Source organism: Lathamus discolor, chromosome 3 (assembly GCF_037157495.1).
Source record: "Lathamus discolor isolate bLatDis1 chromosome 3, bLatDis1.hap1, whole genome shotgun sequence".
In the NCBI taxonomy this organism is placed as follows: domain Eukaryota; kingdom Metazoa; phylum Chordata; class Aves; order Psittaciformes; family Psittacidae; genus Lathamus; species Lathamus discolor.
This window is the reverse complement of record NC_088886.1, coordinates 18,182,505-18,326,683: the sequence shown is the minus strand read 5'-3', so window position 1 is coordinate 18,326,683 and position 144,179 is coordinate 18,182,505.

The window sequence follows — 144,179 nt, the reverse complement described above, 5'->3', positions numbered from 1 at the left end:
AATCACAGTTAAAATAAAAATACTAATTTCTAGAACTAGAACCACCTACAGTATATATTATATTAATATAAATTCCTCAGTATGATGGAAAGAGTTACCAGGGGAGAAATCCAAAATGAATAAAAGCTTGATGTGCAAACATGGAAGAAATACAGTTTGTATTAACACTTGTTGCTGTAAAGACTCCTGGATTTCTCACAACTCTCAAATTTCTCAAAGAAATCACAATGTCATTCCACTTACTATGATCCCAGGAGGCATGGCAAGCAAGTAATTATTTTTGATAACATTTTCTTTCCCACCCTAGAGCACATTGTGTATACACTGAATATATTTAACACATTCAACAGCCATTTCTCCTACCTATAATTAGTAGTTAAATAAGTGAAAAATACTGAACAGCTTTTTAATAGGAACTTTTAAAAATACACACAAGCTGCTGTATGATTTTCAATCGTTATTGGAAAAAACAAGTAAGTACAACTAAAAAATATTCTGCACAAGTGTCTTGGTCTAAGTTCAGCCAGCAACTAAGTATTGCACAGCTTACTCTCCCTTGCCGGTGGGACAGGGAGAATCAGAAAAGAAAAGATAAAACCCTGTGGGTTGAGGTAAGAACAGTTTAGCAATTAAAATCAAACACAAAATAACAATAACAGTAACAATAGGAAATAAAGAGAGGTATAAAACCTAAGTAAAATGGGTGATGCACGACAGAATTATTCACCACCTCATGACCAAGGGCCAGCCTGTCTCCAAGCAGTGATCAGCCCCTTTCGGGTAACTCCCCCAGTTTATATATCAGGCATGACATTCTGTTGTATTTAATACCCCTTTAGGGTATTCTTTAGTATTGGCTAGTTCAGGTCAGCTGTCCTTGACTGTGCTCCCTCTCAACTTCTTGTGCCTTTCCTTAATGGCAGGAGAGACTGAAAAGTCCTTGATCAGGGTAAGTGCTACTGAGCAACAACTGAAACATTGGTGTGTTATCAGCATTGTTCTCAGACAAGCCAAAACACAGCCCTGCACCAGCTACTAGGAAGAAAACTAACTCTGTCTGAGCCTAGAGCAGGACAGCAATTAATATCAAATCCTGCTTGGCAACTTTTGTGTCTGTTCAGATACAGTTTTTATATTGCTGACATATTAAGCTTTCCTCTACCTTGGGAAAATATGTGTACTGAAAATGCTGACAAAGCCCTTTCAACGGTGTTGCCATCCGATGCTGATATAATTAAGTCCCAGAATAACATACAGAATGTTAGTGACACAACCTGTCAGTAATTTTGCAGTGATTTATGGTCTGCAACTAGCATGAGAGCACCAACAGGACAAGCAATATTGTACACATTGTTAAGAGGAAATGGTTTTCACTGAACTTTTAAAGGGAAATGTTATCGTTAGGTTTTCTAGGTGAGATCTTTTTGAAGATATTTAGGTAACTACAGGTACAAATAGGTGTCTGCTATTATACCGAAAGACTGTGGGCAACTTGGTACTGTTCTTTTTATTAAACATCAAGTATCTATGAATATTGGTGAAGTAGTCACAACATAGAATTAAAAAGCTTTTATTTTCAGGTGAAATGAGTGTTGGTAACATCATTTCCACAAAACCAGTAAACAGTTAAATACATTTGTAAAATGTCAGCTTAGCTAAAACTACCTCTCAGACAATTCTATATAAGTATGGTCTACTCATAGGCAGAAAATATGGATTTATGATGTGTCAGTAAAATGTATTTGCAATAATGAATAACTAAAATCAAGGAGGGTCTTAAGATAGAGAATAGTATTATTTAAATACCATATTTTATTACATTTTCTGCAAGAGAACATACTCAAAAATGCTGTAAAAATAATTTCAGGCAATCTTTAATATGCTCCTTGTTCCTCCTCCATTCTTACTATAACTTCTCTTCCCACACTAAATTCTGAAACATTCTCATCTGCCAATTTAGGTCCCATTACACATTTCTAAGCGGTGTCTGGTTATGTGCTATGTTTCTATGAATACATATGTAGCCATTCCCAGTTTTCAGAAAACCTGTTGTGACATGATGCACTGTTTATATGAATGAAAAAATATTTAAAACAATAAAGTTTCATTTTATTGAAAAATATATGTTTCACTGTGATAACAGCTGGCTCATAGCTGATACAGAAAAGAACATAAGAAAGTCAACTAGCCAGTGAAAGACTAGTCAGCTGAGCAGGTATGACACATTTTGAGGAAGACTTCTTAATAACATTCCTAATAAATGTTGTATCACTTAGCATGGTACAAAAAGCAAACAGTGATGTAGATTCCATTGGTCATTTCCGCTTTATCTGATGGTATTTGTACACTGAATACAGGCACTTTACAACAAATAAAAAAAAAAAAGAAAAAAGCACCTTAATAGAAAAGTAAATTTGTATCTTTTCTATAGTCATTGCAAAGTGCAGCATACCCAATTATGATGCCTTTTGGGTAAGCCACAGAATACAATATGATTTAGAAGGGAATACTGCAGCTTCAGGGACATCTTGGTACAGATCCAATCAGAACAGATTAAACTTTGCTCTAGGTTTCCACTGTAGCTGCTTTTGTTTGGTCCAAAACTGTTTGGTCTAGGTATAAGCAGTCACCTGAGCTCAGTTTGTTTCTTTATCAAAATAGACCAGCTGTAAAATTTTTGGTAACATAATTCTCTCATGTGCCACTTCTGATAAAAATATATGCCCAGTGGACAATCTGGGTCAGATGACCTTTCTAACATCAAACGAAGCCACACAAAGTGGATAGTTTCTTCAGTGTTTCTTTACCATAGATCTGTTTGTTATGTTAAGAAACAGATTCTATGGATGCAAAACAATTTAATTATTCCAGTAAATATTTTTTCCATTCAGTTCCAAGATAGGCACTGCTGTTTTCTGCACTGTTTTTCTTCTCTTTTACCTTTGCCTATTCACACTTCTGACTAAATTACATTCATTCTTGCTCTTCCCATTAGTTGAGAATAAATAAAGCTCAGGGGCAGGTGGAGATTATGTCTTATATTCAGTAATTTTAAGATTAGCTTTTATTCTTTCACCTCTTATTGTTGACATATAAAATTCTGTAAGCAGCGAAATCAGTCCCTTCAGCTCTGTAATGTGCAAGCAGAAATTTCAGAGTAGTTACACTGCAATTACATTTTTTTCACCAGAAAGCAATTGTATTACTGGGAATAAAGTGTAATTATAATCTTGGTAATATAACCTGGATTCTAACATTTATTTTAAAAATTATAAACTGAACCAGAAAAAAAAAAAAAGACATCTACCACATACATATAGAATCATAGAATAGTTAGGGTTGGAAAGGACCTTAAGATCATCTAGTTCCAAACCCCCTGCCATAGGCAAGGGCACCTCACACTAAACCATCTCATCCAAGGCTTCATCCAACCTGGCCTTGAACACCGCCAGGGATGGAGCATTCACAACTTTCCTGGGCAACCCATTCCAGTGCCTCACTACCCTTACAGTAAAGAACTTCCTCCTTATAGTCAATCTAAACTTCCCCTGTTTAAGTTTTAACCCGTTACCCCTTGTCCTATCACTACAGTGATAGGCCCCCTTCAGATACTAGAAGGCTGCTATGAGGTCCTCACGCAGCCTTCTCTTCTCCAGGCTGAACAGCCCCAACTTTCTCAGCCTATTTTCATGCAGGAGGTGCTTTGGGCCCCTGATCATCCTCTGGACTTGTTCCAACAGCTCCATGTCCTTTTTATGTTGATGACACCACAACTGTTCACAGTACTCCAAGTGAGGTCTCACGAGAGCAGAGCAGAGGGGCAGGATCACCTCCTTTGACCTGCTGGTCACACTTCTATTAATGCAGCCCTGGACACATTTGGCTTTTTGGGCTGCGAGCGCACGTAGCTGGTTCATGTTCATTTTTTCAACAACCAGCACCCCAAGTCCTTCTATGCAGGGCTGCTCTGTATCTCTTCCCCATCCAACCTGTAGCTGTGCCTGGGATTGCTTTGACTCAGGTGTAAGACCTTGCACTTTCCTTTGTTGAATTTCATGAGGTTGGTGTTGGCTCACCTCTCAAGTGTGTCAAAGTCCCTTTGGATGGCATGTCTTCCCTCCAGCATATTGATTGAACCACACAGCTTAGCACTGTCAGCAAACTTGCTGAGGGTGCACTCAATCCCACTGTTCATGTTGCTGGCAAAGATGACACCATCTTTATTTTAATAAAGATGAGGTGTATTCTCTTTTAACGTTTAAAAAACTTGACAGTTTTGTACTACATTAAAAAGGACCAACATTCGTGGATTATTTTGTCATATTTGCAATTTTGGTTCATTTCTAAATATTTAGATAAGTCTGTTGATGTCAATCGATAATTTAGATTCCATAGAGAAAAGTGTCTGGAATAAAAGTGAAATTGTGATTCGTCATTATGCCATGCAAGATCAGGGAGAGATTTATTTCTGTTACCTGTTCTTCATTTACTTAGTTGACATTGCTTGCCACAAACAATGTTAACATAAGCCCTGTAGGCAAGAAATCTCACTAATGACAGTCGGTATCAGTTGCTATATAATGCAGATGAATAATGTAGTATACATACAGCCAATGGCTAGGATTTGTCACCAAGGCTTTGCAAACATGACCGTATTTCACTTCATAAAAATTTCTTAGGGAGAAGTAAAATTTTCTAGACTTTGATTTCATTTGTGAAATTTCCTAGGACAGAATATATGTTTGTCAAAGTAGCAAAGTGTTATTCTAATACAAAACTGCACTTTCTCCAGGTCGTTACAACTACAGCCTAACATTTTTGGTGCTACAATAAACAAATGCATCTTAAATTTAAAGACAGCAATCACAATAAATTTTTTCCTGAACATTAGAAAATGTTATTGGGCTAATTTCTACTGATCTTGTTTTTTTTTTTTTTATTCATGTCATTCAGGCCTTGCTTAATTTGCATGTCATCTCATAATTATCTCAAATGTACTGCCATTTTAGTTTTTATCTTAGTCCAGTGCCTTATTCCTCTCACAGCACCCTATCTTACTGATTTTATCATGTCCTTGCAAGCCTTACGTTAGTTTTTGGAAATACTGTTAAAAAAAGAAAATTTACTGCTCAAGGTAAAAATTGTATATGCAACTGTATTTTTCAGATTCTATTCATTGTCCATCTACCTTTTATTCTTTGATACTCCTTTTTCTGCCAGTGCAAAATACATTTACACAGGATATGTAGGAGATATAAACTGAGATCCCCATCACAGAATCACAGAATCCCAAGGGTTGGAAGGGACCTAAAAAGATCATCTAGTCCAACCCCCCTGCAAGAGCAGGGTAACCTACAGTACATCACACAGGAACTTGTCCAGGCGGGCCTTGAATATCTCCAGTGTAGGAGACTCCACAACCCCCCTGGGCAACCTGTTCCAGTGCTCTGTCACTCTTACAGTAAAGAAGTTCTTCCTGATGTTAACGTGGAACTTCCTATGTTCCAGTTTACACCCATTGCCCCTTGTCCTATCACTGGATATCACTGAAAAAAGCCTAGCTCCATCATCCTGACACCTACCCTTTACATATTTGTAAACATTGATGAGGTCACCCCTCAGTCTCCTCTTCTCCAAGCTAAAGAGACCCAGCTCCCTCAGCCTCTCTTCATAAGGGAGATGTTCCACTCCCTTAATCATCTTTGTGGCTCTGCGCTGGACTCCTTCAAGCAATTCCCTATCCTTCTTGAACAGAGGGGCCCAGAACTGGACGCAATATTCCAGATGCGGCCTCACCAAGGCTGAGTAGAGGGGGAGGAGAACCTCTCTTGACCTACTAACCACTCCCTTTCTAATGCACCCTAAGATGCCATTTGCCTTCTTGGCCACAAGAGCACATTGCTGGCTCATGGTCATCCTCCTATCCACCAGGACCCCCAGGTCCCTTTCCCCTTCACTACTTTCCAGCAGGTCAACCCCCAACCTGTACTGGTACATGGGGTTGTTCTTCCCCAGATGCAAGACTCTACACTTGCCCTTGTTAAATTTCATCAAGTTTCTCCCCGCCCAACTCTCCAGCCTGTCCAGGTCTCGCTGAATGGCAGCACAGTCCTCTGGTGTGTCAGCCACTCCTCCCAGTTTTGTGTCATCAGCAAACTTGCTGAGGGTGCACTCAGTTCCCTCATCCAGGTCATTGATGAAAATATTAAACAGCACCGGTCCCAGCACCGTCCCCTGGGGAACTCCACTAGTCACAGACCTCCAGCTAGATTCTGCGCCATTGACCACAACTCTCTGCCTTCTTCCTTTCAACCAGTTCTCGATCCACCTCACTACTTGATCATCAAGCCCACACTTCCTTAGCTTATCTATGAGGATGCTGTGGGAGACAGTATCAAATGCCTTACTGAAATCAAGAAAAACTACATCTACCGCTCTACCATCATCCCTCCACCTAGTCACTTCCTCATAGAAGGCTATAAGGTTGGTCATACATGACTTCCCCCTCATAAAACCATGTTGGCTGTTCTTAATGACCCCCTCATCCTTGATATGCCTAGTGATGGAGTCAAGAATAAGTTGTTCCATCATCTTTCCAGGGATGGAGGTAAGGCTGACCGGTCTATAATTACCCGGGTCCTCCTTCTTGCCCTTCTTATAGACTGGTGTGACATTTGCCATCCGCCAATCCTCAGGCACCTCGCCCGTTTCCCACGACTTACCAAAGATGATGGAAAGTGGCCTAGCAATGACCTCCGCCAGCTCCCTCAGCACCCGCGGGTGCATTCCATCCGGACCCATCGATTTACAGATGTCCAGTTTGCATAGCTGATCCCTAACCCAATCCTCATCTACCAAAGCAAACTCCTCCTTTGTCCTGAATCCTTCTGGGGCTATAGAAATCCGGGGCCCTCGGGGAGAGTCTGCAGGAGTAAAGACAGAGGCAAAGAAGGCATTCAGCACCTCTGCCTTCTTTATATCCTCTGTCTCCAGGGTACCCACTTCGTTCAGCAGTGGGCCTATATTGCCTCTTGTTTTAGTTTTATTTGCTATGTATTTGAAGAAGCCCTTTCTATTGTCTTTAACCCGACTAGCAAGATTGAGTTCCAAGGAGGCCTTAGCTGTCCTAATTGCCTCCCTACATCCTCTAACAACTGTCCTATATTCCTCCCAAGCAGCCAGCCCCTCCTTCCATAATCCATAGATTCTCCTTTTCCACTTGAGTTTGCCCAGCAGCTCCTTGTTTAACCACGCCGGTCTCCTAGATCCCTTACTTGACTTCCTACTCATTGGGACGCTCCGATCCTGAGCTTGGAAGAAGCGGTCCTTGAATGCTAACCAACTATCTTGAGCCCCTTTACCGCCTAGTACACTTTCCCATGAGACTTCCCTTAGCAGCTGACTGAAGAGGCCAAAGTTGGCCCTTCGGAAATCCAGAACTGTGGCTTTGCTAGGTATTCTATTCCTCCCACACAGGATCCTAAACTCCACCATCTCATGGTCACTGCAGCCAAGGCTGCCATTGACCGTCACCACTTCGACCAAACCCTCCTTGTTGGCGAGTACTAAATCTAGCAGCGCTGCTCCCCTAGTTGGTACGTCCACCATTTGCATTAAGAAATTATCATCAATGCACTCGAGGAACCTCCTAGACTGTGAATGACTGGCTGTGTGAGTCTTCCAGCAAATATCGGGGTAATTAAAGTCCCCCACGACGACTAAGGCATGTAGTCGCGAGGCTACTTCCAGTTGCCTGTAGAAAGCCTCATCAACTCCTTCGTCCTGATCAGGAGGTCTGTCACAGTTGTTCCGTAGACATCAGTCTTTCGTTAATTTCATCGCTCCATTCAAAAGTGTACTTACTCTGAAGAATACAGCTGCATACCTGGTAGATTAAAGTTTATCTGCCAAAAAATACAGTAGTGTGAAGTAATAACAATATAAGAATATTGGCCTAATAATCTGCTGTCAACAGATAGTTGTGAATCTCCTTAGCAACAAGAACTAAAATTACTTGGTTATTCTTGATTCAATCGAAAATCAGTGACAATCCATTTTGTTAAATAATTTGCTTCTGGTTTTTATATTTGGTGAAAGAAAATGTTCAGCCCATGGAAAAAATATAAATAGATTTAAGGGAAAGGTCTAAAAGCCATCAGATAAGAAAATATGTTTAGATCAGGAAAAACATTAAATGCTTACCTTAATGTCTAATTATGGATTTGGGGTAGCAATGGTTTATCTGAACAATTTCTAATTTGATTTTTATGAAACCTCTTGTCAAATGTGTCTCAAAGACTCCATTTATTCTTATACTGGTGGCTACCATTGAGCCGTTCATAGAGAAATATATGAAACATATAATAGAAACATCCAACTACCTGTTTAGAAGACTATGAAGAAATTTTGCTTTGTATTCTTATCCCTTATTTAAGAAAGTATCTCTCATTCTCTAATAAGACATTCACTAACAACTAAAAGGTACAGGTTATTGCTATTTAATTCTGAAATAATTTTACAGCAAATTATTATCTGTGTTAAATTTAATATTAACATATTTCTTGTTTTCTATTAATAAATGTAGAGATCTATAGCAACTTATGTTGTTTTCACTACTTATTTTTCAGGTTAGTGTTTAAAATTTTAAACACATGATTTACTTTCATTTAGAGGGAAAGGACATAGAGGAAAATTACACAAGTGTCTTAGGAGTGTACATGGCAGTATTAACTTATCTAAGACCTAAATTTTCCTTTTGTAAATTTCACTTAGGTTTCCATCTACCCAAACAACTGATAAATTTTCTGTGATTCCTGTAATAGAATCTACCAGTGACTCAAAAATTTGAAGGTATTTACTTCACAGCCACCAGGCTGTGAAGGTGGAGAAAATACCATCTCTCTGTGTAAGTACATTTATAATTAGGGAGACTTTCAGGACAATGATGTGCTTGGTACATAAGAATGGTTCACTGTAAAACTCTTTGGTGATCCCTTTTGCTACAACTTTCTTCATTCAGATAAACTTCCTCACTAGTAGATGTAATAAGCAGAACAGAAAATTTGAGAGAGCTATGAAGTCAGTGAATAAAGATATTTCAGTTCCTTGATTACCATCATGCTACCTCATGAATACATGCCATCATACAGATTATGAACTCGATGTAGGAGTATTTGAGCCATGTCAATCATTTTTGGTCAAGCTCTGGCTTACTACTAAGGCGTGCTCTTTTTACACCTGCAACACCTACATAGATGTTACATGTAACAAGCATTTGAGATGGTTACGTAAGAGACAAGAAACTGGATCTAAGAATGCTCCATTTACAAAACATGTCCTTTGGCTCATGGCCACTGAAATGAGCAGTTATTTTTTGTTGAATTCCACATTATGGCTGCAAATATTGGCAACAGCAAGCCCATGAAGACACCGTACCTATGAATATATATGGGATGATGAAAACAACACACTAGAAATACATAAGACAGAATTTCATAATATGTTCCATTTTGCCTTTTAAAGTATCAGTCTTAAGCAGTTTAATTCATCTCAATGACAAAGTTGCCCAGCTTTGTTCTTGCTTTATTATACAATAATCATAAAATTTAGGAGTGAGTCCTCTTGAGTGACCAAAGGTACAGGTATTTCACTTGCTATCTTCAATGGCATATGATATTATGCCAGTCTCAGCTTATTGAATTCCTAACTGGGTTGTGAAACAAAGGAAAAGAAACAAGCTCTTCCTAAATGTAGAGTATGGAACTCCGTCTGGGGACTGGTGAGCAGTAAACAGAGAGTTTGTGGGTCAGGGTTAAAGGGAAAACAGACGTGGGAGACACTACTGTGAGGATCTGTTACAGACCGCTTGATCAAGAACCTGCAGATGAAGCACTCTATAGACAGATAGGAAAAGCCTCATGCTCACAGGTCCTTGATCTCATGGGTGACTTCAACCACCCTGACATCTGTTGAAATGACGGTGTGGCCCGGCACAAGCTATCCAGGAGCTTCCTTGGATCTGTGGAAGACAACTTCCTTCTGCAAGTAATAGGGGAGCTGACAAGGAGAGGTGCCATGCTTGACCTCATGCTCACCAACAGGGAAGGGCTTGTTGAGAATGTGGTGCTCCAGGGCAGCCTTGCATGCAGCGATCGTGAGATGGTAAATTTGGGACCCTCAGGACAGTGAGAAGAGCGTGCAGCAAGCTCACTGCTCTGGACTTCAAAAGAGCAGAATTTGGCCTCTTCTGGAACATGCTTAATAAGGCTCCATGGGATATAGCCTTGCAGGGCAGGGGGGCCCAAGACTCTTTGTTGATATTCAAGGATCACCTGCTACAAGCTCAGGAGTGTTGCATCGTAACTAGAAGGAAGTGCAGCAGGAAGGCCAGGAGACCTCCTTGGATGGATAAGGAGCTGCTAAGGAAAATACAAATGAAAAAAGGGGCTTCTAAAAAGTGGAAGCAAGGACAGGTGGACTGGGTAGAGTAGAGGGATGTTGTCCAGGAAGCTAGGGACCAGGTTAGGAAAGATAAGGCCCAGTAAGAATTAAACTTGGCTAGGGATGTTAAGGATAACAAGAACGGATTCTACAGGTACATAGCAAATAAAAAACAGACTAGGGACAACATAGGCCCCCTGAGGGGAGAACTGGTTACACAGGATTTGGAGAAGGCTGAGGTTCTGAATGACATCTTTGCCTCAGTCTTCACTGGCAAAGGCTCTGACAGCACCACCCAAGTCTTGGAAGGTAGACGCAGGGACTGTGAGAATGAAGACCTTGGGCCCACTGTAGGAGAGGATCTGGTTCGAGACCGTCTTAAAAATCTGAATGCGCACAAGTCCATGAGACCCAATGACATCCATCTGCGGATCCTGAAGGAGCTGGCGAATGAAGTTGCTAAGCCACTGGCCATCATATTTGAAAAATCGTGGCAGTCAAGTGAAGTTCCCGACAACTGAAAAAAGGGAAATATAACCCCCATTTTCAAGAAGGGGGAAATGGATGACCCGGGCAATTACAGACCAGTCAGTCTCACCTCTGTGCCTAGTAAAATCTTGGAGCACATTCTCCTGGAAAGCATGCTAAGGCACATGAAAAACAACAAGGTGCTTGGTGACAGCCAGGATGGCTTCACTAAGGGGAAATCCTGCCTGACCAATTTGGTGGCCTTCTATGATGGGTCTACAGAACTGATGGATAAAGGTAAAGCAGTTGATGTCATCTACCTGGACTTGTGCAAAGCGTTCGACACTGTCCCACACTACATCCTTCTCTCTAAATTGTAGAGATATCAATTTGACAGATGGACCACTCGGTGGATAAAGAATTGGCTGGATGGCCGCACACAAAGAGTTGTGGTGAATGGCTCAATGTCCGGCTGGAGACCAGTAACGAGTGGTGTCCCTCAGGGATCGGTGTTGGGACCGGTCTTGTTCAACATCTTTGTCGCTGACATGGACAGTGGGATTGAGTGCACCCTCAGCAAGTTTGCCAATGATGCCAAGCTGTGTGGTTCAGTTGATACACTGGAGGGAAAGAATGCCATCCAGAGGGACCTCGACATGCTTTTGAGGTGGGCTGATGCCAACTTTATGAAGTTCAGCCATGCCAAGTACAAGGTCCTACGCCTGGGTGGGAGCAATCCCAGGCACAGCTACAGGTTGGGCAGAGAAGAGATTCAGAGCACTCCTGCAGAGAATGACTTGGGGGTGCTGGTTGATGAGAAGATGAACATGAGCCAGCAGTGTGAACTCGCAGCCCCACAATCCAACCGTATCCTGGGCAGCATTAAAAGGAGTGTGAGCAGCAGGTCAAAGGAGGTGATCCTGCCTCTCTATTCTGCTCTCATGAGACCTTACTTAGAGTATTGTGTGTAGTTTTGGTGTCCTCAACATAAAAAAAGACATGGACCTGTAGGAACAAGTTCAGAAGAGGTCCATGAGGACAATCAGGGGACTGGAGCACCTCCCGTATGAAGATAGGCTGAGAAAGTTAGGGCTGTTCAGCCTTGAGAAGAGAAGGCTGCGTGGAGACCTCATAGCAGCCTTCCAGTATCTGAAGGGAGCCTATATGGATGCTGGGGAGGGACTCTTCATTAGGGACTGTAGTGACAGGACAAGGGGTAACGGGTTAAAACTTAAACAGGGGAAGTTTAGATTGGATGTAAGGTGGAAGTTCTTTCCTGTTATGGTGGTGAGGCCCTGGAATGGGCTGCCCAGGAGATTGTGAGTGCTCCATCCCTGGCAGTGTTCAAGGCCCGGTTGGATGAAGCCTTGGGTGGGATGGTTTAGTGTGAGGTGTCTTTGCCCATGGCAGGGGGGTTGGAACTAGATGATCTTAAGGTCCTTTCCAACCCTAACTATTCTATGATTTTAATCGTCTTCTGTTTTTGTTTTGGGGTTTGTTTTTTTTTTTCTCCATAGAGTTTCCTTTTCTGCAGTAAGACTCAACTATTACTTTTGTATTGTAGTTCAGAGAGTTTTTGACATCTTTGGGAATTAGGTAAGAAGTGTGATGACTCACTCTATCCAGAAAACACTGTGATTACAAAAGTAGCTATTCAAGTAACCTTTTTTCAAACAAAGTCTAGATTTCAAGGACATGTCTCAGCTTAAGATCAATTGATAAAAAGAGCTTTGATCAGGTTTGTGTTTTAGTAGAAAATTACTAAGCTTGACATAAATCTAGTTGGATTTCTTGTTACTGCCTCTTGTTGTTTAGTCATTTTTATGTTTTAGTCTGTCGCTTGGTTACTATTGCTAGCTTGTTTTCTTCCTTTTTTTTTTTCTTTAGATTTTTCCTTTCTTATTCTACATTTTGAAATATGTAGATCATTGGTAGCTTTTTTCAAGATAAAATTAACTTTTGCTTAAAGCTTGCTATATGAAGATGTGATGTTTAAATCTTCTGATGGTTAACTTATCTGAAAATGTTTAAAGTGTTTTGTGCCACTATTCTGGTGCTAAGACTGAAATTTAAGAAAGTATGAATTTTAAGTGTGTAACAGCTCATTTTAGTCTTTGGATACTTCAAATTTTAAACAGGTTGATAAGAATCATCTAAGTTAAAGAATGTACAGTTGCTGAACAGCAAATATATATGAACTGTCCTCAGAATTTTTCATTATGTTTCACGATATAAAGTTTATCTACAAGGCTTTGTAAATAATATGACATCATGACTTCTGTCCCATTTCTTTTTGTCTCACCCCCAAAAAGATAAAAAGCAAACTATATATAGCCATTTCCAAGTTATTACTGTGTTAAGAATGTTGTGCTTTAATGTACATGGAAGGTTAAATATTGAATAAAAATTTAAAGGAAAGAAAATGAAAACTAAATGAAAGGAAACTGTAATGGAAGAAATGCTGAGCCCCAGGTTATTGAACAACCTACAGTTCTTTCCAGAAGCTGTAGAAGATTGTCTTCAAGCATGGGCATTAATACTTCAGGGTTTTGGATTTACACCACTTTGGATAGTAGTAACTCAAAATAATTCAGTCAGCCTGCTTCAAAAATGTTATGTTATGGCTGGACTGGCTTTTAGTGAAACTGAAAAATTGACGTTAACATGGGATAGGAAAAAGCTAAATGAACTACCTTATCTACAGATGCAGTGAAGCATTGAAACATAACCTGTACATTTCATTTTGAGTAGACAGGCTTATCTCAGCTTTAACATGGAAATTCAACTGGTGTCTGGCAGATTTTCTGTTCTCCTTTGTTCTACCTCACTGTATCAAACCCAGACCAAAAAAAAAATATTTTAGTGCTGGCTAGTGTTAACAGAAAAAGAAAAGAGAAAAATTTAGACCTTTAGAATAAAAAATTCACAGCAAAAAATCTCTTTAAGTGTTTGAAATAAGCTATTTTTACAAGACTAGTATTAGCCTTCATTTTTCTTCACTCACTTAAATATGAACAGGATTCACTTTAGAGACTATGAAAAGAGAGTATGAAATCCAAAATTTCAAAGCTCAAATGATCAGCTGTTGAAGCATGTCTTTGCTTTAAATATGTTCCATTATGTATGAATTAAAGATATTCTATGCCTAGTTTGTTTTACATTGATTTATTTTAGAAAATATGTCTTCCAAGCTTTCATTGCTCATATAACTTTCAATACATCTGGGCTATTTTAGGTTTGAAAATGTTTCCATTAAAATGCTAGTGATGAATGGCAAGATATACAAGTATTTCTTTGAAAGTCTGACAACGACTGAGAATGACGAGCTTTCTCTTCTTCAGGTTAAGCAAACACAGATCCCTGAAGCTGTTTGAATTGTTTATTACTGATTGGCATCCTGTACAATTGTGACAAAATGAGTCAGCTTACATAGTTGTAATACAGAAGTACAAAATTGTTCTAGAGCATTTTCTTCTCTAATGCGTATATTTAAATATATACTTCTATATATCCCAAGTTCCTGAGCCAAGAGGGCAAGTTTAGAGCAAGGAAGACTTACACGTGGTAGGGGTGAACCAGGATAAGGAACACTTAAACACCTGTGAGTTCTGAGGGAGCTGGCTGTAATTGCAAGATGGATCTCTAGTACCTTTGAAAAGTCTCAGTGACAGGGAACAGGTTCCTCAAGACTGGCAGAAAGCAGATATCACTCCTATCTTCAAGAATGTCAAGAAGGAAGGAAGATCTGGGAACCTACAATCCATCCAGACTCACCTCACACACTAGGAGAGGGATGAAGAAAATCCTACTGGAAATTATTTCCAAATACATGAAAGACAAAAAGGTGATGGGGAGTAGTCAGCATGGATTTGCAAAGGGGAAATCATGCTTGACCAGTCAAACTGCTTTCTACAATGACGTCGCTAAGTTGATGGATGATGTGAAAGCAGTGGATGTTGTTTACCTCTTTAGTGAACCCTTTGATGCTCTCTCTTATAACATCATCATAGATAAGTTGATAAAGTCCTTTTGGAGATAAGAGGACAGTGAGGTGGATTTAAAACTGCCTACACAACCAGGTCCTGAAGGTCGTGATATAGCACAAAGTCAAGTTGGAGGCTAGACATTAGTGGTGTACCCCTGGGGTCAATACTGGAGCTAGTACTGTTCGACATATTCATTAATGATCTAGTCACTGGGTTAGAGTACACTTACAGCAAGTTCACAGAGGATACAAGACTGGGAGGAGGGTCTGATATACCATATGAGTGTGCTGTGTTCACATGGACAGGCTTTGACAGGCTAAAGAACTGCACAGAGAGAAACTTCATGAAGTTTAAGAAAGGACCCAGCTACAATAACTCCAGGCACCCGTACAACATGATAGCTGACCAGCTAGAAAGCAACTTTGCTAAAATGAACCTCAGGGTCTTGATGAGCAACAAGATGACTCTCACAGCAAAAAAGACCAACAGTATCCTGAAAAGCATGATGTAGGATGCTGCGAATAGGTTGAGGGAAGTGATCCTTCCCCTCTGCTCAGCACTGATGAGGCTGCATCTGGAATTCTGTGTTCAGTTCTCAGCTCCCTAGTATAAGAAAGGTATGTACTTATGGAATAAGTCCAGCAAAAGATCACAAAGATGATTAAGGGGCTGAAGCATCTTCCATATGTGGAGGTGCTGAGAGAGCAGGCACTGTTCAGTCTGGAGAAGAGAAGGCTCAAGAGGCTGTTACCCAAGTTCACAAAAAGGTAATGGGGAGGGAATGAAGAAAATTGTGATCTTTTGAAGGTCCCTCAGGAGACTTCCTCTGATTTCTGATAAACTCATTGACACTCACAGAGAGAAAACAAGAAGCGGAAGATGTTTGTAACCATTTCCTGGAACAATTAAAATAAATTTACTAGTATTTACAGACCTCTGTTTAGTTCTCACCAAGTTTTCCAGGTATTGATATCTCTAAAGATAACATGTCCACAATCTTCCACCTAGTAGTATAAGGCAGAAAACTTCTTAATATTTACAGAAATAGATTATTTTTATCCGTCAAATAACAAATATACTTTAAGTTGGTTTTTTTTTCATTTTTCATCTCTCTGTGCCTTTCCTGAGCATTTTAGCTTTCTTTGTCACTGTTAAGTGCTTTTTATGATTGAACGCCTTCTTCCTGTAGCACTTTGTTCTGCTGCTTCTTCAGTTTGTATGATTTTCTTTTCGTAATTGTTATTTTGCCTTCATTTAATTTCACAGTTCCTAACAAGACAGAAAGAAGAGGCTTGTATTTTTCTTCATATGCATTTCGTTAATTTATAATTGCAAATACAATTTTCCAGCCTCCCACAAGATGAGGCTGCTATAGTCATTTTTTCAATGACTCCATAGTCATAGTGACTTTCATGATAACATGAATCATTTTGAAAATGTTGTGGATATTTTTATACCCACCATGTCTTGTCTTCCCTCTTTTATATTCAATTGTTTCTATTTTTACACTATATTTTTTTATTAGTTTATTTAAATTATTTGGTTGTTAGCCAATGAACTTTAGCCCATGAAATTAGCATAGAAACTATGAAGCCTGAAAACTTGCGTCAGTTTATGTTTGCTCTGTCACTGCACTTCATACAGAGTAGATCAAAGTCTTAAATTTATGTTCTTGCTAGCAAAATTTTAAGTTCTCTGTCCTCAATATTAGCAGTCCTATTTTCTTCCTCAATAGCTATTCTCAGTTATTCTTTTCTTCTGATAACCTACCATATCCCTTTTTCTCCACAGAAGTGGTGAAATGCCTGCATCCTTAATGATATATAGTTTACAGGTCAAAAAGGTAAGCTGGTGAAAACAAGATTAAAAAAAATAATTGCTTCCTTTGTAGCATTTGATTATTAGATCTATTATATGTTTCTGCTCCTTCTGTTGCTTCGCTTTATCATTATCTGAGCTAGACATTTTTTTTACAGATTTTTAGTCTGTTGTGTTTACAAACAGCCCGTACAATTATGCAGATTATGTTCTTTGTCGCCTTTCAAAAGAGATATAAGGTTGAGGCACCCAGTTTCTGTAATGATAAGGTCAATAGAAGCAGCTAGGTAGAAAATAAAATTCAAGTGATTGATTTAGTTGGTGAGAAAAGCTTGGAATATAATGCCTTTCTATTAATAAAACCAGATAATTGTTAGCAAATATGTTAGCAGAGTCGCTATTAGCTTACAATCTTTTCCAGTCTATAAAAAGAAATAAATCAGAGATATTGCTAAGAATAATAAGCATACTTTGTTAATGAAATTTATCAGTAATGCCTAAGATTCACAGAGCAGAGCTCAGTGTTCCTATGATTGGTAGTTGTGAGGCTGCGCCCTGTGCTGTATGACTTCTTGCACATGAGAGATAATGATAAAACTGGAAAGAGTACAGTGGAGGATCAACAAAACGCTTGATGGTTGGAACATGTGAAGTATAAGGAGAATCTAAGAGGCCTGGGTTTGTGGAGCCTGAAGGGGAGAAATCTGTGAGGCAGGAGATGGGGCAAAATGTGCTGTCTTTAACCCTCTGATGGATATTACAGAGGAGATGGAGCCAGACTCCACTGAGAGTTGCCCATCAAAAGGGAGTGAGGCAACAAGTTGTAGCAAGGAGGAAGAGAATTTTCTCCATAAGAATGTTTCAACACTGGCACAGGCTACCTCAGGAGGCTGTAGGATCTCTCAGTCCTTGGAGGCCTTCACAACTCTAGGAAATAAGGCCTTGAGCTACTTGTGCTAGTTTTTGAGCTGGGCCTGCTCGAAACATTAGGTTGGACTACAGAGATTCTTCTGAGGTCCTAGTCATCATTTATTTTAGAATGCTAGATAAAGCCTGCTAGGCATTTCAGAGCAGAAATAATCACCTGCAATAGTTTTTGTGAAACTAGAAAATTTTAGTAAAGGACGCACTACTGTGGAGTCCAAGCTACTTCATTCCAGGTCCTGGTGTCTCACTGTAATGTTTAGGAGTCATGCTATATTTTAATTCAGGCCTTTACTCTCAAAGTCGCAAGCCTTGTTTTTATTTATTTTCTTTTCTGTCTAACTCATTCCCCACATAGTTTCTTAACACTTGTAGGAAATTTATGTCTATTAATTTTCCAGTATAGCATGGGAATCTTCAGTTTTATATACCTGTGAAAAGATTGTTTATAGAGACGTTACAGTACTACAAGTAGTTAAAATAACTTTGGCCTTTCATATAAAATTAAAAAAAAAAAATTTTCAGAGCTTTGCAGAAGGTTCACAGTATTTTCAGTTCACAAATAAGATGAAACTTGATCTGCTCATGCTTCAACAATAGGAAATAATTAGATATCAGCAGAAAAGCAGTGAACTATAGCTATATTTTTCATCTAGAGTGTTATTCGTTCTCTTTCCTTCTTGTTCTTAATACTATATTCAAGTACCTGTTCTTAGATATGGTTCCTTCTATAAAAATGAACTTGATTATAGGAAACTTAGACTTTTAGCTGCTTTAGAGCAATAAAGATTACAAATCATCACCCTATATAGCTCATTTTCTTTAGAAGAGGTTACTCACCTACATTAGTTGTGCTCTATAATATTTGTGTTTCTAATCTATGAGAAAAGTTTTAACCCCCTGACATTATAGGCTTTCGAGAAACTTTAATTGTTGCTTTCTGTTTGCGTAGCTGTTGCTGCATTTTAAAATGCATTGCCCTCTACAGTGTGAAATTTGTGTTATTTTCCCTTTTTTTTTTGTAGTAAAGAGGTAAAAAAACCACACCCATATTATTCGACTTCTTACGACTGATTTATTTCTGTATCTTCTTATTTCACTTATAAAATCTGAAAAATATCCATCTGTGGTCCACAAAATACTAACATATACACTTGCATACAACATTTCATATATTTGATTTGCTCTTCTTATAGTTTTTAGGATATTTTTTTTCCTCAGTAATGGACTACTGCAGCATTTTTTCTTAAAACGTAACATAACTGTGAAAGAAGATTCCCAGAATATTAACGCTCAAAGGCAGCTGATACTGATATGACCTGTTCTTCCTCAGAAGCCAAAATTGGAACAGCAAGTGGTATTTTACCATGCACTACTTCAACTATCTTAGCAAGATGTCATTCAAAGAAAAATAAAATTAAAACCACATACAAATCAATCCCTTCTCCTCAAGGTATTGTATCATAGTGTCCTTTACTGTCATTATCAACAATGAAGTATTAATATCTAGCCTTGACTGTTTATTACCTCATTGGCTGTAGCTACTGTAATCTGGCCCTGCAAGATTTCCTTAGCTTATATCTAAACTGGGAACTAATGAACACTTGCCGATCTTCAGGATTTAGGCAGGAGTCTTACATATGCTACTCCTTATTGTGTTACTCCTCTACAGGACAAGGTACAATTATTTACTAAACCTATTCCTCCATTTCTTAGGGTTTTTTGTGCTTGAGTTAATTTTTCTATGTTTGCTTGGTTTCCTTCCACAGGAAGGAAAGCCAGATACTGTGGTAGAATTTCAGTTCTTCTGTACTCCACACTTTGATCAGGAGACCAGGATTGAAGGATGGGCTTTGAATTTACCCCTACTTGATTAAACGGTAATTCACATTGACCAGATTTCCTTCTTCCAGTTCTGGTGAAAATCATACAATAAATCAGTAGCTAGCAATAAATTAAATTCATCAAGTAATTGGGCAGCTTCTCTTATATTCTGCCTGCCAATCCATCTCCTGTAGAGCTACTTATGCCATTTCAGACTTTCCAACAGCTTCAAACACACACAACATTTTAAAAATATGTCAAATAAATAATTCATTGTTTCCCTTCTGAACCAGCTCATCTGCCATAGTGGTCTGAGGTACAGGAGAGAGAATATTCAGATTTGTTATGATAAAAAGTATAAGTTATGATGGTTTTATCTCATCTGTAAGAGTCTTAGACCCCCCAAATTGTAAATGGTTAACTTATCAGTGAGGTATAAAATTTCCACTTTGTCCCAGAAAAGTAACCTAAAAGAGCTCTTCATCTCCCTTCATCTTGATTTTCAGACCTTCTCATTACTAAACCATTGCTTAATAGTCAGGATACAGTATATGTAGCACATGTAGATAGCATAATGTCTAGTTATGGTTTATGAGTTTGCTTGGCAAAGCTAAAGATGATCTGAAAACTTGATAATGCATCTCTCAAAAAAAGATCTGATCAAACCTTCATGTGTGTGCTACTATGACAAAAAACCCTCACACTCAGAAGCTCATTGTGTTTTATTAGATTGCCTTTGAATGTTACCATGGTTTTAGTAATAATATTCATGTCTCTGGAGTAAGAGAAGCAGTTTCTTACAATACTGCATCAAATGGACAACCAGATTCCAGTATCATTACACATCCAAGATGTAGAAGACTGATTGAACCTCTGTTCACTGCCATGTCATCATAGATAAAGTCGGTGGGCAGTAGCAAGGCCACTGCCACAGAATATATGAATTTACCTGGAGACCTTTTCTTTCAGAAAATGTATTTCTTCAATAAAGGGAATACAGAGAAATTAAGAAGTAAGCTGGGGTGAAATTGCTTCTTGTTCTTGCTTTTACAGCAGGAGTACTGTGCCCCATTTAAAGACCTGGAGACAGTGGAAGCTGGAAGAGGAAAAGTACACTTACGGTTCATAGCTGAACATGATATAATACAGCTTCTTTGGTGAAAATCTAAATGACAAGTTAATAGTGAGGACCTCATAACTCTACCTTTAACATCAAATTCATAAGAACTCTGTAAAAAAATGAGGCATTCTGTACACTTTGGAAAGTAATTATAAGAAACAGATTTATATACATTTATTCTGCAGTTATTCTATATAGGGTGGTTAATATGTTACATGCAATCCCTCTGACTGACAGTGACTGTACTGTCACTTTCAGTGTAGAAATAAAACAGCCTGCTCTTTAACTCCAGGATCATGTCCCAAATGCAAAGGAGACCTTTGTATCAAAAAAAATAAAAAAAAAAAAATCATCATCGAATGTAAATCAGCTTATGCTTTCTATCACCAGCATCAGTAAAGTTGGCTGACATACCAAATGGATATTCAGACCATTAATGCCAGCAGACCTTCAAAAATAGGCCTCACAAGTATTGGGCGGGAATACTTTTCTAATTTCTAAAACTACTAAAAAATAATTACAGAATTCTAAAATAAATGGGATTGGCAGGGGCCACAGAAGATTGTCTCTAGTCCAGACTCCAGTTCCACACAGTGACAGCTCCAGAGCCAGCACAGGTTCCTCAAGGCCTTGTCCTCTAGAGCTGTAAAAACCTCCAAGGACTGAGATCCCACATGTCATCTTGTATTAAGGAGCATCTTCTATCCACAAAATATTTTTTCTTCCCAATGGGTCATATAAGCTTCCTTAAACATGAAAAACATCACCTAGCTTAGGTAGGCTGCTCAGTTGAGTTTCAGTTGTTGCTGGAAAAATGTTGATTTGGTACCTAATAATAAAAAAAGGACCAGAAATACAGCATTTGTCCTAGAAAATGTGCATATATGAGTCTTATGAGCATGTTCGACATTCAGCAAGTAAATTCGTTCCTTTGACAGATCAGTATTTGAATTCTGGTAGAATGATGAAGGGTGTGGTTTGGGATGGGATTATGTGCTTTTTTTTCTTCTACAGGTCAAACTCGAATGTATAGATAATTCATAAAGTCTTTTCATGGAAAGACTGAGTACAACAGACTTTAACAGAGAACAGATACCAGCTTGGTGTTTAGCAAACATGGACTGTGGTCCTTATTTTTGAAACCCAGTTTTATCTTAAACACCACATCTTAAGGACTGTTAATTTTTAATGCACTATCAGTCAAAGGAATATTTCCTCATTGAGAACAGCAAATATCCACTAGCAACTTCAGAATGCAATTTAGAAAGCTGTACAAAATCTGTCTTTTCCTTCTTCCTATACAGAAAGGATAAATATTACATTATGGTGTTACATGAATTTATTAGACATTCTGTATTAGCCATATGAGAGTATTGTTCTAATGGATAATACCTGAGGTAGATTGCATACCTCAGCTTGCAATCTAGATACCTGAGTTTTAGAAGTTTGAAAGTTTTGGTTGTTACAAATTTAAGATTGTTAAATAAAACTGCTTCAGGAGACAAAAATGTATTGAACTCCTTCCTTATAGCTGGACCTCCCCTTTGAACTTCATGAGGAGTGACCTTCATGCTCTTTAACAGACCAACCACTTCTACCTGCAGCTGGTGATAGAAAAGTTTAGTCTCTGATGAGCCAAGCCTTAACACAGGTGAGAGTTCACTGAGACTAGTGAACTCTGAGAATTTAATATGTTTCTTTAAGAGACTTTTATAGGCCTTAGTAGAACAGCTCCCAGAAAAATAAACCAGCTTTTTATCTTGAGGCTGTCTTTCATTAAAAAAGTTAAAAAATCACAGCAGCGAACATATACATTTTATAAATTATAAGGTTAAGTTTCCCACAGAACAATCAAAGTGATTGGTCCTAATTTTATGTGTATCCATATTTAGGAGCTCCATATAATGTATCTTCTGAAACACAGCCCCTTAACAAAATGAATACATAAGGCAGCTATTGGCTCCAGTGAAGTAAGATCATAAAATGGCCTATAATGCTTACTTCAGTAAGAATGTCAGAAACTCAGGTTATTTTTTAATTTTGAAGTTTTCTGTTGCTTTAGCAGTTTTAAACAATCAATCCCTGGTACTTTTGGCCAGAACCAAATTACTTCAACATCAACTGCAGGGTTGCTCTTTTTTTTCTCTTTCCTGTTAATTTTCTGAACAATCGTCAGGAAACTTTTTTTGTCTGTTTTACTATAACACAGAAGCTGCCATTTAAAATAAAACTCTCATTCTATTTTTATTTTGATAGCTCTGTGCTTTTTATGTCAAAATCATATTTGCCCAAAATAAACATGAATAACTGTGGTTTTCCATTTTAAATGGAAATAATAAATATTTAGAAAGTGGTTCTGTGTAGCTGGATCAGTCTTACATAGCAAGAAGGTATGTTGTAAAAAATTACTTGCATAACAAGATGATGAAGAATGGCTTTATAATCATATGTGATTATTAGTTAATCTGGGTCCAAAATTACATCTATGGTAAACCCCAGTGGTCTAAATTAATTCTCCTGCTGGCTATCATGTCCAAAACAGAGGTATCTTTACAGGAAAGCTTGGGAAAAGAGTAGAAGAAAGGTAAGCAAGACAAGTAGGAAAGAAAAAAGACCCCAGTTTTATTCCATTATAGCCCCAGTGTCCGTTCCTTTAGTGTTCCTTACCATCCATCTCAGCCTCATTTGTCACATTGCCTTCCAAATCCATACCAACTAGAAGCTAAATATCTTGTCATCATGCTTCCAGCCCACTTGGTTGCCACTGTAACATTTAATTTTGTCTGCACTGCTAAGAAGCCGTAAGCTATCACTAGCACTGTTATAGATAGGTTTAATCCCCATTGAGACCGATAGCTTTAAGCACTATCCTTCATTGTAGAAATCTGAGATATAATATATTTCTGTCAAAAAGAAAAGCAGCAGAGTAATTTGTATGCACTGAACTCGTGGGGTTTATGGATTTTTATTTTATTTTTTTTTTATGTTTTCATGTTTGTTTTCTTTTCCCAGCTAATTAGATAAAAGAACAATACCTGAGGGGAAAAAAAAACCTCAACATATTTTTCAAAAGGCATTTTATCAGAGAATAACATAGCTTAGCTGCTGTTAAAACTACATGTTGTTAAGCTCTCTTGAAGTAGACCATAGCCTGAGAAGAAAAATACAAACACCAGCAGATTTTTTCCAGCTTACAAGTGAATGCTTTATACAAAAATATATCTGAAGATTCTGAAAGATCAGAAAAACTGCATCAAAGCGGTGTTTTCACTCAAGTCATAAAAAGATACATTCTCAGTAGGAATAGATCAAATTACTGAATTTAAATAAACTAAATCAATCATTTGTATCAGCTGAAGACAAGGTCAATTTTGTTATGTTGATGAGGGTTAAGAAAACATATCTTTTTCAATAATACTTTCTGGTAAGTTTTTCTAGTAATACCACTGCCAGTGCATATATATTTTCTATATTATGCCATCTTCTATACTGGTCTCAGTCTTTGCTATATAAAAAGAAACACTGAAATGACAAAATCTTACCAGTCTTTTGAACTATTGACATGCCTTACTATAGTACGTTTAATCTTTTAAATCACCTGTTAAATTAGGTGGCAAGGTACTCCAATTCCCTATGTATGTTCAGTCTTAATAATATACCAGTTCTGATAGAGAAGTGAGCTGGTATAAGGACGAACTTCCAAAACAAAATTTATTATCCCACTTCATTATATGTACCTATCGATTATAATGCTTTGGTGATACTTTTACACACAGTAGATAAGAAATGTTTTATTTTCCTTATTTTGAAGAAAAAACGCTTATATTACTTTGCATTAGTTACATTTATATATGAGCAACTTAGAACAATCAAAGTCGTCCATATGGGTGACCAGATCCTGCCATCAGCTACAACATAGAAGCTTTTCTAAAGCATATGAAATTAGCCGAGATTTACACAAGTATAACAGAATCAATTAACTTAAACCGCAGTTTTCAGATAGCTAATTGGAGAAATATATGCAGCAATAAAAATGTTAATTATTGTGGAATAATATAGTGCAGATAAATGGTTTCTTCTTTCATTCATTATTTTTATTTCTTTAGAGACCATTCCCTGGACTTTCTTTACCTTAATTACACATATTCAAGGCTGGTGCAGTTAGCTGTAGAATTTATGTTTATCTATCTATTCTTATATAGCATACTGTTACTCTTATTAAATTGAAACTTAGAAAAACTCTGTTTTCACTGATGTTATTTTACTTGCTGTCAGAGAATGTCCCTACAGTTGTTTTGTTTTTAAAGTTACGTGGTTTCTATAGAGAACCAAGGGGGGGGGGGGGGGGGAAGGAAAAAGTCTGTTAGAAATTCCATATAAATGGGACTATTTTTCTGTCTGCTTTGAATCATATATTTTAATCAAACCACATAACATCATTTTCCAAGACTATGAGGAATCGAATATGTGTGGTAAATACATAATGTCAAGATATAGGTTTTGTTTATTTTTTTTTAAAGGATCTGTATTAGAACTACTAAAAGTAGACACTGAAATCCATTTTCCTGTAATTTACACACCAACAATCAGGGTTTGACAAGATGGCAGAGCTGTGTGTGAAAAGTAGTTATGATTTATTATTTGTGTACTTATCGACAGCTAGTAAAGTTCAATGAAGTTAGAGCCCTTAGAGAAAAATAATTCCAGTGCCAATAAATTACTGATCTAGATCTAGAATATCAGCTGGAATTAATGACGTTGGGGGGCAATATTGACCTTCAGGGTCTCCAAGGATATGCTCAGTAAGTGATGTAACTGTGTCCAAGTGGAAAATAAAGGGCTGAGCTGACTTCCTGCAGTCTAGCTCAGACAGGACAGGAAATAGGTGTGCTAGGAACAGACTGATCAGAGGTATAAATGTGACTCTCATGCCCTTCAAACTTTTAAAACAGGATTGACCTGCATGCTGATGAGAAATTAGTCTTAAGGAGACTGTTGAGAAGACAGCAAACAAGAAAGACAAAGTTAAGGCACATTAAAGAAACAAGTTAAAGGAAGATATTAAGAGGCAAAAATCTCACCTAGGCTCCTTCATGCCTGGCTTTCTGCAATCTTCCTAAGGCTGAAAACCTTAAGATCCCAGTTCTTTAAAGAGGAATCCTTACCAAAGACTAAAGATGGATCACCATCCCAAGTATCTGACCAGAAGCGAAGAATAAAGCTATGCCTGTATTGCATGTCTTGAAGGTTATTCCCCTTTCCCAGGTCTGACGGTGCACCCTGGTTGCATCCCTGTTCCAGATCTCTCAGTTGTCACCAGGAACCTTTCTGGTCTGTGCATTCAGATTGCTGTGTTTTTCTTCAGAAAGATCCCAAGCTGAGTGGCAAGTGAGAAAGGTTGGAATACACCCCAGCTCTCCTCAATTAGTGTTGGCATATGCAGATGTGAGTAGCTGCCAGGAGCAAAACAGAGAGGACAATGGAAGGACAAAGGCAGAATACAGAAATGGCATAAAATTCCTACTTCTAACTTGGAAATAAGCTGGGCCTGCTTCATTGGCTTATTGAGAAATGTGGTGGCGTTTTCACAAATCTTATCAAGTGCTGTGGTCCTTCTGGCCCATAAAACTTGCATTGTTTTGAAAAGCTGACTGTTTCACAGATCCTTTGAGAGGACAGGCAGGCAATAAAACCAATGGGGAGTGTCTAGTTAGACAAAAACCAAAAAACAAAAAAAACCCACAAAAAAACCCAAAGAAAAACAAAACAAGATAATGCACCCCGCGAATGTGTTCCAAGAAGCAAAGGAAAGCTGTGTAGGTTGTGAGATACTGAGTGACCCCTAAATAGCATTACTTGAGATTACCTGTGTTGCCCTCTGGAGCAACTATTGTCAGATTTGCCAGAGGATGGGGAGAAAGTTGTTGCAAAGAATTACGGAGAAGAATTACACAGCCCAAATAACTTTCATTTTTAGTCATGTCACTTGTAACATATTGCTAAATTTGGTGCTAGTTTTGTCAGGGATAGGGTTAACTTTAGTTATAGCAGCCAGTATGGGATGATGTTTCGAATTTGTGCTGAAAACAGTAACACAGGGATGTCTTAGTTACTGCTGATCAGTGTTTATAAAGAGCCAAGGCCTTTTCTGCTCCTCACACCACCCCACCAGCAAGTAGGATGGGGGTGCACAACAAACAGGGAGGGGACACAATGGAAGGTTACAGGCTCTTTAGAAAAGACAGGCCTGGCAGGCGGGGAGGGGGAGTTGCCCTTTATGTTAGGGATAGGCTGGAGAGTTCCACGTTAACATCAGGAAGAACTTCTTTACTGTAAGAGTGACAGAGCACTGGAACAGGTTGCCCAGGGGGGTTGTGGAGTCTCCTACACTGGAGATATTCAAGGCCCGCCTGGACAAGTTCCTGTGTGATGTACTGTAGGTTACCCTGCTCTTGCAGGGGGGTTGGACTAGATGATCTTTTTAGGTCCCTTCCAACCCTTGGGATTCTGTGATTCTGTGATTCTGTGAACTCTGTCTGGGGACAGGTGAGCAGTTAACAGAGAGTCTGTGGATCAGGGCTAAAGGGAAAACAGCCGTGGGAGACATTACTGTGTGGATCTGTTACAGACTGCCTGATCAAGGAGAACCTGTGGATGAAGCACCCTACAGACAGATAGGAAAAGCCTCACGCTCACAGGCCCTTGTTCTCATGGGGGATTTCAACCACCCTGACATCTGTTGGAACGATGGCACTGCCCGGCACAAGCAATCCAGGAGGTTCCTCGATTGTGTGGAAGACAACTTCCTTCTGCAAGTAATAGAGGAGCCAACAAGGAGAGGTGCCATGCTTGACCTTGTGCTCACCAACAGGGAAGGGCTCGTTGAGAATGTGGTACTCCAGGGCAGCTTTGGATGCAGCGATCACGAGATGGTCGAATTTGAGATCCCCAGGAGAGTGAGAAGATCGTGCAGCAAGCTCACTGCCCTGGACTTCAAAAGAGCAGACTTTGGCCTCTTCAGGAGCCTGCTTAGTAAGGTTCCATGGGATATAGCCCTGGAGGGCAGGGGGGCCCAAGACTCTTGGTTGATATTCAAGGTTCACCTGCTACAAGCTCGGGAGTGCTGCATCCCAACTAGGAGGTGCGGCAGAAGAGCCAGAAGAACTCCTTGGGTGGATAAGGAGCTGCTAAGGAAAATTCAAAGGAAAAAAGAGGCTTATAAAAAATGGAAGCAAGGACAGGCAGCCTGGGTAGAGTAGAGGGATGTTGTCCGGGAAGCTAGGGACCAGAACAGGAAGGCTAAGGCCCAGTTAGAATTAAACCTTGCCAGTGATGTTAAGGATAACAGGAAGGGATTCTAAAGGTACGTAGCAAACAAAAAACAGACTAGGGACAACATAGGCCCCCTGAGGAAGCTTTCAGGAGAACTGGCTACACAGGATTTGGAGAAGGCTGAGGTTCTGAATGACTTCTTTGCCTCAGTCTTCACTGGCAAAGGCTCTGACTGCACCACCCAGTTCTTAGAAGGTAAACGCAGGGACTGTGAGAATGAAGACCTTGGGCCCACTGTAGGAGAGGATCTGGTTAGAGACCGTCTTAAAAATCTGAACATGCACAAGTCCATGGGACCCAATGACATCCATCTGCGGATCCTGAAGGAGCTGGCGAATGAAGTTACTAAGCCATTGGCTACCATATTTGAAAAATCATGGCAGTCAGGTGAAGCTCCTGACGACTGGAAAAAGGGAAATATAACCCCCACCTTCAAGAAGGGGGAAACGGAAGACCCGAGGTATTACAGAGCAGTCAGTCTCACCTCTGTGCCTGGCAAAATCTTGGAGCACATTCTCCTGGACAGCATGCTAAGGCACATGAAAAACAACAAGGTGTTTGTTGACAGCCGGCATGGCTTCACTAAGGGGAAATCCTGCCTGACCAATTTGGTAGCGTTCTATGATGGGGCTACAGAACTGATGGACAAGGCTAAAGCAGTTGATGTCATCTACCTGGACTTGTGCAAAGCGTTTGACACTGTCCCACACCACATCCTTCTCTCTAAATTGGAGAGACATCAATTTGACGGATGGACCACTTAGTGGATAAAGAACTGGCTGGATGGCTGCACACAAAGTTTTAGGTGCATGCCCCCTTCTAGCTGGGGGCTAGAGTCTTATAAGCATTTTCTCCACATAACCAATACCATCCTTTCCCTTTAGGGGAACTACGATACCATCTATATTAATAGTGTGATTGCAATTTGAATGGTGATCTACATCTGTGGCATTTAAACAAGCATAATCTCCTACCCTGGTTCCCAGTGTAATACATCTTTGTGCACAGGTGTAATATTTATTACCTGCATTAGGATTAACTATTCCAAATTTTAACCTTTCCTTCAAATACAGATTGCTAGTGTTCACCCACAAATTTGTCCATGAGACAGTGTTAGGAATTGGAACTCCAATTAATGGGAGATCCAGGCTTTCTCCTGATTTAGGCAACTGTGCACACACCCAACAGTCACTACGATTGAAAACCTTAGTGACATTCTGCACTAATTTCAGGTATAAGTTCTGGTCCCAAGCTTGTGCTCCAGTTATTATATGAGTCCAAATTATGAGATTTCATACTCAAGGGTCCTGAAGGTTTGACCTGACATGTCTTCTCTGGCTCTGGTGCTTTCTTTAATCCTGAGTAATGTATTCAAGCAGGTTGTTCCTTTATCTTCACTGCTGTAAAGGTGGTCAGTAATCTCTGGTACGGTCCACTCCACTTCTCCTGTAGAGGATCTCCTGAAAAATTCTTAACATAAACCCAGTCTCCAGATCGGAAAGGGTGCATCGGATAATCCTGACCTCTTGCTCTTGTCCCTTCTGTTCTCTTATTTTTCTCCTCTGTTTTCCCAGATGGATCAGAAACTGTCGGAGATAGCCTTCCCCCACTTCCTGAAGACTTTCTCCTTTAAACTGGGACTGATATGGTCTTCCATACAAAATCTCAAATGGGCTGACCTCTTCTTTTGACCAAGGTTTAGTTTGAATTCTTAATAGAGACAGTGGTAAAGCTTGGTACCAATATATATTGGTATGCGTATTTAGAATCAGTCCAAATATTTATCCTTTTATCTTCAGCCAATTCCAGGGACCTCGTTAATGTTATTATTTCTGCCTTCTGGGCAGAGGTGTTTGCTGGTAAAGGTTTAGCTTCTATTACCTGTGAAGTGGTGGTAACGGCATATCCTGCCTTTCGTTCACCTGCTTTTGTTCATGAAGCTACTACCTCAGTAAACCAAGAATCAGCACCTTCCAGAGGTTTTTCTTTCAAGTCTGGTCAGCTCAAATATACAGTTTCTATGGTGGCCAAGCAGTTGTGTGTTAGTAGTTCTGTCAGTTGTTACTGCAAAAAGGATGCTGGATTCATAACATTAGTGACCACAATTTCTATATCATCCTGTTCCACAAGGGTGGCCTGGTATTTTAAAAACCGTGAGGGAGATAACCAGTGGGCTCCTTTCTTTTCCAGGACTGCTGATACCACATGGGACAGTAGCACAGTAATCTTCTGTCCCAAGGTGAATTTGCGAGCATCTTCAATATTCATGACAACCGCCTCCACAGCCCTTAGGCATCCGGACCATCCTTTGCTCGCTTCAGCCAGCTTTTTGAAAAATATGCCACTGCCCTTCTGTATGGTCCTAGTTTCTGAGCAAGGACCCCCAAAGCTATTCTCTGTTCTTCATAGGAATATAGCCTAAAGGATTTAGTCACATCTAGAACCCACAGAGTTGCAGCTCTCATTAGCTCTGTTTTTAAATTTTTAAAAGCCCCTCTGCTGTATCAGTCCGTTTTAAAGAGGGAGGGTTTCCTTTTAACAGTTCATATAGTGGTCTTACCAGAACACCATAATTATGGATCCAAAGTCTGCACCCATCCGGTCATTCCCAGGAATTCCTGGAGCTCCTTGCTGGTCGACGGTCATGGAGTCTGACAAATGGCTTCTTTTCTAGCAGCTCCAAGTTGTCTGTCCTCCTGCTATTTCATATCCTAGGTAGGAAACTCAGGTTTGGATTAGTTGGGTCTTTCATTTGGATACCAGATAACCATTCAGTCCCAGAAAATTTAATAATTCCACTGTCCACTGGATACATTCTTCCTTTGTTTCTGTAGCAATTAAGAGGCCATCCACATATTGTAAGAGTCCCGCCTGAGTAGGTGGCTTCCGTGATTCTAGTTCTCATGCTAGCTGATTTCCAAAAATTGCTGGACTGTTTTAAACTCTTTAGGTAATACTGTCCAAGTTAATTGAGTTTCCCTTCCTGTGTCAGTATTTTCCCATTCAAAACAAATAACTTTGGCTTTCTTTGGCCAATGGTAAGCAAAAGAAAGTGTCCTTTAAATCCAGGACGGCAAACCATTTTTGATTATTCTTCAATTTAGTCAATAAGTCATACAAATTAGCTACTACTGGACTAGTATCCTCTGCTGTTTTGTTGATTGCCCTGAGATCTTGAACTAATCTGCAACTTTTCCCATCATATTCCTTTACTGTCCAGATAGGAGTGTTACATTCCAATTCATATTCAATTAATAATCTATATTTTAAAACTTATCAATGATTTTTGATTCCCTTTGATCTTCTAATTTTAAGGGATATTGTTTTATTCTAATTGAGCAAGCCCCCCCCTCCTTTTTATTTACACTTTAAGTGGCAAAGCATTTTTCGCCTTACCTGGGACTTCAGATGCCCATACTCCCAGATATCCCTGATTAAGGTTTTCTTCTATTTCAGGGAGGTCCTTCTGTTTGCTTTTCTGCTGAATTAAAGATAAACTCAAAACTGCAATTAATTTATTATTTTTAACTCTAAATTCCATTTTGCCTTCTTTAAATGTTGTTTCTCACCCTAATAAAGATTTTAGAGAATTTGGCATGCATAAAAATTTACGCATTCCTATTTGTTTTCCCAATTTGTACTTTAAAGGTTTCAGAAAGAATGCCTCTCTTTTTTTTTTTTTTTCCTGGTGGCCAGTAGCTCCCACATCTGTAACAAATTCTTTTCTCTCTGATTTAATACCAAATAACTGGCTCCTGTAATCACTAAAATTCCACTTTATTTCCTCTAGTCCCTAGTTTTAATTCAACCAGTGGATCTGGTAGGGTAGATTCCCCAGGTCCCGGTCAGTCTAGTTGCAATTCAGTCACCAGAGCCACCCCATGGCACTGCCCCCCCACCACCCAGGGCAGTCTCACTTCCAATGTCCAAATTCCCCATAGCACGCATACCAATCCGCTTCCACAGAAGAAGAGCCCACTCCCCCACCTCTGCCCGACATCCCTCCTCCCAGGCTCAAATACAGGAGCTGCTTGAGCTCCCCTCCTTTCCCCCTTGGTTTTCCCTTTTTTTTTTTTTTATCTCACAGTTGCTCACCCTGTTCTGCAGGGGCTGCAGATGCCTGGCTCTGCAACAGCACTTCTGCTTTAACCCTTTCTTAACTCTATGAATCTGCCGCTTTTTGCCAGTGACAGCAATCTCTTCCTCCTTATCAATATCAGATAGGACAGGTGCAGAGGGTGCTCCTCTCAGAGGCACCTGTGACACATAATTTTCCAACCTATCTTCCTGATTACTGTTTTTTAACTTTAAACATATTTCCCCAATATCACAGGCTGAACAGCACCTCTCCATCTTAACTTTCAGGCTTTCCCTGTCCTTTTCCAAAGCGAAAATTAAGGGATCTGGCGGAGCTATATTAATTCTGCATTCAGTCTCTCACTCTATGTGGTTTCTTAAAGTGAAAAACATATCTGCATACATTACTTCATCCCATTTTCCTTGCCACCTCAAAACAACATTAATTGTAACAACGTATTATAGTTCAGAGTTCCATTTTCAGGCCATTTTCCCTGATTTTCCAAAATATACAAAGGCCACCGTTGGGTACAATATTTTACCAATGTTTTATTATTTACCGAGCCCCCAGGAAACCCTCCAAGTTACTTCCAGTGTGCCAAAATGCACCCTAAAAGACTCTTTTTCAAGATCTCTTCACTCTGCTGGCTTTCCATTATCAGTCTCACATTCACACACACACACGGGATCCCACAGACACACTCCACACAGTTACAACACTGGAGACAGAGACTAAAATTCTATCAAACAAACAACAGTTAATAACACAGTTATAGCATCCTCTCACCAATACCAAATCACGCGACCAAAATCCTTAATGTAACAAGCCACAAAATAAATCAAATACCATAAAGATCCAAAACCATTTCCACAAGACACCCCCTGCGTCTTGTAGGACCCAAATCACAAGATGCCCCCTGCTTCTTGTGGGTGCATACCAAACGGACGCTAGCAGCCGGGTATACGCCTTTACCTACGAGATTTCCTATCTCGATTTACGGAAGGCTTCCAAACCTTGTGTACGCTTACCAAACCAACCCAATTACCAATTTAGTCTTTATGCAAGATGCCCCCTGCACCTTACAGACCATACAAAAGAAAAGAATACCTTTTATGAGATGGTCCTTGTCTGCTCCTGCAGTGATCTGAATGAGTTGAGGGGTCCCTCCGGGAAAAATTCCCGAGGGCCCTAGGGAGCCCTGTCCTCAGCGGGTCCTGCAGACGAGCAGAGCGGGTCCCATCTGGGTCGCCAGATTGATTCGGAGAAAACTCCAGGAACAAACTTGCCAACAAAGTTTTCAAGCTGACAAGCAGGTATTCTTTATTGTGGCGCCAGGAGACATGGGGGATAGCTCCTCCTAAAGTGTGTCTCTCTGTTGCTACACAAGCTGTCCTTACATAGTCCCTGGGCATACATACATTACGTCATTTTCCAGAAAGTTCCCCGCATACGTACAGAATTGTGGTGGTGGTCTCTGAGAGTCGTTTACTTCTTCCAACAATCTTCATCACATCTGGCAGCCTTTGGGGCACGCACATTAGATGCTCATACCAGTTTAATTGGTTCTTTAGCACTGGAGACATAATAACCCTCCGATCCTCCTACTTATCAGTTAGTTTAACTGTAGCCCATCCTGGACACCTGCCATTACCAGATACTCCTTATCCCTGTGTCCTGTTCCTCTAGACTGTTATTCTTTAAACTCGGTCAACTATAACGATTTATCTTGCAGAAGAATGCTCAGTGTGTTCTCTACCTGCACATTATTTTTTTTCTATGTATCATGCACTTTAGTAATTTTCCATTGCTACTGTTACAAAGCGATTACTTAACATTACTTAAAACTGATTCTAAAGGTTTATATATTCCATTTTGTGATTTTCTGTCCCCTTGTCTCAGGTCAATGTCTCGATGTCCAGCTGGAGACCACTGATGAGTGGTGTCCCTCAGGGATTGGTGTTGGGACCGGTTTTGTTTAACATCTTCGTCGCTGACATGGACGGTGTGATTAAGTGCGCCCTCAGCAAGTTTGCCGATGACACCAAGCTGTGTGGTCCAGTTGATATGCTGGAGGGAAGGGATGCTATCCAGAGGGACCTTGACAAGCTTGTGAGGTGGGCTGATGCCAGCCTTATGAAGTTCAACCAGGACAAGTGCAAGGTCCTACACCTGGGTGGGAGCAATCCCAGGCACAGCTACAGATTGGGCAGAGAAGAGATTCAGAGCGGCCCTGCGGAAAAGGACTTGGGGGTGCTGATCAATGAGGAAATGAACATGAGCCGGCAGTGTGCGCTCGCAGCCCAGAAAGCCAACCGTATCCTGGGCTGCATTAAAAGAAGTGTGAGCAGCAGGTCAAAGGAGGTGATCCTGCCCCTCTATTATGCTCTCGTGAGACCTCACCTGGAGTATTGTGTGCAGTTCTGGCGTCCTCAACATAAAAAGGACATGGAACTGCTGGAACAAGTCCAGAGGAGGGCCACAAGGATGATCAGGGAACTGGAGCACCTCCCGTATGAAGACAGGCTGAGGAAGTTGGGGCTGTTCAGCCTGGAGAAGAGAAGGCTGCGTGGAGACCTGATAGCGGCCTTCCAGTATCTGAAGGGGGCCTATAGGGATGCTGGGGAGGGACTCTTCATCAGGGACTGTAGTGACAGGACAAGGGGTAATGGGTTAAAACTTAAACAGGGGAAGTTTAGATTGGATATAAGGAGGAAATTCTTTCCTGTTAGGGTGGTGAGACACTGGAATCGGTTGCCCAGGGAGGTTGTGAGTGCTCCATCCCTGGGCGGTGTTCAAGGCCAGGTTAGATGAAGCCTTGTGTTGGATGGTTTAGTGTGAGGTGTCCCTGCCCATGGCAGGGGGGTTGGAACTAGATGATCTTGAGGTCCTTTCCAACCCTAACTATTCTATGATTCTACGATTCTATGACATCCTACCATGGAAAAAGTGAGTAAGTGGCTGTGTGGTGCTTAGTTGCTGGCTGGAGATTGCAAATTTTCTTCACTCCCAGAAATTATTTCACCAATAATTAAAGTGATTAGGTGTGTAAAGTCTGTGTTATCTTTGTAGCTGGAGATATCAGTCTCTTCACGAATACTGTAATTCAGTATTTTGTTTATTTGCTCAAGATTGTCTCTATTTCTTTTCACATTAAAATAATTTGACATAATTTAAGATATTTCCAATTGCCAAGAAGGAAGAAAAGCATTAAAAAATTGTTGACTGTTATTGTCTGAGCAGCACAATTTCACAGATCAACACTTTGCTTAGAATCTCAGACTGGAAAAAAGATGTTTTTAAAATATGTCAATATTTTGATTTTGGAACTTAGAAGTTATATGTTACATGGTGGGATACTAAGCACAAATAGATGTATACCTTTTCAAATTGATGGCTTTTTATTTCAGCTGCATGAAGATTATTGGTTTGGGTTTTTTTTTAAGTGATAGAAACTCACCTGTTAATATAACCTGAGGTGAGTTAATCTCAGCTGTCTACCAGGTGCCCACCACGCCCCTCTCTTACTCCCACTCTGCAGCAAGATGGGAGAGAGAATATATGATGCAAAAGCTTGTGGGTCTAGGTAAGAATGGGGAGATCACTCACCAATTATCATCATGAACAAAATAGTTTTAAATTGGGGAAGATTAATTTAAAGTATTGCTGAATAATTTAATTTATTTCCAACTATTAACAGAAGTGGATAGCAAGGAAAAAATGCAAAACAACCCAAACCAGCTTTTCCCTTGTTGCCTCTTTCTTCCCAGGCTCAGCTTTAATCCTGAGTTTTCCACTTCCATTTGTTTCTTTCCCTCAGTCCACTGTCAGTCCTGCTTTTTTTGCCCTTGATTAAATGCCTCTTCCTAGAGGCACCACCAGCAATGTTGATGGATTCACCTGTGGCAGCACCTTTGCAGGACCCAGCTGGACACTGGCTCAGGGCGGGCCCTGGCCCCTTCTCACAGAAGCACCCTGCTGCAGCCCCCTCCCCACCAAAGAACAGTTAATAGCCAAATACACCCAGTATGTGGAGCCAATGGGGGAAAAGTACTTAAGTGCAGGCTGTTTATTTGGGAACAGTGGGAATAAATGTTCAGCCTTGATTTTGGCATGACCCAGAAATGGGAACAGCAGCAAACAGGAGGAATTCCCTGGGTACTAAATTTCAACACATTTGATTTCCACTACCATGCATAATCTCTCTCAGGTTTTAAAATGAGATTAGTTTATATTATGTGGAAATTCTTCTGGTTTGTATTTAAATGTAAACCAAAACAAAAGAATTACATAATAATTTTAGTACATTAGTGTATAAGAAATTTGTATGAAACATTAATGATGACAAATTCTATCCAAGAGAACTCTAATTTAATGGAAGTTAGGTTTGAAATAAGTTGTAGATGCGAAAGAGCTCTCAGGGAAGAGAGTAACTAACCAGGATTTTAATTTCTGAAGCAAGTATTTGGCATAGCTTAGTACTTAATTATTGTATCTAACCCCAGATAGTTCCTTAACATTTATAATAAATATGTTCCATACTTCTTACAACTTTCTCACCTCCATTTCTCTGTCAGTAATTCCAGAATATAACACCCTCTATTATTTCTCTGCAACCACTTCTTTCTATGTATATTAGTGTTACTGGTTAGCGTAATATCAAAGTCTGTCAGCACTCTAAGAATATTAGGATTTTTCATTCCTGTTTTCATTCATTCAGAAGCATGGGAGCAGTGGGCTTTAACAACTTGCTTCCCAGTTGTGTTAGATCAAATGGATAGTTGAGGATTTTTTTTCTCAAGATAGATAGCAAGGTATGACTTGAATAATAAGATTTATCCTACATCATCTTTATACAACTATCTGTCTGATGCACCCTGATGCCAAAAAGTGATTATTGGTAATTCCAGTTCTCGTGTGTCCTAGACAGGTGCTTGCTTCTCAGAAGATGCTTTCTTTCTCTGCCTTCTGAAATTAGTTTCCCCAGTAACTTTGAGTAGAGATACAAATAAACCATTTTTGGGACATGGAATGACAGAAACTTTTAAGATCAAGCAAAAAGCTGCTTGTTTATCTATAACTATTAAAAATACTCAATAATATCAATAAGAGATTGTCAAGATGGAATTAGTTGAATGGAAATTAATTGCATAACTAACATTTCTCAGAAAAAAATATAGTTTTTTAAAGTTGTAGTGTATTATTTTGTCCTCTCAAATCACAGAACTTTTTTTGGACTCCTTCCTGTGTAAGGTTATTATTGCAAAAGCCAAGAAAGTTCCAAAATCTACAATATACCTTAGAGCACCAACTCCCCATGGACTTGTCTTTGCCAAACTTCTGAACCCACTCTCCCCACACAGTCTGCTTTGCAAGCTGTAACTAGGATAAAGCATTGCAGGGCCTAAGAAAGAGATGATTCCAAGTCTTTACAGTTCCTGTGAGTACATAGTTAAAACCAAAGAGCAGCAGAAATCTGCAGAGGAATTGCTGGAGCCCATCAAATCAAATATCACCTCTTGTTGTTATAGCTGCCCTCAGGCATGGGCAGTCCTCCTTTTCAGGTCAGGAAATTTGTTTACCCCTAACTATACTACGCAGCATGTAAATTTTAAGGAAGAGTTGTATAACATTAGACTGAATTTCTATGGCTGTAGTATCAGGTTGTTCTGTGCACTTCTATCCAAAACACAAAGGAATAACTTTTTTTTTTTTTTAAAGGAAGAAAAATAAATCCCTTTCAGCCAAAAGTCATAAGGCAATTAAGTTTCTGTGAAAGGCCTATCTCATATAAAAATAATTTCTCCAATTTGCTGATTTTGAATGATGTACAAGCATCCAAGCAGAATATCAAACATTTTAAATTGTATTTCCTGCTTTAAAAATGCTAAAATGAATAGGATGGAGGTCATTAAATAGTGATGCTTTTTAGCAAACAAAAATAATTTTACCACCCCACCACCCTCCCCAAACATAATAAAACATGAGCTGAGTGAGATGCATAGTAAAATGGACTATTCATCTTCAGTGGTTCTAACATCTATATGACCTGTTAGCTGGCTTTATCACCATAAGAAATGTATTTCTCCTATTAGGCAAAAATGGATTGTAGTTCTTCATGCTACCTTGACCGTTTGGCAATTTGGGGCTGTGGTATAAGTTAAGTTTCAGCCCTCTGGAGTGGAAGTAACTTCTCAGTATTTACCACTCTGCCAGTTGGAAGAGTGGGTTAGTTTGAGGATAATCAGTCAGCTCTAGTTAAACCCTCTGTGAGCAGCAGCACTGCAATATTGTGTATGGCTTTTTCAGTTAAGCACATTGCAGCACTGATGGAATATAATGTGATTACCTTGGTTACATATTTCTTGGCAGTAGTGAAGCCAGAAAACAGTGGCAGGAGAAAACTGGATAATAAATGTAAATAATGGAAGAGTCTTAAGTATGAGGCATTCTTTAGATCAAATATTAATAGTCACAAGTCTCCAACAATGAATAAATGTACTTGTTATTAAGTCCATTTTCTAAATGAAGCTGCTTATCTTTGAGGATGTAGTTCACATTCTTCAACTTTGATCAGACTTATCTCTTAGAAATTAAATTAACAGTGATTCCAAGTACACTGAAACTTTTCATATTATAAAGAAGCTTGTTGACATCATAGCTCATGGGATTGTTTGTCTTACTCAATTAGGGTAAAATAGGGTAGTTCTGTCAGTACAGCAGAGGATTATTCTTTCTCCACAAAAATGTACTGAGTGTACATTCATCATACCAGTACCACTAGATTTAGAGTATACTTTTCAAAAATATGGGCTTTAGTATCACATTACTGTTAAAATAAGCAACTATGGATCATTTTAAAGTATACAGACCAAGCTATCTTGAGCTAGTGTATCATGCTGCACCTTCCCCAACCCAATGTTTTAGATTCCCATCTTCTAGAAGCCATTTATTTCTGTATATAAGCTAGAAGACGAAAATGCTGAAGGCTGAAAATTTGCAGTTCCAGAGAAGTCTCAAGCAAATATAAGCAGCTATTTATACGGTTTAGTTCTGTATGGATTGTGGATGTAGAGGTAAGAAGATTATATCAGCCCACACTTTACTGCTCTTAAAATGTTATGAATGGTTCCAATCCACTGTCCTAGAATAAACCTCAGAAATGTTTGAGCAGGACTAGGTTAGAAATACAATCTTCTTGTGGCCAATTCAAAGATGTTTCCCTAATCTAAACATAAAGGTTTTGATGAACAAGGCTGTAAATAAGTTAATCTCCTTTCAAATCACATTACCAATACTAGAAAAACCTCTCAGCTTCTCAGGAGATATAGGTCAGCTAGAAGATGGTAATTTGATATACTGCTGTGTCAGTAGCTTAAGAGATATGGTTACTTTTTCCTTTTTTTTATAGCTCTTTCAGGTTCAATGTCAGTAAGGACTGAATTACCTCACATTTACTGTAAGCCACCAAGAGGGAAAAAAAAGAAAAAGCTTGTATTCTGTACCCTGCTTGCTATACTAAAGCTGTTTCCAGAGAAGCAATTTGCTAACTTCTGTTCTCAGCTCAAGGTTTCTCACTGAATCCTGAAGGAAAACAAGGTCTCTCACATATCTGTGAAGTACTGGTCATGGTATAATACTAGACACATCCCTAGATTTTATGTCAGAACATAATTCAACAGAGGAATTGTTGGAGTTGTCTATGGCCTGAGGAAATGCTTCTGGGTCCAAAAAGGAACAATGAATCACTGTGACTTTTAAGTCGCATCATCAGAAATCCAACATTTACAGTAATGCCTCTGCAGTCATGCCAGACCTTTGAAGATTTTACTTTACCATGCCTTTTTTTACCTGGAACAAAGAGAAGTCCTAGCAGGACAAAAAGCAAGCAACCAACCCATTAGCACTGGACTGAAGGAAAACACAGTCATACCAGCTAGTGACTACATACTCTGGGAAAATGCATAGGTTTTAAAATAAGCTGAGTCTATTTATTTTCTTATAGCTGTGTTATTAATCCATTATGTTTCTTATTCCCTTATGATGTCATACAAGGTTAGACTTGTGAAGCTCAGGTCATTGTCGTAAACAACCAGCATGTTTCTTTTGGAACCATACTAGGCTGGTTAGATTTGTTCATATCCTAAGGGTTGCTTTCAATTTTAAACCTCACCCACCTGATCTTCTAGTATCCAGGGCTGAGAAGGGAGAGAAATGAAATAGCAATGTCTTTAAGAGATGGCAATTACAAGTATTAAAGTCAACTTACCTTGCCTTGACAAAACATAAAATTGCTATTCATTAGGATTAAAAATCACTAGAAACTTAATGAAGAATGAATTTTCTTATAATTGAAAGCATCTTAGTTTTTGTTACACTTTTTTTTTCCTCCATTTTTTAACCATTCATGATTCTGTTATTTGCTTAATAAAAATGGTCATTTTGAACAATGTTTAGTAATGCTCATCTTGATTAACAATACTTACAGCAGAGTGAAAATGAAGTGTTTCAATGCAGAGGCAATATTATTTTCCAAAAACATTAAAAAAAAAACAAGAAAAGAAGAAAAAAGAGACATTTAGAATAACAGCCATCTCTAATTTGTGCCTTTGAAAATCTCTCACAAATCCCTGAAGTGTCATTTTAACAAACTATTAGATGAATTTTGTACAAAAACCCAATGTGTGGAGCATTGCAGAAATATTTCTGTTATGAAAATAATAGCATGGAAATACTTCTAATAATAGAGTGATGTAAATTGCTTCCTAGTGGTGTCAACTGTAGTCATATAGTAGGAGGTCACATAAGAGGAAAAGGACACTTCTCAAAGCAATTGATTCCCAAGTCATAGAATCATAGAATCATAGGGCTTCACTAGGGGGAAATCCTGCCTGACCAATTTGGTGGCCTTCTATGATGGGGCTAAAGAATTGATGGATAAGGGTAAAGCAGTTGACGTCATCTACCTGGACTTGTGCAAAGCGTTTGACACTGTCCCACACGACATCCTTCTCTCTAAATTGGAGAGATATCAATTTGATGGATGGACCACTCGGTGGATAAAGAACTGGCTGGATGGCCGCACAGAAAGAGTTGTGGTCAATGGCTCGATGTCTGGCTGGAGACTGCTAACAAGTGGTGTCCCTCAGGGATCGGTGTTGGGACCGGTCTTGTTTAACATCTTCATCGCTGACATGGACAGTGGGATTGAGTGTGCCCTCAGCAAGTTTGCCGATGACACCAAGCTGTGTGGTCCGGTTGATATGCTGGAGGGAAGGGATGCCATCCAGAGGGACCTTGACATGCTTGTGAGGTGGGCTGATGCCAACCTTATGAAGTTCAACCACGACAAGTGCAGGGTCCTACACCTGGGTGGGAGCAATCCCAGGCACGGCTACAGACTGGGCAAAGAAGAGATTCAGAGCAGCCCTGCAGAGAAGGACTTGGGGGTGCTGGTCGATGAGAAAATGAACACGAGCCGGCAGTGTGCGCTCGCAGCCCAGAAAGCCAACCGTATCCTGGGCTGCATCAAAAGGAGCGTGACCAGCAGGTCGAAGGAGGTGATCCTGCCCCTCTACTCTGCTCTTGTGAGACCTCACCTGGAGTTACAATACAGGGAGGCACAAACACTCACATTTGCTGTGGATTAAGATGAATTCTGAAGGTTTTTTGTTAAACAATCTTCAACTTCACTATTTCAGAGATGAGCCTAATACAAGAAGCTCTTTCACTTGTCACAGTCAAGTCTCTTTGAAAGTTTCATCACCTGGAAAGCAACCATTTCACAAAATAGTAAAATGTAGGAACCACATAAGTGTTCCCATATAGCAAAATCCTATGAGTTTCTTATGATAAAAGACTACTACTGATTTCAGAAATCTCAGCTAAATTAAAGATGTATGAGAACACCGCAAATGTGAGGCCACAATATACATATGCTTATGTTCCAGAATTTTGGAATAAATGCATGGATTTACCATTTATATTGAAAAATAGGATTTATTTTTAAACTACCTAATCTAGTAGACCAATTTCTAGCTTTAAAAATATTAGGTATTGATACAACACTACCAGTGATACAAGATTATTATGCACTTTTGGCCTAAGTTACTCTCTTATTTTTAAGCAATTCTGTGCTATTTGCAGATCAGTCTGTGCTTTAATATGAGATTATAACATCCTCATCACTCTGAATCATATCTTCATATTGACTTTGTGGATCTTCTTTAATTTGATATACTATTCATTATCAAAAATCTAGTGTTTGCATAAACCCTGGGGTATCACTTTGTAATCTTTAAAAAAACAAAAGTCTTTAAAAAAAAAATTAAAAATAGTTTTGTTGTTTTGGGGCTACTTTAATATATTATTTGGACAGTAAGTCTTGTAAAAGGCATTATTTGTTAAAATCAAGGAAAATAAGAATTGGTACTAAATTGTCATCTCATTTTACTTCTTCAGCCATATCAATAGTAAGATGAGTTTCAGGTGACTGTCTCCACATGATTAGAGCTGTGGTTCTGTGATCTGGTTACACCTGGCAAGTGTCCTGATTTCTGTAATGCTGTAATCTTTTACTGCTCTGTTCATACAGCTGGTTCCAAAATTAGTACTGTACATCTTCAGATTCATTAATGTATGAGAAAATGATATCTTAAGTATAAAGTAAAAATGAGTATAAAAGTAGTCATTGAGTGATATAGAGTTACCTGAGTTTCAAAAGTATTTTGGCAATCTTTTTTCCTTTCCTATGTCACATCTGCCCATTTAAGCTTTTCTGATGTTCAAAAATGCTTGAACAACTTCGAAAAGCTTTTATTTTCTGTAAAAAAATCTTTTAACTTCTTCTTCTTTTTCTTCAATAGGTTTATCTGCATTAATTCACTCCTTTAAGACCTTGCTACAAAGAGACAGACACAATATTAAAAAAAAGAGAGAAGCAATGAGTAAATTGAGTTGTAAATCAGCAGGAGAAATTAAATTTCACCCTGTAATTCAGTCACAAATGCAATACTCAGTTTTGCATATGCTAAAATCCTTATTAGCATGTAGGAAAAAAAGGCAGTGATGTTTTGAATTTTGAGCAACATAAACTTTTAAAATTTATTTTAAAAATCTTGAGCAATGCTGGAGGAGGATTTGCATTGAGGAACTGAAAGCAGTTAAAGAGAAACAAAGAGCAGATGAGTTATTCAGTGTGACAGATTATTTGTAAAATGAAGAAAGACATTTTATCCAACCTATAGTAGATAGGTCTTATTATCAGACATGTTTTGACAAATGAGCATTTTTATTTTAAATTAAAATCAAAGATTTTTTCATTTCTTCATAAATTAGATAAGGGACCTCAGACAGTATCTAGTCCAAACTCCTGCTCAAAGTGGGGGAAGCTCTGAGGTCAGACATGCTGATGACAGCTTCACCTAGACAGATCTCAAAAACACCCAAGTGTGACAAGGATGCAACAGAATCACAGAATCTCAGGAGGCGGAGGCTGGAGATTACACTACCTCTCTGGGGAAGCTGTGCCAGTGCTCAGTCACCCACACACTAAAATAGTCTTTCCTGGTGGTCAGAGAGAATGTCCTGTGTTTCAGTTTGTACCCACTGCCTCTAGTCCTGTCACTAGACGCTTCTTTGCACCCTCTCTTCAGGAATTTCTGTGCATTGATAGGATCCCTCTGAGACTTCTCCTGGCTGAACAATCCCATCTCTCTCAGCCTTTCCTTATACATGTTCCAAGCACTTCATCATCTTTATGGCCCTTTGTTGGACTCTCTCCAGTATGTTCATGTCTTTCTTGTACTGGGAAGCCCAGAACTGGACACAGCCCTTCAGCCTGATAGCAACACACTCCTCCTAACGCAGCCCAGGATACCATTAGCCTTCTTTCCTGCAGAGGCACATTGTTGACTCACAGTCAACCTTTTCTGCCAGAGTCCTTTTCTGCCAAGCTGATTTCCAGGTGGGTGACCCTCTGCATATATTAGTGCTTGGGGTTGTTCTTCCCATGTGCAAGGATTTGGGCTTCCCCCTGCTGAACTTCATGAGGTTCTTGTCTGCCCATCTCCAGCCTGTTGAGAACCCTCTGAAACCTGGCATATCAGCTAATCCTCCAGATTTGTGTCATCTGCAAACTGGCTGAGGGTATACTACCCCATCATCCAGATCATTAATGAAACAGGACTGGACCCAGTATTGTCCCCTGGGGATAGGCCTCCCACTAGATTCCATGCCACTGATCACATGTTTAGCTGTTTAGCCACTTTCAGTCCATCTCAGTGTCTGCTTATCTCACCCATATTTCATCTGCTTCTCTGTAACAATCTTAATGGGAGAGATCATAAAAAGACTTACTAAAGTCTAGGTAAACAATATCCACTGCTCTTCCCTCATCTCTCATCTACCAGTCATTTTTTCATTAACCTGAGCAGCGTGTGCTACTGTATTTGAAAGGTTTTGTGTTTGTTTGGTTTTTTTTTTTGAGAAGTGGTGACTGAATGCCCATACTGTCAATACAGGCTTCAGTTGTGGTTTCAGGATTAAAAAATGTTTGGGCATAATTTCTGGGGTCAGTGACTATTATGAAGACTAAGCTACCTATAGACATGATCTTTCTCCTTCTGTATGCACCCCTCATTAATATAAGTGACATCTAAAGCTGTGAGCTATATATCATTACTTTAGAATTTCTATTCAGTTACACTGCCTTTTACAGCATATGATAATATAGCAGAATGAGTAATAAATAGGGTTAATTTTAACATATATCTTTCTCCAAGAAACACAGAATCATCCAATTTAATTAACAGATAATATTTGGGTTTAGTGTTCTGAAGTTCCTTGCAGCAACTTTAAGGAATGAGCCCCTCTTTTCCTTCTGTTTGTATGAATTGCTGTCATTCATAGACTATACTGAACAAATATGAGAGTTCTTACTTATTTTCTTTAATTTTACCACCCAAGGACACATATTCATAGCAATTTAATGATTCCATCTTTAAAATTACAGATTCATGTATATAAAATAATGCTTCTAAAAGCCAGTATGATTTTTCTTATGTCTCTAGACTCATTTATTCCAAAATGAACATTTTTGATCACAGCCTCAAGATTTCCCTGAAGACTTCATATGACACCATTTTATAGGAAATTAAAAAAAGAGGTAATTTCAGGTTTGTGCTGCAGATACCACTTTTTCCCATTATAAACACATTCCACTCAAGAGCTGTGCTTGCAGAATTCAGGCAATATTTCCATTACAACATTAATGACAAAGACTTATCTAATATACTAAACATATTGTTCAGCTGGATGACATTTGAATTGACTAAGTAGAATGAAACAGAGTAATGATAAGGAAGCTTGGTGGCCAAAATGATATTACTGATTGTATTTCCAGATTTTTAGAAGGTCTTAGCCAGAAATCAAGAACCAGCCTTTTTAACCCAAAATAACCTCAATAGCCTGGTAGGCAGTGATAAGATGCAAATGACAGAAGAAGTGCCAGAAAGATATGGAGGCTGTAAGAATTGAGTAGGAAAAAGTACTTACCGAACATGATCTCATGCAGCCGTTTGAATCAGGGCATCTTTCTCTCACTCTCACCTAAGGACTTCACTGTAGTGTTCGATGTCAGCTCTGACATGGTGCAGCTGTGTAGCTGTTGCAACTGAATACACACACAGAGATTACTGTCATGGAAGCATTTAGGATAGTGATACATATTAAGCCAGTTTTAAACCCTAGAATTAAACTTTACTGAACTAATTTATTGTCCACACACTTTACGTTAGTTTGTTCTTACACCTTTTCACTACATATAAGAAACTGTTATAGTGAATATACAGTATTATTTTGTAGAGCTGTAAATATATATAAATATATACATTTTGTATATATATTGTGTATATATAAATATATTTTGTATATATACAATATATTTTGTAGAGCTGTTGTCATCTAATTCGCACTGATGACAGTGGTCTTTGCTTTTCTTAGTCATTAAGGACAAAATCATCAATTTTGAGAGCTTCTGATGAGGCAGTTGGAGATCACACAGGCTGCTCTTTCTCATACATCTTTCTTCAGTCATCCTTAGTGTTTTATACTTCACATTTCTACCATGACCCACCTCCCCAGAAAGGAATCCCATCCGCTTATATGAGTTATTTTGGTTTTGGTTTCCTCATTCAGTCTTGCGTATTTGACAGAATGTCCTGTCCATTTATGGTATTATGCTTATGTTAATATTCTTGCCACTAGGATGCCTTGGATGTTCAATCACAGGCATCTCTGCCTCTTTGGTCACCACATTGGTCACATATTTAAATGAATATGTTAGACATTGCAGATAGCTATGCCATCACAGTGTTATGAAGTGGTAAAACAAATACAGTTGCACTGTGGCTAGGTACATTATTTTAGTACATATATTAGGGTTACAGTTTAAGAAAAATTAATATAAATTGGTTTAACACAAATTAATATGAATTGTGTCCTAACTAATTTCTAACTTACAAATCTGTAGGTGTCTCAGGTGTCTGTTTTTGCTAAATAACCTTGTACCAGGCTTCAGTGAGACTAGCCTGAGAATTTGCAGGGAGAATCTTCATCTCAGGCTTCTGTCCTTGACTCAGGAGCCATGTTCAAACTCAGGTTATTGAGCATGGTCCTTGCCATACGGCCTTCATATGAGAACCAGTGTTGGCTCTGCTTCCCCTGCAGAAAATCTGCTCCAGCTGCTTACTGACTGATTCAAACGTTAGTTTAATCTAGAGTTTGATTCACTCACACACCTAAGCATAATCATCCTTGCTGTGTAACAAATATAGACTTGTTTAGTCTATATTTGATTCCTCATCGCAAAATACTACAGTATACAGGCTGTGGGCTAGAACTTTAGCTGTTGCCTATCAGGGATTTTGTTTGAGCTATGCCAACACGCTGCAGCTGAATATCTGACTGTAAGAAAGGCCTATGTAGAGTTACCGAGACATTCAGTTTTCACAGAAACCAAACAGTACGCATCTGCTGAATGTCTCAGATGTTTACCTTTAGACAAAATTCCAAATGTGAATAGTGGTAAGGGAAAGTTACCAGCCCCTTTTGGGTCTGTGTGCATTGAACTCTGTGGACAAACTTTAAAAAAATTTGAATCATTGAAAAGTCATTTTTTGCCCACTGAAAAGTGATTTTGGAATCAGTTGAAGCTGTCATCTCTTTTTTTGCGAGTAGAAATAACAGTGAAAATAGAATTAAATGCTCAGGGTTTTTCCCTTTTATATTGTCCAAAACTTACTGTCCATGTCTTAAACATACACTGCCTTAGAGATGCTAGAGAGCTTGGGCTTTGTTGGTTCAGTTATGGTTTTTATGGCTGGGGGGTTTTGTGTTTTTGTTGTTGTTTGTTTTGTTTTAGGGTTTTTTTTTTCCATTTTAGTGTACCAATAGCATATGACAATGTCCTCCATATCACAGGAGTAAGACGAAAATTCAGGTTGAAACAAACCTTAGGAGGTCATCTAGTCCAGCCTCCTGGGTAATTATATTTCTTGAGGTAGATATTTTCATAAAACATAAACCATAGCACATAGAATAGTTTGGGTTGGATGGGACCTTCAAGATGTCTAGTCCATCTGCCCTGCAATGGGCCATGACATCTTTTGCTCATTGCTCAAAACAATGCATCTAGCCTGAACATTTCCAGTGATGGTTCATACACAACTTTCCTTGCAACCTGTTCCTGTGTCTCACCTGATCCAGTGTCTCACACAGTCACCAGTTTCTTCCTTCTGTCCAATTTAAATCTGCCCTCTTTCACCAATGGAAGGCAAAAGTCTCAAAGACTGAGATTTAGTCTCTCTTTGTCCCTTATCCTGTCTTATCCTGCCTGCATGGATGAATGAATCTTTCTTACCTCTGTAGAGACTTTCTGAAATACAAAATTCAAGCTCAGTACCTGAAACAGAATGTGTGTATCAATTGTTTCATCATCTGATAGCAGAAATATATCCTTGTGAAATGTGGAATTTTGGAAATTGGACAGATTGTCACTATAATTTTTCAGCCACAACAGAACTGGTTTAAAAATTTTGCTGCTGCCTCATTTACAGTAATGCTGATTTTTTTTTTTTTTCTTGCAGAAAGACTTATCAATCATCATTTGCATCTTTTGTAAACAAAGAGTAAACTGTAACCTAGGAGAATATGCAGTTCTCAGCTGCCTAGTTTTTTTGAAAGAAGTCTTAGAGATGAAAGCACCCATATTCCCGTGAGAATCACCGTATTCTAAAAACCTCATGTCTCTCTTTAATCCCAACATTTCTGTTTACTAAATGTAGCGATTTAGGTGACCAATGACACTTCAGTCTGTGAATGCTCAAATTAGTAAGAAAAAATGACAAACTGGCACTGGAGGACACTTTAGCACCATGTAATGAAAGATGGCAAATCAAACAAACCACTAATACATCATTCTGAAGGTCACCACTGTATCTGCCAATTTTTTGCAAACACAGTATATATGTGAGCAGGAAATTCAAATTATATCATCAGGAAAGCTTGTGTTTAATTTATTCATTAATTCTTCCACAAATGGTTCTTAGTAAGAAACGGGCAATTGTATATATCATCTTGTATATATCAGTTGTATACAGCCATTACCTATAAATTAGCTATGTATCTGACTTGAATATTTAAAAACTAAACAGAAAATGGGACATATTCTCTCACAACTTTCTCTTGCACTTTCTCTGCTGTCAACCTGTACCTACTGTTTCTTATTCTTTGGTTAACAGATATACTTCTTGCATCATTGTCCAATCAAGGGATGTCTAAAAGAGCCATATTTGCCCATGTGACAAAAGTACAGTCTAGGCAGACGAGGGTGGGGGATGAGGGAGGTGGAGGAGGGGAACATGAGAAACAGCTTTGCAAGCACCAAGGTGAGAAAGAAGGAAGGGTGGAGGTGCTGCAGGTGTGTTAGAGAAAGGATTCCCCTGCAGCCTGTGATAGGGAGCAGCTAAGTAATAGCCAAGACTAAACCACCATACCAGGAAACATCTTCTTTTAGAGTTTTGAAACACAGGTGTTATCAAGGAATTATGAGTGTATTGGATGCAAGGAACCACAATAGTTAGTGACATACAAACATTTGTCCATTTGTCTGCTAAGCAGGTTGGGTAGCTATTGATCTCTGTTCTATGGCATAATCTCTGTGATTAATACCATGCCCATGTGATTATTTGAGACAAACACCGTAGATCCAGGGGAAAAAAAGATACCTGCTCCCACTGGCAAGATGACTGGCTTCTCAAGCTGCGTATGACTTATACTGTTTCATCAGGTGACAGTCACATCAAAAGTAATACACTGAATGTCTTGTATTTCTTTCTTCTGTGTCCACTATTTTTGTTCCCATTGGAAACCACTGAGCTGCTAAAAATATCATAGTCCTGAGAAATGCTGAGCCTATTCTGGATTTTAACAGTTCTTTAAATTTATTGGAACTTCATCTGTTAAATATTAAACATGCTTTAAAACTCACAACTGTGTTTTAACTGAGAAAATTTAAACCATGCAAGTTTTTCTATCCTGCAATATAAATCTCTAAAAGACCCTGAGATTTCATCTGATTCACCACAAGACTACACGGTGCACAAGGTAACCTTAGCCTTCCTAATGTTGAGGCCCTGCTATTTACTATTCTGTAGACTGCCTTTGGCTTGCAGCTCTGGTAACCTTTGTCTGGTTTTTTGGCAGTGTTATTTCAAAGTCTCTGTGGAAATATTTTTCCCTTTTTGTTCTCATGCTGCTGGTTTTGTGCTGTTTTCTCATGACCTAGCATCTGCAAATCCTGATACTGTTGTTACAGTTTGTTTCCATGAAAAGAATTAATTGCTAGAGAGCCACCCCTTTTATTCTCGTCCTTTCCTTATTCATTAGCTTGCAACAAAGTCCTTTTTTTATCCCCTCCCAAAGAAGAAAATTGCACTACTGGAGTTGGGGTATGCCATCATTTTTGGACACTGCTAATAAAGCTTTGTGCATGTAAGGCAGTCTCAGCATCCTTTAGTAAATAGGAGGTCTTCATTCCTGGCCATGCTCACATCACTGCAGAGCCCTGTAGTTTTCCCAGACAGCCTATTGCAATGCCTCACTAAACCAGCAGTTTGAGCCTTTTCCCACTTGTCTTCTAACTCATTATGTCTTGTCCTGTATGTTTTGTTCTGGTTCATGACAGAAATAGAAAACAAAATTTTCATTTCCATTTACAACAGTAAGGGCTAGAAACTTACTTTGTGTTTGAAGTAGAAGATCACATTTGAGACGCAAATCAATCAACAAATATTGTCAAAACTTACAATAAAATATGAGCACTGGCAAACTGATAACCCACTCTATATCTCTGGTGTTAAAAAAAAAAAACAACAAACGATTTTTGAGTTTTATATCAGCATAAATAAGATTAGAACCTGGCCAAGCTTAAGATAGTAAAAGAACTATCAGAAAGATATTAATTATAATGAGAAATATTTTTATAAGACACAATTTATCATGCTCTTTATACCTTAGATATATGAAATTTTACAAATAATATACTGTCATATGTAGTTGCCTGGTATATATTGATATTTTTATAATGTCATTCTTCTCATAATACTGCCAGCATATTCTGATAACAAATTTACCTTATGAATTTAATTGATAAAACTAGAACCAGAGTTTCCATTTTAAAAAAGCATTTAAACACATATAAAGTTCCTTTCTTAATACAAAAATGTACTTAAGTATGACTTAAATCTTGCTGTAGATAGTTGAATGAAACTCAAGTTAAAGATCCGTTAAACAGTGCATTGAGTTAAGCCTGCGTCTTTGGTACTTCATTGAATTAAAACAAAAATAAATCTTAACAAGTCAGAAGCTCTGAGAGACTCTAAACAATGTCACTTCTGCCATGCAGACTCTCAGGAAAGAGGAAGTCCCATCATTTGACATGTTTACAAATAGAGCATGATGCAGAAATTAATAAATGAGCTATAGAAAATAAGTCTACAGGGACTTGAGTTATACAAACTTACCTCTATGGCTGTAGTTTTATCTTCTGACATTGATATTTCAGAGTAGAATTTTAAATGGCTGGTTAATATACTCCAGTATCTGGGATAACTATTCAAATCTAAAGATTTGATAACATTAAATCTTGATCCTTCTTTGTAGCTTCAATAACAAGTGATGAGGAACACAGGATCAAATTAAATTTGACTCTTTAGGTCAAAATTAATAAAACTGAAATTAATATCTTCCCTGAGGTCACCATCTTATTTATCTCTCTGCTGATTTAGATACCTAAGTCTTTCTCTAATTGAAGCAAAACTTTTATCTGGAGTTTTTATGGTAAACCCAGGACAGGCAGGAAAAAGAGAATGAGAATTTCATATTTAGAAATTATATTACACAGAGGGTAAAGTGACTTTACATTCTTGCATTTTCTGATTTATAAAGCATATCATTCTCTGGATTACTGAAATTCACAGGAAAAGCCAAACATTCTGAGTTAGCATAGTCATTCTCTCTCTGGTAATAACATGGCTCTGTTCGATATGCAGGTCTTTCTTAAATTTTGCAGTCATAAACCAAAGATTTTCCTAATTTTGCTAGTTCTTTGTGATATTATAGAATCATAAAATAGTTAGGGTTGGAAAGGACCTTAAGATCCTCTAGTTCCAACCCCCCTGCCATGGGCAGGGACACCTCCCATTATCTTTTTGTTTGATTATTTTTAACAAATTTTTAGAAACTTACTGAGTGCACATGGTGTGATATTAAGCAGGAACATAAACTGATACGTATCAAATCACGGCAAATCTTGTTCAGAATTTGCTAATGTATTTTACTGACTCACAGATGATAGACTTATACTAGCAAATAAGAAATTGCCCTCTTAGATCAAAAGATAAATTATCCTGACAGATGAAATGCCACAGCCTTTATACAGAGGTGGGTAATAAAGTACATACAACAAACTGGGATAGGCAGTAGGGTGCCACCAAAGTAGTTTTTAAAGTGAAGGTCTGCAGGTTGGTTCATTTTTAATTTTAATGGACTGTGGGTGGCAAGGAGAATGGGAGACAGCAGGCCTTTTCTAGTTTTGGCCATTCAGAATTTTTCAGTTCCTTTTACACATAAGAAAGAACATTAGGCTTGGCTCTGATATATACAATGAAAAATATTTTGAGTCCTTGTTTGGATGAGAGAGACAACATAAATTTGTTGACTTGCTAGCAGACTCTCTAATCTCTTTTCATATTGCTACAAAGTAGTTGCTGAGTTGTACTATTTCTGCTTCCTGAGTGGTAATGCCATTTTCTTGGACCATTTCTTGTAACCTGAAGTTCTAATTGCAAAAGACTGTCTGGACTTCTATGTGGAGGCTCTTGGGACTGCTGTCCCAACAGGGAAGACCTGTTTAATATGAAACATGGTGACAATACAAGGTAAGAGCTATGTGACGAATCACAGTTGTGAAATCAGTATATGTTATTTACCTCTTCACAACTAAGCAATTCCTGAGAAATATTTTAAATTGCAAAACCTTCCACCAGTTTTTGTCAATGATTGTATACAAATAAGCTCAGGTGTTCTAAAGGTTTAGCATAAATATCTTTGATGTCACTTAGGAAAACTCTGTTCTAGTGTACTGAATACTGATCAAGCTGCTAATACATCCATATATAGTAGATATAATTTGCACTCTGTAATGCAGAAGTGCATAACAAAGCAGTTATTCATTAATCATCAGCAAGTCATTAATTCAAGAGCCTTTACCACGGAGAGTTATGTACTTTTACGTTTTTTTTGTTGTTTGGGTTTTTTTTTTAGCCTTGTAAAGACTGGTGTAAGCTTTATCTGTCAATTTAATTAGGATAAAGTCTAAGTTATTCACAGATTGATATTTCTTGGTGACCTATATTAAACTTATTGCCCATCTTCATCCATTTCACTGAAAATGCAGCTTATTTCCAGATGTGCTGACATTACCAGTAGAGAGAAAACTAGGATTAAAAGGACATGGAAGTCTACTTCTCTACTTCTGTTTGCTTAATAAGGTAAAAATACAGTGAATGGCAGGATGATATGTGAACAATTCTTAGCTATTTATTCTGTAATAAATAAAACAATAAACATAAAACATAAACATAAAACTGTTTAGTTTTCAGTCCATTTTTTTTTTTCTGTTAGAACTGGATGAATATTTAGGCAAAACATAAAAGAATAAACAGAAACTGAATTTATTAGCAAGGTTCATGTATGATTTTTTTGTCAAGGACACTGGTTTGACCGAAATGTAAATATACATAGTCTACTAGACTTGCCATTCACAGTTATTCATTGGTCTTCCTCCCTGGCTAATGAGCATTTGCATTTCTCTTTTCTGAAAGTATAGATAGAATAAATTAAAAAATTTGCTTGGGTCTTTTGCATACGAAGTTTTATTTATGGGACATTGTAATTCATATTTGTTTAAGGTAATGTCAGACAACAGAATGAATTGCTGTTTGCCATAAATTTTTTTTTTCCTAGGGAATTTCAGTCAGTCAAAACAACAAAAAAAAATTGCATATAGGATAAGTTTATTGGGTTCCTTTGATATACAATTTGAACATAGTAAACCGTGTTTCTTTATAGACACTTTGTGAGAAGTTTCTGGAACACGGAGTGGGTATATGAAGGAAGTAAAGTTTTAATTATTTTGAGGGTATGTAATTTGAAGAAGGTAGTATTGAGCATATTGAAGATTTAATTGCATATGCTCTCTACTAGCCATCTGAACACAGATCTTTTCCATCTCAGGATGGAAATGGATACATATACCTATACCATATATCCTAACTTTTGAGCAGGCTTATAACAAACCATTTTGCAGTTTCCAAACTAAACTTTCCATATATAGTTTCCATTAAAGGACTTCTAATTAAGAGCTTTTCAAATAGGCAATGTCTAATTTAGCTTTTACTCTCCCAGGTAATTGTCTTCTGGATAAATAATATGCCATGTTGAAATATGATTTCTTTTTAAATTGAAAGAGTAGGAGTGAGTGAGAATCATAATAATAATGAACATTACTTATCCCGCAACCTAAATGATACACTCATTTCTGTGGCTTCACAACTAAGCAGCTGGCTGAAGCTGTCAAAGACTTTATATCTTTTTTGAAAGATTTTGCACTTGACAGCATATTCTGTAAAATGTCGGCACTGTACAGAATTTGTACTCTGCATTTTATATCTAAATGTCTCTGCTAAAAGTTGTGATCACACAATTATATCCTCTGCCTTTCTAGGCACACCTGCTTTGTCAATCCTGTGAAATGTACTCTGAAACCACCAGTGCAGAACATTTAAGATTATTCTGCTGTTATGACAAAGAGTGTATTTATTACTGGAAATAGTAGATTTTTTCCCTAGTTTTATAATCTTGAAATAATTTGTATCTCTATGAATCTCTGTATCCACCAGTAATATGAATATCTCCTCTTAGACAGGGAGCCAATTGTGACTAATACAACTAAGGGCACTGTGATCAGTTTTTAGTGTGACATAAAATTGTTAAAAAACAGTTGTTCTCATTCATGATTATTATGATCTTTTCTCCAGCTTCATAAAGTTTTGGCCTATTGAAAGGTACTGTGTGAGATCTCTTGAATACATAGCATTTAAGGGGCAATGAAGACTGGGGTAGCTTTATACCTTCAAGATTTCTGAGATATAGTAAATAGACCATATCTAATATTCATGATTGTACCTCAAAATTAGAAAAGACATCCAAAATTGTTTTCAGTTTCTTTCTTGGTTCCTATAACTTGAGCGCATGGGGTCTGCCTCTTTAAAGTGATCAATTTTGTTATTTTTACATTTTATCTCTTAGTTCTGTCCCTTTATTCAGCCAAAACTCTCCAGCAAAGAGGTTTTAGGAGGGGAAACTTGCAAAGGTGTATTTTAAAATATATTATTTTCTGTTGGCATTTCTCAGCCACTTCCAGAACTTCGGATGGTTTTCTTATGGCAAAGTTTTCCTATTCCTTTTAAAGTGCTCATTAAATGGAAAGCACAAGTATAGCTGATTATTTACAGCTATTTGCACTGGTTCATCTCAGCTTTCTCACCATCTTATTAGGCCACCTCAGTTCCTTGTAACTCAAAATAATAATATAAAAAATATATTTGTTTGTTAAAAAGGCCTGCTATATACTTTAGTCCTTATTCAAAGATTGTAATATATTTGAAGGGAACTGTCAGCTGTGCCTAGCATACAGATTTCGTTATTTTCTTTTCTGATATCTCTAACAAAGATTTAAAAACACACTGAAAACTAGAACAAGTTGAAACATTGAAGTAAGTTTATTATATTTTGTGCATTTTATCTGTAGGTTTCAGCAAGTTTTATACAGACAATAAAATTCAGTACAATCAGGATCACATCAGGTACTTTCAAAGGAACAAAACCTACCTCAGTAAATGGAATTTCTGTAGTTCACCTGCATTCCAATATTACCTTGCTGAAAAAGGATGGATTATTTGGTAGCAGGAAAAGTAACCCTATGCCAAACTACAGTCTAATGTCAATAAAAAGAGACTTTGAGATCTGGATCAAAATTTATCATATTGGGGTAAGCTCTACCATAACAACGCCTGTTAATTTGCTTTGGCATAATACTAATACATAATAACAACAAGAACAAGCACAGCAAGCACAACAAGAGCAATAATAATAATCATAATAATAATAATAATAGTAGTAGTAATAGCATGTCTTACTTTTGACTGGGATAGAGTTATCCATCTTCCTAGTAGCTGACACAGTGCTGTGTTTTGTTTTTGTGCTGATAACACACTGATATTTCAGCTGTTGCTCAGTAGTGCTTACCCTGATGAAGGACTTTTCAGTCTCTCATGCTCAGAGGGGCTCCAGTCAGGAGGGGCACGAGGAGCCGAAACGAAGCACAGCCAGGACACCTGACCCAAAGTAGCCAAAGGGGTATTCCATACCACAGTATGTCAAGCTTGGCATAGAAACTGGAGGGAGTTACTCGAAGGGGAGTGATCGCTGCTTGGGACAGGCTGGGTATCAGTCAGCAGGTGGTGAGCAATTGATTGTGTATCACTGTTTGTTGTTTTTTGGTTTTGCTTTTTTCTCTCTCTCTTTTTGTTATGCCCCTTTTCATTATTATTACTAGTATAAAATAATACCTTATTTAAATTATTAAAACCCACAGGCCTTACTTTTTTTTTTCCCCCCTGATATTTCTCCCCATCCCACTGGGGGACCAGGGCTGGGGGGTACTAAGGCAACAGCTGCGTGGTTCTTAGTTGACAGCTGGGACTAAATTATGACATTGAGGTATGGGGCAAAAAAAAAAATATCCATTTAGGGAATTGGATGTCTGTGGAAATTGCTTTCTTTAGATATAACACAGGAAAACATTTTTAAATGGTGTGAAAGGAAAATGTTTTCCTATTGACCAAATGGCTTCAAACTGTATTGTCAGCAAGTGCTTTTAATGAGCTCAGGAGGATAACAGGATATCAAACACAGGCAAATACATTTTTGCTCTCCTAAGGATATTTATAACTGGAGAAATAGTTCTTCATGGTGCAATTGTTGTAAATGGGAAATCCTTATACAGATTTTAATGCAGTGCAGGTACAGTGAGGGTGGAGTGTCAAATGCTGCTGCTTGCAATTACCTCCTCTATAAAAGCATTGGCTCATACAAGTTTGAAGTAGCTGAATCAGAACTAAGGAAAAAACAGAACTTGAGGAATATTTTCTTATACATTCCATGGACTTGTATAGTATTTGTGTGTGTATAATTATGTACATATGTACAAAGACAGCTCCACATAGACACACAGACACACAGACTCACATACTTTCTACTTAAAGAAAACTTATTTAAAAAATGTGTTCTACCTGAGTACTGACCTGTGATTATTTTCTGACAACACATTACTAAATTCTGGAATCTGACACATGGTGTAGCTGGAAAGAAATGTTATTTTGTCCATAGGCCATTTGGTCTTAGATGAATTTATCATAATACTCCTATCCATTCCTTGCACAAGTTTATTCCAACCTTGCTTTCCTTGCAGCTAGTACTAGAGCATCTGCTCTTTTTCCTACCTTGTGTTATTTTGCTTGCTCCTCTAAAATGTTGCTTCTTGACACTTCAAAATAAATGTTTTTTCTAAAGACGTAAGATGAAATGTCTTACTGGCAGTGAGTTCCGTTCCTTAACCTTTCCATTACTTACTATCTTTTTTCACTTTGTTTTGCATCAGTCATTCCTTCTCAATATCTCTACTAAATATCAGTTCATAGAAGACAAAATTTATGTACTTAGTCTTACTGCCTTGTGCCTATTTACTCTTTTCTATTCTATTAATCTCATTGCAACATGTAGGCTTTCATTAGAAGTTCTGAATGGAAGGATTTTCTGTTTCTTATTTTTTAATGACACTGTACTCAGTGGTAACTTTCTGTGGAAACTCAACGATTTTCCTTTATTGGGAGCTACACTCATTTTGCTACTTTCAGATGAACTTCCATACATGACAGAATGAAAGTCAGGCAAAGAAAATTGCAGTTCAGTTTCTGAAGGATAAATTTCCATTTTCTAGCACTGTAGTCATAACAGGTGAATACTTGGCCGATGCATAATAGATCTAACAGATGTAGGAAATGAATAGTTCTTTCTTTTGTTTTCCAAATAAGAGAAATTTGAAATACATTGTAGGAGCAGTATGGAAAGGTTGCTTGTGCTGCAGTTGCTATTAGGAGAAGTGTTGTCATAACTGAGATGTATCTCTGAGCACTAACATTCCCCTGAAGATTGATTGCAAACATCAGCTCCAACCTGGCTGTGTAACTTGAAGGCACTATGTAGTTGACCTTTACTCAATCTCCTCATGAGAACTACATATCTGATTATGTCCTGTGGAGTAAGGGCAAGAAGCAGTTATTTGGGCTGCTCTGTTTTCTTTTAATCAAAGTTCACTGAGAACTTCTTTTGCTTATTTCAATACGCCTCTGACCCAGTTTTCCGTTTTGCTGGACCTCCTTCACTCTAAATTGTGCTTACTGTTGCTGGGCAACCCTGTACCGTTGCAGTGCCTGAACATTAAGCAATACAATTGGTAACAATTTTCCACTTACATTTTGTTTTTCGCAAAAGAAATAGACACAACATAAAATGCAGTATGCCTTGTAGTGAACAGGTTAACATGGTGGAAACTGAAAAGTTGCTTTGTATTTAATTCTTTAATTCTTTCTTCTGTCTGATTCTGCATTAGTGTTCTATTGCCTAGCACTAACGTCTGCATGCAGGTTTACAAAGAGTTACTGCTGGGAATGATTTTGTTGTAGGAAATTTGAGTTACAGCCGGCAGCCAGTCCTGAGACAAGTGCGTTTAGAGGCTGTGTGATAAGCCATCACCAAAACAGACTGAACTGGACTGAAAAGAAAGCTTTAGACACTGTTTTCAGTTTTCAGCTCTATGACATATTGTTGAGTAATACTAAAGGAAAATTTGTATCAGTGTCTGAATATTTGTGTTAGTGTTAGAAATAATTGTAATTGCTGATATCCTGTTGAAATCTCAGGCAGGTTTCCATGACTTAGAGTGTTCATTAACCTGTAAAGAAAACAGAGCCTCCAGATCTCAAGAGATTGACCTAAGAGATATAAGGGGAATAGGTTATACCCATCTTGGGATATCTCCTTTTGCAAAAATGACTTCTGATTGACAGTTTTGGCTAGATCATGGCTCCTGTGGCACTACTATGGTGGTGGTGCTGAGCATCTGTACTATTTTTCAAGTAGTGGAACAAACACTGATTTTTGCTGACATCTAAACTCATCTTCCTAGAGTCATAAATCTTGGATCAATTTTAATGGTTCCAGTAAATTGGTTAATCATTTTTTGAAAGGAAAATTGACTACTCCCTCCTTTCATCATTCCAGAATGTTTTACTCCAGCCGTTGCCACATCTCACGTAAAGGTTTCTACAATATTTTCTAAAACCTCTTAGATAAGAAATATTTCAAACTTTTTAAGTATATCCAAAATATAATCCATTAGTAGTATTTTAAAATATATACTGTTTTAATATAATGCAGTTTGCAAGTATTCTATGGACATTCTAATGACATTACACTGTATATACTGCACCAAAATTGCAAACGAACACAATCCAAGCAAATTTTTTATACAGTTCCAAGTGAAGAAATGAGATCATAATTTTGTGAATCAATTCAATAATTGATTTGTACTGTAGTTTATTGCATGACTGATTGACCTTTTCCTTCTTGAACTCCAATTTAAAATTTAACATAGATCATCAGATTACTGGTTTCTTAAAATCTCCATAAATGGTACGTCGTTAATATAATTTTAAAGTCCACAAACTCTAGTGGGATACAAATTTAGAAATTCTGAACAGACCTAATACTTGGAGAGAAAAAAAAAAAAAAAAGAAGTGGTGTATTTGACATACAGATGAAGAATGAGGAATCATTTCCTGTTAAGACTGCTCTAACATACAGAGCAACTATGATATTCCTCCTGTCAAGCATATCTGTGCTTTGCAAAATCTACTAGAATTGTATGAGTAATGATTGATTTGATTTTATTTGAAAGTACAAATATTGCAGTTGTGATAATTTCTAACTTCCTGATCAACTGATTCAAATGAAATGTGTTATATAATTCTGTGAGATTTATTACTAGTTAAATTTCATTAATTGAATATGTTTGATGTGAGCCAAGCCTTGATTGAATCATTCTGTAAGAACAGAACAGGACTAGGATGGATTTTTGTTTTTCATACTGTAGCTGTTATTTTGCCTATTTATTCTTTCAGGGTCTCCAGCTGTCAATATTTTTTGACCAAGCAGGCCAGTGATATTTTCATTCTTGTTATGATTTAATTAACCTCACAGTAGAAATTCAGTAGCTGTTATGAATGTTTTGTTAGGACTGATTTTCTGCCAGTGCTTTTTGTTTGTTTTTGTTTGTTTGTTGTGTGTGAGTTTGGTTTTCTGGTTTTTGTTGGGGTTTTCTTTTTGGTGGTGGGGGAGGAGGGTGTTGTGGGGTTTTTTTAAGTGGAAGAGTATAAGGAGGGCCCTTCAATAGCAGATGTCCTGGTTTCAGCTGGGATAGATTTAACCATCTTCCTAGTAGCTGGTGCAAGGCTGTGTTTTGGTTTTAGTCTGAGAATAATTCTGATAACACACTGATATTTCAGCTGTTGCTCAGTAGTGCTTACCCTGATGAAGGACTTTTCATTCTCATGCTCTGCCAGTGAGGAGGGGCACAAGAAGCCGTGAGGGAGCAGAGACAGGACACCTGACCCAGACTAGCCAAAGGGATATTCCATGCCACAGTATGTCATACTAGGTATAGAAACTGGAGGGAGTTACCTGGAAGGGAGTGATCACTGCTTGGGTCAGATTTGGGTGTCAGTGAGCAGGTGGTGAGCAGTTGAGCAGTTGCATTGTGTATCACTGTTGTTTATTGTTTAAGAAGAGAGGGGTGAGTGAGCGGCTGTGTGGTACTGAGTTAGCAGCTGTGGTTAAATCACAACACACAAACAGGCCAAGATGGGTGAGATATCTAACAACTGCCAAGAGTTAGAGCAAAGAATAAAACAACACATGAAAAGGACCAAGAAAATGGAAGAAAGACAATTGAAATAGAAGAGTAAAAGCTGAAGTTAGGAAAAAGGAAACTTTATAGAGGGAAACTTCTCAAATAATTAAAAAAAAATTAAATAAACACTTTAGTTAAAACCACATACACAAAATAAACTTGCTTAACTGTTCCAAGTACTAAATGCTAAATGAAGGAATATCAAGGGGTTAAGGTGCTTGTCCCAGAACAGGGAAGTCCTAGGTTCAGTCTCTGACATTATCATTGATTTGCTGTGGTTCGATCTTTCTGGTTCATTCTTCAAAGGGAAGATAGCAATACATATTTTGCATAAAAACAAATACAAAATAAAATAAATATATTTACAATTGTGAGGCTTTTAGGTACTGAACTTACAGGATTATCGCTTATAATGAAATGATAATATTTGCACTGAGAGAAATTAGAATACCAGTGACTTTAATATGATTTAGGAATAAGAATATGTTTTCCACTAATAAATCAACAGTAATATTTTTATTTTTCTTTCAGTTTTGTTTTGATATTCAAATTGTTGTGAAATATTTAATGAAATTATATTTGAATATACATTTTTACCAGGCATAATTTTTTATATATCTTTGATATTCGATTTAGAAATAAACTATCATATGTAGCTAGGATTATTGCAATATTCTGTTTGAAAAATGCAAATATAATAAGAATATCAATAATTAGCTAAGAAAACCACAAAAAGCAACCAATGAGGGAGGACTGTTAGAACAGTTGGCTAAGTAAGAATCAATGATTATGACCTGATTACATTCATAATCAACACAGAAAAAGCAGTCTGTGCTTGTAATAGCTATATTAGTCTTTCAGATAGGTTAGAATCTCACTTTCATAGCAAATTGGAAATTAAAATTACAAAAAAAAGAAAAAGAATCTGAATAAAACTGAGCTTTATTGAAACTGTTAGAAACAACTTATGAGAGCTGGCTGTGTTTTTCAAGAAACTAGTATGTTCTAGGTTTTTGTAAGACTACATGTAACTTTATTTTCTTCATATACTATACATCAAAATGTTATTTATTGTGAGTAAGCATTCCAAAAATTGACTCTAAAAAAGTTAAGAAACAATAACACATCAGTGCAATGCCTGTATCACAGAACAGAACAATTGGAAAGGACTTACAATGATCATCTAGCCCAGCTGCAGCTGTAGTAATCTGTAATTTCTGTATTTTATGTATTTCAGAAGATACAAGATAACTGTATACAGTTAGAAAGAAACTGCAGCTTGTGAAGAGGCCACTCTGGAGCCGGTTTATCCAGTAGGACTGTAGCCCTTGGAAAGGACCAACACTTGAGCAAGAAAAAATCTTGAGAAGTTAGGAGTGGCAGAGAGATAGTGTTAGTGAGGGTAGGAGGTAGAAGAGCTGACAATGAAGGTGTAAAGTTGAGCCTGGAAAACGGAATGTGGGAGGAAAGTGATTTAGTTTTTGTTCGTTTCTTAACATCCAGCTCTATATTTAATTGGTAATAAAGTAGATTAGTTTTCCCCAGGTCACATTGGTTTTGCCCATAGTGGCAATTGGTAAGTGATCTCCATGTCTTAATCTTGACTCGAGTTTTTTGAGATTATTTTCTTCCCCTGTCCTGTTGGAAGGATGGTGGAGAATTAAAAGAACAGCTGGGTGGGTGTCTAGCAGCTAGCCAAGATGAACTCACCACAACTGCACAAGAATTCTCACAAACATGCGTTAATGCCTTAAAGTAATACAATGTATATCCTTTACTAATTATTCATGAACCAATAAGGCTGAGTGACGTAAGAATAAACATGACCTGGCAAACCATTTGTAACACAGACAAAGCAAAATGGTGCTCAAGAACTGAAACATGAGACTGTAATAAAAAAGGGAAAAAAAAATGAGATTTTTAAAAGAAGCTGCATATTTTATTTCTCATTTGAATAAAGATATTAATGTTGAAAGATCATAAATTCATAAAATAGCTTTAGGTTGGTATTGTATTAAAGAAATTAACTCTCTGCTTCTGAATTTTCTGTTTTGCACAATAACCTATAGTGAAATTACTTTATATATGAAAAGCTTATTCACTTCAGTAAATGTCATGCTCTGAATACAGTCAATTTCCAAATACTGTTATATCATAAAATGTTACAGAAAATAATAAGTAAGTTTTATAATTAGAACTCACAATCTGAGATTACTTTTTCTTGAACATTCCTGTATGACATTTGAATGTCACAAAGCTTCATTTGTTAATATTTGCACAGTGGCATGGAATACTTAGATAATAGTTTGTAGATTTGTGATGAGTTCTTATTAGACCCCATGTAAGCCATAGATATACACAGTTTCCTGCAGTTTCATAGGCAATGTCTATAGGACTGCATTGCCAGCTAAAGTTCACCAATGAAGAGCTTAAAATCTTTAACAGAAAGTAAGAAAACAAAGGGTAAATAAGCATAAACATTAGTCCAAACACTAAAAAGTGCTCAAAATATAGTGGTAAAGGTAGTACCCATCCATCAATTAGCTGCAGGCCAACAAAGCAGAGAGAGCAGGTTTAAAATAGGGAAGAATGCTAACTTACTAGTCATTGTTCTTTGACATTATAGTTTTATGTACTGAGGCTTCAGACAGCTGTATTTTAAGGTGACTGTGAAAGTCAAACTGAATGGATGGATACGTGACTGAAGAGGTGCTTCATTAGTTTCATGTCTTGTGCATAAGGATCATTCCTTAAAGTACTAAAAGTGGGTTCTTATTGCATATTTACTTTAAAAAAAAATAGTTGTTTTTATCATGAGTTCACAGAATTTGTTCATGGAGTGAATCACAGGCTCTGCAGTAACATCCTTATTCAAGAGAAAAAAGAGAGGCAGTAGCTTGGTTTATGCAACAAAGCTGAGTAAGTTATCTTAGACTGAAATCACTGAATGTGATAAAATTTCAGTTCAAGTTTTGTTTTGTTTGGTTTTGACATAGACATGCACCTCTGCTTATGTATATTGCAGGATGGACAATTTTTTTTTCTTTTTTCTTTTTTTTTTTTTTTTTTATTTGTGAGCAGGTTTTTTTCAGCTTAAGAAGTCCCGGGGTTTAGGCTTATTTTTGGATTTTGGTTTGATTTTTTTCTTTTTTTTTTTTTTTTTTTTTTACATGCCTACACTTCAAGTATTTCCAGTGATGTTATTTCATGTGATGTGTCACATGAAGGTGTTTCACATGAATATTTAAAAGCAGATTAAACCTTGCAATATCCACTCACCAATATTAGCATATGCCTTTTCCACGCAGTGTAAAAGAACACCTGTCAAGCCAATGCTCTTATTCATCAACAGTTTACAAATGACAAACAACATCTTCTGCTTTTTTTTACCTTTTGGTTTTTTTCCTCATTTTCTTACTTACTGAATAAATTCATAGCCTTCTTATTAATTTTCACAGAAAATGTGTCTCACATTGCTTTTTTTTTCCTGATGCTTCCTATAACTAACTCTTCTGTACTAAAATATAATATGTTACTGGAAATATGTTAATTCAGAAAATTTTAAGACTTCGTCTGCCGTGCTTTTAGCATGAATTCTTATCACATTGAAAAATACCATAAATCTAAAAAAGTGAGTTTGAGCTCATGCTTCTTCTTCAACAAGAAAGTCCTATGATTTGTTTACTAGGTACAAGATCTAGATGTATAACTTGTGCAGTTTGCCATAGCAAGTACATAGGTGCTTGAAAATTTATTTTTACAAATATGATAATACTTGCTAGCACTACTGAAAAGAAGTGAACAAAAGAAATGTTTTATGTAAATCATGTGTTTAAAAATAAAAGTACCATTTCTTCTGTTAAAAAGAGCATCATTCATTAAACATTGTAAACCAAATAAATTATTCCCTTGTGTACATCCAGTGTAGCTCTTCGTAATATCTCATTACAATTATGTATTAAAACAATATTAAAACTCACACGGGATTTTGTTTCCAGGATATAGATTAAAATAATTACTGTTGGAAATATTTTTTACATTAAGAGGCATTCTCTTAATCTTCAAATAAAGAGGGTATGTCATGCTTGCTGTCTCCTTTCCATCATTTCACATAATGGAAAAACATTTCCTTTAGAAGAACCATTAGGAAATTTTTCATGAAAAATCCCACCTTCTAATGAGTAAAAAATCCTCCACTTTTTTTTGACATGGAAGAATATCTGATAGCTTTTTTTATTCAGAGAAGTAATCTGAAAAAGTTTTATTTTACTCAAAACAAAACAGACATTTTCTGAGGACTGAAATATATTAAATGATCATATTAGCCAAAACAAAATACAAATTCCTAAATACTAATTCCAGGCATCATTTAATCTTTAATTTAACTTTTAAAAATAATTGAAATTGCTTTTCAATGAAGATTAAAAATAGCTAATCTATAAAAAGAAAATTATATCAAGTTTTGAAGGTCAAGCCATTACTGGAATTTACCAAAATTCATCAATAGTTCTTTTTTTTTAACATTCATTACTATGTATTTATACGTATTATAAATAACTCGCTTTTGATTCAGCATATTTTCTGCCTGCTTTGTCTCAAGCAATAAAGAAAAAAATCACAAATAGACATCAGAAATCTTGCACTGCTGCTACTCTTTGTAACACAGTGTCACTGAAAACTTGTGGGAAACTAGGTGGATTTTGAGTCTAATGGAACTATATGAAGGTAGGGTTGCCAGCTTTCTCTTTGTAACCGATGCAGAAGATGCAAATTTTTCCTTTTTTGACAATATTTCATGGAAACATTGATTTCTGATTTCAGTTTTCCTTTTTTATTTCACCTGTTTTTTTTCCTCTCATGTGTATGATATATTTTCTTTGCTTTTTGTAGTGTCCTTTCATTTCCAGATCTCCACTTCACCTTGGTTTTGTCATTCATGAAGCATTTTGTTTTCCTGTCAGAGTGTGGAGTGGGAACAGTGCGTACTGGGAAGGCGGTTTGCTGTATCAGTATTTTCCACATGGGTATTTCTGTTTGAGACCCAAGAGTCTCCTCTTCTTTCAAATGTCATAATCTTTTTGAAAAAGAATATTAAAATCACACCTCAAAGTAATCACAAAAGATCTTCATCTTTTGAAGGTGTTTGTATTTCTATGCCTTACGGTGTGAAACAGCTATATTTTTCCTTTTCTTCTAAGCACCTTGAATACCAATTAGTTACAGTTAAAATCCATGTTTTGCTACATTGTTTCTAAAGGCTTGACAGCAATTATTTAATACTTATTAATATTTAATTATTTAATTTCATGGCTGCAACGACCTAGTTAGAAAATTTTACACAGTGTCATTAAGTCTTTATTACTGATTCTTTATCTGATATTGTAGCAGTAATGTATTTAATTACTGTCCTCAAAATAAATCAAACTTGAGAAAAATTTTCCATGGAATTCTACAAATATACACAAGTAAGTAGTTAATTTAATCTTAATTAAATAGTTACTAGTTAATAGTAATAGTTAATTTCTAAACCTTTTGTTGACCACACAATGAAATTAGACTAAAAATAAAATAGCATTAAAATAATTCTAAAAGAAAGCAGAAAAAGGCTGGGTTTTTTTCTTGATCTGTTTTGGGGGGAATATAAAACTTTCTAGAGATACTTCTCTAGGGATCCAATTATTACCAACAGAGGCCAGAAAAAGATGCTTGATTTTGAAGTGCATTCACTGAGAACCCAGGTTAGCATCAGAAATGAAAAAAAACAAAACCCTCAAACCGTAAATATCTCTGAAAATTAAAATATTCATGTGATGATATTGTTCATAAAGTTGTATTTTATCAAGAAATTATTCTGCAGTGTACCAATAATTACACAACAGTGCAAATTTTGACATTCTTGGTTCACTGTTAACATTCTTGGAGCTTAAAACCAGTTTTTAACCAGGAAAATGTAGTCCTTTGTATGGGAATGTATACAACATAGTTAAATATTTCCTTTTAAAGTTCTTTTGGTTGTGTTACCTATTATTGCTGATTTTCTTACATATTCATCATCACAAAAAATTTGTTTTGATAACTAAAATTTAATTATTTAGAGTCATTAAGTGTTTCAGCCATTCATACCAAAGATATCTAGCCTTGTTCAAATCTGTACTAGCGATTTGCAAGAAAAAAACACTCGTATGTAAATTAGTAAAGACTACAACCATGCCAGCCAGGAAACGGCGGATCTTAAGTGTATAAAGAGTAAATGTTTGATAAAAAACTCTTCTTCTTTAATGCATGTTGCCATCAAAAAGGAAGAAATCTGGAGAGTTGGCGATATTAAATGCTGTTTTTGTCCTGTGAAATATACTGAAAGATCTAACCCCATGTTTAATTGTTCATACTTTCCTTACAGGCTTTATTATGAACATTTATTTTCAGCAGCTGAATTTTAGTGTTTGTAATCCTATCTGTTACTCACTTTCATTGCTGGCAGGATTATTTCCCAGGAATACAGGGTCTTAGGTTAAATATCTATCTTCACAGTTTCAATATCTACTGGCTTTAGATGATATTTTTTACCTCTGTCACTTTTATTTTACAGATACTGTAAAGGAATTGGCATTTGAGGAGGTTAAAAGAGAATCGGCAACAGATAAGGTTCAGTGATCATGCAGAAGGCAGACAGAGTTCAGGCTGTCCTACCAGTAAAGCAGTCCACTACCAAAGCCTTCAGCAGAACACCTCTTGGTAGGGTAAAAATTAATGTGACTTTTTGTGTTTTTTTTAAGACTTAGGTTTTTGGGGTTTTTTTCTACTGAGAAGTCATCCAAATGAAATTTTCTCCAGCTACATTTAGTTTCCACTTGATGTTGACAAGATAGGAAATCAAATGTTAATGTACAGGTAATGACTGAGAAATTATATGTTTACACTAATGGATTGCTGTTCATTAGCACACTCTAAGCACACATCCTCATCTATCACTGCATATTCATCTCTTCTGCAAGTGCTCTGCTGATTCTCAAATGTATTGCTTTAACAGAGAAAAACCTCATATTTATGCTATGGTCATGTTCCTGTGTTTCAAGGCTTATCAAGTGTTTTTCTGCCAGACTGGGGTTTTAGAGGAGGAAGGGATTAGTTTTAAGTGTGTTTCTAACAAATTGCTTGCAGGTTTGAAAGTAATACCAAATTGTGACATCATCATGATATCTTCTGAGATGAGTTCTAATACAAATTGATATTTGCTTCCAACAGTTTCAAAACCTAAGAATTCTAATCAAGGTTTCTAAAACAGAAGTAAAAAAATAGTATCTATCTATTATAAATAATTAATTTAAAAGATTTATCTGCATTTTTGTCTTCATTTATTTCTGCTATAGTGGCATTTGCTTGTACCATGGATCAGGTAGCTGCATACTGATGTAACTGTTCTTAAAATACCAAGTTCATTGCTGACTCATTGCAGACAGATGAAATAACTGGAGTTGGGTAATTGGTAGCCAGTGGGAAAGCTATGCTATGATACAGGAAGATGAGTCAGGAATGCTAGACTGCATTTTGGACTGGTTCTATTGACTACAATTTTAGTAAGATACTAAGCAGGCAATTAAAGACCTTTCTGAATATTCCGGTTAAGGACTGGAAAATTCTACTTATACATCTTAGAAGTAATCCATGTTATGCTGTAAAAAATGACCCTATTTCCTGAAAATTTGCAACCTATATATATGTGTGTGTGTACTCATGCATATATTTCTATTTTTACGTATTTTAGCACCCATAATGGTTATTTTGCATTGCCATGTAAGAACTCAGCATGAGTAATTTCAGGTCTTAAGCTACCAATATATTTTTTGCTGTGTATACCTGAGCTTACAAACCCCAGTGAAGCCAAAGGAAAGACTCACTCTTACAAGTTTGTATCATCTTCCCTTGAAAAGAATGTACTGATAAACCATGTATAACAAAAAATCTTAATATATCCATTGTATTTTTCCACTGAATTCTTCCTGAGTAGGGTATTTTTGCCTAGGAAAAGGAAAAAGAAACATCAACACTAAAAGAGAAATGTGGGGGGTTGTTTTTTAACAATGGACAAAGTGGACAAGAAGGAACCTTAAAGATTACCTAGTTCTAATCTCTTTGCCATGTTGCTGTTGGAGCAAGTCCAGAGAAGGGACATGAGGATGATCAGGGGGCTGGAACACCTCCCATATGAAGACAGGCTGAGGAAGTTGAGGCTGCTCAGCCCGGAGAAGAAAAGGCTGCGTGGAGACCTCATAGCAGCTTTCCAATATCTGAAGGGGGCCTATAGGGATGCTGGGGAGGGACTCTTCGTCAGGGACTGTAGTGACAGGACAAGGGGTAACGGGTTAAAACTTAAACAGGGGAAGTTTAGATTGGATATATGGGGGAAATTCTTTCCTGTTAGGGTGGTGAGACACTGGAATGGGTTGCCCAGGGAGGTTGTGAGTGCTCCATCCCTGGCAGGGTTCAAGGCCAGGTTGGATGAAGACTTGGGTGAGATGGTTTAGTGTGAGGTGTCCCTGCCCATGGGAGGGGGGTTGGAACTAGATGATCTTGAGGTCCTTTCCAACCCTAACTATTCTGTGATTCTATGATTTATGGCATTTAGTATGGCATTCTAAAATTATCTATTCTAATTTAGTCAGACAATGCAGGATTGATGATTTAGAGTGCACTACAACCAGTTTTAATATTCATGTAATGCAAGAGATCTTACCAAACAGTGGATTGCTTCTTCCTTTTTTTTTTTTTAACCTGCAAATCTATAAATTTGATCCACTTGATTTCTTAAATTGCTTAAGTAAACATGGCATAATTTCTACATTATTCAACTAATTCTTACACAACTTAGTATCCACTGTATCTATGCATTGATTTATGTGCTTGAAACATGTTTTTTAACCCCTGCAATAATTTTCATATGGATGCTATTAAAGGACCTATGAAGAAGAAGAAGACCAAGATAGTTATGAAAAGATGTGTCCATAACAGAAGGACAAACAAAGAATTGGAAAAAGCATAAAATCTTGAGAGCTTTTGTTGCTGATTTTTGTTTTATGGGTTTGGTTTTGGAGTTTTGCTGTCTGTTATTTTCTTCCCCCATAGTAAACTGAAAAGGAAAATGAAGATTTTTCACGTGCTAGTTAATAAACAGTTTGACAGAAGATGCAACCTGGTGTTTGAGTTATATTTAGTTTGTGTCATTACTGGTGGTATACATCATCAAAGCATGTGATTTCATGCAAAAGAAGCTTACTCAGGGGACAGAAGACAGAAGGTAGAGAGTGTTTGCAGAATATCTGGATATCTACATTCCTTATGTTTACTTTCTCTCTTTCTTCAATAAGTACATGGCATGACTCCAGACAGCAAAACAAATGAGTGAAGAGAGAAGGAGACAGATGGTAGAGTATTTTTAGCACTAATGATAGGAGCTTCAAGAAAATACTTGCAGTGTGAATCACAAACATCTCATATATATATATATATATATATATATATATATATATATATTAGCTTCATTTATTGAAAGCAGCCATGAGGAGAAAGACTTGGGGTGTTGTTTGATGAGCTCATCATGTCCCAGCAATATATGCTTGCAACTGGAACACTGTGTCCAGCTCTGGGGCCCCTGAAACAAGAAGGACACAGGCTCATTGAGTCCAGAGGAGGTCATGAAGATGCTCCGAAGGCCGGAGCACCTCTCCAATGAAGACAGGCTGAGAGAGCTGGGCTTGCTAAGCCTGGAGAAGAGAAAGCTCAGGGAACACCTTGTAACAGTCTTCCAATACCTAAAAGGAGCCTACAAGAAAGCTGGAGAGGGAATTTTACAAGGGTACGTAATGACAAGGGCGAATGGCTTTAAGGGAGAGATATTTAGATTAGATATTAGGAATAAATTCTTCCCTGTGAGAGTGGTGAGACACTGGCACAGGTTGCCCAGAGATGCTGTGGTTGCCACATCCCTGGCACTGTTCAAGGCCAGGCTGCACGGGGCTTTGAGCAACCTGGTCTAGTAGAAGGTGTTCCTGCCCATGGCAAAAAGCTTAAAACTAGATAATCTTTAAGGTTCCTTCCAACCCAAACCATTTCCGAAGGGCCAACTTTGGCCTCTTCAGTCAACTGCTAAGGGAAGTCTCATGGGAAAGTTTACTAGGCGGTAAAGGGGCTCAAGATAGTTGGTTAGCATTCAAGGACCGCTTCTTCCAAGCTCAGGATCGGAGCGTCCCAATGAGTAGGAAGTCAAGTAAGGGATCTAGGAGACCGGCGTGGTTAAACAAGGAGCTGCTGGGCAAACTCAAGTGGAAAAGGAGAATCTATGGATTATGGAAGGAGGGGCTGGCCGCTTGGGAGGAATATAGGACAGTTGTTAGAGGATGTAGGGAGGCAATTAGGACAGCTAAGGCCTCCTTGGAACTCAGTCTTGCTAGTCGGGTTAAAGACAATAGAAAGGGCTTCTTCAAATACATAGCAAATAAAACTAAAACAAGAGGCAATATAGGCCCACTGCTGAACGAAGTGGGTACCCTGGAGACAGAGGATATAAAGAAGGCAGAGGTGCTGAATGCCTTCTTTGCCTCTGTCTTTACTCCTGCAGACTCTCCCCGAGGGCCCCGGATTTCTATAGCCCCAGAAGGAGTCAGGACAAAGGAGGAGTTTGCTTTGGTAGATGAGGATTGGGTTAGGGATCAGCTATGCAAACTGGACATCTGTAAATCGATGGGTCCAGATGGAATGCACCCACGGGTGCTGAGGGAGCTGGCGGAGGTCATTGCTAGGCCACTTTCCATCATCTTTGGTAAGTCATGGGAAATGGGCGAGGTGCCTGAGGATTGGCGGATGGCAAAGGTCACACCAATCTATAAGAAGGGCAAGAAGGAGGACCCGGGTAATTATAGACCGGTCAGCCTTACCTCCATCCCTGGAAAGATGATGGAACAACTTATTCTTGACTCCATCACTAGGCATATCAAGGATGAGGGGGTCATTAAGAACAGCCAACATGGTTTTATGAGGGGGAAGTCATGTATGACCAACCTTATAGCCTTCTATGAGGAAGTGACTAGGTGGAGGGATGATGGTAGAGCGGTAGATGTAGTTTTTCTTGATTTCAGTAAGGCATTTGATACTGTCTCCCACAGCATCCTCGTAGATAAGCTAAGGAAGTGTGGGCTTGACAGTCAAGTAGTGAGGTGGATCGAGAACTGGTTGAAAGGAAGAAGGCAGAGAGTTGTGGTCAATGGCGCAGAATCTAGCTGGAGGTCTGTGACTAGTGGAGTTCCTCAGGGGACGGTGCTGGGACCGGTGCTGTTTAATATTTTCATCAATGACCTGGATGAGGGAACTGAGTGCACCCTCAGCAAGTTTGCTGATGACACAAAACTGGGAGGAGTGGCTGACACACCAGAGGACTGTGCTGCCATTCAGCGAGACCTGGACAGGCTGGAGAGTTGGGTGGGGAGAAACTTGATGAAATTTAACAAGGGCAAGTGTAGAGTCTTGCATCTGGGGAAGAACAACCCCATGTACCAGTACAGGTTGGGGGGTGACCTGCTGGAAAGTAGTGAAGGGGAAAGGGACCTGGGGGTCCTGGTGGATAGGAGGATGACCATGAGCCAGCAATGTGCTCTTGTGGCCAAGAAGGCAAATGGCATCTTAGGGTGCATTAGAAAGGGAGTGGTTAGTAGGTCAAGAGAGGTTCTCCTCCCCCTCTACTCAGCCTTGGTGAGGCCGCATCTGGAATATTGCGTCCAGTTCTGGGCCCCTCTGTTCAAGAAGGACAGGGAATTGCTTGAAGGAGTCCAGCGCAGAGCCACAAAGATGATTAAGGGAGTGGAACATCTCCCTTATGAGGAGAGGCTGAGGGAGCTGGGTCTCTTTAGCTTGCAAAAGAGGAGACTGAGGGGTGACCTCATCAATGTTTACAAATATGTGAAGGGTAGGTGTCAGGATGATGGAGCTAGGCTTTTTTCAGTGATATCCAGTGATAGGACAAGGGGCAATGGGTGTAAACTGGAACATAGGAAGTTCCACGTTAACATCAGGAAGAACTTCTTTACTGTAAGAGTGACAGAGCACTGGAACAGGTTGCCCAGGGGGGTTGTGGAGTCTCCTACACTGGAGACTTCCAACCCTTGGGATTCTGTGATTCTGTGATTCTGTGATTATATGATTCTGTTATTTTATTTCAGGGAAAAATAAATAAATCCTACATTTCATACAGGAGTTGAAATCTAAACAATTATTATATGGAGATTAATTTATGAGAGGTATAGATAAATCTCTTAGTTCTTTACAATCCCATACATTTAGTATATCTACTGTGAGAGACCATAATAGATTTAAGTGGGAATTATGTGTTTTCATGGAAGTTAGGTATGTAATTTGAGGATGTGGTCTTCAGGACCCCATATGGTACAAACACTCTTATCAGTGCAAATATTGCTTATGAAAGTACTGCATATATTTTATATGATGTAGAGGAATGAAGAAAATATTAAATAAAGAAGTCTGACAAATAGTGATATCTCATGCACAAATAACCTAGCTATTTCTTGAACTGATGAGAATCCAGGTGCAAAGGACATTTTAAAACCTTTTCCAACCTAATGAACATTAAAAATTGTATTGCTGTTTTTACCTTTTATACTGAACGTAAGGGGAGAGAGGCACTTATTTCTTACATTGTGGTTGTATACTTGTTTAACTTCACATTTTACTTACCATTTTAGTCCCAGAAGCAAGCTCAGAAGGTATTTTTCAAATGTCACCATCTTGAAGAAAAGAGACTATGTTTATTTTTATTACATATATGTATATATATATATATTGTGCATATACTGCGCATACCTGTAACCAGCTCTGGGGTCCCCAGTACAAGAAAGGCATAGAACTGTTGGAAAGAGTTCAGATGAGGGCCATGAAAATGGTCAGAGGGCACCTGGAGAAGAAAGGGTCTGGGGAAACCTTATTATGGACTTTCAATATATAAGGGGCTTACAAGAAAGATGGAGAAAGACTTTTTACCAAGGCCTGTAGTTACAGGTTAAAGGACAATGGTTTTAAACCAAAAGAAAGTAGATTTAGATTAGATATAGGAAAGGCATTTTTTATAATGACAATGCTGAAGCACTGGGACAGGTCACTCGGATAAGCTGTGGATACACCATGATTATAAGTATTCAAGGTCAGCTGGATGGGGCTTTGAGCAACTTGATCTAGTAGAAGGTGTCCCTGCCTATGGACAGTTCCTATGATTGGAACCAGATGGTTTTTAAGGGTCCCTCCCAAGACAAACCACTTTTTGATTCTGTGATTCATATGTATATTCTATGTATATATACTTACATACGTTAATGTACTGAATACATTACTAAGTATTTGTAAGAACTAATTGCAATAATTTCAATGAAAAACTAAATCTAGGTTTCATTGATTATTTCTATCACTCCTAAAAACAGAATCACATTTTTGCAGTCTGCTCAGAGCTGCTAGGAAGTCAGAGTTTAGTAAATTGAATGTGGCATACTTTAAAATCTTATTAAAATCAATATTTCTATTCTTCCATACATTCAGGCTTTCTTAAAGGAAACACCAAAATTTAGGAACTACAGAGAAAAAAAGCTATCTGGAAAGATTCTGATAGAATGGATCCAACTCATTATCATAACAAGATTTGTTAGATCTAATTTATTAAACTGTCTATTTAGATATTCTCAGAGCACCTGAAATACAGGGACTGTTCAGTGGAGATTAAAGGGGTCAGTTTAATTTTAAAACTTTTTTTCCTTTACTGTAATGAAATCCTTTGAGTGTGGTATCTCTGTTTGATGGCTGGGTCAACTCAAGCATTCCAATTATATCATTGATTGATTTTACCTATTTTACAGAAGAAGAATCAACTTCTGAGCTAATCTATGAGCTTGCTAAATTGGAAGTTGGAATTTGCTGTGTATGCTGTGTATGACAGCCACTGACATATTTCTTACAACCAAAGGGAAAACAGGAGTTTGCTTGATTCTCTGCAGTTCAATATTCTCTGCACATCAAGTTTTTTATCTGAAGATAGAGGGTACTGCAGAGCTATATCAAGTTCTTTGACATCATCTCTACACTGAGTCTGCAGTGGCACATGGAGATACTTGAATTAGTTCCACTATAGGCAGTAGTCAAATGGGAGTAATTTCATGTGAGTTAATATACCTTGGTTCCCGAATATTGGGTAGCTTCGGTGGCTGAGGGTATAACCTTTTATTGTTTTCTTTATTCTGTCAGTTTTGATCATTCCTTAGCATGGCCTGAAACACAAGGCTAGCTCTACACACAATAAACAAACTTCTTTTCATTCAGTAATAAAAAAATGCAGGTTTAGCTTCTGCAAAAAATGTAACTGGGTGAAAAATTTGAGCCTGCTGAAGACAGCAACAAAATTCTTGACAGCAGTGAGGGCAGGATTTTGCTTACTGTCTTTTGATTCTTAATAACAGATTAGCTCATTATTAGGCCTGTTACAAACATGTTCACAAAAGATGGCTGGTGACCTGACAGTCTTTGGAGCCATGTAAATCCCTGCTGGTTTTCAGATCCAGAATTAAAGACATTTTCTACTAAATACCATGGTACTCTATATGGATAGAATCTTCTGAGGTTAGAGGACCTTTTAGAAAGTTAAAGAAATCCACTTAATAGGTAGTCCTTAATTTTTTGCATAAATACTGGAAAGGATAAAGTTTTACGGGAAAGCAAAAAAGATCCAACAAACCAACTTCCCACACATAAATCATTCCTTGATGAGTTCAAAGGCAACATTCCTCACTTGGATGAAGCTTTAAAATATACCCAATACTTGTTCCCATATTCCCTGCACACTCAATACTCCAAGGTTCAGAGCTGTGGCAAAGAATGACAACAAAAAATAGTAGAAAGCCTTTATATACGGTTTTCTGACATGAAGCAAATGCAATTCAATGCTGACAAATGCATGGTGTAGTAGCATGGTTGCCAATAGAATAACAAATAGAAAATGAATTAAGTGTACCAGACTGAGAAGACTGAAAGTCACCTTAGCATGTATAGACATGCTGGCTTTGCAAACCCTTTGACCTCTTCTTTCCTTCTCTAGTGTCAATCTATTTTATTATTATTTGTCTTTGTCTGCTTAAAAATCCTTTGACTTTATTTGTTTTTATGTTTCTTTCTTCAATGTGCCCTTTCCCTTTCATTGAATAGATGACCACAGGGTTCATAATATACTGCCTGTCTCAGAGGCTGGTATAACCTGCCATAGTATGTTTGATAACCCACTCATCACTAAAATTGAATATATTTTTAATGTAGTTTTACTCTAAAGGCTTGATTTAAAGATGGCCTTACCATATTCTGTGCTTCTATTTTTTAAGGTGATACAATACAGAATGTGGTCAACTTAACAATATATATGCATTTCTTTCAAATTGATCCTGTTTTCCCAAGGCCAATCTCTTTTTCTTCTCACATATTATGACAAGCATTAGATTTCATCAAGCTACATCATCCCCTGTGTGGCACTTCTGCTTTTGCAATCTTTACTCAGCCATGATTCAACATAGAACTATGATATCAACTGAATCAGGTCTATAAGAAGTTTTATACATAACTCTGCTGATAATCATTTTCAATAACTGTAAAATGATGAATCATTAAAAAAAATAAAAAGAAATTTTAAATATCTCTCTGATGTCTATATTACAGCCTAGTAACTCCAAGCTTTACAAAATTGTGTATTCTGTGCAAATGAATAGCTGAGTCCTGGGAGGCTAGTTTTGCATTTATCTACAGTGCCTTTATCTTGATTTCTGCATACATTTGTTCATTGAAAAATAGAATTTTAGGTACAAAGAGTTTCAGTCTAAAGTTCTAATCATACTCAGTATATTTCATATTGAAAATAATTTAATAATAATTAATATTTAAACCCATAGTCAAACCAAAAGCCAAAACATTCTTACTGCTATTTAGAAAACGATAAACAATAGCAATAAATGCCACTCTGTAAACCAGCACATGTCTTGAAGAAACAGCTTTTTTGGCAGTTCATTTATATAAAACATAAAAAAGTAGTCAAGAGTATCAGTAATTAAGAAAAAAATAAAGGTGATTCTTGAAACTGAGAAGATTTCTTTTAATTATTGCTTTTTTATTACTTCTAAAGGTAGCATTTTGATTATCCAATAAAATAGAAACCTCATAGTTCTTCTTTTGAAGGTTTTTTTCTCATGTTGCATGAAAATCACACCTGTACCTGACATTTCCCAGCGAACTGGTATTTCAGATTTTACCAAGCTTTTAACATTACATTAATCAAATTTAATGTCATCTGTGACACTCACATAAGAGTGACACTAAGTAAACACTGCACAGTGAAGAACAGCATACTTTATTAAGAAAAGTGTTCTGTTAGTCTCAAGAGATGGAAACCTTTCACTTTTATGAATGAGTTCCCTATTTACTTTTTCTAGTAGTAAAATCTCTTACAAAGCAACTTGATAGATTTCATTTCAATAGCTACCCCATGAACCTCTTCCTTCTAAATTTCAAATAATCTTATTTTCAGAAATAGCCTGTGTACTCATATTTTATGGTTCATATTTATGGAATGTGAAATACTTTATATCCACTTTTAAACTAAATGATATAGCTTTAGTTTCTTGATAGGCAAAATGACATAGCTTTGGTTTCTTGCTTTGGTTTCTTAGTGCATGCTCTTCAGGAATTTTACATGTCTGGTTCTCCAGGCCTTGGACTCACTCTGTGAACCGATTTTTCAACATAATTTATGAAGGGTGAGAATCTAAATTAGAGGTACTACTCCAGTAACAATCTGACTGGTTTATCAAGGGAATACCACTTCCCTGTTGCTACTCAGTATCATTTCTACTCATAGTAATTCATTTTTCAATTAGTTGGGGGTTTTGATTTTTTTTTTTTTTTTAGTTTGTTGTTTAGGGTTTTTGGGTTTTTTTTTAAATTCTGCGATTGTGTGAAGCTTTTATTCAGAAGCCAGTGATTGGACAAAATTGCCTTGAGAAATCCCCTCCAAGCTGAATTATGGTGAGATTTTACCTTCTTCTTGGCTACTAAAAATGTGCTAAGCATCTTTGTCACCAATCAGACACATATGTGATCCTACATCTGAGAAGGGCTCTGATATTTTTATCTGATGTGGCACTTAGTCCAAAGTGGAATTCTTATGCATGCTATGGCACTGAGCCTGGCATTTTCCTAACAATTTCTGCTACTTCTGCATCCACTTGCTGCAGTTTCTGCTTATCAAAAGAGGAAGACAGGACTCAGTTAAGGTGACTCCCACTGTCTCCATAAAAACTAGTCACTGGCACTAGTAATTCCAAGATGATGATTCACCATCTTCAACTAGTTTCTGACCTGTACCACTGACTTTCTTTTTTACACTTTTCTATGGGAATCAAACCAAACTCCCCAATACCTCAATAGAATATGTGTTTATCAGTATATTTTGATTTTCCCTATGTTTTTCTTATTTACTTTTAATCTGGTTTGTGTACATCTGAATCCAGAAGGCAAACCTGAAGATGCTGTTGCAAGTGAAGTACAGAGCAATACTTTGTGAGCTAAGTAGCTCTCCTTAGGAAGCATCACAAAATCACTTTTCATTGCCCTGTTTGCACGACAAATTGAGTCCAGGTCTCCATACTAGCCTCATTTGCACTTTTCCTTGTCCCCTCTTTCACTACAACTGAACTGATGCATGAGTGCACTGATAAAGTCTGGTCTGAGAAACAAAATTGAAATGTACAGAAAACTAAATTCTGTGTCTTTCTGAGATATGTAATGAATATTCTTAGGCTATCCTCATTGTGAATCAAAATGAATAAATGCAAAGATCAGTTAGAGGAAAAAATATCAATTCAAGGAAAATGGAGAAAAACTATCAAGTTTAACCTATCTCAAATATTTGGAAGCTTGGAACTCTAACAGGTAATTATCTGGTGTACCCTTTAATATTACACTGATCATTAAGGAAACTGGTCTGTCTGTTTTTGTAATTTTAAAGAACTCTCTCCTACATATGATGGAAATTGATTTCAAAGTACAAACCAGATTTACAGAAGAGAACCCCTGATCTTGCCTGTATAGTTAAAGCTCTGACCAATTCTTATGCTGTTCACATGTCAACTTGCAGAAAACTTGTAATAAATCATTACAAAATAAAATTTAATAAAAGGTTACATTGTTAAATGTAATGAAAGTACTAAACATTATGAGTACTCTGTGATTTTGTGGATGAATCTATGGATCCTTTGTGTTTTAAATAATTTCCCATCACAGTCAATGTGTTCTGTGAAATTTAAATAACTTTTGTATTCTGCCAAAAATCTATATGAAATCGAAATTAAAGTCTTGAGCTAAGAGTAACCATTTTGAATGAATAATGTTAACATATATTTTTCAGAACTTAAAGTTCCTCACATGCCACTGAGTAATCCTTAATTTTAATAGATCTTTTGTTATAGTAAGAACTTCAGGTGAAGCTATGATGCTTGTAAACACTGAATGAAAATCAGCTCAACACAGCAGTACATAACAATAAGATGCTTTGAACTTCACTTGAATTGGTTCATTCAGAGACCTTTGAAAGGATAGATTATATTAGAAGATTGAAGTTGAATTACAATGTAGGAATAAAACCACTGGTTCTGAAAGAGAAATAAAGATAAGCCCTTTGAAAGTACCGATTAGCCTAACTATATAAGAGGCCCTGTAGCTATATGGAAAGTTACACTCTGGTACAGTCTTTATGATTTCCCATACTTAAATGAAAATTGGAACACTAGCTACAAAAGTAATTTTTAGACCTATATGTTGTGGTGGTGAGTTGAAGTAATTAGTCTATTGGCAAAGATGGGTTTGTTACACTTAATAAGGTGAATCATATCTCAACTAAACATTCCTTGATTTTCAAAGGGTATCATTATATTGTGGCCATTATCTAACAATACAATATTTAACTTTTTCAAAACTAAGCTGAAGTATAATAGACACCCGTAGTATGAACTAAGAATAACCTATAAATCAAATAGACTTATCTGCTATGTTAGCAGCAGCTACAGACCCAGTAAATTTCTGAAAGAAGAATTCTAATTGGAAACTACATTACTATTTGCTAGTAAAACCAATAATGAAAAAAAATGCAATTAAACAGTATGTGAAATTGCTTCTGGTATTTCATCATTCAAATATATTATTTGAAATGATGAAGCACCAAACAGAAGGAAGAGTTGCATGCTAAAGGAGACAGGATAGGAGAATAGGTCTGTGGGAATGAGTAACAGATATAGCTACAGATATGTATTAAAGTACTGAAGCTGCAATTAGATTTATCCTACAGAAGAGACTATGTATTACAGTTTCATGCAGGACATTAATCTGAACTTGGGCATAGATGGTAGCTGTACATTTATTTTAACTGTAACATTGCATGGTCCAAAGTATCTTAGAAATAGTTGGTAAATTGAGCAGATGAAATTTGGCTTGTTTGCTTGTTTGTTTGTCTGTTTGTTTGTTTGTTTTAAACTGCAGCTTTACATTGATCCCATGAATCCGTAAAACCATTTTTCACATCAGACTTTCTTCAACATATACATAATTTATTTGTATTTCTGCTAAAAATAAACATAAAAAGAAACAGCAAAGAATCTTTCTAGATAATAGAGTCATGGTTTAAGCCCAGCCACGCAGCCTCTCTCTCACTACCCCCCTTTCTCCCCGCTTCTCCCAGAGGGTTGGGGAGGAGTATTGAAAGTATGTAACTCCCACAGGTTGAGATAAGAACAGTCCAGTAACTCAGGTATAACACAAAACCACTACTGCTACCATCGATAATAATAATAATAAGGGAAATAACAAGGGAAGAGACTACAACCACTCACAACCCGCCGACCGATACCCAGCCTGACCCCAGCAGTGATGTAGCCCTTCTGGGTAACTGCCCCCAGTTTACATAGTGGGCATTACGTGCTGTGGTATGGAATACCTCTTTGGCTAGCTTGGGTTAGGTGTCCTGTCTCTCCTTCCTCCCAACTTCCCCTCTTCCCTGGCAGAGCATAAGACTCAGAAAGTCCTTGGTCAGAGTAAACATTACTGAGCAGCAACTAAAAACATCGGTGTTATCAGTGCTGCTCCCAGGCCAAAAGTCAAAACCACAGCACTGCACCAGCTACTAAGGAGAAAAATGACTGCTACTGCTGAACCCAGAACAAATAGTAACTAGCTGATTGCATAGAGTTTGTACTTAGTCATTACAGAGATAAGTTGTCAAAGGCTCTTTTAGATTTAAAATAAAAGTAAAAAAAGTGGCAGGAAGATTTCACTGAGTAAAAGAAAATAATTAACAACAAAATCCTCAATGTTATCTGCGATCAAACCCTTGGTTTTCTTTCTTCCCATTCAGTCCAGATCAATGCCAAAATCATCTGGGGAAAATAAATAAATAAATAAATAGAGACATTCAAAATTAAATTATTATCCTTTTTTTTTTTTTTGCAGACTAGAAAATACACGTCATTTTTATTCTGGATTTCAAACACTTTTTTTTTTAAACATATTACCAAAAAGTGGCAATGAAAATTACTTACTGTATTGTGCAGTTTTTCATTTGAACATTAAGGTTTTATCACTAATAACTCTGAAGTTATTTGTGAAATACTGACAAAAGTAGTTTTTCAAATGTATGCAATATTCTTTTTTCCACTGTGTGCATTATTTGATTTCTGGGCTTTTAGAATTGCTGTACTAAAAGTTTCAAGCAACCAAATAAGTCATTATTATTTAGTCCATAACAAATTTTAATTATTTGTTTAATCAGATAAACCCTGCAGAATGTAGATTCCTAATGTTGACTTTATTTTAGGTAAGTAAAATCATAAAGAGAAAAACCATAAATAAGTTACTTTAAAAAATATTTATCAGATTAATGCTATTCAGTTGGTATCAAAGTCTACTGTGAATAATTTATCATCTGAAAATAGCAATAGTTGTTTCTTAAAATACCCAGTGACTGCATTATCATATTACTAAACAAATGTACAAATAGAATACTAGTAATTTTAGCAAGCCATAAATATTGACTCCCAAAACCCAGAATTCTTCCTTATGTTTCCATTATATCCTTCAAAATCGGCATAGTTATGAATATCCATAATTGTGTTCTCATTTTCATTTAAGAAAATAGAAGACTGTTTCTATTAAGGAAAGGCAGAGTGACCCAATAAAGGATATATTATGACGTTTAGCGAGAGATGGCAATCACCTTTGGGTTTTGGTGCAAAACCAAACTCCTTTCTTGAATGGTCAATGGCTCGATGTCTGGCTGGAGACCGGTAATGAGTGGTGTCCCTCAGGGATCTGTGTTGGGACCGGTCTTGTTTAACATATTCGTCACTGACATGGACAGTGGGATTGAGTGTGCCCTCAGCAAGTTTGCCGATGACACCAAGCTGTGTGGTCTGGTTGATACGCTGGAGGGAAGGGATGCCATCCAGAGGGACCTTGACATGCTTGTGAGGTGGGCTGATGCCAACCTTATGAAGTTCAACCACGACAAGTGCAAGGTCCTACACCTGGGTGGGAGCAATCCCAGGCACAGCTACAGGTTGGGCAGAGAAGAGATTCAGAGCGGCCCTGCTGAGAAGGACTTGGGGGTGCTGGTCGATGAGAAAATGAACATGAGCCGGCAGTGTGCGCTCGCAGCCCAGAAAGCCAACCGTATCCTGGGCTGCATCAAAAGCAGCGTGACCAGCAGGTCGAAGTAGGTGATCCTGCCCCTCTACTCTGCTCTTGTGAGACCTCACCTGGGGTATTGTGTGCAGTTCTGGTGTCCTCAACATAAAAAGGACATGGAACTGTTGGAACAAGTCCAGAGGAGGGCCACGAGAATGATCAGAGGACTGGAGCACCTCCCGTATGAAGACAGGCTGAGGAAGTTGGGGCTTTTCAGCCTGGAGAAGAGAAGGCTGCATGGAGACCTCATAGCAGCCTTCCAGTACCTGAAGGGGGCCTATAGGGATGCTGGGGAGGGACTCTTCATCAGGGACTGTAGTGACAGGACAAGGGGTAATGGGTTAAAACTTAAACAGGGGAAGTTTAAATTGGATATAAGGAGGAAATTCTTTCCTGTTAGGGTGGTGAGACACTGGAATCGGTTGTCCAGGGAGGTTGTGAGTGCTCCATCCCTGGCGGTGTTCAAGGACAGGTTGGATGAAGCCTTGTGTTGGATGGTTTAGTGAGAGGTGTCCCTGCCCATGGGAGGGGGGTTGGAACTAGATGATCTTGAGGTCCTTTCCAACCCTAACTATTCTATGATTCTATAACTATTCTATGATTCTATGAATATGGATTAAAGTCATCTGAATATGCCACAACTATCATAAATTAACACTTGAATGATAAAGGATGAGTTCATCAGAATATTAGTTCTGTCAGCAACAGAGATATTGAGATAGTAAGAAATTCTATTTAAGTTTATTTTTAAGTAAAGCAGTATGATTTGGTTTTGTGTATGTTCGTAAAGATAAGTACAAGTGCAAGATGACCCAAAACCACCCTATGGCTGAGTAGGTACTGTCCCTGTGGGAATGAATGAATCTGTGAACAGTTTTGCTCACCTGTTATAGATGCAGTTCTCCTTTTGAAAACAACTTAAGAAAATTCTACCCACTATTCTAATGGCTCCAATCATAAAGAAGTTCCTTCATAAAGAAACTTCAAAAAGACAACATAAGTAAGTTTAACTGAGGAAAAAAATGCCTCAGGTTTACCTGTTTCTTGGCTAAATGTACTGTCTTGAGGCTTGATGATGTGTAGGTTGCAATGTGTTGATGCTGGTTTTTTACCAGTTAGACTGTATTTCCAAAAGTTTTGATATAATTCACATTAAAGCTGTCTTTTACTTTGTTGGTATCAAGCATTAAAAATGGAGGCAGTTTCAGAGTAATCAGTATCCCAATACAAAGTCTTCAGAGTATCCAAATGATATGTTCTTTCAGTTGACTGCATGATCCGGTTTGCAAACCAGTAACTCAGGAATCTATTGGAGGCCTTTACACATGCCTAGCACTAACCACATAACAGGAGATTTTAAGCGTGCTTAAAAAGTTTACAGACACACAACTGAGGCAGAGGTTGTAGCAGTTTGCCAGTTGGTAAAATATTCCAAATGGCAATAAAATCTCTAGGTCAATAAGGTTGATTTTTAAAAATTAATTCGGGTAGAGAAGTTCAGAAGAATAGGGTTTTTTTATATGTATATACATACACACACACACACATATATATATCCCAGAAATATATGTATATCCCAGAAACACTCCTCTTGGGAGCAAAATGTCTACAGGGTAAAAAGGACTGTCCTCAGGATAGCATTGTTTTTCCTATGGAAAAATGTTAGAGACAATATAAGACACTGCAGGTTTACAAAACTTAAAAGCAACTGAATGCTTGTAGAAAGAGATAAAGAAGGCATCAGTGATCCAGTCTGGAGCAAACACTAAGTTTGACAGACCCAAATATAGAGTGCTTTGCTTTGAAAGAGGTGTATGATACCGGGAAAGGCAACAGAATTCATAACACTGCTAAAACAGCATTACTATAAAAAAATTGTTGAATCGTTAATTACCCCCATCCAGCAATCCATTTCCCTCTTGGAATAGTTAATCGGAATAGTTAATCAGAATAGTTAATCAGAATAATTTTGGTCCTGAGACACAGAACAGCTAAATGCAGCCAGTCTATCATAAAAATTCCAGTTTGATAAAAATAAAATAAAAGGTAAATAATAATTAATTAAAAATTATAATTAAATAAAATTAAAAATAATAAAATAAAATAAAATAAAATAAAATAAATAATATAAAATAAAATAAAACCACAGCAGACAATAAAAAAAAAGCACCTTGTACTGAAATTGCAAGGTAGTGTCAGAAATAGGGGTCAAAATAAAATGATAAATGAATTCAGTGACCTAGACTGACATTATAGGATTGTCATAGGATTGAATTTGGCACCTTGCCCCCATCAGTGTCTGAGCACCCACAGAGCTGAGGTGGACTTCAAGATTTCTCTTTACATCTCAAGCAGGACCATGAAATCTTGCCAGTTTTTAGCTTAGGGAGGGGAGTATTCAAGAAAGGCTTTCCACAGAAAGTTTTGATTCATTCCAGAAATTGAGGCAGAATTAACAAGAGCTAGCCACGAAAAATGCAGAACTATGACGAAAGCCTCTGCCTAAACTGTGCTAGTATATAAATGAAAGGATAGTGGCAATAAGAGAAGACACAACCATTCATTTGATAATGCTGCATAATTCCAAAATATGTGAGAGAAAGTAATAGAAGGGTTTTTTTTTCAGGAAAGTTCTCAAAAGCCTTCAGGAAGTATCTGCTGAAATGGATTTACAGATGGAAACCATGATATATTTAGAGCACAGTACTCAGGAGCAGGAAAAAGACAAGATGGAAATCTCAGTAAGAACATAATGACAAACAAAAAAACAGTCTGATGAAGGTTTCTAAACAGTAGCCAAAATCTAGAATCTTCAGAAATTCTGCAATCACTTTCTGCGTAACCCTGAATATGTCAGTTTCACATTTTCCTCTAAAAGTGAATGAACCATAAAGTATTTTTCTTGGGTCACCTCTGATGCATCTTAAACAATAAACAGATAATACTTTTCTCACCCTATTATATGATGTTGAATTAAGAAATAATATTTTTAAGATTAAATTTTGAAGAAATCCAATGACATGAGGACAGTTATGGTACTTAAGGATGAATAACAATTGACAAAAGCTTGTGTGAAAATCCTGCCTAACATATCTTTTTATTCTGATGGTCTTATTCATTCAGACTAAAAAAAACATGGTGATGCTTGGAAGATATCAAGGAGAAAATTAATTTAGCTGTAAACTTTCAATAGCATCTTTGTGTTTACAAGGTATGCTTTTTGCAAGTGACATACAATTTAAGTTTTTTTAATATTTAAATTGATGTTCCAAGATAATCTTCCCCCAATAATATTCTGATTTTCTTGTCCTTGAATAACAGAGATATGCAACAGTATGCATATTGAATGAGTTTCATCTCTTCTTAACCACACTAAATGAATATATTTCCATCTCAATTTTCTTATAGAACAACCAAATAATGATTTGATAAAGCCTGATGAGTGATGTTATTTCCTGGTTGGACTCCCGTGAAGTTTAGGGCAGATAGAGACAAAATTAAGCAATTATTCCAAAGCTTAGTTTAGAAGACACTTTGATTTACTCCTGGTGGGCATCTAGATTAATTAAAGCAATAGAAAATTTTATTTTAGGTGAATATATAACAAATTTTTTTTTGGTGTTTAGTGTCCATTATTTGCACTGTTAGTGACATTGCTATAGTTAATTGAGAAAAAATTAATCAAATGTTGCTCAATTAATTAAATTAAAGATTCACTGGGATTCATCAATGTATGAATCTCCGTGTTCAATTAAATCCAGAAGTTATTTATTTCTTAAATAAGTTAACCAATCCAGAATCAGCAACAGAAAAACTAAGCCTCACTCGATAAATTCATTGTGTTATATGCCAGGACAACCCAGGGTCCTTATATATTGACTAGTTCACATGATATTTATGCTGCCTTGCTTGTTGCTGTATATCATCAAAAGGAATATGGAGAAAGAAGTCCACCTTTACTGACCTGCTTTGCTTCTGCAGTTTTGTTTTGAAAGTTTTGAACTGCCTGAAAAAATAAATTTCTCTTATTATGTGACTGGTTTTCTGGCCAAGATCGTTCAAAAATAAGACTGCAGCTGTCATTTCCTTTCTTGTCTTTTGTAGTTCTGTAAATATGTTCTTTGTTTTATTTTGTAGAAGTCTGGGGGCTGTGTGTTGACCTAATTATACAAGGTCTCAATATTTTCTAGGCTTTCCTTGAATTTAATTGATTTTATTTATCTTAACAGTTGTCTAATGATTGAATGACTATGACTTCATAACTCTCTAAGCATAAGCACTGTGAATATCTAAGAAAATGGTCTAAAAAACACAGGAAGACACTCTAATGAATATCAGTCCTTGATGTCAGCTAAAGCTGAGGGAAGCTGGTGTACAGCTCTCAAATATCATGAACATCACATTCCTCTTGGCAACAGTATCAGGATGTTGACAACTTATTATGCTTTCCTGCTCCTCTCTTCTTCTGGAGGATGCTTGAAGTTTCAGCCTCAGGGCCCAGAAGGACACTGGAGGGATGAGTATAACTTCAGAACCAAGGTGTAGGTGTTGACAGATTTTCATGTATAACTAATGAGGCCTCTATGTACTGAGTTTGGCTAAGGGTATGTTTAGTATTGTAGTGAACAAACAATAACTATCTGTATTAAATTAGACTGTTAAAATATTAGCTGGAATAACACTCATTTATTAGTTCCAAATATAAGTTCCATTTTGCCTATCACAGGATTGTGTCAACCTGCAGCTTAATTAGCAAAGCCAGCAACATCTGGGCACATACATGTAACCTGTTAGGCACAGTGATTCTGCAGGGAATGTAGAGGAGAAGTGGTAGCAGTCTGATTCACAGAGCATCAGAAACATCCTTTATCAAAATACTGCAAGATACTTTCTATCACATACCCAACAGTGACCAGTGCTGACAATATAACATGTTTTTAGAAAAATTTAACATAATTAGACCCAATGGGACTAATGGCAAGAGACTATTGATTCAGTTTGTTAGAAAATAAATAGAAAATTGAAAAGCATTCCGAGACTTAAAGTTTGTCTGTTGGTTAAGTATATTGTATAATTTAATACTATCATCATTAAATGATTAATAATGACACTGAGGAACAGTATTCATCTTTACATTTGCTGAATTTCAAGGCTGAATATCAGCTGGTCATTCTTCTCCAATGCTCATTTCCTAAAGACACAGGGTTTCACAAAAAGTATCTAGTTCCAACCCCCAGCACATGTGAAATATTTCTGAAGGAATTAAACAAATAAATAAGCTCCTCAAAATAACTAAAATAATATTCTAGAAAATAATAGGAAATCCTGGAGGACTTATAGGGAAATCGGAAATCCATTCAAATTCACTCATTAAAAAATGATCCAAGCTTCTACAAAGAATCTGCTTTAGGTATTTAGATGGCATCAACTAACTTTAATTTCTAAACAAGTTAATTTCTAAGCATGGACAAGTATCTCAGAATTCTCTTGACAGACAGACAACATACTCCTCAGATATTCTCTTGTAGCTGATTTCTAGCAAATGCTGTAGGTGTTGAATTCTATACAGCTGAAGTGTATACAATAAACAGATAAGAAAAGTCTGCGCACAGTGAATTATAGTATTCCAGCCCTGATGCTGGAAGACTCATAGATGGTGCTGAAACAGCAATGTCCTTAACCTTGCTAAATTCCTGATGTGAAAATACGAAGACCTAACAATGTGGCCCTCAGAACAAGTTTCAGGGTCAAATATAACATCAAAATTATTCAGTGAGGAGGCAATTTTATATTCCCAACAAATGGTACGATAAATGACAAATTGCAATTTAGCAGGCAATGGGCCAAATAAAATCAATTCTGTTCTAAGCACCAAATGTTAGCAGACACTCAACACTTAACATCTAATGAGTATTCTTCCAGACTAGAGACAGATTTATCCAAGTCATCCATAAGCTGTTTGATATATCTATTATATTTGGATGTCATCAGCATAAAGACAGTAATTAAGATCTTGCTTATAGAAGAAATGACCCTACTGGGAGCACATACTGTGCATGTAAAATAGGATCATATAATCATAGAATGATTAGGGGTTTTGTTTCCCCAGAGGAAATATAGGTTAGGGTTTGGGGTTTTTTTTTCTCAATTTTTTTGTAGTTTTGTTTGTATTTTTTTCTTTTTTTTTTTCCCTAAGCCAGTTGTGAGTTATTTTTTTCCCAGGTCTCAGTATGAAAATCTGACAAATACAAAGTGTCTGATATGACACGACAAGGATGTCTGTTTGTAACTATGCTTTTCTGATGTTTTAGAAAAGGTACACTAACAGAATTATAGAAAGCTTTTGCAAATTATTTTATTTTTTCTGATAGCTAAAAAAAAATTCTGGTGAGAATTTGTGAATTTTTCTAAGAGAAGAATTTAACTGAATTTAGTAATCTTAGTCTATTTAAGTAATGCAATTCTCTACCATTAAAAATGCAAGCAGGATAAGGCAGATAGAAAATGGAGCTTATGTCTCCTTTATACAGGGAAATTAAAGTGAATACATCAACAGTAGAGATAACTGTCAAGAAAGCCCAATTTTGACAACAGTTTTTCCTCCAACTGACTTTATTAAATACTTTAGAATGTTTAGAGAAATTCCATGAAAAAAAATCCAGGAAATAAAATACTTATTTAACAGCAATAATAGTTGTTAATTATTAACACATTTCCAATAACTTAAATAATTCCCTGTAAGTTTGAGAAATGTCAACACAAACTACACATGCATTAAATAAATTTAGTTAAATTTAATATGATGTGCATATATAAGAATTATTCATAACCCTTAAAGAAAGATGTCATAAACCTTAGAGGCCAAAGGGCAAGAACACTTCTACTTCGCCATTATTCTCCTACAATTGACAAGGGCAAATGAGGATTTATGAACAGAAGTATGCAAGAAAATAGCTTAAATGAGCCCTATTAAAAAATATGTATATAAATACATACAAGATTACTAATATTGTGTTTGACAGTAAAGATTAATTTCTAGCAATCAGCAGGAAATAGATCTTCTCAGGCTTCAACAGTGGCAGGAGACAGTACAATTTTTTAATGAAATCTAGTCCAATTCTTCTCTTTTAGAGAATGGATTATAGGTATCAGAATCATAGTTCTGTAATTTACTGAAATATCTGACTGTTATTGGCTATAAACATCTTACAGGTTGTATGACATAGTTTTAATCATGGATTCTACCACAAATTCTGTTGGTGTCCCAGCTGAGAACCTGAACTCAAAGGCTTATGGATCATTCAATATTCATGTATCACAAAAATAAAAAATCGCATTTTTTGTTGATACCATTCATTAGCTACATTGATCTAACAAAAGTGCAAGGTATCTCTCAGGTATAACTACAAAATTAAACTTCTTCCATGTTTCAGTATATGAATACTCCCAGGAGAATAACATTAAATATGCTATAAGTTCTTTTTTAGAACAAAAATATTCACAAAACAGCCTCCTTCAAACAGATCTTATGAGATGCACTTTGTCATGAATTACCTATATGAGGTTATTTCATTCCTTTGGGACTTTGACAAAGAATATTTATAAATTTTGTCTCATAAATTTTGGCATACAGGATCATGAAAGAAAAATGCTAGCAAAATTTATGTGTTTTTATGTTTCCATTTGATTCTAATTTAGAGAACATTTACATAAGAATAAAGTAATCTAGATTTCTCCTAGGGAAACAATTGTATGGCCAAAATTGCCTTAGTTTGTTAATTCTTAACAGTACAAGGAGTTTTCATGATTTACACGTGAACACAGTTTTTTGATTTTCCTATTCAAACAGAAATACTCCTATGAATAGCTCAAAATGTCCATTAATTCATTAATATTTATATAGGAAAAAGCAAGCAATATTCACTTTGGTGTATTTTATTTAATTATTGTTAATGTTTCATCAATTTATAAAACTTTTAAGATAAGATAACAATCTGTGTTCACTTCTAAGCTATCTTGGTATTGAATCAAGTTGACAGATGCATCAATATAATTGATAATCTGCTTTCTGGTGTAACTAGGTATCAAGTGGACCTGAGATGTCTGTGGAAAACTGATAGCTTTTTTATATTGTGAATTGCTTTAACTGAGTCACTACGACACAGAAGAAATATGTTCTTAGAAAAGCTTTGAGTCATAAAAATTATCATTTTCACTCCAGTCATTGAGTGCTTAGAATAATGGCAGCACTACCAGAGCACCAAGACAGGACAAAGAAATCAGACCCTCCCCTTTAATTTTTTTTTTTTTATTATTATTATTTTCTGGAAAGAAAATTCCATAAATTTCATTCAGTCCCCAGCATGGTACAGTATGGAGATGAGGGTAAAAACCATATGTATGCAGTTTTGCCGAGCAGAGTTCCAATTACACATCTATTTCCATTAAAATAAGATCACCTTCTCGCAGTTTTCTCCCCTAAACGTTTGTAAATCACTAGCTTGCTGACATGCCTCTGAACACAATAAAAAAGCACCTCCTCATCCTAAATCTTCCCTCCTCCAAATGAATATTTAACCCAAGCCTCTCAGAAATACACTGGAGAGTACTCTTACTTGAATAACATGGTCAGAGGAGACCCACTTACTATACCATCGTATTGTGAGCATTTAGACTTACTCAGGAGCTGGTGGATCTGGGGTAAATTTTTAACTGCCTGAAGAGTTTCAAGCACGTGACCACCACAAGAGTAAGGTAACAGGTAAATTAGGTAAAATGCATTATACAAGATAATGCCTACAAAATTTATGAACAATCTTATGTGGGGAAATTATATCTTTTTGATGTTTTCAGTGTTGTGAAATGTGTTTCATGACATTCATTTTTTGAATGTGTCATGAAAGCTGATAGTCATGTCACTGGGAAGCACATTAAATGTTTGATTTATTGTGATTTTCTAAGTTCTTTATGGAAGCATTCAAATAAATATCAGAAAATTCTGATATATGTGCCTACAAGTATTTAACAGGTCAATGAAGCCCACCTAACAGTTTTCTCAACAAAATGTGATTCTTATGCCTGACTATCTTCAATGTACAGGAGCATGTATTTGTTTATACAAGTAAAGTTTTGCCTGTAAAAAAAGCAGTGTATTCAATCAGCTCTATGTTATTGCTTTATCTACTCTCTCAACTACCAGATGCAAATTGCATCTTTACTAGGAAGTCAAAGTTGAAACAATTTTTTTTGTGTAATATTTCTTACCTGTGATCTAGCTTTTCTATATCATCCAGACATTAAGAATAACAAAAGGAAGAATATTATTTGGTGTATCAGTAGTTGCTGCAGTGTTTCAAAACTCCAAAAACAGGCTAGAAGTTTCTAATAGGTAACAGTTTAGTGGGCACCATGGCCTTGCAGAAGCATCTAGATAGATTAGAACACTGGGCAATTACCAAAGGCATGAAGTTCAGGAAGAACAAATGTGGATGTGGAGAGGGAAATGCTGATCTGTTTTCCCTGGTATTGAGTGACAGGACACAGGGGAATGGCTTAAAGCTCTGCAAGAGACTCACAGACCTCTAACTCTGAACCAGTCCGTTTCCAGAGATGCTGAATTCTCAACTCAGAACTGTAGCTTCAGCAGATCTGAAGCAAGCACCAGAAAGTTAGCTCATCTATACATAATGACATGGTCATGCATGTAACATCAAAAACATGAGACACAGCATATTTTCTGGTCCATATCCCTTCTCTCTTCCAATTAAAGTCTCAGAAAAAGTGTGTGGATATTTTTTGGTTTGTATGCTTTTTTTTTTTTTTTTTTGTGAAAGCCAGGATACTCATCAAGGCAGGAGAACAGAGTTGAGGCTAAGCTTCAATTTGAAATACTTTAACTCTGAGCAAACTGTTCTCTGTCCTATGAAAGCTAAATAATGAAATCACTCCCACTGTGTCAGTCTCTACCCAAGGAGTATGGACTATGCAGCTGTGCAGACACTTGCAAGAACTTATACGTGCATTTAATTATGATGGCTTCCCTTTCCTATATCAAAATTTCAATTTTACACAGTTTAAACATCTAGTCTGCAAAAGCAAATCTTTCCTGGCATGTAAGTGAAGTTTCAGAAGCCTTGGTACCAGCACCGTTTCACCTATTTAAATTACCAACATGCTGTATCTTTAGTTTCTGCAGTATGCATTATTCATCTTAACCAGCAAACCCATAAAGGTAGTTATAAATTTATGACTCTGACACAATACTCTCTGAATATTCCATAATTCTATGGCACTGTGTCTGTCATAGTGGTAAGACATACTGTCCAACCTCCTAATGAGGATTCTTGCAGTGCAAATCGTAAGTCTCTGAAAACTGTAAGTGAATCATCTCTCGTAATGTTTTGTTCTCCTGAACTATGAATAATGGTTTCATTTTGGATATTCCACTTTCTGAATTTTTTCTTAATATTAAAAGTCTCATGCGTCTATCTTAAATGGATACTTACAGTCTCTGTGAATAAAATCATCATGACTATTTTTTGTCATGAAAACAAACAAACTTATTTCTGCAGCCTGTAACATCTGCAGAATCGTTAAGGCCATCAGTTGTCAGATACACTAACTAGACTCAAATATCTGATCATAGTATAAGAAATCACAAAGAACGCCTCATGTCTAAAACACTATAATATCAGACCAGTAGCAAAGTTAGATATTGGCAATCCGCTTATGTAATACTTTCAATTTCTTGTTATCATCAAAAGGATGTTATTCTGAATTTCCTATACTTAATCATGCCAGGTTTTTTAGAGTTTTATATTAAACTTGAAATAAACTGATTCAACTTAATCAGATTCTTCTCATTTCCCTAAATTTATCTTATTTGTAATTTGTTTTAAGGCAAAAATGTAAATCCTGTTGATCATTATAGCAGCTGCCCCATTTTACTTGCTGTACTTAGTATCTTGATAGCATCTTACTGCAGTTGATTACTGTGTTTTAGTGCTGCAGCAAATTCAAGAATACAGTAGTACAAAAAGTTTTTCTATGAAAAGAAAAAAGAAAGAAAATCCGTTTGTATGTTCTTATGAAATCATTTTCTTATTGACTTAAATAAATCTCATGCATGCACAGTAAAAACAATTTATGTCAAAATCTTTGAAAAAGACATCATCCACTGCTTAAATTTACATTTTGTTCCAAATATTCAAGATTTTTCTTTCAAGGTCTTACAGCAACTCAATAGTATTATTTCTACTATAGGATACCATACCACAGACAATGACATTGTCACATCAACACATCACTTTTCTCATGAATGCTAGGGGAATTTAAAAACTCTTATAAGATGTGAATCACTTCTGCAGTTTATACCCCCTAATATTCTTATTCTGCATTTGAAGCCTTCTACTGCTTTTCAGACTTCTGAATGTTAAGCAGTTAGATTGAAAAGTAATCCTAGGGAGCTAGACCTAGAAGCCAAGAGTATTTGTTCTACCTGCAACAACCACTAAACCATAATCTAACTCCCTTTCCTGTCCTTTGCACACTCTCGATGGCACAGTGGCCTAGTTTTCTTTTTACACAGAGAACTCGATACTTTAGTGACCACATTATTTCTCTGAAATCTACTGGTTTCAGCTGGGATAGAGTTTTTTTCCTAGTAACTGGTGCAGTGCTGTTTTTTACTTTAGTCTGAGAACAGTGCTGATAACATATCAATGTTTTAGTTGTTGCTAAGTAATGCTTACCCTGATCAAAGACTTTTCAGTCTCTCATGCTCTGCCAGTGAGGAGGGGCACAAGAACCCAGGAGGGAGTAGAGACAAGACACCTGACCCAGAGTAGCCAAAGGGTTATCCTATACCACAGCATGTCATGAAAGCTGAGAAACTGAAGGGAGTTACCAGTAAAGGACCTATCACTGCTCTGGTTGGGCTGGGTATGTCAGCAGGTGGTGAGAAATTTTATTGTGCATCACTGGTTTTTGTTGGGGGGGTTTATTTTGTTCTCTCTCTTTTCTTTCCCTTTTCATTATTAACATTATATTATACCTTAATTATTAAGCTGTTCTTATCTCAACCTGCAGGGTTTACATTTTTCCGATTCTGATCCCCATTCCACTGGGGGGAAGCGAAGGAGCAGCTACATGGTACTTAGTTGCTATCTGGGGTTGAACCACAACAGTAAGGAGTACATGGTTTTCAAAGGATCCAGACACAAGGTCTTCCAGACAGAAGCTTTTTCACAAAATTGTAAACTGACACGGGGCTGTGTTTACAGGGAAAGGGAAAGTGACTTTTTGCTGGACATGCCTTGAACACGTAGCTAAAGGCACAGCTCTTCCTGGTGCCCAATTTGCAAAAGAACATAAGCCAGGGATAACATGCATAGAAACCTTAATGTAAGTACGCAGGAACTCTGTGATATATAACGTAAGTGCCAAATTTATTTAGGCATACAGGAGATTTTGTTGCAGTTGGAGGGAGAATACTCTTGATCTCAACTCTAAAGATAGGTGCTAACATTCTGGCTAAGCCCATCTTAAACCTGCAGTAGTTCCACCCTGTTGCCTTATTCTTGCCTCTAATTTATACTGAACACCCAGTATGCATAGTGCCCAAACTGACATGTCAAATAAAGGAGGAAGTGATATCTGGCTTTAATCTTAATTACTAAAGTTGTTTGCCAAAAGAATACTGGAGCGAAGTCAGCAGAATGCTAGACAATAGGTATTCAATGGATATTAAAGATGTTTATTTTAATTAATTTATCCAAACTTTTTCTAAGGTTATCTTTTGCCTTGTATTCATGTGGAATCAGAAATATTTCTATTCAATTACTTAATTACTGTGAGGTTTTTTTATTTCAGATTTGCCTCCTCTGTTTTTACAAAGGAGTGTTATTTCTGCCTGAATTTCAAATAGTGTATTAAGATAAGAATTATTTAGCAATTGACTAAAAGGGCAATGTGGGATAGGCAAATCCTGTTGGAAAAAAGGCTGCTTGGTTATTCAGGGTGTTTGCGAACAAGACTGTCATCTCCCTGGTCAATCTTGAGCGACCAATGTCCTGAACTGCCTGCATGCAGGGTTGGGTCTACAGCTTCCAGTGCATGAGCAGGATTATAGTAAGCAGGGTAAAGCCCTTCCCAAATCTTTGTTCATGAAGCCAAGCCATCATCAATCAATCCTGATCACTAGCTTTTGGGCAACCATCCTAGGAGAAGGACAACTCTATCTTCAAACCTGGGCAGAGGGAGCTCATTTAGCCTTGTAAGGCCTTCTATTTAAGAGAAGGACACTCTAACCAAACCTATGACCTGAGGACTTTGCTGTCACCATCCAAGCTCACTAGGCTCTGGCAGATAAACCTCAGGTATAAAGGGTAGGGACAGTTCCATGCACATTGTGCCTCACCTAAAAAAATCCAGTGTGCAGGCCTGAAGGGTTTACTCCAAAGCCCTGTAGGAACAGGTGAGGGACGAAACGACAGGTGACAAGGTGCACTGGAAACCACAGACACAACCCTGCATGCAGGCGGTTCAGGACATCCGCTGTTTGAGATTGACCGAGGAGATGACAGTCTTGTTCGGAAACATCCTGAATGACCAAGCAGCCTTTTTTCCAACTGGATTTGCCTATCCCACATTATCCTTTTAGTCCTCATAGCCCTTGTAGTAAGCATGGGTAAAGCCCTGCCCAAATCTTCTTTCACGAAGCCAAGCCATCAATCAATTTAGCAATTGCCATGTTCTTAATGATAAAACATTAGGGAGCTCCTTTTCTTTTTTTGAAGACACAATATTTGGGGGGAGGAGGGAGAGAGAACCAAAAAAAAACCCACAAAACCAAAAACAAACAGAGAAACAAAACAAACAAGCAATTTATCTTCTTTTTGCTTTGCTATTTTCTGGAATGAGCTGAAGTTTGGAGTTCTTGACATCATCCTGGAGGACAGGTGTTTCCTTCAATGAAAGCCACCTTGGTATGCTGACCCATTTTATTACCAAAATATTTCTTGAGAAATCTTTCTATTTAATATTTCCAATTATTATTCTATCTCAAAGATTCTGTAACTGTGTAACTAGCTGAAGCTTTTATGTCACACTGAAATCAACTATTTTGTGGTTTGAAATATGTAACCTCTAAAATACATGATCTTTTGCAATGCGAGTGCTCTGTAGAGACAGAGTTGCTCTCAGGTCTAATGAAATATCACCTGATAAACAAATTCCTTCCTGTCTTAGTATAGTAAATGTTCTAGGGTCAAATCCTAACCCCACCTACACATATCTTTCTCTCAAATGTGTCTACTGGCTTAATATTCAACAAACAGTTGTCACCAGCCTATTTGCTGTCAGAGAAATATAATTTAAACTCCATCTTTTGGTAGATATAACAGGCTCCATGTTTACTATTTTTAAAATGAGTATCAACATTATCAATAAGATAATGTGCCAGTGGTTTAATGTCCATTTCTAATAATGCGAATGTAGGATTCTTTTATTCAAATGGATTCCTAATTACGAACTCTGTCCAAAACACATCCTTTTTAATAAGGTAAATGGATAACTCTGTGTCCTTGTACACATTCTTTTTTTAGAGCAAGAGGAGAGAAGCTGGCTAGCATAGTTGTGAATCAGAAAGGTTTTTATTGTACCCGTCTGTTTTGAGTTATTTATACCTCTTTTTTTTATAGCTGACATCCCATGGAAAAATGTCTGTCTCACCTAGGACAAAAAAAAACCAAGTCTTTAGCAGTGAACATTTGGCAAGACCGCAGCCAAAAAAAAAAAACAAAAAAAACCAAAAAAGCATTTTATTAGAACTGGAAAGATTAACTAGCTGGTTTGTATTAAAGGATTAAAGGAGGATGAGATACAGAAATTTATTTAGTTTCTGTACACTGTTTTTATTAATTATCAGTATATGGACCGGTGTTGTTTAACATCTTTGTTGGGCACATGAACAGTGGGATTGAGTGCACCCTCAGGAAGTTTGCCTGTGGCACCAAGCTGAGTGGTGTGGTCGACACACTGACGGGCAGGGACGCCATCCAGAGGGACTTGGACAGGCTGGACAAGTGGGACAGTGTAAACCTCATGGACTTCAACAAGGCCAAGTGCAAGGTCCTGCACCTGGGTCGGACAATCGAAACCACAAATACAGGATGGGTGAAGGCTGGATTGAGAGCAGCCCTGAGGAGAAGGACTTGGGGGTGTTGGTTAATGAAAAGGCCAACATGACCCATCAGTGTGCACTCACAGCCCAGAAACCAACGATGTCCTTAGCTGAATCAAAAGGAGAATGGCCAGCAGGTCGAGGAAAGTGCTCTTGTAAGACCCCACCTGGAGCACTCTGGGGCTCCCAACACAAAAGGAATGCAGACTGGATCACATCTCCTGTAAAGGTAGGCTGAGAGAGTTGGACTAGTTCAGCCACGAAAAGAGAGGGCTTCTTAGAGACCTTCTGGTAGTTTTCCAGTACTTAAAGGGGTAATGGATTTAAACTGAAAGGAGATTTAGATGAGATATTACAAAGAAATTCTTTACTGTGAGGGTGATGTGACACTGGCACAGGTTGTCCAGAGAAGTTGTGGATGCCCCATCCCTGAAAGTGTTCAAGGTCAGGTCGGATGGGTTTTGGAGCAACTTGGTCTGGTGGAAGGTGTCCCTGTCCATGGGGGATGGAACTAGACCAGCTTTAAGGTCCCTTTCAACCCAAACCATTTTATGGTTCTATGATTCTGTGATTCTTAGAGTGATGATAGACACTTTTTTTAAAATAAAACAAAAAAATTCTGAAAAAAAAAAGAAAAAAAAAGGCACTTCTCCAATTTTCCAGTGCTTTTTTGAGCTGGAAATGGGAGGCATCATTATTTCCATTTAGATTGTCTACAAATAAGAAAGGAAATTCACTTTTATGAAATTCCCTAGCTTCATATTTGTAAATAAAATTTGTATTATGAACATTTATTAAAGGAAGACACAGACTTGATAGAGTGGATCCAGAGAAGAGCCACAAAAATGATCAGAGAGCTGCAACACATTTCCTATTCAGAAAGACTGAGAGAGTTGAGCTTCTTTAGCTTGGGGAAGAGAAGGCTTCAGGGAGACCTTATTGCAGCCTTTCAGTATATTAAGACAGATGGAAAAACTCTTTTTACCAAGGCATGTAGTGACAGGATAAGGGGCAAAGCCAACAGAAGTTATATTAAATTGAAGGTAAGGAAGACATTTTTTATGATGAGGATGGAGAAACAATAGGACAAGTTTCCCAGAAAAGTTCTGAATGTCCTGACATTTGAAGTGTTCAAGGTCAGGTCGGACAGGGTTTTGAGCAACCTGATCTGGTGGAAGATGGCCCTGCCATGGGACACCTGCAGTCAGACTAGATGCTCTTTAATGGTCTCTTTACAAGCCAATCATGCTATGAATTGTGTTTTCCATGGTAGTATCCACTGATTCTACCTGAAATTGGTTGCACTGTGAATACTACAGACAAAGGGTGTCCCAGGTTATTGGTAACATATTCAAATATGAAAAAAAATATTTAAAAGGAAGGTTTTTTACTTTCATATTTTACAGGTGATTAACAGAAACAACCCAGAATTTCCTCCCTATTGAGATCTCACTTTACATTAACTGCCCTGAAGCAGAATATTACTTGATACAATCTCAGTGCATACAGTCTATGAACCTCATTTCTCTTATGTAATGCAGGCAATAAATCTGACGTTTGAATATTGTTGCCTATGCATTATACATGTGTAATTTATATTCTTAAATGGTCATATTCAATAAAGATAAATTAATAATTTATATGCAGTAGCAGCATCCCAGACTACAAAAGCTAATGTCCAGAGAAATACATTTTGAATAATGTAGGGAGAAATAGTTGTTAGTGTCACCTCTTATTTTTACTGTTAAACAACCTTTGTCAAAATAAAAAAATTAAAAATTGCATCCCTCTCTGCACTTATTATGGATTTTGTAATAAAACACTTTGTTGTAGAAATGTAGTTCTAGAGCCTTATTATGTGCCAATCTGTAAATCATTAACATCACACTGGAAAGTTCCAAACTGTCACTGGTGATGTATTAATTAGTAGATACCACCCTAATCTTGGTATATTAAAAATCAAGGATTACCAAGAAACTACGCTTTTGGGGGGAGACTATTAAAGCCTTTTTCCACTTTCTTTTTACCAAAATAAGTACACCCATGATTAACTCGCATATTGCCTTGATTTTCTAGGGATCTAGTCCTCTTTCTCTAGCATTTCAAATAGAGAAGAAATGTAAGGCATGCACAGAAAAAAATGAACTAAAACATTTCCACCAGTTTCTTGATAATCAGTATTAGACTCTAGAAACAGAAAAAGGCTTTATAAAGGATTTAAATGTTACCCATTTTACCAGAGAATGAACTAAGGTGCAGAAAGCAACTCATGCAACATTTTTTAGGCCACTAACAGAGACAGGAATAAAATGAATCTTTTTAGACTTTACCTTCGTTTCCTACATAATTGTACCTAGCAGGTACCTCTTTACTACTAAGAGTAAAACTTGTACAATTTATATATGATTCATATATAAACATGTAAAACTAAATTGTAATCATTACAGAATGAAATCAAACATACATCATATGGAAATTACTGAAGAATTAATCATCTGACCACTCAAATTGAGTTAAGAAAGTATTAACAGATTTATTCTGTTATTACTTACCCACAATGAAACGGCATGTTAAAATTTTTAAATTCCATTGTCCTATCTTTTCTCACTGGTATATTATAAAACCATTCTTGAACTCTAACGTCTATTCACAGATCAGATTTAATTATGGATTTTAAAAGATTTTTAAGAAACTACTATGTGGTTTTGATTATCACATAGCTATGAAAAAGCAAATTAATGCAGCTATGATTTTGATACCAAACTGCTCCCCTATTCATTTACTTTTCATTTCTAGAAGCATAAGAGCATATGACTTCTCACAGGAAAATTTTTTATACTAAAAGTTTTTAGCAAGAAGAGATGGAAACATCTGTCTGAGAAAAGACTCTTGCAAAGGAACACCTAAGACCACTGAGCAGACATGAGGTGAGTACAAGCAGCTCTTGTAACTGATTCTCTTAATTAGAGCAGATGGCTATTGCCATTAGCTCATTACAGCTAATTAAGGAATGTATAAAATCTTGTTTCTTGCCGTACATAGAAAGTAATAAGCATGGATGTATAGCTACTTGTAAGCTTAGGAAGATTCACAATATAGTAATAATATTTGGAAGCAGTATTTCAAAGAAAGTGAAGGGGTTTTATTGTTTGTTTGGGGTTTTTTCCTTATACTACTAGGAAGACAAAAAGGTTGTCCAAAGTATGCAGCAAATTCCCTACTTGTTTGCTTTCAGAGTTCAGTGGCCGAAACCAGATTTCTTATATTTTTGGGTTCTCTCTATTCTCTTTCTTAGCTGTAAGAGAAAACTGCATGTACTTTGCTCTTGCGGGTTCGTTTTTTGTTTGTTGTTTTGGTTTTTTTATGTTTAACATTGATATATTAGATTAGTGAACTATTTGGGGTTTTTAATTAATTTTACTTTTTCAGCCAATTGATTCTTTAGCAACTTTACTCTTCTTAATCTAAAATGTTAGTTGGTCTATAAAAGCAGCGAATTGATAAGTATTTGATTTTCCACTGCTGTAATAAATTAGCTGTAAGCAACTAATTTAGATCAGAAAATGTAAACACGTTAACTGCTGAAACACTGTTGTGTTGGTTTGAGCTGGGATAGAGTTGACTTTCTTCATAGTAACTGGCACAGTGTTGTATTTTGGCTTTAGTCTGAGAACAATGCTGATATCACACTGATGTTTTAGTTGCTGCTCAGTAGTGTTTACCCTGATCAAGGACTTTTCAGTCTCTCATGCTCTGCTAGTGATGACAGGCACAAAAAGCTTGGAGGAAGCAGAGACAGGACACCTGACCTTAACTAGCTGAAGGAGTATTCCATACCACAGCACGTCATGCCCAGTATATACAAGGGGGGTTACCTGGAAGACACTGGTTGCTTCTCTTGTTGGGCTGGGCATTGGTCAGTGGGTGGTGAGGAACTGTATTGTGCATCACACTTGTTTGTTTTTTGTTGGGCTGGTTTTTTATCCTTTTAATTTTTTCTCTTCCTTTATTTCCATTAGTAATAGTAGTATATTTTATTATATTGTTCCTTCTTAGCTACAGTTGATAGCTGCTGCAAACTGATGATGCTAGGAATCTGTCTTATTTAACAAGTTATATCATATTAGAGTAAATTGATTTCGTCAATAAGTGGGCCGGTTGTGTAGTAAAGGTGTACAGCTCAGCTTTAGGCATTTTTTTGCTAAATACATAGGGGAAAAAAGCTCAGCAAAATATTGGATAAATTTTCAAAAGCTGTATCTGGAATTTGAGTGTGTGGAGGAAAAACTAAAAACTTGGAAAGAAAAAAACCAGTTGTGGCTTTCTGGTTAAAATGTTTTCTGAGTATACCAAATGGAATTAAGGGTCAATATTGCTGGTTTTTATTAATAATCTTATTCTAGTGCTGTGCAGACCTCTACGAGTCTCTGTTTATAAACTGCCTACCAACTGGGTAATGTGTTTTTCTTTCTTTGTATTCAATAACAAAAAAAAATAATTAACTGTAAGGGGACAGCTTTATGCTTACTGAGTACCAGAACTACAAATTTAAAGCTGCATAGTTCTGAACAGTGGCAGTGTAGACACATTCACTTTGTAAATTTAAAACCTCTCTTACAAGACAGTACTGTGTCCCCTTACCCGGTAAACTTTGACTTTCTAGTTAAACAATTGCTTTATAAGCTTATTATTGCTATAAAAGTAGCTGAATGTCTTTTCAAAGACTTGCTTCATAAAAAAAAAGTGACTGTGATGGAAGTTGCAAGCTAGTCTGACACGCATATGCTAAAGATACTTGATTACTTATTCAATTTTCAGCTCTTCTGTGACAAGGGGAGGACATCCAGCACGTGTACAAAACGAGAAACTGATTTAATGTAGCCCATTGAAGCACTTCCATAGTAGTTCCTAGGATGGGTGAAGGCCATAACTGCAGTGAATTGAAGAGGCTGGTTTTAAGAGTGTGCAGATGGCTAGAGGAAGAAAAGAAGCTTTCTGAGGCTTCCTTGCACTGCTATTGGGGGTCTATTAAGTTAAGCCAAAAAACGAGTTTTACAGCTGCTGAAAGAAAACTTCTGAGTGATCATTTGAAAGAAAGCTTGATGTTAAATCAGGCATCATCAGATTACTGCTATGTGCTGAATTACCATCATACTTAATTTCTCAGCAAATATATAACAAAGGAATTATTACAGTGTTCCATGTGTGATCCATAGGTCATTGCATGCACTTTCTAATAGTATGTGCAGTTTATTTACCCTAGGTTTAGGTAACCTATTTTATTACATCTATACTGCCTAGTGTTGGCAACAAAAGCAAGCTATAGATTCAGGTTATACTGATTATTGCTAGGGGTTGCTCAGTCTAGTAGAATGAGAGCTGTGAGGCTGCAGTGACTCTGCCTCCAGCTGGAGTCTGTAGCAAGGCTTCCCACTGGTGTATAAACACACATGAATAGGCAGCCACACTGATCAACACTGTGAGAAAATTGCTTAAATTGTCACTGGTGTAAGCACACCCCACTCACAAACAGAATGGATGCCCTGATCCTGTTTCTCCCTTCTAACTGAGCATTATTGTAGTCCACTTTTGGGATATGTATGGGTATGTACATGATTTGTATCCCTGCAGCAGCTTCAGATGCTCAGCTCACCCCATAAGCTCCCCAGTTCCTAGTATGTGAACACATGAGCTGCCAGTATTTCTTGTCACACTGGTTGCACTTGCACTTCCTGTCCTACTCCCTGGTAGTTCCAGCTTGATGTTAACTAACACTCACCCATACCCATTCAAATAGAGAACACCCACACAGAAAGTAGAAACAGAAGTTTCTCAGCTATTTTCCCATGCTTGTTATCTCCTACCCACTTGTCCTGCATTGATCAGTTGAAAATTGATCTATTTCTTTGCATACTGTCCTTCTAGATATACCACAATGCATTGTACACTTCCACAAAACTCATATCCCATAGTAAATTTTGTACAATCCCCAAATTATCTTCACCTGCCTCCCATGTTCACCCCTGTTGGCTATAATCACTTTGTATCTGCCACACATTCTGGGAGTTTCTTTGTCTGGCTCTTCTTGGTGTGTTTCCCAGCTGTGACAAGAGACCAGTTCTTCTCCCCAGGTAACTCTAAAGCAGTGGAGAAAGGCAGTAATCCATTTGCATTGATTAAATCCCTGAGTCTCCTCTGCTTGTTATTGTTCCTCTGATCCTTGCTGGGATTTATGTTTATGATGATTAGCCTTCAATCACATAACAATTACATTTGGTTTCTGAAACATGCATGCTCCCATTTTTATCATCTGTCTTCCGCTGAAAGTCTTGTGATATTCTACTAATGGAGCATTATGTAGTTTAAAATAAATGGGGTAAAAGCATACAAAGACAGCAACATGATTAAAGTTAGTCAAGTGTTTTTCATTGGAACTCTACCTTTCTAAAGCTTATTTTGCAGAAGTTAGGGTATTAAAAATACAATTGCTAATTTGCCTGTTTCTTTTTGTTTTTCTTTTGAGTCTCTAACATACCTAAAATGTAGATGAATGTAAGAAACATTTACTCTGTTCACTGCTCAGTAAATTGCTGAGAAATTCTCATTGTTCCTGGAAACTCCTGAAAGAAAGGACTGAAAAAGGCAGACCTTTTTCACCCATCCCAACTGCAGCCTCTGGAAAGAAGTGTGGATGAAATAAAAAAAATAAATTTAAAAAATTGCCAATAGAAAAAAAAAGACAATGCTGCTTTTAAAAACATCTAATATCCCTTTTTTTCATGTGTCTAGGTGCTGGGGAGGGTTGGTCAAAATTATATTGTGGGGGGTGGAGGAAGAATTTTATACAGGCTTATTGATATTTCTCTAGTGCAGAAGAACTGGGATTATTAATTACAGCTCTGTGATGATCTGTTGTCTCATTAGGCTTTTTAAAACATAATGTCACTTTAGGTTTATTTAGAGTTTCTGTGCATCTCATTTATTCTGGTGGCCTGATGTCATGGCAGAAGCTTCCATTAGGTCAAAAACAGAGCTATGGCATTCTGGGAGTGAGGTGAGGCTAGGTCTTTCTTACCAGTTACTTCCACGTCAGCACTTGTAACGCCCCAGTACAATTTTATGTTTCAGCAATTCCATCTTTCTGATATTCTGCTAACCCAAAGCAGAATTCACCAGTTTGGAATTTAACTTGCTGGATTAATATCAAGGAGATCTCTCTCATTGTCAATGCCTATGAATCTTCACTAATTAAAGTGTGCTAAAGCAGAGGTACTTAGGACAGCACTGGCTTGGGAAGCAAAATGGTGGATGAACCCAGTAGTGGCAAAATTGCAAGTACTTTTGTGAGTTTTGAAGGAATGTGAAATTATGGAATAACTCTATCTGCAGGTGCCCTAGATCAAGAGGCATTTGTCCCAAGTGAAAAAAAAACTTTGTCATATGAAAATGCTTTCATTACGAAGAAAACAACAAGTTGGCTTACAAGTAATAGTGGGGCACAAAGCTATTTGGGTAAAGGTTGTTTAAAAAGAAAGCGTTTTGAAAAAAAAAAAAATCCCCTCAGTTACTGCTCTTTGTCAAATCTGATGAGTATTGAGTTACAACAGCCATGTCCTTTCATGTTCAAACATTGTGATTACAAGAACAAATCACAGGATTGCTCAAGGATCATGGCCACTGTGTAGAATTCATTTACTGCTGTAGAATTCATTCATCCTTGAGAGCTCATAAATATTCAACATACTGCAAACAGCGACTCTCCCTTATGTATATACATATTGATTTTAATATTTATGTGATAGATCCTTCTCAGCTTAAAGAGATTTCTTCCCCATTAGACTGTAAATAATTTATATGCTTGTTGATTTTTCTAGTGGTTTAGAAGTTTTGCTGGATTTGTATACTTTATCATTAACAACACAACAGTGGGAACAACATGTAGCTAACATAAAAGGTTAATCAAGGGAAAATACTCTTCTCCTTAGACTTTCAGATGTCTCATGACACGTATGCTCACATGGGCAAGCACTGCTCCCTTTTTTCTCATTCCTTTTACAAAGGCAAATATCACTTAAATCTATTTGCTGTACTCCAGCAAAACTTGTGTGTATGAAGACATTTGCACTGACAGCCAACAAACTTCCTTGTTGATCAGTGGCATAAAATCTAGCTGGAAACCAGCAACTAGTGCTGTACTCCTGACCAGTTCTGGCTCTGATCTTGTTTAACATCTTCATTAAAACTTGCCGTACCCTCTGCAAGTTTGCAGTTGACAAAAAAAGAAAAAATGGAATGATAGGCTTATACAGACAGGGTTGTACTGCTATCCAGTGGGATCTTGACAGGCTATAAAAATGGGCAGTCAAGTACTTCATAAAGTTCAATAAGAAATACAAAGTCTTACTCCTGGGGATGAGCAACCTCAGGCACTGGGACATGCTAGGGGCCACCCAACTGGAAAGCAGCTTGGCAGAAAAGGACCTGGGTGTCACAGTAGATGCTAAGCTGAGAATGAGCCAGCAATATACAGTTGCAGCAGAAGGCTAATGGTATCCTACGCTGCATTAGGAGGACTGTTGCTAGCAGGCTGAGGTGAGGCTACATGTGGAGTACAGTGCCCACTTCATAGCCCATACGAGAGAGACATGGACATACTGGAGAGAATCCAGTGAAAGGTCGCAAAGATGAATAAGGGTTTGGAGCATGTCTCATATGAGGAAACGCTGAGAGAGCTAGGATTGTTCAGCCTTAAGAAGAGCCAGGCTCTTTTTAGTGGTGCCCAGTTACAAAAGCAGTTGGTTCACCTAAGGTACTCAAAGTGGTCTTCCCCAAACTAAATGTTCCAAGAATAATGACTGCTGACACAGGGTCAGACTCATGGTTCTATGTCTAAAACAACAGTAATCTTTGTCCAGAGAGCACGTTTTGCAGGCAATATTAATTTTGTGCAGCAGAGAGGATCCTAACTTTTCTGCTCAGGTCCAGACCAACCCAGTTCTTTCAAAATCTTAGTTGTGTTGCTAGTTCATAAATAGGTTTGTATTAACCTCCAAAGAGAGGCAGATTCTCCCACCTTTTGTGCTTTTCCTTTCTGCTTCAGTGAGTTAGTGCTACGGACATTTCTGTTAGCAGTCTTCATCCAAGTATACATTTGTCTTAGTGGCCTAAAACCAACAAATTCCATACGCTAGGCAAGTACCTTACTATCCAGCTCTATTAGCTGAACACTACACAGCTTACATGACTGGCTATATTCTAAAATCTTTCTGTGATTCAATTTCTCCTGTTTGAAAAACTTGGCATTTTTATGCATACTTCCTACATTTGAGTTCATATCAGTAAACTGATCTTTTTTCTCTGTTGCTGCTAAAAGTAGGAATGATGACTTGTGAAGTTACTTTTTCCTCTATTTTTTAGGAAAATAGCTTTGTAATTAGCTGAGATGTCAGTGGATTCCACAGGTATTTTGAAGTTCCTGTTACCAGGTTTATAACAATATCATGTTAACATGCAACAGGCAGTAAGGAATGAACAAGGATACAACATATTAATCTGGCTTAGTTCCCCAAAGAATCCAACAGCCAAACAATTTAGAGGCTTTGTAGCAGTCTTCTCTAGCCATTTAAGGTGAAAACCTTGGCAGCATTAAAAGGGTAGTTTTCATATGAGATATGCTCTAATGAACTTCAAAAAGGATTGGGGATTTAAGAAAAATACCTCTACAATCAACAGATTACATTTCACTTTCAGATTTGCAATATTTTTTTTTTCTTCATGATTTAAATGAAAATATCTGGGGGAATAAAGCAAGGAAACATTTCCTTTCTGTTTTGTTCTGAGCCATTATTTCCTCTTTATACTGTCCTGAAATAGTGTTTTGTGGTAGACTGAGGTGGTTTTTTGCTTATTCCTTGTACTGTATTTCTCCAAACTCCCACTGCTACTGTTTTGGTTTCAAATGTAAGGGTATAAGCCTGAAAACTCCTACTACTGTATATTAGTTTATCAGTTTCATAAGAAACTGTCTCACCTCTGTGCCTGGCAAAATCTTGGAGCAGATTCTCCTGGAAGGCATGCTAAGGCACATGAAAAACAATTAGGTGCTTGGTGACAGTCAGCACAGCTTCACTAAGGGGAAACCCTGCCTGACCAATTTGGTGGCCTTCTATGATGGGGTTACGGAACTGATGGACAGGGGTAGAGCAGTTGATGTCATCTACCTGGACTTATGCAAAGCGTTCAACACTGTCCCACATGACATCCTGGTCTCTAATCTGGAGAGACATCAATCTGATGGGTGGACCACTTGGTGGATAAGAACTGGCTGGATGGCTGCACGCAAAGAGTTGTGGTCAATGGCTCAATGTCCAGCTGGAGACCAGTAATGAGTGGTGTCCCTCAGGGATCGGTGTTGGGACCGGTCTTGTTTAACATCTTCATCCCTGACATGGACAGTGAGATTGAGAGCACCCTCAGCAAGTTTGCCAATGACACCAAGCTGTGTGGTTCGGTTGATACGCTAGAATGCCATCCACAAGGACCCTGACATGCTTGTGAGGTGGGCTGATGCCAAACTTATGAAGTTTAACCATGACAAGTGCAAGGTCCTACACCTGGGTTGGAGCAATCCCAGGCACAGCTACAGATTGGGCAGAGAAGAGATTCAGAGCAGCCCCGCAGAGAAGGACTTGGGGGTGTTGGTCAGTGAGAAAATGAACATGAGCCGGCAGTGTGCGCTTGCAGCCCAGAAAGCCAACCGTATCCTGGGCTGCATCAAAAGGAGAGTGACCAGCAGGTCAAAGGAGGTGATCCTGCCCCTCTACTCTGCTCTCATGAGACCTCACTTGAAGTATTGTGTGCAGTTCTGGTGTCCTCAACATAAAAAGGACATGAAACTGTTAAAACAAGTCCAGAGGAGGGCCACGAGGATGATCAGGGGACTGGAGCACCTCCTGTATGAAGGAAGATAGGCTGAGGAAGTTGGGGCTGTTCAGCCTGGAGAAGAGAAGGCTGCGTGGAGACCTCATAGGAGGCTTCCAGTATCTGAATGGGGCTTATAAGGATGATGGGGACTGACATTCATTAGGGACTGCAGTGATAGGACAAGGGGTTAATCGGTTAAAACTTAAACAGGGGAAGTTTAGATTGGAGATAAGGAAGATGTTCTTTACTGTGAGGGTGGTGAGGCACTACAATGGGTTGCCCAGGGAAGTTGTGAATGCTCCATCCCTGCCAATGTTAAAGGCCAGGTTGGATGAAGCCTTGGGTGACATGGTTTAGTGTGATGTGTCATTGCCCATGGCAGGGAGGTTGGAACTAGATGATCGTGAGGTCCTTTCCAACCCTAAATATTCTATGATTCTATGAAACTAAGTTTAACAGCTAGCTTACAGCTTTTAAGTTTAGCAGCATAGAAATGAGAATGCTTATATTCCAGGTATTGGTTCGATTGTGGGAAAGCAGTTATAGAAGGAAAAAAGAAAAACTGGAAAATTAAAGTGATCATTGATAGAAAGTTGTCTTTGTTAACAAAGAAGTATGGTGAGGAAAGGGAAAATTTAATAAGAAAAGTAGAGAAAAAAAAAAGAGTAAAGAGTAAGTCAAGGTTATAAAGTATTTGTTCACAGGTGTTGATTGTGAGAAAAAATGTTGCCTTTTTATATAGATTAAATATCAATTTAGGTAACTGCGCATGGAATTATGCACCAGAAAAATACCACTGTACAAATTATGTCATATTTCTAGAAAACAGGTATAAATATTTACAACAAGGCCTAATTTTTTTTTTTTTTTTTATTTTTAAGTCTTTTCTAAGGCTAAATCCTAACAATGTAGATGCAGGAATCACGGACAATGCAGAGACAATCAGTGTGATCAAGCAATTGCCAAATTTTATTCGAATACAGAGCTCCTTTTATACCCACACACTCTTTGGTTTCTTATGTCATAGCCTTAGATACTGAGCTTTGATTGGCTTATCTAAAGATTACTTAAGTTTACAAAGCTAAGCTAATGTTTACAACATGTTATGATTGTGGTTAAGCATCTGGTTCTAAAAATACAGTGGAAAACTACAAACTTGGCAGAAATCAACCTCTGTACTTCTGCAGCGGAAGATTACAGAGACATAACGAGACAATTGGCCTTGCTTATGCCTGCCAAAAATACAAAAGATCATAGGTCTTCTTATTTTACAATGACAAGATTTAGGGTATTGGGATCACTCACCATGTGGCCTTGGTTCTTTAAGAACCCCACATAACAAAAATATTTTTGTAGTTATCTAATTTCTGTTATAATATTACAATTAATTTCTACAGTTCAGATAAAATGGACCATCCAAGTGACTCATGATATTTTTTAGAGCATGATCACAGTCTAAAATAATGAGAATCGATTTACAGCCAAGGAAAAGGAAAGTGGAGAATCATTTTAAACTCAATTCAGAATCACTATCCTGATTGCAGGACATGGAATAAATACCCTCTTTGGGTTGTGTCAGCATCAATTTAAATTGACACTGCAACGCTAAGAAACTATTTGTGAAGATGGAAAAATAAGTGTCAGCAGTCCCTTTCAGACTGGACAAAAGCATGAAGTGCATTTCAGAGAAATGGCTGATCATGACATATCTATTGTAATTCTGTTTTATAAAAGGATGGAAAATCCCATTTTCATTAATAACTTTTTGATATCTTCTCTGGGTTGAGGGACTGTTACTTTTATTATATTCTTGTACTAAAATGAAAAAAGAAAGTAAAAAGGCATTTCCCTCAGCAACGAGTAGATTTGGCCATGTCTGATTTATACTGAAAAGCATTAAATAAGAACAACCTCAATCACAAGAGTATTTTGCCATATGTATGTTGAGTGTATAAGCAATCTGTATTTATAATCAGCAGGTTGCTGATGAATAAAGATATTTCATTGTGCTTACAACATATAATTAACATTTTATCATTTTCTGTCAGCTTCTTATGCTCAAAGATACTACCATGGGTATTTAGATGGTGAAGTTAGTTTGTCATAGTCCCTGCAGCCATGAACCATTTTAATTGTTGAACCATATAAAGAAATGATTGATATGAAAAGGAAATCACACTGATACTTGCACTTGTACAGCACCTTAAGCAGCTCCTTCCCATATATCATCTATATACAAAATTCCTCCGGATTACCCACGTTTGACTATTATTTGTATTTAAACTGCATGATAGGTTGTAGACTGCATATTTTATGAATGACGCTAAATGCAAAAAGCAAGAGTTACTTATTCTTTTAAAAAGAGAAATTAACCGGTTCACTTTGAAGGTAGAGTTTTAAGCAAACTGCAGGGTCAAAGACATAAGAGCAAAATCTCTTTTGGTGTTTTTCAAGTTAGGGGCTAAGAGTGCAGAAATGCACTGACTCTGGGTTCTGAATTGTGAATAAAGGAAAGTATTCCTGTGTCATGAATAGTGCCTTTGTAAACACATCTTCATTCAAGTATTGTGCAGCCTTAATGGATTTTCTACACACTGAATTGTTTTGTTATTTTGCAGTTAAAATTCAAAAAGTTCTGCAGAACGGTAGTATGGTAATCGAGTGCTACAATGTCACTTCTATCCATAACTGAAGTAATGAACACTCTAGCTGTATATTGATGCTAAATACTGTTGTTAGGAAGCCCAATTATATTTTTTTCCATGCTTAGTTTGAATAAGTGCAGCGGGTCACTCATTCTGAATAACAAATCAGCTTCCCAACCTTTCCCAGAAATAATTCATTATTCAAAAAATCCACTGTTGATTTTCATTTTCCAAAAGGTGGTTGTAAGGTTTATAAAAGGACACTTTTCTTCTCCAAGGCCTTTCAAAATTCAGGACCTATCTATTAAATAGCTAAAAAGCTAAGATGTGCATTACCCTTACGAAAAGAAAATTCTCATGCAAAAGGTTAATAATGTAAAGTATAATTAAAGTTTCTCTATATAAGTTGAAATCTGTGGGTTTTCACTTTGTTGTGCAACAAGATAGCAAAGAAGAATGTATCATAAAATGCCTATTGAAATTTGTTAAAGAAGGATATGGCAATGTTCTTACGAGTGTAATAGTATCAAAAGCCTCATTTAGTATCAAAGAAGTCTGCCAATTCAGAGTATTATAAATAAGATCCTGGAAATACTGGCTGACAATGAATCTGGTCCTAATACAGAAAATAATGAAAGAATGAAGAATCAGAGGGGGACGGGAGAGAAATATCTAGTGGCAAAGGTGATTATTGAAAGACTTCATTAAAAGAGTGAAGTTGTGTCACCAGTTTGCTTGCTGTTATTTCCAGGGCATTGGTAATCAGGAAGAGAGCTTGGTTAATCATTCATAACGAGCGCAAGTTTCATTTGAGAAATATGAGATCTTTTTTCAAGAAGTCAGAGAATCATTTATTTGAAATGTTCAGCTACAAAACTGTAATAACTCACAAGCAGCTCAATGGAAGTATTTCTACTACATCAGACACTTTAAGGGTACAGAATACATTTTATGATGTGTTTGCATAAGTCATTGGATCGCTGCTCTTGATTACAGCCTCTAAGAAAAACTGTTAAACAAAGGAATAAAGAACAGCATAAATTACCTCTGTCTATGCAATAAGCACAGTAGCTCTAGTGGACCGTGGCGTAACTAATAGCGAAATATTTTCATGTTCTCATATTTTCCCTTGTCATTTCTCTACCTCTTAGGTTTCAATTTATTTAGGGTCTGAACCTTTTACTGTTCCCACGCCTGATCTTGGTCAGTTTCTAGTCACTGCTGTAGTTAAATTGAGTTCATTTTGAACACTCTGAAAATGTGAGGATCAAGTACTGGGCATAGCACATCAAAGAACAAGGGAAAAGACCAGAACTTAATTGGAAACCTGGTGGGAGACTGAGGAAGCAAGGATTACTGCACCTAAAGCTATTCTCCCCAGCTTCTTCCTACAGCAGCTGCCTTAATGCCACATCCTATGCCATTCACACGGGCTTTTCAGGAGTACAGGCAGGCTATCTCGAACAGGGTCTGCTCCCCCAGACAAGCTTCACATCCCCAAAGTTGGTATTGACCTAGCAAGTATGATTATTTATGATTTCAAGTGAATGTTTACAGTAGAAGGGGGAAATATTTTGAGCAATACATGCAAAAATATTTGCATAACTATTAAGACTCAGGTAGTTATCATTAATACTGGTATAATTTCAAAAAGTGCCTGCTCTGTATCTCAGAGTAGCATCTCAAAATAATAGATTATATATAAAGTCAAAGGCACTGGGTGTATTGATGCACCAGCTGCTCTCCCAAGTGGAAATTTTTACAAACAGCCAATAATCAGGTCTTCAGTAAGAAGTTTACAGCATTTTTTTTTTTTCTTGAACTAGGAGTACTAGAATTGTATATAAACATATCTTCTGGTATTTCATTAAGGTTACTGACTTTGTGTCCAAGGGAATAAGATGCCAGAAGGCTGCAAGAAATGGAAATAGAAATGATACACTGTTCTGGGACTGTTGTTTATAATACTACAATATTTTTAATTTTATAGTGCTATCATTGGATTGAGAATAGTGAGCTAAAGCTAAGTTGCCAATACATATCCTCAGTCTCAGGGAGATTTTTAATGTACTTTCTTAAACGTTTATCTAACAGTTTATAGCAAAATAGTATGAAGTAGAAATTAATACTGACAAGTTTTAGATTCCTAGCATAGGTAACTCAGTTAAGAAGCATGTTAAAATACAAGTTATCTTCCTGTTCTGGTTTACACTCTCATAGAATCATAGACTGGATTGGGTTGGAAGGGACCTTACAGCTTACCTAGTTCCAACCTCTTGCCACAGGTAGGGACACCTTCCACTAGACCAGGTTGCTCAAAGCCCTATCAGACCTGGCCTTGAACACTGCCAGGTATGGGGGAGCCACAGCTTCCCTGGGCAACCTGTGCCAGGGCCTCAGCACCCTCTTAGTAAGGATTTTTTTTCCTAATATCTAATCTAACTCTCCCCTCTTTCAGTTCAAAGCCATTCCCCCTTGTCCTGTCACAACGTGCCCTTGTCACAAGTCCCTCTCCAGATTTCTTGTCAGCCATTTTAGGTACTGGGAGGTGCTCTAAGGTAACAAAGTCAACTCTCTCAGCCTGTCTGAATAGGAAAGTTACTCCAGCTCTTGGAGCACCTTCTATGGGGAGACCTGTCTTTCTCCTGTTACTAAGAAAAGAACACAGAGTACCTGAATATTTAAAATTGGAAATAATTTTCATCTTTTCTCATTAATTATTTAAAATCTGTAGAACTTTAGGCTTATCTTCTTGCTGTGTACTTAAATGGGAAATTCTATGTTCCTTGAGGAGAATGTTCTAGTAGCTGTTTTAAGTTCATTTCAGCACACGTTTGTTCAGGAATGACCCATTCTACACCACTGATAAGGAAAAACAGTATTTTAGTCCACGGTAGTTGTCAAGAACTCTGACAGTGAACTCCACTAGTAGGTAAGAACTAGAGCGATGCTAAACCTACCACAGTGCATCCTTCAGCCAAATCTTAATCTTTAAAAGAATCTCTCTTTCATGAATCTTCCGGTGATCAAGACATCTGCAGGACAGTTGTCTGCTGCACAAAGTACTCTGTAGTCCTTATGTCGGACTGAAGAACTCATCTCCAAATCTATTAGTCTTAACACTCAGTATATTGTTTTTGTTGTTTTGTTGTGTAGCTCATTTTGAGATAGTAAGATGAAGAAGGAACAAAAATGTTTCAAATATCTTCTAGGGAAACCATGTATGATAAAGTCTATGCAAGTCAGATTTTCTCTTCAGTTATATAATCATCTTAAGGCAAACGTCATGCTGTTAAGGTGTTCTGAAGAGTTGTGTTTGTTACAGTTGAGTATATGAAAACTGCATGTGATCAGTTACAAGGAAGCACATTAATTGTTAGAAAATCCTTTCTAAGGTTTTTCAAGTGGGATATTCTTGCCATCAAAACTACTCTAACTTTCAAACAGAAGTATTGTATTTGACTGAATAAAGGCTCTAGATAAGCAGCACAGTGTAAACTTTAAGGGAAACTCCAGAAATCCTCTTCTATATTTTTACTGCATCCACTAAAAATTATTCCCTTCCTTGTATGAGGCCGTTGGACTTCACCATAGTTGAAATATTTAATGATAATGATGACAATAATAAGGCTCATAGCAACTGATGTAGGCAATACGTTGTTAGAGCAATAGGTAACATCAAATAGGAAAATAGTATTGTGATTGGTATTAGTATTATGAAAAATAGAAAGATAATTTCATAAACTATTAAAATGCAGTGCAATTAGCAGAAATTAACTGAAATTTCAATTTTACTTGTAAGTGCTTCAGAATGACAAAGACCTTGAAGATGAAAAAGACTATTAGGCTGAGGATGAAGGGCAAACTTGTTATGGAGGAGTGTTTTGTTCTGATGACTGCGCTATTCAAAGAGTTTTTTCTCTTTCCTCCAATTCATGGAAGAAACAGACTACTGTATCAAAAGGCCACTTTCAGGACCTGAGAGCACTAACAGACCTCAGCAGCTCTGATATACCCCACCTATCAGCCCCACCCTAGCCCTACCTATTGCTGGGCTGTCCAGCAATGTTGTTGGTCTCCAGCCCTGCCACTTCCCTGCCCTGCCCGGGCATGGCCCTGCTGAGCCCTGCTGATGTCTTGCCACTGCCCTGGCCTGCTGTCCTGGGGCTTTGTCTGACCATGTCAGTCCTCACTGGGTTGGATTTTGTCCCCCCACATACCGGCAGACTGCTGAGCCTGCCCTCAGCTTGTCCCCATTCGTAAGAGCAAACAGGATCTGGATATAAAGACCCATTTATTTTGAAAGTTGACAGGCATATTCCATATTTGGAAACAGTAACCAAATGCTTAATTTGCAGCTATTCCCATGACCTATCTGGACAACAGTCTGTTTGTCCATCTGTGCACTCCTCTGAGCAGCTGTGAGCATGCAACACACAAACCCTTCAAAAGTTACAGATTTTAGCCTTGGAACCCACTTAAACTATGTGCAGTGGGTTTGATATCAAAGGCCATCACTTTTTTATGTAGACAGCTTTTCCTCTGTGTTGCTCTGATTGCTCTCTTTCCAAATGTCTTAGTTGTTTGTTTTGTATCTTTTAAGTAGTTATGACCTTGTAAGTAGTTATGCAAATTCTCTCACTAATGATATAATATACTTTTTTTATTATTGCACACAAATTCCAACATGTGGCTTAGCGGTATTTAACTCAGAAATACTACTGACACTACTGCTATGTGTCAGTGAATGTTATTAAAATGAGTACACCTCTAATCATTCACTGGGATGATTGCTCTGCTCTCATATATAAAAACAGCACATGCTCAAGATAAGAAATCAGATTTTTTTTTTTTTAGCTATATGTTTACAGAAAGTGGGGGAATGAAAGGTCACAAACTCTTATATAATATGTTACCTGCAGTATGCCTCAGCTTAGTTAAAACAAATGGTTTGACTGAGAATTCTGTTATTCGTAGTAATTAAGCCTTCAAATTTAGCATAATGGTTTGCATTCCTATTTTACATTGAAGTAAATAAGAAAAACTTATGTAGGTATTTCTAAATTACATTTGCAAGAATCAACAAAAATCAGTTGATAGTTTCAGTAACCTTAATGTGGAGCTTTTTGATATTTCCAGTTTGGTCAGTTTATACATAAGCATCACACAGGATTCATTTCCCTAGAAGTTAGTATGTTACTTGCATTTCAAAATTAAAACACGCAAAAGCAAAACCAAAAGTCCTATTGCACATCACATTCAGAAGTGATAGACATTACCAGCCAATTAAAACAACTGACTTATACAGACATGTCTTTTTAGTCTGTAATATGCCTACAAGTAGTGCTGAGTCCCACAAAAAATAATTCTTGTTTTTATGAGGTCTGTGCTTTGTGATTTATCCTTTCCTTTCAAATGCAGATTCATTACAAGAAATATCAGTCGACTCGCTTAAAGTCATTTGCCCTGCTTCTCCAGTGATACCTTTCACTGCTGAGTTCAGAATTAACTTCCTTTACAGGGGACAACATAATAAAATAATATCATTTATTACTATGAACTATTATTTCTGCAGTAAGAAAAAATATAATTCTCAGAATGGTGATAAAAACGTTAATTTTTAAGGAGGAAAATACCAAAAAAACCCAAGAAAATAAACCCCCTGAACTTACAAGCCAGGGAAGAATTAAAATATCAAAATATCAAAAGATTACAATACTACACTTTTTCTTCATAAACTAAAAAGAGAACGATTGCTCAACAATATTGGCACTTCCTCATTCTTGTCTATATTGTCACAGAAACAAGTACAAAAGCAAAGACACTGATAATGGCAATGTTCATGTGAGAAGTGAACATATGCTGAGGCAATAGATGACATATATGTTTTCTTTACCTGCTTTTGTATTTTATATAAGAGAATGAAATAATCAGTTTTTCTCATTTATATTACACCAACATAATTATATTCTCTCGCTCCCCAAAATTATCAGCGGTCTGTGGTTTTTCAGCTGCTGCTGTACACAGCTTTATTGTGAAAAAGAGAGGATTAATTGATCAAGCCTGCTAAGCTATTCCAATTTTCATAATCTTTTGCATAGTTTGTGAGACTAACACTTCATGAGAAAACGAATTGTATGGATGATGGGCAGAGAGGCAGCATCAAAGACGCAAATGCCTGAGTTTCCCTAATAAACTTTTCTACTTTTTTCATGTGTGATGACTTTTTCAGGATTCCTCAACTTCTCTATGGAGGAAGAACTGATAGGATACAAGTTCGCTTAACGCAGAAGTTATCATCTTGTGATTTCTTTGGTCAGCATAACTAAGTTTTAGGTCACCTTTAACTGCTTACATGACTAAATCTTATAGACAGTTCGGTTCACTTGCTCGGAATGCCTGATTTAGCAAGGTTTAAAAACAGACCAAAAGAGAACAACACCTGCCTCACTATAACCACTATAACCCACCTTTCTGGTAGCTGTCCCCTTTTCTCCAGGGGAGAACTAAACAATCCCAGTTACCTCAGCAGTTCCTCATAAGATTTGTTCTCTACAAGTCTTCACCAGCTTTGTAGTTCTTCTTTGGACAATATCCATCACCTGAATGTCTTTCTTGTAGTAAGGGGCTCAACACTGCAGTATTCAAGGTGTGTCCTCACCAGTGCCAAGTACAGAGGGCAATCACTGCCATAGTCCTGCTGGCCACACTATTTCTCATACAAGCCAGAATGCTGCTGGCCTTCTTGGCCACCTGAAAACACTACTAGCTCATGTTCAGCCACTGTTGAACAATCAGCTGGTTGTCATTCAAAATGTACATAACAGCATTGAGACTAGATCTTAAAGTAACGTAATTATGAACCAGTAAGCATCTCTGGTGCTAGTTCCTGAAGTAAAATAAACATCAGTGTACCAGTCCTAGGACTTTTTTTGATTTCTAGCCCTGATCAGACAACTCATTTCAAGGACAGATCTTGCCAAGGTACATTTTCAGAGCAACAATTGTTGAAAATGTTTTTTAATTACTGCACTTTCTGGTTAAATTTTTATTTGCAGTGACATCCCCTTTGATATATCTTTTCCCTACCTGTAAATATTTTTTGGTGCTTTATTGGTGTGAATCTTTGGTTTATTGCTGCTGTCAAGGACCATTATTTTCTCCTGCATAAGGGCTGATTCTTCTTTTCTTTTAAATATTCTTCCTTCAGAAAAAAATTGCTTAACAGGATTTTAAAACCCTCAGCAAAACCAACAGTCACCAGCTACCAGGATGATGACTTTTCTGCCTACCCATTTCTGAACAATATTTCTCCATTTTCCTGTCTCAAAAAAAATCACCAGCAAGGTTTAAGCACTGCATTTTATTTTTCTTTGCTTTTGATAGATAGACTTGAGTCTGTCCAAGCTTTAAAACAGGGTGAGATTTTTAAGTCTTATAAAGGGCCTTATCAGCTCAAAGTGGGAAATTGTTTGTTTTACTATTGCTACCATTTGTGCACTTCTGATCTTAGGATTTCTTTTGTTTTTCTTTTGTCATTAGTAGAAGAAAAAGCACCATCCACATAGATGTCTATTCTCTGTAGAAAGAGGTTTAGTAAAGACAAAAATCTTTAGTTTCCTTCCTCCCTACAGTAAATATGCAGTTGGGACAGAGGAAAATTCTTTATCTCTGTTTTATATATAGAGAACTGAAGGATCACATGATGATCTTTATAAGGTCCCTTCAAACCCAAACCACTCTATGATTCTATGAATGGACTGAGGGATTTGAGTCAGGTAGATGATGAATATGACTCTAGGAAAGATGGGAAGTGAAATCTAAGAATATTCCTGGTTTTGTTTGGTTGGTTGGATTTGTGTTTTGGTATTTTGGTTTTGGTTTGTTGTTTGGTTTTGGTTTTTTTTTCTGTTAAAAGAAAATCCTATCATATTTTCATATGTAATCCTTTCCTGCTTGTTATTTTATATAGTCTAAAGATTTTAGGGTATGAGCAATTTAAAACTTCCACATTACCTTGCACAACATGGCTCAGGTCTAGCACCATTGTCAAGAAGCATGTTTCTAGATATCATACAATAAATCATAAATACCTAAAACACAATAAAAATTCAATAGAGAGACTAAATAAAGTAATAAATTTCTTTAAAACCAGATTCTACAGACCTTCCTGATGGGTTGAATCTTTAGGATCTAAGTAAAGGGTTATTGCTTACAGAGCTGTGGAATCCCTCTGCTGATGATTGATATTCAACAATCATTTAAGAAATAAGATAAACTACATCATAAATTTTTCAAAGAAACAACGAAAACATGGAATTTATGATCATTGACTCTTGCTGAATGCTGATCCTTTAGATCTGAATTTGTCATTTTAATTGCACAGTCATTTTTCAGTTTTTTCATGGCTGGCTGAAATGTTAGAATCACAGTGGAAACATCACATTGAAATAACATATGTCAGAAATACTGCACAAGGAATTCCTCTTAAAAGGAGTCTAATAAAGTCAGAGACTTTCTTAGCTCTAATATCTTAGTTTATATGTGTTTTGCTCAATGAAAATTTCATTGAATTTTGTTTACAGTGAGATCAATATTTGCCTGGTACTGCATTAGAAGATGCAGTTGTCCATACATATTAAGTAAAGTGTTATTACTGTTGAACAGTGCTCCAGGCAAGCAAATATTCCATATTTTTTTTCTGTAAAAGAAATTGATTTAGAGTTTGTTCAGTACAGATTTGTTAAAGAACCTGCTTTTGTAAAAGAGCTAACTGGTACCACAATGAGAAAAACAGAAAGAGAAATTAAAGTACTATAAAGCCATGTAACTTCAAGTTCCTCTTTTGCAGAAGAAGTATGAAATGGATCTCAGGTGTTAAACTTCAAAAATGTCTTAGCATTTTTGATATCTTTCTTTGTAGAGAATTTTAAATAAAGGCTGTATAATCTTTTTAGTATAATTTTTAAAAATTGTAACAGAAACCAAAAACACATTATTATTTATTTCTATAAGAAATAATCTTTACTCAGTGTTGAGTAAAATACTCAGGCCTTGCTTGAGCTCATCCATGCCCCTGTTGTGTTGGGGGCCTCAGAGCTGGATGCAGGACTGCAGGGGCAAGTCTCACAGGAGCAGAGCATCCCCTCCCTCGACCTGCTGGCCATGCTGGCCTGCAAGTGCACACTGCCAGGCCACGTTGAGCTTCTCAGCAACCAACACTCCCAAGTCCTTCTCTTCAGGGCTGCTCTCCATCTAGTCTCTGCCCAGCCTCTTATTTGTGCTTAGGATTGACCCAGGTGTAAGACCTTGACTTGGCCTTGTTGAACTTGATGAGGTTTGCCTTTCCAGGTACCTCTGGATAGGATCCATGTCCCGTAGTGTGTAGACCACACCACACAGCTTGGTGTTGCTGAGGGTGCACTTGTTCCCACTGTCCATGTGGCTAACAAAGATGCTGACCAATGTCAGTCCCAGTACAGAGTCCTGAGAAATTCTGTTTGTCACTATTTCCTCTTAGACATTGCACTGTTGACCACAACTCTTTGAGTGTGACAGTGTGGCCAATTCTTTATCCACTGAGTGGTCCATCTGTCAAATCCATATCTGTCCCATGTTAAAGCTAGAACTTTACTGTTATAAATTAGTATTAGTATAAATGATGTAGTTTCCTTAAATTTACATTTCCAGAGTATTTTTTTTTTTGTTTAGCTTGAATATTTTAATAATCTATGTTTCATATTTCCTGGATTGATTGCTTAAAGGAATAAGCAAGTTAAAAATAAAATCACTAGAAAATACCTCTATAAAGATTAATATGAGTGGTCTTAAGAATACTGACTAGAGCTCTTTCATAGAGGATTCCACAGTGGTTAAAATAAATATTGAACACCTTGGTAAATACAGATTTGAGTTCTGATCCTGAGTTTTGCTCCTGAAAATCCTATATATGCATTAAGCTCCAGAAAGAGTCGCTTTTCACTATTTATTCATGTTGTGTTCTCATTTCTCTGGTTTTATTTTAATTTATATACCATAGTAAAATATCATTAAATGGATTTGATGTATTTTGAAAAAAACCCTGAAGTATTCATGAACTTATCCTGCATTCACATTATGGGTATTTCACCCTGCAAATATGATATTCAAGGAAAACCCAGGTATATGGTATGTACCTGATCACTCATGTCTTTAAATTCTCAGCCTTTACAGTGAGCTGTGGTTATTTAATGTACATTTCATATTACTTTTAAAAATCACTGCCCCAAGTGAGCCATTTATACTAGTGAATGGAATTCTAATTTATTTGTTTTTCAGAAAGACTATTTTGGTTTCTTTAGAAAGAGAATACTACAAAATATTTGAAGCATTGACTGAGGCAGAAAAGTTAACTTGGAGGCAGGTGACTGTCTCAGGCTAAAGCAAAGTATTTTGCATTACTTTTTACTTGTTTTCGAGGAGGGATTTTTTAAGCTATAAACTGAGAAAGCATTTCATCTCTTCTTTACTGATAATTTCTCCATTTCTAAATGTAATGAGATTCTCTGCATATATTGTCGGGGAATTTTTATTGTATCCCTTTGAGGTGAATTAAGCACATATTTGTGTTTAAATATAAACAATAATAATAATAAAAAACACACAACAGAAAAAAACAAAAAAACAATGTATGGAACATAGTACTACTGCCATAAGTGGTTCAACAAGCAGACTGCAAAGATACATCATGAGCCAATAGCTTATATACACTTGCATGAGCACCAGGAGTGTGAGTATGGGGCACCTCAGCCGTTCCTTGAGTTTGCCCCCTAGCCTGGCTCTGCTGCTCAGAGGTGACTCATGAGCACACATATAACAGGATGGCTAGAAGACAAAATCTAGGCTGTTTCTTATAACTATGGGAAACATCACTCCTTTACAGTCTCTGGAATCCCTAATTCCAGCCAGTTTAGCTCTTCCTGCAGTTGGGCCTTCTTGTCCTGCCTGCCAGATCATTCCTTGGTCATAAACTACCACTGTTGAGTGGTCACAATTTGAATGTCTTCCTCAACATAATGGTCCAAAAAAAAAAAAAAAAAAGAATGCAAAATAACACACACACACACACCCTCTTTATATTTCTTACAAAAATAACATTTTCTTTGGCAATTAAACATTTTGTCAGCTGCTTCCTTTCTCTATATAACTTTACATTGATTCAATTTATAAGTAACTGTATATTATAAACTCTTAATTATTCCATTCTGTAAATATTTGCACATATTTTTCAACTTAAAATTTCTATTTCAAAGTGCACATATTTTTCAATTTTTCAATCAATTCAATTTTCAATTTGCAAATATTTTTCAATTCACAACAAACTTTTGTTGCCTACTATGCAGCATCCATTATTTTTTCCATACCTTTATCAGCCTTCTAAGAAGGGAAAGCCAGGATAAAGTTTCCATAAAATGTTGTCTTCTTTCTTTATATATTTTCCTTTGAGTTACTCATATATCATACAACATTAATTACAAAGGGAAAGAGAACGTCTTCAAACTATTTGCAACCCTTCCATCATAAAATCCTATGACTGAAAAGACAAAACAAATAAAAAAAACCACAACAAAACAAACAGAAAACTCCTAATAATATAGCAGCCATGCATCAATACAAATCCCAATGAAACATTGAGGAATGGAGGCCCAAGAGGAGAGTTAAGATGGACACAGGCAAATGAGTAAAAAAATACTCTGATTTTGTCTTTTCAGCACACACACCTTGAAATATAATAAGTGAAAACTATCTAAAGAGCTAATAAAAAAAACAAACAACAAAACATGTTGAATTCAAGGTGCATTTATTTTGTCCAGCTTGTGATCCAATCCCACTTAGTCAATGAAATTACTCCTGTTGACTTCAAAGTATTTTCCATGCCCAAAGCATAATGCCTGTAAATCTTGTTAATATAGAAGTGTGTGATTTAATAAAGTTGAAAGGTTCTCTCTTTATCAAGAAACCTAAAAGTTACAAATGCATTTTTGTATACTTTACGATATGTCTAAACCAAAACATACGGCAGCAGCTCTGCAAGGTACTGCCCTAAGTTATGTTGGAATCCGTCATACAAAACTCCCCAGGTACTGTAGATTACTTATGCATAGGAAAGAGAGACACTTCTCAGAATGATGTTTTCCTCAAATTCTTGCTGCTAAGTAAATTATTTCGGATCAGATAAATGATCTTTCTAAAACAGATTTTTTTTTTAATGAAACTACACGGTTGTGTAGCTATGAATAAGTTGTGGTTTAAAATAGAGGATTTTTTTGTATTCTGCAACTTAATGATTTATCTACAGTATGTAATTAATGGTGCATACCGTGACTTAATGGCCTAATAGGATGTCCTGAGTCAAAATATATGTTTTTTAAATAACAAAAAGTTGCTGCTGCACTGACAGGAACAACTTTTTGTGTCAAGGTTTATCTGAAATACATATGTTCAGTATATCACAGTCGATATCATCCATTTCAACACTCTTATTAAATTACTCTGATGTGTCATTTTTATTATCTTGTTACTTGCTGAACAATAGTGAAAAAAAGTAAAATGTATATACAAGTTTGCAATATATTTCAAAACATTTTTCTAAACTTATTGCTTAAACTGGTTGAAAAAGAAATATTAATTGTTACAATATTTTCCTGGAATGGCAACTTTTGGAAATTTGTTGGTGCACAAAAAACTGCATTTTCCATGTGTCTTCTGTGGAAAAGTCCTTTAATAGATCTCATATTTTCATCATATTCTTCTCAGGAGAAAGATTTTTAGAAAATACATGCTCTCTTTCAAGGGCAAGTTTCTTTTAATATTAATTTCTGATTTCTGCAGTAAACTGGGAATTTCTGTTCACTAGTAACTAGGGAAGCTCCTGAACAGAGATGGTAACCAGTAACTTTCAGGAAAGTCACAATCTATTTTAATTTGACATCTACTTTGTCCAAAGCTGACAGTGTGTTTTAGATGGAAATAATTCAGGAAGAAATTGCACTGTGCTCTGTTACTAACTCATCTCCAATAGCTGAATTATTTCAGTAGTGTGATATTGGAGACTGAGAACTTCTACTCTATTTTTTTCATCTGAACTGTTAATAAAAACATTTAGTATGCATACTTATAGAACGAATTTACAGGAAAAAAAGACATGATTACTGATGCTATTTTGTTAGATCGTGATGATAATCTCTGATCAAATAATTTGTATGAAAAGAAATTCCTGGCAAAAAATTCCTCTCTCTTTGCTGAGGGAGGAACCAGATAAATGGGATAGGGGGAAGGATTTACCTTTGTGCTGATAAAGCTCTTGCAAACCTGTGTTGATTCATGAAAGTTGTCTCTAGTTGATAGGGGTAATAAACCTAAATTGTGATTTGTTCAGTCAGAACAATGTGTATGAGTATCTAAATTGTAACTGTACCTCATGTCTTTAAAGACTTAACAGACTCACTAGCTACAACTTCTTCTCAAGGGAAAGTACAGGGCTTATGATAGTAAAGATAGGATTTCTGATGTGAATAGTTTCAATCTTTTTCTCTTGAAGATACGGATAATAAACCAAAAGAATGATTTATGCAATACACTGAAGTAATTTTTGCCTAAGGTTTCCATTCAACATATATATAGAGAACTGCAATGAAAGGATCACTGTTGTGACAGTGCTGTGTTGCTCAGGTGTAAAATCATCACACACTGTTAAAGCCCTCCTTCAGGAGAAAATACATTGTAAAATAGTATCAGAGAAATTGAACTTAGAAAGTAGACAAGAATATTCTGGTGCTTGCTGTTTTTCTTTTTCCCCTATATATTTTTGCCTTCTTACATCCATTGATACATATTTCATCACTAGTGCAAGCCTAAAAGATGTCAGTCTTAGACATCCAGAAAAACTGAAATTCTCCTGAAATTAAAGAAGAAAAACAATTTATAAATGTGATAGCTTTTTTTTCCCTCTCCCATTAGATGACTTTTATAGTGTATTAGATGGATAATTGAATAGCTACAGAAACAAAGTGAGCTTTTCTCAGTTAGTTGTCATTTATACAGCACTTAGCCTAACTGACTGTGAACACAGGATAACTGAAACTATTATTTATGTAAATTGTCCATAAATATTTTTTTTAAATGTTAAGGATATGAGCATATGCCTTTCAACCTTAATAAATATGTTTGTTGTGAATACTACAAGGAAACCAGCAGCCCCCATTCAGTTTAATCTTTATTTCATTTTTAAACTTTTATCCAATAAGTATAAAGTTAGAACAGTCAAATATACACATCAGTCCTCTGTAAATAAGAATTATCAACCACCTTTCAGTTTTTTAAATAAACATGTAGCTGCATTCTGTGCAGCATTTCGAAACACTGACTTGCCATTTATACCCAATCACTTTTTTCCAGCTGGAGCCTTCTTCTCTTGATTTCTCAGTGTGTCAATGTATTATAGCATTAGTCTAGTAAAAAAAATAATGGCTAAAACTCAGTCTTCTGTATGAATTCCTCTGTTGCTGAGGATAGGAAGTCCTCATTACCTTATTCTGCATGTTCTTAAAAGTTAAAACTCAGATATTTCTTCCTTCTCCAAATCTGTGCAACTGTTATGGTTCTGGCTATACTTGTACCAGGAATAATGAAAAATAAGATTTTACTGTTTGTACCATGGTAACGGCTATTGACTCCATTTCCAGTGCCATGGTACTCTAGCCTTATTTAAGTTGAGCAAAGATTTTGAGAATGGATTCCTATTTTTGGTGGGAGCTGAGTCTTTATGCTTCCTTTAATTTGGAGTGTTCAGCAGCATTTTCAGTACTTAAAAACCCAGAGACTTGCACCATACCACCTCTTCCACAACTTAAACTAAAGAAAAGATTTAGCCTTCCCTTTCCCACATTGCCCCCTACCCTTCCCCGCTAATGGACACAGCGATGCTGACCACAGGCATAATCAGTAATTCCTAGAGAAATTGTTCTAGGAACAGTCAAATAGAAAATGGGTCTGAAAGAAAGCATAGGGCTTAGCCTAGAGTAGGTGCAAATCATTTACTACAGGGAAATCAGTGGGGAAAAAGAGAACCTTTTTAACTATGACGTAAGGAAATCTTTCTTGGATCACTGTGATCATAGAATCATAGAATAGTTAGGGTTGGAAAGGACCTCAAGATCATCTAGTTCCAACCCCCCTCCCATGGGCAGGGACACCTCACACTAAACCATCTCACCCAAGGCTTCATCCAACCTGGCCTTGAACACCGCCAGGGATGGAGCACTCACAACCTCCCTGGGCAACCCATTCCAGTGTCTCACCACCCTCACAGGAAAGAATTTCCCCCATATATCCAATCTAAACTTCCCCTGTTTAAGTTTTAACCCGTTACCCCTTGTCCTGTCACTACAGTCCCTGACGAAGAGTCCCTCCCCAGCATCCCTATAGGCCCCCTTCAGATACTGGAAGGCTGCTATGAGGTCTCCACGCAGCCTTCTCTTCTCCAGGCTGAACAGCCCCAACTTCCTCAGCCTGTCTTCATACGGGAGGTGCTCCAGTCCTCTGATCATTCTCGTGGCCCTCCTCTGGACTTGTTCCAACAGTTCCATGTCCTTTTTATGTGGAGGACACCAGAACTGCACACAATACTTCAAGTGAGGTCTCACAAGAGCAGAGTAGAGGGGCAGGATCACCTCCTTCGACCTGCTGGTCACGCTCCTTTTGATGCAGCCCAGGATACGGTTGGCTTTCTGGGCTGCGAGCGCACACTGCCGGTTCATGTTCATTTTCTCATCGACCAGCACCCCCAAGTCCTTCTCTGCAGGGCTGCTCTGAATCTCTTCTTTACCCTGTCTGTAGCTGTGCCTGGGATTGCTCCCACCCAGGTGTAGGACCTTGCACTTGTCGTGGTTGAACTTCATAAGGTTGGCATCAGCCCACCTCACAAGCGTGTCAAGGTCCCTCTGGATGGCATCCCTTCCCTCCAGCATATCAACCGGACCACACAGCTTGGTGTCATCGGCAAACTTGCTGAAGGGCACACTCAATCCCACTGTCCATGTCAGCGACGAAGATGTTAAACAAGACCGGTCCCAACACCGATCCCTGAGGGACACCACTCGTTACCAGTCTCCAGCCAGACATCGAGCCATTGACCACAACTCTTTGCGTGCAGCCATCCAGCCAGTTCTTTATCCACCGAGTGGTCCATCCATCAAATTGATATCTCTCCAATTTAGAGAGAAGGATGTCGTGTGGGACAGTGTCAAATGCTTTGCACAAGTCCAAGTAGATGACATCAACTGCTTTACCCTTATCCATCAATTCTGTAGCCCCATCATATAATATATAAGAAAGCATTGTATTATATCTGCAGATAAACTTTTGTTTTAACTTTGTGAGGTCTTTTAAATGTCCATCTCACTTTACTTTGGTATCAAGCACTCAATGTCCATGAACAGTTTTTCACCAGGCACGTCAAGCTTCCCTTGTGTTGTTAGGAAGCATTTCTTATGAACAATTTTTAATTAGAGGAAGTTCAGTAATTAATTTAGTCAGAGCTACCTAGGTTGTTTCAATGTCCTTAGAGGGACCATGAGATCATTAATTTTCTATAACTTTCTTCTCCATATTTACTCTGGAAGGAAAACAACAGACTTCAAAGGGAAAGGAAATTATCTTCTTTCCCTGTTCATTGTGAAGAAAGTACAAGTATATGGCTTAAACTGCAATCTTTTCTTGCTACATTTTGATATTAAAAGCACATTCTTTTAGCTGTGTGAGCTTTGTGATGCCCTAGAATAAATTTTTTGGGACGGTTGTGGAGATCCAGTTGCTGAAGTTCTGTGAGAACGCAATAGACTACCATCTGCCCACAACTGCATTTGGATAGTTAGTGCTGCTTCTTATGAGAAAATGGACTAATTGTTGCTCTAGCCAGCCCTATTTTCTGTGATTCTGTATGTTCTAGTCATTATATTGTACAGTGCACAAAAATGTACAAGCAAGGAGATGAATCTTTATGGACAAGATACAAGGAGACAAAAAAAAAAATCTCATGGTGAATTTCATTAGAATAATTGTATGCTCTGTTTGCAATTGTAGACCCAATGGAAGAAGTAATTCATGTTCTCTTTTTGATTTTGCATACCACTCACAAAAGATAAGTCTCAATATTTTGGGGGGTACAGAGGGAGCATGTTACACTGGTTTTGGTTTAATGTAATTTGAGGAACTGTGTATATTAAGAGCTTTTGGAAGATCAATTGTATTTGAAGCTGACAAAACACCAAATTCTCCTTTCTGACAAAATGATTTTTTTATCCTTGGTACTTCCTGTGTGATGTACTGTAGGTTACCCTGCTCTTGCAGGGGGGTTGGACTAGATGATCTTTTTAGGTCCCTTCCAACCCTTGGGATTCTGTGATTCTGTGATTCAATGGCAATATTTTTGTTCTGTCATGCGTTTGCAGGCGTACGATGAGATCTGATGGGTGTTTCTATTCCCATAAAAAGCAGACATCTTGGAAGCTTATTGGTTTTTGGAGGATTGAAATAACACAGATTTTTAAGTACTTCACTGTACCGTATTCATGCTTCTTAATGTTTTCTTGGTTTTCAACTAGGTCTGTTGAAACAGTTCATTCACTTGGGTTTTAGGGCACCTTTCCTATGAAGACAGTCTGAGAGAGCTGGCGTTGTTCAACCTGGAGAAGAAAAGGTTTCATGGAGACCTCAGAGCACCTTTCCAATGACTAAAGAATGCTGGAGAGTGACTTTTCACAAGAGCAAGTAGTGACAGGACAAGGGGGAATGTCTTTAAAATGAAAAAGGGGAGACTTCAATCAGATATTAGGAAAAAGCCCTTCCCTGTGAGGGTACTGAGACACTGGCACAGATTGCCCAGAGAAGCTGTGGCTGCCCCATCCCTGGCAGCGTTCAAGGCCATGTCTGATGGGGCTTGGAGCAACCTGGTCTAGTAGAAGGTGTCCCTGCAGTGGGGTTAGAACTAGGTAAGCTGTAAGGTCCCTTCCAACCCAAACTATTCTATGATTCCATGATAATTTTTTTCTTTGGTTATTGTTAAAATTTAGTAGCCTTCTCTCATCAAATGGTGATAACGTTATTTCTGAGATTTAGAGCTCATATGCTCTTCTGGAGGACACGTCTATTGCTTTATAACTACAGTGAACCTATATCACAGCTGAGTTTTCTATGGGTGATTATGGCCAAGTTCATTTCACAAACATGAAGAAATGTGACTGGCCTTGTGCTGATTCTGAGTATGAAGCTCTTTTAGGACTGAGTTTAATTCAAATTTATGTTGTGCATGCAGTTGTCATTTTTTGAGGAACACAAATTTTCTCCTTCTTCATTGGATGATGAAACTTAATGAGTTCCAGATTCCAATTTATTGCTTTCATTTCCAAATCTTCAGGTGCTTTTAATGAATTATTCATTAGATACTTCTATCAGTTGTATATATAAAAAGAGATCAAAAATCTGTGTCCTGTGAAGACACAGATGGATAGTTGCTGAATGACTATTTAACATGCTAGTAAGTTCTAAGTATACATCAGTAATAAAACTGATATCTGCCTTCTGTTGTATTTTTTTTCCTACTGATCATTTGTAGTCTTAGAAAATTATCTTCTAGATGTATCTTCTAATGTTACCACTCGAAATTATTTTTTTATTTATATATTATTTGCCAAATTCTGTTATGATAAATTGATAAAAATATATAGGACTGTCTTAGAATTACACATAATACTCAATCTGAGCCATAAGTAATGAGTGTTTTTTCTTTATTTTAAAGGTTATCATTAAAAATAAGCAAATATCTGATCCTATTCCTAACTATCTGATCCTAATTCCTCTTACGAGTAAGACTGAGCTAGAGCACTTAATTTATAGAGTGTTCACAAAGGTCAATACCTTGAAAAGAAATTGTCAGAAATTCCAGAAAGTCTTAGAAAAATATCTTCAGAAGTTCCTCAGATCTTTAAAAATAACCCCACCACCATGAAAAAAAAAAAAAAAAAAAACTCAAAGCTTTTTATGAACTGTTAGTTCTACAAGACACTTTCTATTCTAGAAGCATGTCAACAGTTAAAATACAGTTACTTACTTTTGACAAAGTCCCTGAGATTGTCAGGTAGAAAATATGGTGGCCTGGAGTTGTTCCTCTGGAAGTACAGTCTTGAAAGGAAACCTTGATATAGATATCATCCTTAAGAAAGTTTATTGTCCATGAAAATGCTTTACACAAATAATCCTCTCAACAAATGTCTATGTGTATTCTGCAAGCTCCCCCCAGTCAGTCAGTAACATGCTGGACTTTGACATCTTTTCCATACAGCTTTATCAGAGAAACTAATTTTAAGTTAGAATATTATGCCTAAGTGTTCTTACAACCTCAAATGGTACTCGCTGAATGCACTTTTCATATTATATGAAATAATTTTCTTGGTTTTTTAAATATAAATAGCTGAGAAGGGAATAATTTTGCCTTGTTTATACTGGTTTTAGGCCCCAAGCAATGAGATGCTGACAGATTTTAAGGGATGTCTGTACCACTTAAATTCTTTGTGACTACATTAGAAGTACAGAGGACCTCAAAGAATGAAGCTCTGAAAATTTTAGTAAATGCACACTTTTTTAATGTTAATGGACAATTTTCATCATGAATCAGTAAGAAATTACAGATAGGTTATAAATTTCAGATCCATTTTCCTCTCCTTTTTATCAACTTTGCAATGAGTCGTGTTGAATTACTGAGCTCCAGCAGCCAGTAGAACTAAATTACACAGTGGTAATTTTTGTACGTGGCTTACAGGCAGCATACCTGCATATTTTGCTATGACAAGTTGCAAAAGGTGCTGTTCTGGGGCAGCATGGCAGTATTTCTGCTACTTAGTAATTTGTTTGAACTCCTACAGCTGTTTTGTTACTAAACAGTGAATGAAGTAATGAGGAACCCTCCTGCCTGTTGGCCTAGTAGGAGAGCAGAGACACTCAAATATGTTTAACAGTACAGAAAAAAAGAGTTAAACAGATGTTTTCTTGGTTATTAGCAAGGGAGAGCTCCACATTGGCAAAATCAAAATCAAGTATCAGGCAAACAGTCGTTGCATTCTCTTGTTCACAATGGAAGAAATTTTCAAGTAATAACATTATCAGCAGTTCTGTTAGGAAGCTTCATCACCATTATATAGAGCCAGATGATAATGGCTTTACTATTATAAAAGAGATCATAGCAGAGAAAGGCAGCGGGTGCCTGTGCCCTGTGTTTGGAGAAGGAAGCGCAAGTCTCTCATTCTCCCTGAGGCAACCAGGCTTTTGCAGTCACTGTCATGAACTTGGATGTGTCCAGTAGTTTTGAGCAACATTCACTCTCTCCATCTGACTTTGGTGCTAGATGGCCACTACAAATATTCCAGACCTCAAGAAGAGCTCAGCTGGAGAGGTCTCCCTGCAATATCACAAATCCATATGTTGCAAGGGCCAGTGATTAATTTTAGGCTGATCAGCAGCTAATTTGTGTGCTTGTGGTGATAGTTCAGGGCATTACACACAATATTCCTTTTTGTTTTTCTACTTGGCTGCAAAATATAATAAAAGGGACTGCACTTTTCTCTGCTTTTTTCCAGAAACAAACTGGTTCATGGTGGCATTCCTCCTACCTAATTCCTTCTACAGGTCTGTAATCCAAATTAGAGAAGCAATATTTTTCTCATCGTATTTTAATAGTGCAAAACACGTCCATTACATATCTATCTGGTCTTCCTGGAAATGAAGCAGACATTAATTCAGAAAGACTAATTGAAACATTACCTCTGGCACCGCTACAGGTACTTCAGCCCTTTATTGATTTGAGTTTGGCATTGACACCTAGCTTTCCTTGCAGATGATGATGTAGAGCCTGGTGAGAGAATAAAATACTGTTACTACAAGAACAAGAAGTTACTGAGGTGAATGCACATATGAGACATACACTCTCTTAAATCTTCCCACATAAACGAGATCTGTCAGAGTTGTGATCATTCAACGAGGCTGGTCAGAAAGTTTGTCAGTAGAAAATTCCATTTCATTGAAATTAAATATCTCATGGCATGGAGCTGTGTCTATTTTGACAGGCTTTCTCAATGAAAGTTTTATGAGGCTCTATCCAACCCAGCTTTGAACATTTCCAGGGATAGGGCATACAGTGGTCTAATCCACTGGTTGAGGAGAAGATAAAATGAAAAACAAATCTCTCTAAGCAGAAAAGAGATACTTGCAAAATTACGGTTTGTTGAAAGCTTTTTAAGGTTTAACATTTTCTCCACTGTAGAATAAAAAAATAAATTTAAACTTTGCAAAATTGCATTTCTTGTCCCTGTTAACCATCTCCGTTACTCACGTAGCTGTTGAATACAATCTTCCTGCAGTCTTTTGTTAATTCTTAGCTTTTAAATGTGAAAGTAAGGATTAGTACAGATGATTTTATGTCAACCATTCAGAAAGACAAAAAAAAAAGAACAAATCAAGAAGAAGAGAGGAGGAGAAATAGGGCATTTATCTAAAGGAAGAGAAGTAGGAAATCTGCATGACTGAGGTAGATACTGCACCTGAACTAAAGGCTTATGCAGTCTAATTTAAGATCTAACAGTGAAGACAGAGAAACCGAAAAGCTCTAGAGGTGTTTAGAAGTTAATGATGCAACACTGTAGTAAAGCCCAAATTAAATTCTCAGTTCTCATTGCAAAACCACATTAAAACTAAAGTATTAAACTCATGCTGCTTGGTGCATTACTATTCCTGAATGCTTTTTTTTCTTTTTCACTGCCAAGGAATGACAAGATGTTGGGTTTTTTCCAGCTCATATTGCTAACTGAAATTTTTCTTAGAACAAATGACAGAATTTTGAGTGACTGAAAATATGATGTAACTGTAGAAACTTCGGTGCAAACAGTGAGTAAACCTGATTATAGAAAAATCTAATTATTTATTATAACTCTCTGAAATAATGGATATAAAAAAAAAAAGGAAGAAAACAAACAAAAAAATAACCAAAACCAAGCAATCCCTGTTTTCTCAAGCTCTTGCTTTTTGCAACATTCTCTTTAATTTTCAAGATTATCATTTTTATGAATCCATTTAATTGCTGTAATTTTGTGCAGAAATGCTTCCTTTCCTTTGACTCATCTAATTTAGAGTTTCACTTAGGGTGGTTAGAAATCCCGAAGATTCATGACTACTCATTTGTAAAAGCAGCTAATTTTATCATTTGCCGCACAAAATCCAGATCAGAAAACACCTTAAGGATAGGATCTTGGTGTCCTCATGGGATGAGATGCTTTCAGCCAGTTCTTTCTCCTTTCATGAAAGAATTACACATGGAAAATTTCTAAAGCGGATTAAAACAAAGCCGTATTGTACTTCAACTGATTTGAGTAACAATAATATATTTATACCACCAATTTCTCAAGATATCCTAAATACAGCAAGTTTACTATTGCGTGTCAGGTATTTCATCACATGTTCTTTAGTAAAGTAGTGTCTCAAGGCAATATCACCATCTCAAATCAGAAGACAGAACAACAAACCTTCTAGGGAACCAGATGTGAAATATAAAAATAAGTACAAAATATACCCAAGAAAACTTGAGAAAACAAAATGTACAATGATTGATTAGACTGTGTAATTATTTATAATTAATCATTCATTAAAAGTTATTACATAATTACATTTCGTATAATAACTTACTGTATAGATATATTTTCATTTTGTGAAAGGCAAACTAAGGACAAATGTATCATAGACAGGGACAATACAATTTGCTTAGTGCCATATTCATTGCTGTGGTGAAAAATCTCAGCTGAAACACTTGTGCTTATACAGCCAGTAAATTATGGCTAAACTGCTACCACCAAAAAGATTTCATATATCGTGTTTACAAGGATCCAGATCTCCCTGTGTTCTGAGAGCCGTCTGTGGCCAAACTGTTCCCTGCTCATTTTAACAGTTTAATTGAAGTTGCTGTCTACAGCCTCACCCTATACTTCTTGCCACTGAAAGAGATGCCTTTTAAAGTCTTCTAAAAGCCATAATACCACATAGAAAACGTTCTTTTCATATCCATTAGAATAAAAAGTACTAGTTGCTATCCATCAGCTACTTAGTAATTTCAGGACTTGGAAGTCCTGTTGACTAACAACCAGAATCGAGTATTAAAAAGAGCTAGCAATGATTACCTTATTTTTCAATCTTGATTATTTATGATGTAAAACCTTTGTTTAATACATAATGCAGGTTTTATTTTCAGATTGAAGATATTAACCTTCAACAGGCTCATTCTATTTTATGTGCTTGAGGGCCTTTTCACTTAGAGTTGAAATAAATACATTTTAACTGGTGGTTTGCTTTTCTTTTTGGATGCAATCAGTATTATGAAATTGATACACTGATATAAGAAGATAATTAAATGAGAAGTCTCATACAAGTATCCTTCTTTCTCCAGATTGCTTTTGACAATATGATTGGCCTATAACTCTGATACTCTGCATCATTATTTAGGAAGGATATGGATCTGCTTGGTCCAGAGGAGGGCTATGAAAATGATCAGAGGGGAAGACCTCTCCTATGCAGACAGGCTGAGAGAGTTGGGCTTATTCAGCCAAGGACACAAAAATGTTGGTTATTTGAATGAAGACTTTACTATTGCTCTAAAAAGAGAAGTATCTTCTTCTTCTTAAGGAGACAAGAACATCATAGCATGCAAAATTTCTTGTATATAAAAATTGATTAGTTGTGAGCTTTCAAACTGAAAAAAATTAAACTGTCCCCCAAAATCAGTATCAGCAACACTTAGCATAAGAACATAAAAACCCCAAACATTTGATCTTCAGAATCAGGCTTAAAAAGCACAAAACTGCATTGTAAATCTGAGTCATTGGACTTGTTTGGTGTACTGGTTTTGATATTCTACACCAGCCACAGATATATGGGTTGTACTCAGGGCAAGGACAGTGAGAAGATTTTAATCTGCCACAGAAACAAGAGACATTACATAACAGAAACATTGATGGCTTTGGAAGCCTAGAAAACATCAAATTTTTCTTCTGGCTTGAGCCTGGTATGGAACATGCCATCTGGAAGGCTATTCATGACTATATAACCGTTATATTAATGGTAAAGGGGTTTGTATTTATGATGGGGTTTGTGAAGACTTACTTAACAACACCTTTCCAAGACCTAGCCTTTAAAATATAAATCAGGTATCATCAGACTTACAGTAAAATCCCTGAGTTGGCAAAACATCAGTACTTCCTAAAAGAGTCAATTCAGCCTGTTTGCTAGCAGGGAGAATATACATTGGATACAAGCAAATGTAAAAAAAAAAAAAAAAAAAAAAGAAAGAGGAAAAAAAGGAGAAAGAAAAAATAGCCAATCAAAATGGTGATTTATTTTATTTGCATGATGTTTGGGAATACGTTAATTCACTCTCTTAAATAAACAGGTACCAAAAAAACCCGTTCCCAAGCCACAAATTAACCAAAGCATTCATAGACCATTCCTTATCACTCCTGATAATAGGCTTTTTTCTGGGGAGTCCATTTCACCCACTGTGTAAAGTGCAGCTCCTTACTCTCAGATTAATGTATTTAATAAAACTTAATGAAACATTTGTAAACTTAATGAAGCACTCTGGAAATTAGAACAAAGGCAAGCCAATGTCCTTCTAAATGGAAACTGGGCCATCCTACTAGTACCACTGGAATATCTCAAATTGTGCTAAACTTTTACTGTGCCCTTTGGGGTTAATACGGTAGATCAGAGTATCACTGAAAAACCTGTTACAGTAAATACTTTTTTTTTTTTTTTAAATTTACATCTCTGAAAGCTTCAGTCCGATATGGGCATTTACACTGCACTCTGTATACTTAGTGATTTTCTAGACAAGTAGGAAGTATAACTGCAGTAAGGTATTACCAATGGTAGTAATGGATCACAGACTTTGCATTGAGTTTGCAAAGCCTTACCACTAGGCTTTATAAGGCTTTCTCTGTCTGAACTTTTCTCGACTTCCTGGCAGTAGCTTTGATTTTACTCAGTTTAGCTGTTACAATTGTTTTTTTATTTTTTTTTCATAGCAGCTAGACAGCTATGCTAATTTATTTTTCTCTTGCTTGTCTTTCTATGGTAGAACCAGAGTTTTGATAAAAATAGTATTACGATGTAGTTATTTCGTGTAGCAGAACACAACTTGAACATGGTGATGTAGCATGGAGGACTACAGACACTACAACAGCAGAAGTGTTGAGACCTAGCACAGGCTGAAGTGTAGTGGAGACAAGTACAGGATGAGAGATAGGGCACAGGCTTGGCACCAGACAATTTACTTATAGTCAATTAAAAAATAAAGGCCTGGAGTTGTACAGAATTAGTTCAGAGGTAACAGGGAGAACAAATCCCAAATATCTAACCTATATGAAATGCAGCACATGGAGTGAAATCACATACTGTAGGACCTTTTTCACCAGTGAGCAAGGTGTATAAGCTTGCTAGAAAACGTGATAATACGAAGCATGTCCCTGGGGACTGGGAATGGAAAATATCCTATTCCTCCCAGCAAAGGAATTGAGATGCTGATAACTTGCTGTACCTTCCTCCACATGCATCTGCCTAAAGCCAAATAGTAAGTTTAGTGATTATTATTATATGTCGCTGTTACAATTATCTTCTCTAATTATTTCTTAAGGTTTTAAAAATGCCCATAAACTCTTGGCTTTACATATAATGTGTGCTCTACTGTTATCTATAACAAGGTTTTGAATGTTAACAGAAGCAACTCATAATTGTTATGGGCTGTTTTCTTTTGCCCTTTCCTATGAAGATGTCTGAGCAATGGGGTACTTCTTTGTCTAAAGAAGTAATTTCTTTTTTGGCAAGATATTTTTCTGGTGGGAAGAAGAAGAAGATAAATTTGTCTTTGTGTATGTGTTTGTGTGTGTGTCTTTTTAACATCAAGGTCTTCTAAATATATGCATAAAAATGGAGTACTTATTCTTCAGAAGACAGATTCAAATGATGTGGTTTAGAGTATAACATAATAAGGTTTTCTACCATCTTGAGTTCCTTGGGAAGGCTTCACTGGCCCAGATCAGTCTATATAAAAGTTCTCTTATGTATTTAATTGAGCCAAAGAAAGTTTTTATGGAGTTACAGGCTTTGTATCATAAGGTTTTGAAAGTTAATGCAACAGGGTGTCTGCAAAAGCAGAAAAAGTTAAAAAGCTCCGATTATAAGGCTGAATATTTGCCCTCTTTCTAGGGATGGGTGGGAGAGAGATCAGCCATCAGTATCAGAGATTTTAGTTCTATATCTTCATCCAAGCTTAAAATATCAGATATTGTCAAATGAATTTGCAGCTGTTTTGATCACTGTCGTACACAATTCTGTTGACTTTTCTGCAGTCCAGGAATGAAACCAACACTTTACATTCACAGTTCTTTCAACCTAGTCCAGTTATGCAAGTCACTAATCATCCTGATGGTCCTGAATCAGGCTGTCTTCAGTTATTCAATGTCTTTTTTATCTGAGAAGAATTGGGCACAGTATTCCAGTCCTAACATGTTAGTAGTCCCTGCTTCTTCTCCCTACTGGCATTAATGTGTTGAGCAGGAACTGTTGGCCCAATTGTCTCTTCCAGCAGAAAAGGAACTAATTAATTTCTTTCCGCCTTTCTTTCTTTCTTTGCTGGAATCCTATGTCTCTTCTCCATCCTTTTTTTTTTTTTTTTTTGGATTAAGGGAGAGCTGCTATCTTGGTGCCATGGATGCCAAGCTTTGAAAATATCTTGTCCTAAGAATCACTATCACTGCCCTCCCCCTGCCCTTGCTTTTGGCCATTCTATTCTGCAACCTGAATCCTCAGCTCTTGTCCTTTCAGCATCACTGCTAGCACTCTTGATTTCCTGCTTAACTTTCTATGGAACAACATCCAGTGACGTCTTCCTGCATCCCTTCGTCTGACAACTCAGTGATTGATGACACACCTCCTACAGACAAGGTCCACCCCATCTCAGCTACTGGGGGAGCACCAGAAACTTACTTCAGCCATAACTGGAATGACTAACTACACGTCCCCAGCTCTGGCTGGGTTGATGCCAGTTCTTACTATATCAGGAACAGTACCCTGTGCTGTGTCACCACCATTTCAAATGATCACCAGTTTTCCTACCAGAATACCAGCACAGACCTCACTATCTCAAAGTAGCTCAAGCAGCATCCCTGTCCTGCCACCCCAGGCTGGCATGCAAACTGCTACGTTTCTGTTGGCAGCTCCTGCGTGTAGCACTCCAAGTCACAGTGCTAGTTAAATATCAGTTAGCAGGAAGGCACGGGTGCTTTGCCCCACTTAAAGTGGATCCTTTCTTGCAAGACTATGTATGGCCCTAATGCCTTTTAAATTAAGTTCAACTACCTGGTGAGTGCCATTCCCTACTTTGTAGCAAGTAGAGGCTGGTCACAGGTGCCTTCCACTGTATCTAACTGATTGTGAAGCCTTGCAAGGTCATATAATGTCATACAATGTGGCTTTACATCATGAATTAGTGATTATTTTTTTAAGGAGAAAAATCTCATCCTTACACCAGCAATAAATTTCTTAAGCTGAAGGGGCTTCATTAATACTCTTCTCCCTGTTTAGTTGCCTCTTGCCTGCTAGCACAGCTATTGGAGAAGCAGATATCCAACACCTGATACTTGTATGAGCATTTTTGGGTTCAAGTTTTGGAGTAACCTCTCAAATTGTTTGAGCAGAAAGATCTTTCATCACAGTGAATGTGCAATATGTTCCTGAGTAAGATCAAGTGGGGCTGTAGCAATATACCTTGCACATGTGGACACTCCAACCCGCATTGTAGAAAGTAAAAGCCTCATTTGTATTTGTCTAGGCAAGATACAAAAACTGCTTATTCACGATTTCATCCAGGTCTAACAGGCTCATTTCATGTTTCCAGATTTGTCGTCATGCTTTCAGCTTTGGCCATGCATCACTTGAAGCATGCCTAGTTCAAGCTAGTGATTTATGAGGCAAAAACCCTGAGTTCAAATTGATTTAGGGAACTTACCAGAGGAAACACAGTTATAAATCCAAATATCATATTTCATAAGAAGATTTTTTTTTTCTCCTGATGTTTTAGAAATATTTCTTGAAGGCCTGATTCTGCAGTAGTCTGAACACTAAGCTACGTTACACCTTGCTGAATTTCAGTGCATTGCCTAAGGAAGATTCATGCATGATTATGCAGTAGTAAATGTGACTTCTTACTGAAGCTTTTTTTTTTTTTAATATAACTGCTTTTTTAAAATATTTTATTTATTTTCCCCCCAGTGTCTTACTTATATTGCACATTTTCCTAGGGAACAACCATTGGCTCAACAGTATTGGCAATAACAGCCTTAAGACTTTTGCCCATTTTTCGCATGGCTGGATTATTCACACTGTCAGACTTTATACATCTAATCTAGGTAAGGAGCCTGAGATCTTTGGAAGCTGATGGGCAGTTGCAGGCTATTGAGATGTCTGAATTTTCCTTCAGAGCTTTATTACAGATAGAAACCTATGCTTCTGTCTTAAAACCCCTAATTTTAGATGCCTTCAATTTTACTAGATGAATGCTTCCATGTAAGTATGGGTGGCTTCAGTGATCTGAAATGTGTTACTTTAAATCAGTGTGCTAACAAAGCAACTTCAACTTCTCATGAATTGCTTGTTCCTGGAGTGCTTGAGTAGAAATTACATCTATTAACCTTAAAGTCAAACATCTGGACTTGAAGAGGGATTGCTACTCACTGTATCTGTGTTCTTTATATAACATTTTTTCCTGACTTTACTAAAGACACTTAAAAGTTGCATCTTAAAGAAAAAAAATACTAAGAAATTTAAGTGAATAAATACGTGTCTGTGTGTGTGTATCATCCAGTTACTTTAATAAATAATCACATAAAAATATTTATATATCTGAACTGGAGTGATAGGATTGCTACAATTTATTATAAAAAGAGAATATGACAGGGATTACATTGATTTTTCTCATAAGGAAAAATAATTGTCATCAATATATTCCATTTAACCTAAGATGACTTATAAATAACACTGATATTTTCAATTTAAGTCTGTTGCAAATGTTCTTTTTGCTCTCTTAAACTGCTAAAGCTCAGAAATAATACATGAAAATAAATGCTTTGTAGTTTTCCATGTTCATAACTAAATTCTGGTTGGCTAGAGACTTTAATTTTTCCAGTTTTTCTAGATAAAATCTTTAACTAAGAATTTCCAATTTTATGTTTACAAGTCAGCATTTTAAAATGCTTAGCTGCTCAGTCCTCTTGTTAACTTCATAGATCAAAATTTTCAAAACATAGTTGTGATGCTATCTGATGTCCTGCTGTGCTGTGGTTTAAGCCTAGAGAGCAATTCAGAACCACACAGCTGCTCGCTCCCTCCTTCCATCCTTTCTTCCCACCCAAACCCCAGGAAATGCTGTTAGACAAGATCTTTCATATATAATGCTATCCAACTAGTCTCCTCAAGTAATACTGATTTTGGTAATTAAATCTTAAGCATTGGACAGCAATACAGCAAATCATAGAATGCCAGTGAAACAAAACAAAAATCCTTTTTAAAACAAAAATCATTCTGAGATCACTGATACACTATAGAATTATTGTCTAATCTATGGCATTGTCTTTAAAAACACACTTTAAAAACACCAAAGCAACTTATGTTTTTACTGAATGATGTGTTAAATTTGTTACACTCTTAGAATAGAATATGAACTGCTTTCAGCTTCTGCAAATAGAACTTGTTAAATTAATTTTATTCATTGAACAATATATGTACATCATACATCACCTGTCATCTCCTTTTGGAAATTGTCTTAACTGTATTTTATTAGATTGGGAGGTGATTATTTGATGGTGAGGAACTACTTACTTTTAATTTTTATAATTATATGCAAGATATATCATTACTGAAAATAATTTGGAAATCTGACTCACAGAATTTTCTCGCAAGTTACAATAACTTAATTTTGTAGGCAAAGGAGTTATATGCTAGTACGTAAGTGATATATGGAATAACAAGTGGATTTGGGGGAGCTCAGTAGAAAGAACACATAAGATCTACACACTTATAATATTAATTATCTTCTGTTATTCTTTTATGCACGATTAATGTTTGAATTTTCTTCCCCACTGAGGGAAAGATGTAAGATGACATCTTCTGTGTTCAAAACTAATTATGGGCAATATTCTTGTGTCATATTCATGATAAGCAATTGTACCTAATCTTTGTATTTCTTGTCTTCCATTGCATTTACCCCTATTGTATACAAGTGCTCTGGGAGTGAGGTATGCAGCTGTGATGAGATCATAAAGGGACTTCAAAGATTCTTTGTTCTACCCTTTTTCCCACAGAAGAATAATAGTTTGATATGTATATACCTAGCTTTGTTTTAATCCTCCTCTTCTCTTTATGTCAGCTGAGAAATGGCAAAAAGTTTTTTTTTTTTTTAAAAAGAAAGCTCTTGTAATGTTTTTGAAAGATGGTCACACTCTAACTTAGGCCGTCTCAGGGGAGTACAGTTTTCAGAGCAAAACCGTATCTGCTTTCTAGGTTTTTCTACACTCTGTGCTGTATGTTGAAGAGGAGATCTTAAGTAGACATACGATAATTTGTGCAACTGTGTCCAGAGACCAGACAAGTCCGCATCAGCTATTGTTACTAGCATTGTCATTTAGCTGTGTTTCTCTTTTATACATGCATACGTTGGACTAAAGTGTACCATAAAATAGAGAGGAATACCTAAGTGTGTAGGCAAGTGACACTGATAACTTTAGTTTCCACATTGCTATCCAAGAAATAATCCGTAGGGAAGGAAAAACTAGCACGATTTCTGGGACGTAAAATTTTTCTCTTATTCATAATTCACACCTTAATCATGTTGCTTTGGTGAGGAAAGAAAGAAAGAAATTGTAACTCTTGCTCCTCCACATGCACTCGCTCCTAAAGCAGTGTAATCTGCATTGTGGCCACTCTGTCAAATTTGTGAACCTAGAATGTCAGAAAGCCTTACACTCCTCTGTCATGTGAATAAATTAATATTATGTACACCATGCCCCAGGGTTATAGGTTGATTCATAAGTGATATCTGTACGCAGAAGAACATTAGATTACTATGCTACATCTAGAATAGATTTCTTGCTTAAAATATGAAGCTGAGTGAATAGAACCAAATTCAGCCATGCAGCTCTATAAACTGTGCTGTAAGTCTCAAGCAGCTGTGTATCACAGTAATAACTATACTAGCTGTGGTGTCAAGCTCTCTCACGTCAGTGATACTCATGAAAAAAGAGCCATATCATTTCTTGTCACCAAATTCCTACCACACCCAAGGTGATCTTGGTCTCTTGTTGAATGACAATGGACTATAGGGCCTCTCTTCCGCTTGTTAAAAGCCTAGTAAAATGAATCCTTCCTTCTCTCCATTTTTTCCTGGCTTCCTGCTTGCCCTCTAGCTGTATTGGCAGAAGGCTTTGTTGCGTCATCTAGAGCATGCTGTCATTCATAATGTTGACTGTGCTAGCACAAGTTATAGTTAGTTAAGAATCTGTCATCTCCCTGTTGAAGAAACAATAGCTACTGGATTGTAAAAGACTAATCCTTCACCATAGCACATTTACCTATTTGGTTTTGCAGCTCTACTGCCAGGCAGGACTCACATTTTAGATATGGCTCAGTAGAGTACTGATGTCAGTGTTGACCACTTTTCTTCTTTGCTGTTAAGCTATGTTTTGCTTTGTCCCTGGAATATGTGCTGTATTTTTAAGCAAATGGCCTTTTGATACTTGTAGCACCCTCCTTCATGTCTCTGTCTTCCTTCCAGCTCAAGCCGCTGGGCTGCTTACTCAGCCTAGGAAAAATGGACTTCTCTTGACTTTTGCCTCTTTACTGACTCAGTGTCTGCTGAAAAAGCACTTTCACAATAAATGCAGTCAGCATATGAATACTTTTGGAAACAAAGGCTCTTCCTCCTAATATTTGTACAGGTAGAAGTGTTCTGTGGCAAAGGAAAAAACACCCTGAAATGCAAATACACCTCCCCCCACTGTCAGCCAGTAGAATTTCAACACATTTTCTTTCTACCTCCATTGTTTCAGGAGGAAATGAGAGAAATGAAAGTTTATTCATTTCCATGATATTTTTAATATGACTCGATTCAGCCTCTGTATTCTGAATTTTGTCACCCGGAGGTTTAGATCATGTGGCAAACCTAATTCTGGTTTCTAGGCATTGATAAAGTAGCCCATCATTACTGCAGTTTGTTCCTGCAATAGAACTTCTAGACACAAGTTTGCCTCCCAGCCTTTAGATATGATCTGAATTGTATTTACTTGAAAAATAGTGTTATGAGAGTTTTCTATCAGATAACAGGCGCCTTCACTTAAGCAGGAAGGTTATTCTGTTATACTTAATATCTACCTGGTTATTATAACTATAGCAGCTAAAGTTTGTTATGAATACTGGTTTAGATTACCATGGTACGGTTCTACATCTTACTATAATTTCCTTGCTTTTTTTTTCAGTTTATAATGACAGGTAATAACAGTATTAGTGAATGCAAAGTGAAATGGAGAGCAAAAAACCCCAGAGTCAAGATCTGATGTACTGCATACACCAAATATTATCTGCAATGGATGGAAATGAGTGTACATAATTGTAGCCACAGTTCTTTCTTACTAACAATTGTGTTCATATCTTACTAGAAATTTTTCTTATAAATGCTTGACTGTTCTGACTTATCCAGATTTCACTTTTCTTTACACACCCTGAAATTCTTTTTGTGAACAC